Source organism: Lutjanus erythropterus, chromosome 19 (assembly GCF_056507025.1).
Source record: "Lutjanus erythropterus isolate fLutEry1 chromosome 19, fLutEry1.hap2, whole genome shotgun sequence".
Taxonomy (NCBI): Eukaryota; Metazoa; Chordata; class Actinopteri; order Lutjaniformes; family Lutjanidae; genus Lutjanus; species Lutjanus erythropterus.
In genome coordinates this window covers 17,732,244-17,876,422 of record NC_139335.1, presented here as the reverse complement: position 1 = coordinate 17,876,422, position 144,179 = coordinate 17,732,244, and the positions used below count along the sequence as shown (strand labels likewise).

General features: G+C 39.3%; 9 protein-coding genes across 10 annotated transcripts; 2 read left to right on the top strand and 7 right to left on the bottom strand.

Annotated features, from left to right (window-relative positions):
• Positions 1-8,370: 8,370 nt before the first annotated feature.
• LOC146309612 (voltage-dependent calcium channel gamma-4 subunit-like) lies at positions 8,371-27,395 on the bottom strand. The gene is made up of 4 exons (XM_084743869.1): positions 26,748-27,395; positions 12,621-12,704; positions 10,959-11,099; positions 8,371-9,297 (listed from the first exon to the last, which is right to left on the bottom strand). Exons 1-4 carry the CDS (start codon positions 26,968-26,970, stop codon positions 8,774-8,776), a joined length of 972 nt encoding a protein of 323 aa, XP_084599995.1. The 5' UTR covers positions 26,971-27,395; the 3' UTR covers positions 8,371-8,773.
• Positions 27,396-33,044: 5,649 nt separating this feature from the next.
• On the top strand, positions 33,045-37,043 carry zbedx (zinc finger BED-type containing X). The gene is made up of 2 exons (XM_084745139.1): positions 33,045-33,427; positions 34,906-37,043. Exons 1-2 carry the CDS (start codon positions 33,224-33,226, stop codon positions 36,616-36,618), a joined length of 1,917 nt encoding a protein of 638 aa, XP_084601265.1. The 5' UTR covers positions 33,045-33,223; the 3' UTR covers positions 36,619-37,043.
• Positions 37,044-40,651: 3,608 nt separating this feature from the next.
• aimp2 (aminoacyl tRNA synthetase complex interacting multifunctional protein 2) lies at positions 40,652-46,497 on the bottom strand. Of its 2 annotated transcripts, none has more exons than XM_084744754.1 (4): positions 46,221-46,497; positions 44,319-44,531; positions 43,755-43,989; positions 40,652-41,515 (listed from the first exon to the last, which is right to left on the bottom strand). In XM_084744754.1, exons 1-4 carry the CDS (start codon positions 46,347-46,349, stop codon positions 41,127-41,129), a joined length of 966 nt encoding a protein of 321 aa, XP_084600880.1. In that variant the 5' UTR covers positions 46,350-46,497; the 3' UTR covers positions 40,652-41,126. The 2 variants fall into 2 exon arrangements, with proteins under 2 accessions (XP_084600880.1, XP_084600881.1); XM_084744755.1 differs by having other exon boundaries at positions 46,335-46,495.
• An 11,879-nt stretch (positions 46,498-58,376) lies between these two features.
• pvalb8 (parvalbumin 8) lies at positions 58,377-62,686 on the bottom strand. The gene is made up of 5 exons (XM_084744933.1): positions 62,504-62,686; positions 61,498-61,565; positions 60,406-60,538; positions 59,612-59,721; positions 58,377-58,681 (listed from the first exon to the last, which is right to left on the bottom strand). The coding sequence occupies exons 2-5, from the start codon at positions 61,556-61,558 to the stop codon at positions 58,656-58,658; spliced, it is 330 nt and encodes a 109-aa protein (XP_084601059.1). The 5' UTR covers positions 61,559-61,565; positions 62,504-62,686; the 3' UTR covers positions 58,377-58,655.
• Positions 62,687-69,795: 7,109 nt separating this feature from the next.
• LOC146309608 (parvalbumin beta-like) lies at positions 69,796-72,163 on the bottom strand. The gene is made up of 5 exons (XM_084744934.1): positions 72,061-72,163; positions 71,309-71,366; positions 71,081-71,213; positions 70,203-70,312; positions 69,796-70,083 (listed from the first exon to the last, which is right to left on the bottom strand). Exons 2-5 carry the CDS (start codon positions 71,364-71,366, stop codon positions 70,058-70,060), a joined length of 327 nt encoding a protein of 108 aa, XP_084601060.1. The 5' UTR covers positions 72,061-72,163; the 3' UTR covers positions 69,796-70,057.
• A 1,626-nt stretch (positions 72,164-73,789) lies between these two features.
• On the bottom strand, positions 73,790-77,021 carry LOC146309607 (parvalbumin beta-like). The gene is made up of 5 exons (XM_084744932.1): positions 76,933-77,021; positions 76,130-76,198; positions 75,100-75,232; positions 74,829-74,938; positions 73,790-74,074 (listed from the first exon to the last, which is right to left on the bottom strand). Exons 2-5 carry the CDS (start codon positions 76,188-76,190, stop codon positions 74,049-74,051), a joined length of 330 nt encoding a protein of 109 aa, XP_084601058.1. The 5' UTR covers positions 76,191-76,198; positions 76,933-77,021; the 3' UTR covers positions 73,790-74,048.
• Positions 77,022-80,764: 3,743 nt separating this feature from the next.
• On the bottom strand, positions 80,765-85,475 carry pvalb5 (parvalbumin 5). The gene is made up of 5 exons (XM_084744935.1): positions 85,285-85,475; positions 84,709-84,785; positions 82,806-82,938; positions 81,340-81,449; positions 80,765-81,040 (listed from the first exon to the last, which is right to left on the bottom strand). Exons 2-5 carry the CDS (start codon positions 84,767-84,769, stop codon positions 81,018-81,020), a joined length of 327 nt encoding a protein of 108 aa, XP_084601061.1. The 5' UTR covers positions 84,770-84,785; positions 85,285-85,475; the 3' UTR covers positions 80,765-81,017.
• Positions 85,476-86,538: 1,063 nt separating this feature from the next.
• Positions 86,539-117,750, top strand: lmtk2 (lemur tyrosine kinase 2). The gene is made up of 14 exons (XM_084744930.1): positions 86,539-87,070; positions 96,020-96,153; positions 96,349-96,502; positions 97,199-97,275; positions 97,605-97,723; positions 98,043-98,130; positions 105,021-105,151; positions 109,388-109,472; positions 110,390-110,511; positions 111,301-111,450; positions 111,947-115,022; positions 115,110-115,242; positions 115,605-115,859; positions 116,953-117,750. Exons 1-14 carry the CDS (start codon positions 86,968-86,970, stop codon positions 116,979-116,981), a joined length of 4,656 nt encoding a protein of 1,551 aa, XP_084601056.1. The 5' UTR covers positions 86,539-86,967; the 3' UTR covers positions 116,982-117,750.
• A 4,361-nt stretch (positions 117,751-122,111) lies between these two features.
• Positions 122,112-141,497, bottom strand: tecpr1b (tectonin beta-propeller repeat containing 1b). The gene is made up of 26 exons (XM_084744360.1): positions 141,336-141,497; positions 141,040-141,139; positions 138,504-138,736; positions 137,403-137,585; positions 137,157-137,279; positions 136,938-137,060; positions 135,827-136,001; positions 134,631-134,731; positions 134,437-134,538; positions 132,036-132,163; positions 130,777-131,390; positions 129,683-129,795; positions 129,426-129,581; positions 128,586-128,735; positions 128,279-128,436; positions 127,391-127,518; positions 126,765-126,858; positions 126,571-126,667; positions 126,190-126,269; positions 126,049-126,105; positions 125,799-125,973; positions 125,004-125,139; positions 124,381-124,473; positions 124,187-124,293; positions 123,909-124,028; positions 122,112-123,197 (listed from the first exon to the last, which is right to left on the bottom strand). The coding sequence occupies exons 3-26, from the start codon at positions 138,726-138,728 to the stop codon at positions 123,057-123,059; spliced, it is 3,579 nt and encodes a 1,192-aa protein (XP_084600486.1). The 5' UTR covers positions 138,729-138,736; positions 141,040-141,139; positions 141,336-141,497; the 3' UTR covers positions 122,112-123,056.
• Positions 141,498-144,179: the final 2,682 nt, after the last annotated feature.

The following is a 144,179-nucleotide window of genomic DNA, read 5'->3' as shown; positions in this document are numbered from 1 at the left end:
ATCGACATCAACGTGACCGGAAATATCACCGGCAAGTTCTCAGTGCCAGAACTGTGAGAGAGAGGTTGGAAGTAACAGTAACTTAGTTACTGTACACTGACAACGTTTTACTTTTATTTACTACATTTTAACGTAGATATCTATACTTTGTACTCCTTATGTTTTCAAATCAGGCTCCTTACTTTACATCTGAGTGGGAGCATTGATTATTTTTATTTTTGCCTCTCCAACAAGACTGATTTCAGTCTAAATGGGGGGGACAATAACAGAAAAGACAGTTGCTTGGTGTATCCATCAGTGTGTTCATGCATGACAGACATAACAAGACATAACATAACAAAAATGATGTAAAACAATGTAACAAAAACGACTTAAGAACATGTAACAAGATTAAAATGATGTGAAAGTCACAAGATAAAAATTATGTAAGAACACCTAACAAGACAAAATGACATAAAGAACGTAACAAGACAAAAACAACATAAAGCATGCAACAAGATGAAAATGATGTAAAACACGCTGACGTAAAAGACGTAACAAGATTAAAACAACATACAACGACAAAGACGTAACATAATGATAACAATAACGACGTAAAAGACATAAAATAAAAATGATGGAAAAGATGGAACAGGATAGAAAAACCTGAAAACTACGTAAAACTTGCAAAAAGATAAAAACAACATAAAAGACGTAACAAGATAAAATTATCTTAAGAACACATAACATGACTAAAATGACATGAAGATGGAGCAAGGTGAAAATTACATAAAACGTCATTGCAAAAGATGTAAGATGAAAACAACATAATAAACATGACAAGACTAAAACTCAATATAATATGTGACACGACTAAAACAATATAAAAAATGTAACAAGACGAAAACATGATGACAATGACATAAAAGCTGCAAGAGGATGAAAATGAGAATGATGAAGCAAGATGAAGACGACATAGAAGACGTAACAAAATCAAAGACATAACGACTTGACCTTGGAAAGAAGGTGAGTTTCAATGATATTTGCACCAAAACACAGCCAGTCGAAATGCCGTTCCTTTCTACTTTGACATAGAGCCTGTACTTTTTCACTTTTCACTCGAGTATAGAGGTTGACTCAGTACTTCCCACATGTATCTGTACTTCTACTTGAGTACATGTGTGTACTTTTGCCACCTCTGCTGTGAGAGCGATGACAGAAACATGCAAAAATCATTTCTGCTGAAATCAGGATTGACACGTCTGAACTCAGCAGTGATTAACAGCAATTACAGCTGCCAGCTTCCATATTAGAATTTTTATTCCAGGGTGAAAAACAACCTTAACTGGTGGCTAATTTTACCCATAGCAGAATAGATTGCATAGATTTCAGAGGGACCTGACTGTATTCATTTGCTAATGACAGGCAACATTACTCAAGCTAAATTAGATTATCCACGCCCCGAGGCAATTTTTATGAGGGTCATGTTAATATTCGTCTCTAAAATAACGGGATCAGTTACCATACATGTTCACATTCATTCGACCGGTTCTGGAGTAAAGCTTTGGCCATCGATCTACATGAAGCAGCAGGTCAGGTGATGTGGGACAGTGAATTGTGAGTTAATGAGCACACACTGAAGAAAAATGAAATTAGGTGGAAATTACAAGCGGTTGATGTAGCTGTTGTACTGCAACATCAGATATTACTGTCAAAAGATAATTTCCCCTGCTAGATAAACAGCTCTGATTCCTTTTTTTTTTTTTTTTTTTGGCTGAAATGAAATCTGGCCACCATGATTACATTTTTCAGACAGGATAATGTCGTTTTTATTCTCTCATATGGAGCATGCCATACCTCAGTGCACATAGTCATCTAAGTAGGTACTTGAAATAGAGAGTGTTCTGTGCTTCTGAGCCACGCGGACAGCAACTGCAATATACAGTAGGTTATATTCTGCTTTTCCTTGCAGGTTCATAGCTGCTTATGACCACAGAGACCTTCGGAAAGCAGGAAGCAAAGAAGAAGAAATTATTACTGTTATGTGGCGAAGCCTCCATTCTGCTGTGAGAAGTAAAACCACTGTGACCTGGCAAAAGAATTGAACCTTTGCTGAATAGATCTATTTCTCTGCCGAGCATTCAGTCTTTTCTTGAATCGCTTTATTTATATGATTCACTCACATTAAGAAAAGAGAGGTTCACTCTGTTCACTGATTCAATCAGCCGGGTGACTGTTGAGGTTTAAAATATGGCTTCATTTGATCAGGTGGCGTCTCCCTGAGCGAGAGTGACGGCTTTTTAACAATTTGATCTAAGAGCGCTGCCATCAGCGCGATGCCGACTGATTTATTTTTTTTGCCAAACAATACAGAGACTCGGAGGCTGAAGTGGCTCATAGCTCACTCTCAGATGACAGTGATTCAGTCTTACGCCGCCGAGCTGAAGAGGCATTCAGAACCCAGAGAAGGTCAGCCACAGACATCTGAATGAAGCACTGGATTCAAACGACTTCAATGGAAATCAAGCTCCACTCACATGAATTCTTATGGCTGTAATCATTTGCCATACATCTTATACATCTGTGTGTAATTTCTATACATAGTTAGAGGGTTGGGAGGGTTACTACAAAAATTTATTCCAATACAATTACTATTTACCTGTTTAAAAATGTAGTCAGTAACGTAATCTAAATATCACAACATTAAAGTAAGGTAACTTGATTACTTTTCGTTTAATCTGTTGACCATTTTCTCCATTAACCAGTTAGTTATTCGGTCCATAAAATACCAAAAAAATGTTGAAAAATATTGATCAGTGTTTCCCAAAGTCCAAGACGACGTCCTCAAATGCCTTGGTTTGTCCACAACTCAAAAATATTCAGTTCACTGTCAGAGAGGAGTATAAAGAAACCAGAAAATATTCACACTTGAGAAGCTGAATTCTGAGATGTTGAAATGACTCAAAACAATTAATCAGTTATCAGATTAGATGCAGATTCATTTAGTTGTTGATTAATAATATATTATTCATTGCAGTTCTACACGTTTTATGTTCGTTGTTAGGTTTATTAGTTTGTCCAGCTGTTCTCTACTTTTTGTGCACAATTTATTAATTATTTATCCATTGACTGACTGATTTCAAGAAAAAAATTGTGAAATTTCCACCCATTGAAAGCATTTAACTGTGTGTACACTGTGCATGGTAGTATGATGTTCTTTATTTTAAAATTGTAATCCTACTATTCTCATTTTTACTAAATATATCCGTAATCTAATTACATTTTTTTGTAACCTTAATGGAATAAACTTACTTTTTTGTATGCAGATTGCCTATTCCCATTACATGTAATCTGTTACTCCTCAAACCTGATAATTAGAGGGTTGTCCTCTTACACTGCATTACATTTTACCTTGTGAGAAAGCTGGATTCCAGAGATCACAACAGAATCCTTCCTGCAAAGCTTCAAGTTATATGCTTGAGGCCACATCAGACAGATTCTATATCTAAAAGGCACATAGCTGCTATGCAGTTATTCACACTTGACCCCCTTGTTCTACAAAGAACGACAAATTCACCATTAATGAGAGTCTGTGGCCGATGAATAGATCAGGTGTGAGACTGTACTGTGTGAGAGCAGGGTCTGAAATGCTCTGAGCTAAGATGGTGAATGGATGGTCATCGCTGTTTGAGGTTCAACTGGCGTGCCTTTAATTTTGTCATCTTGTTGCCCTGTCTTCTTCTGCAATAGTAATTTTTTTTTTTCCAAATGGAGAATCGGCGTCACTTATCTTGATGAACCAACTAATAATCACATAATGGTGGTGGATAAAAACAAGCATTCATTTGTATTTTCTTTTGATGATTTACTATAAATTTGTTTAAAATTTGTTATACATTCGGATGGACAGCGAAAAAAAATTGTTTAATGGCCACACACACCTCCACTGTCAACAATACCACCTCCGACTTTGTCCCTTTGCAACGTACATTAATCTCTTTAAGCGTCACTCGTTGTCAGAAACTTTTGATTCTTGTTCTTCCTTGGGGTAACTTTTGACTCTGAGCGGTGCCCTTAAAATCCTTGCCAAGCATGCAGGCAGTGACAACTACATCATTTGAAACCTATTTTCATAAGTAAAGCAGCCTTCCAGGAAGTTGTAATGTTGCAGTTGCAACAATTAACACAATCAACCAATTGCCGTGAACTCTGTGTTTCTGCAAACTTGATCAGTCATCATAGCTTCCCATGAGTTCCACCATTAATAGCGTTTTTCTGCGCAAATGTCATACATATTTCATTGAAGTGACTCAGTGTTTTATTATTTAACACACTATTATTATTATTTATGCTTTTTTTGCCACAGGTACTGAAAAGAATACAATCTTTGTGGTTGTTATTGACATTTATCAATGCTCTGTGCACCTTTATATTTTATCTTTTTGTGCTTATGCATGTGAGTTTCAGCTCCAAAAAGATTTTTCTTTTTCATTCATTTATTTATTTTGATTTTTCATTGAATTTTTTGTAATCCTGGGCCTTTTTGGTAAGGTTATACTTAGACACTGAGAACAGAGTGAGGGTTTATTGTCCCTGGACCAGAACACGTGACCTTTGATTTTTAATGAATTCTACAAATATGCAATATTCACTTGCTTCTGCAATTTCATGGCAAAAAAAAAAACCTAGAAACATAGCAACATGCATCACAGTCTTAAGCTGCTGTGAAACAAGGCATTTTAGGCTGTAACAATAAAAAAAAAAAAAAAAGCTTGTGAAATCCTGGAGGAACTGGGAAAATGTGCATGAATGAGCCATTTGTCACGTTGAAAGAAATCACCAGTAAAGCACAACAGTATAACCCTGATCTTGTTTATTTGTCTATGTACAGTATGTTTGGGGTTGTAACTAGAAAGTGATAATGAGAAAGACAGTTAAAGAAAATTGGGATTAAATATAAAATGCTTTTTTGAATGGAACACTAAAAGCAGGAAATACAGTATTAATAATGAAACAAAGGCACTCTACTATCCAATATCAAAAACTGAAAGTATGTTTACAATAATACAATATAAGTGCCTTGGTTCTTTTTCTAGATTTTTTTTTTTTAATTATGTAACTCATCCAATTAGCACCTCCCCTCAACATCCATAATGAAATTATTATTTTTGATTCCTTGAAAAAAAAAAGAGAATGTGCTTATTTCACAACAATAGTGAGCCATAAATCAATATAAGCACATAAAGTACAGCTGCTGCATACATGTGGAATAAAAAGTCAAATTTTGTCTCCTAAATGTACTTACTGTACTGTACTTCATCTTACAAAACAGAATATTCATTAGATTAACTTTTCTGACTGATAACAACAAAACGAGTGTCAGTTTACCTGAATATAAAAAGGTAAATTTAATTGTATGACCAATACCAGATGGCATCAAGGCATTACTATTGAGACATTGTTCAGTAAAATAATGCTTTGAATCTTCTGTTCATGTCTTTACACATTCAATGTTTTTTTTTTCCCTTCTTTTTTGTATTTTTTATTGTACTTTTATATACAATTTTACACCTTTACAATACAAACAAACACATTTGGTATTTTCCCCAAAATATAAAAGATCTACACTCATGAATCATACTGATGGCTTTCTTTTACATGAGCTCAGCCTGGTATATGAAGTGGTTTCTCTAGTGGCATATTAAACACACTAAAGACAATCAAATCCTATTCTGTGGTTGAGTGAGCTCGCTTGCCAAACCAGAACCAACTGAATAGCCCTAAGACTGAAAATACTCACCGCAACTGGTTCTTGGAGCGCGCTCAAGCAAACACTCACAGCTTTTACTAAATACAGTTATGGCATTTTTTTTTTTTTTTAATTCTTCTTCTTCATTTTCAACAGGTTTATCTTTATCACTGGTCCATTTCCCTGCACTGCCACAAAGATCCCTTTTTTATTTGTGGCTGGAGTTGAGGTGGAGGCAAAACAATCGCCTAAATATGTAAGCTAATACTCTCTAGCAAGTTTTGTTGGCTTGCTTCTTAACAGCTGAAAATATGTAGAATATGTACAATCACTCACTCTCCAGGGCGGCAAAACTTGTTAGTTCCTTAGGGCAATTTTTGTCATTTTATTTTGCTAATTTAATGGTGTGCACGAGTGACAAGCGCTGCACTGTGACGCACTCAGCTGGAGGACAAGTGAGAGGAAAACAGCGACTGCTATAACATCACATGCTGCAAAAGTTTTGCTGCAGTTACATTCCTTTAACAACTTTCTGTTAATAGTGTTAAGGATTTATTTCAACCAAACCAGAGCTGATGATTGTTATAAGAATAGAGAGACTGACCAAGACAATTTTGATGAATTTTGATTTGTTTCTGTCTGTTGAGTTTAAATGAAGTGTGTTTTACTGAGTTAATGATGCAATTAAAGCTCGTTTTAGTTCATTAAAAGAGAGAAACCTGAATTCAGAAGGTTATTGGTTGCATTTTTCTGATTAATAAGGAAATTAAGTGTGAGAATATTTCCTTTTTTCAAATTTCGTGAGTTCATTTTGTTTATTTTGTCACGGCTTGCACAGATCTTTTGTTTTATCGCACATAACCATCACTACTTCGATTCTGGCACCCAACCACACAGAAAAGGGACATTTTCTTTTGGTTATGTGGCCCACTACTCTAAGGTGACCCATGCTTGCCTCCAGTTTTTCCTTTGTTTTGCCTCCAGCTAACACTGTGAAGTAAGAGGACCTCAAAGTGTTAAACCTGCCATAACACAGTGTTTCCTGAGAAAACTAAAAGACAGAGCAGTGATGGACGTGCAGGACGAAAGCACGCACGCACACACACACACACACGCACGCACGCACACACACAGTCTGGTTATTAGAGACAAATCCTTCTGGGACGCAGCCACAGACAGCTCCCTCTGCTTCTGTCTGAGTCCTCTGTTCAAAAAGGCAACCAGATGGACTCACAGGGGGTGTGACAGACAGACAAACATCCTGTGCCTGGCTCTGATCCTTATCCATTAAGCACTCGGGATGCCAAAGCGTCATTCAGAGCAAAAGGAAGTCCTGACCTGCGCCGCTTTCACTGTTCTGGGCACCCCCTTTTTGTCAGCTGCTCTTCCTTTGTGACAGGCACATACACAATGTCACATCCGTGGGGGGAGGGGGGGGGGGGGGTTGATGGATGGCAGACTGATATGGAAGTGAATAAAAAGGGGACCATTGAACACAGGTGTTCCGCTGACAAAACGGACATTTTGTTCCACTGACAAATGTCAAAGAAGAATAGGATTAAGGAAGAGACAGCGAGGGAGACAAAATGTTTCATATCGTTTGGTCAACTTGAACAATCTGCTAAAATACTAAACATTCAGTACGTTACAGCTCAGCAAGTCAGTGATTTGTAAAGACACTGACTCTCATGAAAAAAAGATGCATTAAAAATATTTAGAATTTGAGTTTCTTTAAAAGACCATACATTATTCTGAAGGGCAGTGCTGAGAGATAGAGCCCCAGTTGTCTCTTTCAAACCTAAGATTAGAGTATAAGGCAAGACCAAACTGGTTATGAGGACACAATACACACTTTGGAGACAGGTCCACACTTTTATAGCAACTGCGCACACACACACACACACAAATGGAACACTTTCAAGTCGAAGAGTACATTTCTTTTAGCACCTTGTTAAATACTTTACAGGTAGAATATCAACGCTTCACTCTCACTTTATCCACAATGTTTAGTGATCATTACACAAAGAAGGGTTGTGATCAACACGCTGCTCGTTTAAGCATTTTTGACACTTGAAAGATTGAAAGAACACTAATTTCGCATTGGCTACAGCACAGACAATGTAACTCTATTCTGCTTCGATGATCTCTAAAAGCCAGCCCGTTCTCACTCCCGACGCGTCAAATACAGCAGTATTCACTGTCCCTATGCTTCGATCTATGACGCTGAAGGGACCCCTCTAGTGTTGTGTTTACAGTACATTGTGTACGTAATACTGATGCATGGATGGGCTCTGAGTTGTGATGTACAGTCCTGTATCTGCACCTCTGCGGGCTACATTATCTTTTAAATGATGTTGAGCAGTCTGAGCTTTTCAGGGGATTTCTTTATGGTCTATTGCACTGATGTATGAGTGTTTTCTTTAAGTATTTACTTTAATGATTAGAGAAGTGTACAGTAATGTTTCTGCAACTTAAGCAGCATAACTAAAACTGTAGTAGGAAAATCTCCAGAGGAAACAGTATTAAATTATCATAGAAGTTGCGCTGCTGTGCCTTGTGCGTAAATGCACACGTTATGTCGCACATCACAGCACCCTATTTCCCACCAGCAACCATTATTAATCAGAAAATTGTTTTTTATGATCAAGCTTGCCGAATCTCGGTATTAACCACAATGGTCACAGTTGAAATTGTGGTCTGCATCAGTAGTACATACGTGAATTTAAATATGACACTAAAAGTGCAAAAGTGACACTAGAGGGGTCATCAGCATCCTCATTTGAACTGTAGGGCCACTGACCAAGCTGCTATATTTGACGAGTTAGGAGTGAAAATGTGTTGCTAAAGGCAGATAAATGACTCTGACTGTTAATTGGCTCATCTTCTGTCCAGCTGACTGTCCTCTCTTCTCTCCTGGTCCTTTCGAAAAGGACAGTCTCTCTGACAACTGCGCCTCTAAGATGGCAGGCTATCACAAGCACTCGGGCTCCAATAGATTAGCCCACATCCACTTCCAGGTGAACCTCTGGCCCTGCAATATGCCGCTCACACCGGTGTGGTCCTGCGATTCACCCCGTCCTTTAAATCATTGGGGAAACAGTTATGGACCTGAAGGAATTCAGCGGATGCCTCATGTTCGGGGCTGTAAGTGTTCTCGGTCACACTGTCCCTCGCCAGGGCGTACATAGACAGCTCATCCAGGGCCCCACTGGATGGTGCCCCCTTCAGACCGACCACCGGTGAGTTCTCCCGTGATGCCTCTGTAGAATGAGAGCTAGCGTGCGACGTCCGCCGGCGGTAGCGGAAGCTCGGTATCCTTGAGTACGGGGAGGAGGAAGAGAGTGAACGGATGAACTCACGCCGTGCCCTCCAGCGAACTTCCTTGTTTTTCTCAATGTAGATGTTGATGGCGAGGACAGCCACAGTTTCGGCCACAATGAAGGAGAGGGCGCCAAAGTAGAACGACCAGCCGTAGGAGTAAGTGTACTTCTTGTCATCGTCACGTTTATCATTGGGATCTCCTGCATTGCTGGAGATGTAGACGATGATGCCAATTATGTTACTCAGACCTGAAAGAAAGAAAGACAACAGAATCAAGAATTTGACTGTATAACACATGGATGTTGTCTCTGTTACGTCCCCTGTATGTTTCTGTTAAAAAACAGACCACCTTCCCCACATTTAAGCAATGAAGTACTGTGAAATATATATTAAAATATATATAGAAATTCATATTTGTCATAGATATTCAAGATTTTGATCCACTTCAACATCTTGGTCCTTTGTACACCTACTGATGAAGCAAAGGCTTGTGTATTTAGCATTCTGTATTTTTCCAAAGTTTAAGTTTGACACCTTTCACTGTTGGAGCAGCTAAACTGCACAGCTTCTGCCTCACTTCCTAGACATTGTTGTCAAAAGTACAGCTGCATAAAAAGTAAAAGTCAAATAGTCAAATAAACAGGAAATGGCCCACACACTGCAGAGCTCAAACTTTTTTAATGCGCCAAAGTAGTGACATTTCTCTGCTCTTCATCGGATGAAGATGCAGTGTTGCAGTGTCAATACTTGCTCGTTAATTTTTCCACATAAGAACACCCCAACTGAAAGATCCAGAGTGAGAGAGAAGTTTAAACAAACTATTTAGATGTTTAAAAAATCAAACCAACTATGTACAAACTGTATTTACAAGCTGTAGGAACATCGTAGTCTAGAGAGAAAGAGTGAGAAGCTCATTTGCACTTTGAAAAGTGCTAATTCAGAGAGTTTGAGAGCAGGAGCATCTATGTAAAAAACTCACCATTACTCTCCTTGGGATGAGCACATTGATTCTGATGGATTGAAACATCGATTCTCACAAGCTACTAATTTGGTATAGATTTCTTGAAAGACCTATCAATAATAATGTTTTGAGTACTTTTGTATGATGTTTGTGCCAATAATCAGTCCTGATGTTTTTATTTAGTTGACCCATGTCACATGACTGTGGAAATTTATGAGATGTGAGAACCTGCAGTCTCACACTTCTGCATGAAACTTGTGAGAGAGTGGCAGAGAGCAAACGTGTGTGTGGTGTAACTTTTCACATGTAGATAAAAAATACAGCGAGATGCGCTATTCGTGACAAGAACGTTCCACAGCAGTAACATGAGCCTCTCTCATCAAACAACACCTGAAAATTAACAGAAGTTGAAAAAAACAAAAAAAAGGATATTTTTTTATTTCATAAATTTTGTTTTTGTTCTCCTGCCTGGCGCCTGCCAAATACACCACACTGACTTCCTACGCACAGCACGACAGGTAAGGGAGAGGTAGACTAAAATAATAATTTGTCACTATTCACTTTTTAGAAATGAAGTCATGAAGATGGACTGAAAAGCTGCTAAATCTAGTGGCAAAGTCATGAGTTGGCGTCACTGTTTTTTGAAGCCAGCTTCATTTTTTCACCCCTGGAGTTTGTCACCTGGATATTACTCACAAACTCCCACTGTGGTAAGTTGTTCATCAGTCAATGATTGTGTGTCCTGTGTCCTCACCACTTGTGTGTGTGGTGTGTGGTGAATGGAGAGCCTGACCTTCATCAGTCTATCTTTATCACCGCACCATTGATGAGGTTCAGTATGTGACCACAGGTGCCACATCAAGCTGCCTTTACTCATTATAAGTCCCAGCCCTCACATGATTGCTCTTCGCTGGGAGGATGGCAGGACACCATCATCTTCCCGCTCACCTGCAGCTACAAAGAGGATGCCTGCGCTCAGGAGGACGTTGTTTGTCTTGTTGTAGACTCGGCCCAGTCCTACGCACAGCCCGCCAAGCATCAACAGGCAGGTGCTGAGGATGGGGAACACGCTGGAGGCACGAACTATACCTGCAGTGAGGGAGGAGGGAGGACGTGGCAAAGAGATCATTAACTGGGTTAGTAATTAAATCACTGTAAATGGTTTTAACCAGTTAATAATACACACACCTGCTAATGTAATGTAATATAATAAGACAACCCTCCAACTATGTATAACTAATACATATATAGATTTATAGGATTTGAGACAAATAATCACAAAAAGGCTTTGATTGTAGTGCCTAATTAACCAATAATGGATTGGACAAATTCTAAAGCAAACCAAAATACCACTATAAAATGATTATTGACAGGCAGATGATGTGTAGACTTAATAAATTCATTTAACAACACTGTTTTAACAAGAAAAATGGTCTCTTTTAAATAATTTGAATTTTCATTATCCTGTTGAGCCCTCATCTATCCAGTTCTCCACCTCTTCCATTTTTGAGAACTCCATTATCTTTTATACTTCGGGGCCTTGTTGTGACAAAGCTTTGCTAATCAGCTGTGGGATGTAACAAGAGCTCTCACTGACTATCACCTCCCCAGAAATGAATCACTGTGCCATTTTACAAGCGTCCAAGGATGGATGAGCTTATTCAACTGTAAAGTTGAATAAGCCCTACTGGCTAATGGACTGAGTTTGGACTTTGTCCAAAGTCTGATAAGTCCTTTTTGTTCTTCTCTGCATATTAGGCAGATACTGAATTGGCTGTGCCATACATGAAGATCCTTTTCTAATTGAATATCCCCATTTTATATCCAATTAATCTCAATCTAAAAGCCTTGTCATTTTCAATTTTCACCAGTTTTCACAGAAAAATGCTTCAAAATTAGCAAATAAGCAAATTCTTCTTGCATGTAAAAGAGTAAAAAATAACTAAATGCTAATTAAAAGAACAATTATGTTAAATGTGTGAGTGTTGTGCTGTTAATGCAGCATTTTGCACACCGTTTGTTTTGTTTTTTGTTTTTTGGTTCTTTTTTTTTAGAAATGTCACTTGTAATAATAAATTATAATGAGCCTCTTCTGTGTTTGAGCTCCATGTCTGAAGCAGCAGAGTCAAGCTCTCTGTAGTGGGGTTGGAGCTAATTGGTAAGCAACATTTCATTTAAGTGTGAGAGTCAATTAAAACTCTTGAACACCGGGATTGAACAAATTAAGATTTTACTGCCAAAACAGTTTGACCAAGCTACCTTTAATTGTTCTGATATATGACAAGTGCTTAAAAATAAAAAATATTAATTTGCAAGAAAAGCAAGATGAAAAACAGATTAAAAACATCAAGGGTTGTGATCATAGTCTGAAATTCCATAATTCTTGTAATCTAGCCTTGAACATATTTAAAGCCTGAGGCACTGAATGTTGTCACATTTCTCTGCTCATTTTACTCCTTTGCCCTGCATTTCATCAGTCTCTGTATCGCCTGTCTGTATTGCCTGTTTGGAGACTGCCCTCAGAATCAAATGATATAGACGCTAAAGGTCAGTGGACCTCCCAACAATTTTAATAATGCCAGACAAAGAGGACGAGTGGGGAGCACTTACGCAGCAGGTATTCAGAGCTGTCTGTGTCGTAGTCGTTGTCGTCAGGGAAATGGTTGATTCTGTAACAGCTGCCTTGATTGATGCCTGCAGGACAAAGACATTAACCAGAGAGAGATATATGCTTTAACCGTGTGATGTATGAAGGCTGTTCAGCTACCAAATAGGATCAAGAATATAAACATGGATCGCCGTTTGAGGCAAGCTTAAGTTTAACTGGATTTAGTTGATGCTTGGTGGTTGAACTTTTGATGTGAATCTATATGTAGCTAAAGGATGTGTGGGTGCTGGAGTCAGAGCCACAGTTGCTCCCTACCCAGTGACCTGTTTTTATTAAACTGTGTCCACTAAAGTAAGACAGTCTGATAAAAAAAAAAAGGGAGGAGTGGAAAGCAAAAATGCCAGCAAAAATGGCCATGTAAATGCTGAAGTCTATCCCTGAGTGAGTAAGTGATGAAGTTACACCATTGGTCACTTGAGTATTGATGTTTGATTGGCTGTGGATCTTTACTTTCAAAAAGAATAGATGTGGACAGTCCTCTAATGACCCTTCCTAAGCCCCGCCCTCGCCCTTTTCATAACGTGGATCAACTCTCTGCTTTCCTGTTTCCTGTATAGGCTTGTTGAATTTTGAAGATGTTGCTGGGGGACGTTACATTACATTATGTGTGGTACAAAACGTGGTGACAACTCACGGTGACACGAGGGGAGTACACAAAAATATCAGAGGGAGATAGCTGTTTGCATGATGAAAGCTAAAGACCCTGTTGTTTGCATAATTACACTGCATACAGATAAAGACGTTACGTTACGTTACGTTACGTTACGTTACGTTACGTTACGTTACGTTACGTTACGCAAAAATACCAAGATAGGCTGTGGGAAAATATTTCTATTACAAATAAAACTATCAAAATGCCTTTGCGTCTAGCATAGCATCTCTCAAAAACTAAAAAATAAACATAATGCAGTTACTTTTCTGAGTGTTAAGAAATTAGAAATGTATCAAAAAGATTAGAATTCTTTTGGATCAATGTGTTTAATGAATTAAATTATTACTTTAATCTATTTAAGGGTAATTTTATTCATTTGCACAAACGATTGTTAAAGAAACATCTCTATGCTTTCTTTTTGGGAACATTAATTTAAGAAAAGACAACCTTCTGACAGAGAGTGCATGCAACTCAAGGTGCTTTAAATGAAGCTGAACAACTGTATTTTCCACCTTGGAAATTTCCTTGGTTTTTTACCTCCAACCATAAATGAGACTTTGACCTAAATTTTAAAGTACAGTGGCGGTCAGACAAGAATTGTTGTTGCCGTCCATACCTCCCTGGGTCCACCATGAATCCTGCACACTAAAGATCACAGCTCACTGCACAAAAAAGAGAGCCAGCATGAGGAGGAGGGGGAGCTTGTGTTTTGAGGATCAGTGCATACGTTATATGGTGGTGGGATTAAGATTGCATTGCCTGGGGGGATTTTAGGGGTTGTGGCGCGTGTCCAAATCCAGCTCAGGTGAATGGTTGAGTAGCAGGAGGAACAAGAATCCTATTTGAACAACAAAAGAATGTGTGCTGGAAGCTTTTAATGGTGAGGGAGGTGAGTTATAACGAGAGAATGGAGTGGAGAGAGAGACAGAGAGAGGTTAAAGCTGAGAGATGCCTGTAGCTGTAATTGAGCTGGTGTATAAACAACACCTTGTCTAGAGAGAACGGGTTGGGGGTGGGGTTAATGGATGTGCTCAGTGCAGCGGTGGTAACGCTGGGAGGTCTTTGGCTATTCATTCACCATTTGGGCTTCGAATGCCCTCAATACTTTAGTTATTCTACAAACAACACCCACGGAATTAAAGGTGGACTGGCCTGTGGCTTCATATGCATATTTTCACATGAGCATATGTGTTTTTGTGTGCATAATGTGTCCATGTGCATATCTTTGCATTTGTCTGCATTCCAGAGTAGAAGGAAAGCAACTGACCATTTGAAAAGCTCCACCAGCCTTAGTTACTGTTGCTACGTCTGTCTTGCACAGCACATGATGCAATGACAACTGTGGCTCTTTACCACTTGATATTTTATTTAGCGACCCTAAATCCGTCCTCCAAACAGCAACTATCCAATCATAGATTAGAGACCATAACTGGGCAAAGCAGGCATGTCAGGCTTTGTATTTCTCTACATATTGAGGTGTGCATCTGGAGTGATACTCTGCGTCTCATGAGTTTGGATGGTGGCATGTTTTGTGTTGTCTTTAAAAAACCTAAAACACAACAGCACTTGTGCGAGGAATGGATCAGTCTCTACCTTTATCTGCTGTAATGTAAGCTGCATACATTAGCATGTCCAGCTAACTAATGCTATCTTACTACCTGCAGTAATGTTAACCCCAGCTAAACTTATGTTACCTCACTGGAAGTAAGGCTTGGTTACTACTAAGGTCATGAGCTAGTTAGCCAGACATAACAAATGCAGCTTACATTAGAGCAGATAAACACACATTTTAATCAATTCCTTACACTTTTATGTTTGTAGTTTTGAAGAGATAAAAAAGACATCACCAAAGACCAAGTATCTTCTCCATGCACACTGCTTTAGCATGTCAAGACCTGACCTGCTTGGACTTAGTTTTGGTTGGTTGCAATCACTGTTTTGGGGGAAAAGATTTAGGGAACAGTTAAATTAGAGTTAATCTTTCACTATCTCCATAACCAACAAAGACTTTTTCTTACCCTACATAGAAGATACAAAGTCCCTTTTAATCTTTAACTGCCTAACAGACAGCAGAGATTAGAGCTGAGCCACCACAGTATAATTTTCAACCATCACACTAACAGCCTGTGACGATGACAGGCAGACACCTGTCAACTCCATTTCCCAGGTGCCAAGGGGTCAACAGCCATGATTGTCTGTGCCACAGCTTTTAAGGCCACGCTGGCTTCCATTAACTAGGTCTGCTGCTTAATAAGGGACATCAAATTAATTAGCGTCAAATCAGTCGGTGGAAATGGAGCACAAGTTTCTGTGTCTAGTCACTGATGGAAAAAAGGGCTATGGACTATTTTAAGCACTGATATGAGACTTTGTGCCGTGTGAAAAAAAACACACACATCTGGCTCTTGTGGTTAGATCAAGAACTGTGAAGATAACGAAAATACAGACACCTTTGCTTGCTGTTAATTGCTGTGTAAACACTAAATCATGCTGCGGTGTGCAGGCTTGTAGCAGATTTTACACATGCATTTTTGTAAGAGTGTGTGTATCTGTGTGTGTGTGTTTGTGTGTGTGCTTTCTACAAAACTAAAATGTCACACTGCTTTTACACTGTTTCAAAACTGCACACAAAGACACATCTTTCACTGTGAACTCAGAACGCTACTATTAATTTTGACTTGTGGACACTATTCTCCATCCTCTGCTTCAGTCCAGACCCCAGCTACTCCAGCCAGTCTGACGCCTCTGTCTAGTCTCCTGGGTTCGTGTGTGTGTGTGTGTGCGTGTGTGTGTGTGTGTGTGTGTGTGTGTGTGTGTGTGTGTGATGGAGAATGGAAGAAATAAAAGACAATATTGCAACTGATTGGGAATCTGATTATAAGCGAAGGCCTCAAGGTTCGTGATTTATGAGTGACAGTTTTCAGCTCAATGTCTACGTTTAGTTTTGTGTGTGTGTGTGTGTGTGTGTGTGTGTGTGTGTGTGTGTGTGTGTGTGTGTGTGTGTGCGTGTGTGCATGCAGGCTGTCAGATGGAACCTTCATGAAATGAAATAAAGTCTGAATACTGACTAGCTGGGAGGGAGGGAGGAGGGAGGAGGCAGAGATTAAACAAGGGAACAAGGTACAAGGAAATGAAACAACAAAAGCCCAGGGAGCAGAGGAATGATGGGGATGAAAATAAGATAGGAGACCACATTAAAGACAAACCCAGACAGAGGAGGCAAGCAGGAGGCAAACAGTGAATCAACAAGAGAGAAGGCATCAGGAAATACAGAGAGAGTGGTAAAGGGCAAAATGTGGATTGCACAACATTATGCTTGTGTTGGAGGACAGTTGTGCTGAATGGACATGCAGAGACAAAGGGTACAGGCATACAGCTGGTCACCTGAGTAACACTTATGTAAAGCGTTGGCAGTAGGACAGGTTACATGTAATGAACATTAGTAAAAAGTTGTTTTTTTTTTTAAGTTCCAATGAAGTCAAAATCAATGTTTGTAGTGTTTTTATCACATATGTATTGCACTATACATCACTTACATGTAAAGTAATAATAATACTTTCCTTAGTACTTTGTATCAAAAGTAATTAGTTACGTTACTCTTCTATTACAATATTACTTTTGTATCTTGTTTCTGGACTTATCGCACTCCAAAGTGAAACAGCTGATCCACAGAACACCCGAACAAACTTGTTGTTAGCTGTCTAGATGTCGCCTGTGGTGGAAACAAAGTCAGCCTCTCTGAATGTGGCCTTCAAATTAGACTCCATCACTGCATATTCTCTCTAGAGGAGCCAAACAAACTCAAAATAATGACATGACAGTACTTCCATCCTTCATCCAGCTTTTAGGCTAGCAGCTGAGGCAAGCTGCCCTAACCTGCTGCATGTCATTATAAGAGCCTACTTAAAACAACAAGTAAATCAGAGTGACTTGGATTAGTAACTGTAATCAATTGCTGTATTGTAAATCCCTCAAGTCAAGTAATAATATTACAGCGATTTATTACTGAGTAATGCTTTACAGCACTGCCTATGCACTAGTATCTGGCCCAACAATGAAAAGTGTGGAGTGTTTCTGAATATTGGGCCTCACTGTACAAAAGCACAACTTTATAACTTTATTCACTGATTTGGACGAAACTGGAGAAAATATTTTCTGGTTTCCAAGCTGATGTCCTCTGGTTGCTCAGCTTCAACTCTTGGGTATTTAATCACAGAGCTTTCCTGGTGGACAGATGGCTTTAACTCACTTGTTGCTAGAGTACCTAATGGGCACTGTTAGCTGTTAGCTGATATTAGACTCAGCAGCCTCGAGGGTGACCAGATCCTAACCAAGCCATAAGTGGGACAAAGAGTATGTTTGTGTGAAACCATGTGAAACACATTGCCAATGATGAGAGGTCTAAAATTTTGATATGTCTCTCTTACTTAAAAAATAGACTCGCACTTTATCTCACGCTTTGTGCTCTGGGTGGCACACAACAGAAAACAGATAAGTACCTTTTAAATTTGATGTGCTTTAGGCCGCAGTTAATAGAATGTAATGCTAACTTCAACATTACTTTCATAATTGTAGTACTTTCATAATTGCAGTACTTGAATAGGTTTCTCATTTTTTTATGGGAGAGAAATTGAACTAATTGTGTTGTGACAAATTGAGAATCAATCTTACACAGTCAACACATTACACAGGAAATAATGTATTCCCGGGGCCTGACTGGAGTTTCAAAGCCTCATGCTGAGCATCTCCTCCTCTTCTCCATGGCAACCCCTGCTGGTCTTTAATAAGCTCTTTTACATAAACAATCTCCAAGGATGCTTTTGACGTCTTCAGACAGCACTTCCCTGCTCCCCTTCACAGATCTGTCACCGCTAACAGTACATGACTGCGAGACACAAATGGACTTATAAGTGCACAGACGTGTACATACAAACGTACGCACACACAACGTATTGGAAGCAGCTGTCACAGCTGCGGTGCCACCGGCAACAGGATGATGCACGTTGTCATTATTTTGAATTAACGGTGCTCAGCCAATAAAGGAGCGGCCTCTGTGGAATACACCAATAGCATTGTCTCATTATTGAGTCCAATACTCAGACCTCACTCTGGTCTCTCCAGGAGCATGATGCTATATCATGACAACAAGCTTCATGCTCATTTTCATACTTCAATATCTCTGCAGATAGACTGATGATTACACCCATCAAAAGTGACCGGAATATTGAATTTCACTACACTCTTAGAAACAAGGGTTCCAGGGGGATCCTTCCGAGGGGCTGACGTTCTACCCAGAATTCTTTGCTCTTGAAGAACCCTTTCACCCTTCTGAAGAAAGGGTTTGTCAAGGGTTCTTTGTAAGACAAAGAGTTGCATTAGGAATCCTTTTCATCCACAGAACCCTTTGGGAACCCTTGGGAGAAGGAGTTCTTTAAAGACTGGTGAAATCCTTAGAGAACTATTTCATTGAGGGTTCCTTTTACCATAAGAAAGGGGTTCTTGTTAGAACCACCTGGGAGGGCTCTAGATAAAACCCTATGTTCTTGGTAGAACCCCCATGGTTGCTTCTTGTTAGCATCTTTAAAAGGTGCACTCCTTGAAACTAGAGTTCTTCCTGGAGGGCTAAGGTTCTACAAGGAACTATTTGCTTCTGAAGAACCCTTTTTTTGAAGAATGGGTTTGTCAAGGGTTCTTTGTAAGACTAAGGGATCTACTTAGAACCCTTTTCATCCAATCAAATATTATAGAAATCCTTGAAGTCATGGATTCTCTGTATCATCATAAAAGGGTTTTGGTTGAACCCCCTGGTTTGGTTCTACATAAAACCCTTGAAATCTAAAAAGGGTCTCAGTAGAACTTGTTTGAAGGGTTCTAGATAAATACTTTGTGATATAAACAGGTTGTCAGTAGAACCCCCTGGGTGGGTTCTATATAAAATACTTATTTATCTAAAAAGGTTCTCAGTCTAAACCCCTAGGTAGGTCTAGATAAAACCCTTGGCTTATAAACCAAGGTTCTTGGTTGACCACCTTAGGTGGGTTCTTGTTAGCACCTTTGAAGTTGGAGCAGTTCTGGATAGAACCCCCATAGCAGGTTCTTAGTAAAACCATTACACCATTGAAGGGTTGTCTGTAGAACCTCTCACAGGGGTTCTGTGTGAAACCTTTCACAGATTGTGCTAGGTATAAACATTTATTTTGGGTTCTTGGTAGACCTTTCTGAAAAGGTTCTAAGTGGAACCTTTAGGTTTTATCGATAATCAAAAGCCAAAGAACCCTTTATTAGTCAATAAGCATGTTTATTTCTATGAGTGTACTTTCAGTAAACAGATGTAACAGATCTACAGCAAATCGGAACAACAGCACCATGTTCTGCTTTGCTTTTATTCTTATCCTGGTTGCGTTTAGATCTGTGCGTGAACACTGACAGTGCTCTGAGGTTTACAGCAGGTGGGATGATTAGGTTTTACGAAGCCGTAAACAGATAGAGCACTGTTACTGGGGCTTGATATCAAATGCAGACATGAACGCACAACTCGCGCACACTTAGCGACACATACATTTATTACTTTGGAAGCAGGGAATGCCGGGGCCGAATATAAAAGCATCTTGGTAATCAAACAAACCCTTCCATTTTTTTTCACCAGCCACCACCAAGTGAGGATGAAAGAAAAGCAATTTGGCGAAGACATCAGTGATTCAGTGTTGATATGACTGACAGTTGGTTAATTAAATTGTCACCAGGCAGCAATTTCTTCAAACACAGCTCTGCTTGGGGAAGACTGTGCATGTGCATCCATGTTGTTAGAAGAAAACTGAGATCTATTGCCCCATGAAGTCTGTTGTGAAGGCTGCTATGCATCATTACTTGCTTATACAAATGTGTCCATAATGGACTCAACACTATGCTTAATATTTTATTGTTTGAGAGCAGATGCAGATTGTATTACATCCCATGGGGTTTTTCTTTTATATCGTATATTTCCTATGTGATTAATTTTTTTCCTTCTTTTTGAAACTTTTTTTAACCGATTTTAGAGCCATTATAATCCAAAGATATTAAACTAATACTCATAAAAACTCAATAGGACAGCAAAAAATGGCAAATTTGCTTTTCTGTATTGGGTTGTCTGGTCATGATCTCAAATATAGATGGATGGTAAAGGAATGAAACAGGTGAAAACAATGAGGAATGTAATGTTTCAATATTGAAACAACAGAAGCCCCCTCTAATTCTCGACAATTTTAAAAGCCACTACAGCACATATTTTGATGATTCTGGAGGCCCCTGTGGACAAAAGCAGTTGTGTTTCCACTGTAATAACCACAAAATATAACATTAAAAATACAATTATTTGAATAAAAATCTCCCCCTGCTTCATCAATATTAAAATTGAGACTGTTTCATTCATTTGAACAGAGAAAGGTAAGCAGTTTTTCCCTGTCTCCAGTCTTTATGCTAAGCTAAGCTTACTGGCTGCTGGCAGTAAATTGATAATTTAGCCAACAGACATGAGATTGGCATCAATGTTCTCATCTGTCTGTCAGCAAGAAAGTCAATAAGCAATTTCCCAGAATGTCAAACTTTTTTCTTGAAGTTTACTATTTGCAGGCTTGCATATGACACAAAGGAACTTTATTTAGAAAAGAAGAGAACAAAAAACAAAATGCTTCTGAAATGAAAAGGGGCTGAGGGGGCTGTGGGCATGAAGTGGGTGAGAGAGGGCTCATTAAAACAGCAGAATAGCAGAGGAGAAAAATGATGAAAGACGATGAGGATGGAGGAATTAATCCTACAACTGTGTAAAGTGATGAAAAGAGAGAGTGCACATTAAGCACAGGAGAGGAGGACAGTGTGACTGAGGTAGCTGGGTCCTCCTGGTTACTTAGCAACACATCCACATACCTAAACAACAGACTAGGTTGATTGCCAATGACTCCCAAAATAATATATAACTGGTGGGGCACACCAGAGTCATGTCTAAAAGGGAACCCTCGATTTGTGAAACTCTCACACATGGACACTTGATTCAGTGCAGCAGCATTTGATTCAACAATGGTGGATATACTAGGAGACACTTCTAAATATTCTTGTCTCACCGAGTTTGATGTGCATCAGCAGTTGGACAAGGATAACAGCAAGACAAATTTTTTCTCACTCAATTTTTCAATTCACTGGATTTTTTCTTAGCCAATTACAATATGATTGCTATTACACACCATCATATGCATAAAATCTGCCTTTAAAAACTAAAGGTTTTTTTGCAATCAGAACATTGAAGATAGAGAACAACACTAGCATCAAGTGGTTGGGAGTTTAAACACAGCACAAAATGAACCTCTGATACAAATCTTTGAATGTATCACAATATCACGATACTAGGAGTGTTACTATTCCAATATTAAATCGAAAATCAATCAAAATTGAGCTTTCAAGTACAAGAATTGAATGGAAAGGCAGAATTGGCGATCCTCGCAGTATTCATTTTTCTCTCCATCCCCAGTTTCGTTCGGCATCTGGCACATCTCCAAAGAAAACAGCACCACTTTAAAGACAGCACAGCATAGTTTACCAGCTGTAATATTACACTTGACACCATATAGAGTTTTTAAAGAAGAATTTTAAAATGTTATTGACTGTTGTCAGGACATAAAACCAATCATCTGTTGATCTTTATCAAGACTCAGTCATAAGTTTAACAATGGCACAGACAAATCCCTCTAAGTCCAGTGTTGTGTTTACTGGGGGATCGCAAATACCAAATGTATCCAAGTGTGCATTTTCTGTTATTATTGTAGGTTTAATAACCGTCTGCTGAGTTATTCTAAGACACTGGATGACAACAAAGCCCCCAGAATTAACAGAATGGGTTAATACAATGGTGGAAATAGCATCTTATGAAAGTACGCTCAGTAGAATAAATGGTGATCAGGTGAAAGGAGCATCTCCTTGTGACTGGTTATGGATTCACATTGAAATGAAAGATAAGCCCACATGATTATGAACTTACTCTGTGATTATCTGACCCTGTGGAGTGATGTATGAGGATATCTGTCACTTTTTTTTGTTTGTTTGTTTTCTGAACTTTTCTTTACAAACTTGGGTCCACCTCCATATTATAAAAAATATGTGCCTTGTATACTTGTATGCCTGGAAATTAAAACATGTACACCATGTACCAAGCCTTTCAAACAAATAAAAAACTTGAATTATATACATACATAAAAAAGAATGGCAAAGCAATCGGTGCAAAATAACCAAATGTTTAAATCAAAAAATGGAATTAAATCATGACCGTAAAATGAAACATCATATCGAATTGTTGATTTGAAGAATTGGACAACCCTACACGATACAGAGAATCAATACATTTTCAAGAAACATAATAATGCAGCACTCAAGTGTATCAATATTTTCATACACCCCATACAATTCAGCATTTTAGGCTATATCAGAGGTATTTTGTCCAATACAGGTATCCGTATTGGAACAACATTTAAATGTAAATATGGGTCATAATAAGCTGCTTGTACAGACAACTTATATGCACGTTTTTACTTGTGAGGACAGGCTGTACTTCCGCACATCTTCTCAGTTGTCTTCTTTAATTATAGACTTGTGGAGAATGGTGGGAATGGCAAAGTGACCCAAAGCCCCTCAAAATAAACCCCTCCTCACAAACGCACACTTCCACAGCCCCCCCGAAAAGAAAAAAACAGAGCAGCTGCCTCACCCTTCACGCCACCTCCAGCTGGGATGTTTACTGTAAATATGCACCTGCTGATTGGATTAGTCATCAGGTCATTTTTCATTGTCAGAGTTGGTTTTATTTACTGGAGTCACGTATAAGCAACAGCCTCTGATGCATTGCCGACTCCGATGCAAATTAGGCGCGCTCAGTGCCACCCTGGCCTCGCAGCATTTGTGTGGGAAAACAAACACAGCAGAAAAAAAATCAAAACAACTGCTGAGAAATGCAAGGGACTCCACAAATAATGGCAGTGTTGACCTCACCGTACCGTAGCCTCATTTGATATATTCCTGCCTGCTCCTTAAATGTCATGAAGGCCTGCTGAGGAAGAGTTTGCTGGGCAGTGAAACACATTCGCTATCAGGGTCTGAGAAGAGAAAAGGGCTAAGGAGTGCCAAACGGCTGCTACAGCAATGTGTTGTCGCCGCAATCTGCTCAGCCAAACGTGGTGATGTTTTCACCAGTAGCTGTGATCCACACCGAGCCGTTCCCGTCAATAACCCAGCGTGTTTGTCATTATGACTAGAGGGGGGTGTGTGTGTGTGTGTGTGTGTGTGTGTGTGTGTGTGTGTGTGTGTGTGTGTGTGTGGAGAGGTAGGGGGGTTGGGGGGAGGGGGGGGTGAGTCTTCCTTCATTGTCTTCTCCTCTATACTTATGAGTCTCCATGACAACAGAGCCACCGTCCAGCAGCTTGTAGTTTTAGGCAGAGGCTCAGAAGTGAAACTAGCAGAACAATATGATAGGCCAGCCTTTGTTCGTCCAAATGTCCAAATTGTCCAAAAAGGAAGTCCAATCTTTGTCCTCAGCCTCATCAACATCAATTCAGTCTCTGCTGTCATGAATCCGCTTTCATTATTTACTTCAAAGCACTGAGGGGAAATCATGCTTGACGTAATAGTTGGTAGGCATCGGTAATTTATTTTCATTTCTGAGGGTCTCGGTCAGAGGATGTAATACAGCCTGTGAATCTGTCCACATCACAGGCAGGTGCCCAGCCAAGCATGACTCTCAGTAAATTGCAAGTGTCATAACACGCCAGGATGTTCTTCTTCACATGTGTCCAAAGCGTCCATCATCACCACAGGACAAGGCTAGAGACAGTTTAATTATTGATGACAGCTCAATCTCTCCCTATACGTGGCCTCTGATCATATTAAGTCTTGAAAATGTGAATAAATACAAGCTAACCAACCTGCAGAGTAGATGTCTTCATTTTATTTATTTATTTTTTCTTCTGCACTCTAAAGACCATGCATCTATCAGGTTTTTTAGGTATTTTAGGTTTGTGTTTCTTTTTTTAATGTTCATAAATCATATCTTTGAAAATGTTTTGGGGAATTTCAATCAAACTGGTGTTTTCAAATTAAGAATGATTTTCTTTTTTTCTTTTTTCTTTTGCAGATGGACTCTTCAAATGTTTAACAGCACCTGAACCAACACAAAAACAGATATTACCAAGGTAACAAAAGTATCTAGAATCCCCACAAAATGTTTTTTTATTTTGTTTTGTGCTTTATGGGGGGCAAAGTGTAAAATATCCAGCTGATTGGAGGGAGAAGACACAAAACAGATTTAGATGCCTTTTAATAAATAAAAATGTCTTGCATCAATAAAAAACTTATTATATCAACACAAATATACTCAAAATAAATGCAAAGAATGATTTGGAGGTCAGAAAAGTTTCAGTTCTTGTTTCCTTTCCACAGCACAAATATATTAGAGTGGCACTGATTAATCAATTAATCAGTTAATACATTGATTTTTAATCAACTATTACATTAATCGCCAACTATTTTAAAAATCATTGTGAGTAATTTCTTAGGAAAAAATTGCAGAATTCTCTGACTCCATCTTCTCAGATGTGAATATTTTCTGATTTCTTTCCTCTTCTATGACAGTAAATTGAACATCTTTGGTTTCATGTACAAAATAAGACATTTGAAGAGGCCATCTCTGGCTTTGGGAAACACTTCACCATTTTCTGACAATTTATAGACCGAAGAACTAATCGACTGAGAAAATGATCAACAAGTTAATCAATAACAAAAATAATTGATAGCTGCAGCTCTCACCTGCATTTCTGCATCTGCATCAATGCTCCAGAAATGACACGAAGGCTGTGTGTCAGGTTTCATGTGATGTCTTCAGGGTAGACACCTGCTCTAGTATACAGGTGTACACGTCTCTGCATCCCTGAAGTGACTATCTGTCTGTAGCTTTGGCTAAACCCCTCACTAATTCTGCAGTTTATTAAAGTTAATATTTGGAGATTTTTGTTTTGACATGCACATTTATTTCAACAAAGCAAAATGTGTTTGGGGTTGAATTGTATATAATGTCAGCCGGGTAGCTGAAGAGGAACTGCAACAATTAATCAACTAATCATTATTAATCAACTATTAAATTAATCTTTAACTATTTTGATAATCAAATGATCATTTTCAGTAATTGTTGAAAGAAAAATACCCAGATCCTCTGATTTCAGTTCATCAATATGAGTATTTTCTGGCCTCTTTATGTCTTTATGACAGTGAACTGAATATCTTTGGGTTGTGGACAAAACAGGATATTTGAGGACGTCAACTTGGGATCTGGGAATCACTGATCAACATTTTTAAGCATTTTCTGAAAATATATTGACCAAACAACTAATCTGTAAAAATAATTGACAGATTAATTAATTAATTAAAAATAATTATTAGTTGCAGCCCAAATCTGAAGATACAATCTCTCTTTGCTTTCCTGTGGCAGCACATTTATTTGTAAGTCTGTTTCTGTCTCTTTCTCCTGACATGAACAAATCCATCTCGTCACATCGACTCATTCATTGATGGCTGAGGCAAGAAGTCAAGGGGCGTCCGGAAGGAAGATTGGTCAATGAATGAGCGTCTGTCTGCCTCTGAAGTGAGACGTCACTGGCAGCGCACCTCCTTTTCAAACACCAAATGCGTAAAATGAATCAAGAACACTTTCCAAAGGGATGAAAAGGTGCGACAAGGGATGTTTACCTCGAGTTTTATAACAAAAACTTTTTTATATATTTTGCTTGGACATGACGTGAACTCAGAGTCATCTATTTTTAAATCACCGGGCATGTTTCCATAGCAATTTCAGGGATGTTGCCAAGCAACAGCATCGGATACAATGAAGACATGAATGAAAGTAGACTCATGGCGCGCTCATTTCCTGGCAGCGGCCGGCATAAAAGTGAATGGGCTCAGACGCGCCGGCTTGGCTTCGCATTTTCTCGCAGACTATAACACAGCCGACAGTATTTACTGTGTGGGCCTGCGCTCAAACAATGTAACAGTTGGCAGACAGCTTGAGTTCTGTGCTTAGCGAGACGCCGGGCGTTCGTTTCCCGTGTAACTTAAGCAGCGTTAATATCCGCCGGCGTGCGCGTAGACGCTTTCTCCATCTGACCTGTAACCCCTGAAAGCCCTAAAACCTTTATCATCATTTTCTTGTTGTGTCCTGATCTCTCGTTTGAGACATTTGGCGTGCGTAAAGGGAATGCGCTCTTTTGTGCGCGCAGATGTCTGTGCGCACTGAGAAACAAAAGACTCCTTGAAAAAAGAGAGAATTCAAACTATCTATTGTACTAATGGAACATATGTGAATGACCACGCAGAGCCCTGTGTGTTCGAGCGATTTTCACAGGCTTACCTTCAATACAGCAGATTCTCCACAGCCCGGAGTGGGTGAGGTCGCCCTTCTTGGTTTTGGGCTGCGGTTGGGTCTCGTCTGTAGTGGCATTAGTGCTGTTGCAGATGTACGCCCGCGAATAAAGCCAGTAGTCCGTGCCGATCGCGATGGTCATCAGGCTGAAGGCGGCGAAAGCCCCCACGGTGGCCAGCAGTGTTTGAACCCCGCGGTCACACCAAGCCATGGCGCTTCATACTAGTCCACACTCTCAGCGGTCCAACATGCACTCACCGGAGCGCGTCAGGGCGCGGATGATCCTTTGGTCATACTTGTTTAGGCGCGTCCACTCTCTGCTCCTCTGCTCAAAGTGTCGCCCAGAGAAAGAGGAAGGAGAAGAAGTGGGAATGTTGTCCGAGACGCTCACCTGATGCTCAAAACCAACTGTTTGCTGCTGTGGATATGAGAGGACACCAGTTGTGCCCACTCCAGAGGCTCCACGCAGGTTGGAAGCGCGCAGGAGAGCCCGACAGCAACATCGTGTACTAAATCAGAACACTTCAGACCTCCTCACCACTTCATTCTTCTGGTTCTCCTCTTTTATTCTTGTCTCAAAACACTTTTCTCTGTTCCTACACAGACTGCGCCTCTGTTAAAACCCGTTGCCAAAGAAGACTACGTCAATGGCTCCTAAGTGAGACCCCACCCTCGCCAATCTAACCAATGGACGAGATGTGCTGTTGAATAAAGAAGAAAAAAACTCTCTGTGACATTATGATTTTCAATTGGGTCACTAATGCGTTTAAAATATGACGATTCTATCTTTGGGGAAATATTAATTATCCAAACAATCTGTCTCTCATGTGAGACACGCATGTGGACACTCTCCACTGAATTCAGCAGCTATGAATATTACCAAACTCTCAGTTCAGCTGTCACAGGGGTGATGACGGGGGTGGGGGAGAGAAATAATGAGACTATTTGACACAACGGTCCCTCTCTGTGATGCACAACGCCAAACAACCAATCTGCCGCTGAACAGAACGTTACAAAAGCAATTAGAGTCCACCAAGCAATCTGTAAATCACCCAGGTTCATGGATTCCTCAAGACTGTCAATAATGATAGATAGATAGACAGATAGATAGATAGATAGATAGATAGATAGATAGATAGATAGATAGATAGATAGATAGATAGATAGATAGATAGATAGATATGTGCAAATATGGACACTTGTTGCTCTGCAGTGTCAAGTTAGCAGGGTTGGGAGGGTTATTCTAAAAATGTATTACAATGCAATTACTAATTACTTGTTAAAAAATGTAGTCAGTAACCTATTGTATCACAATAATTAAAGTAATAAAAGTTGATTACTTATGTTACCTTGGATCACCTCAATAGCAATTATAGTTAAATTGTGCCTAATGGAATGTTTTATGTTCATTGTAGGTTTATTAATTGATTGTCAGCTATTTCCTCCTTTGTTATGTGTGAATGTACGTTTAGATTAATAGCAGTAATTATGCACGTCTATATTTACTTTGTTAGGTAGCTATTCACACTCAGACTTAAAGTAAACTACCACACACTATCTCAGTGACCAGCATCACCACCTACAGTCCCAAAATGTGTCTCAGTAGTAGTAGTATTATTGACAAGCTTGCCAGCTAACTCAATTTCTTTGCGGTTGTCCCGTGTAGCTAATGTTAGTAGTTGGTTTGTGTAACCCACAGACTGATAACAGAACTAGACAGAGCATTGCTGCTCAGCCTTGCTGCCAGGGTTTTTTCACTGGCCACTCAAATTATTGCAGCAGAAAAATTCTCCACGAAATTGTAATACTGCTACTAATCCCCATTTTTACTAAATGCATCTGAAATTTCATTACATCTCTTTGTAAAGATGTGTAACTGCCATGGAATTTAGTTGTTTTGTTTTTGTACCCTAATTATGTATTATTGTGTCATTCATAAATATGGTTCCATTTAAATTATGTGGAAAACATCATATGGTTTGTGAGAAATAAATAAAACGTGAATTACTCACAAAATTTCCATCTCTCACACGCTCACACAAAGTCTTTGCTCCCCTGTTTCTCACCTCGATCAGACAGCTGACGAATTGGTTTATTAAACATGCAAAAAAAAAGCCATTCATGTGAACACAAGATTAAATACATGCTTAATGCATCTCTGAGCCAGCAGGAGATGGCAAGGTGCCTCAGGCTTGAATAAAAAAAAATCTGTTGATGGTACTGCCAGCTTGGTTTCTGTGGAAATTTTATCATCAAACTGGCTAATTTCACCCTGCAGCTCATCTAGAATTTGCTGTTTTGTGTTTGTCAGATTATGGCAGTAGGGCTGGGTATCATTCAAAACTTTTTCATAATTTTCAATGTCATTCATGTCAATAACAGAACCCCAAAAGTCTTCACTGAAGGATTAGCCAAAATATTCACTTTGAAGATGTCACGAGAAAGAAACCATCATGACACAATTTTATTAAGTGTTTTTTATACCCTCAGTTTACCTATATGGCTTTAGATGGTCTGAGTACTCCATGCTAGTGGTTCTTAAATGTTCTTCAGTAATGTACTTTTGAAATATTTTTCAGCCAAGTAACTCCTAAGTAGCACAAAATATTATTTGATTAAAAAAACCTGCCTATATGAAGAGGTACAATACAGCACTTTGTCAACAGCGTAATCCCACTGAGGTAAATCCCATTAAAACATATTCCTCCTGATACTGAAGGTATTTTGTTGGCTCTGTTGTTGCTTTCTTTTCCCATCGTTTTCTGTCTTTTCAGCTGTATTACTGCTACGCTTCAACCACAAATCCATTTTCTTGATTTCTGTTTGTAATTCAGTATCAAAACCAGCTTCCCACTCACAGTGAACGTGCCTTTTGCTTTCATCTTCAGTGAGATTTTATGGCACTTTACAGTTTTTGACAATTAATGAATAGGTATATTATCAAATCTCATTCTCTCGTCACATACAGCCTCTGCAACTCATACAGTACCTTACTGTACAGCTTTCCAAATGACTAAAATGTAAACCCATCCACAAGTATATGAGACACCCTGGGCTGTTTACATAGTCTAAAGAGGAACAAAGTCCACACACGGAGGAGGTGGGGTGGATAGATGGTACAAACACAAACAGGATTTTCACCCAGGAGATGGGGTTTGTGGCCCGTGTGAAAAGTAATTAAAACTTGTAACATTACGTGGCAAACTTGACTTCAGTGATCGAGTCGCTTCAAGGATTAACAGTTAATATAACCCAACAGATGGTCTTATCCTAAACCTACCAACATCGTTTTTGTGCCAAAATCTGACCAAACTACAAATGTTTCACAGTGTAAAAGTGTTAAAACCAGGTACCTTGTGCTTTAGTATGAGACGTCGAAGGGCAAAGGCTCCGTGTACGACAAGTTGAGATGAGAGGTTGTATGTGTTTTAATACTTACGTTTACATTATTGGATGCTCCTACAGGTCCTGAAGCTGTCTGTCCTCTGCAGCAGCTGTAGGTTCGACTCCCACCTGCAGACCTTTGGTCCTGTGGTGCATGCCATAAAATGTACATTTACATTTTTAGTTAACCCAGTTTTGTATGACTTTTTAAATTAACATCTTTAAAAAAGCTCAGATACCCCCTGCAATACTGCAAAGTATTCCTAGGGACACTACTCTTTTTGCTATATGCTATATTTGCTATATTTGCTTGGTGTCAATTGTTTTTTAGACTTTGTTTTTGTTAATTTTAGAGGTGTCTTAATTAAACTTATCTAATATCAATGGTTGAGAGTGGGGTATTTCGTCAAAGTGTTGCTTTTATGCGTCCATGCCCAGTGGCTCATTGTCTCAATCCACCTATATGAATGAATCACATTTATAGAAACAAATACAAAATTAACAATTAACAGATGTCAGGCAGCCTCAGTTCAGTCGTCTTCAACTGTAACTATTCCTGTAAAGATACAAAACATCACGACATTTCCTCAGGATAGTGCAGAAGGTAATGGTCACTGTATTTTTTTATGGATATGTCTTAATGCTATAAAATGTCATATTATATGGGCTGCATGGCAAAGCAGTCGGAGCAGGAATACAGGTATGATGTTAGCACAGTTGTTCACATTTGTTTTCATGGAGCTGTTTTTACTCTTAGGCTATTTCTCTGTCTCTGTTGCTTTAATTTAATTGAATGAACACCACTAGGATACCTATTTTAATCAAGAGTTGGCAGTTCAGATCTTTGTCGATCCCCTCCAGCCAGATTTTCAAACAAAAAAATAATCTGGCTGCGATAATAATTTGGGTCTAATATGTTTTTTTGTTTTTTTTTTAAAGTTCAATTACCTTGTTAAATTACATTTACTCATCTTCACTCAGTGAGTAATACAGAATCCATGTACAAATATTGTCCATTTCAAAAGTTATTAGACACAAAATGTCTCTTATTTCACAGTAAAGTCCATTCTCAGTGTACGTGCAGTGCAGTATCAGGTTTTCACCTCAGATAATTGCCTACGGGTCCGAAGTTATATATTATGATGACAGTGGCTCCCAAACTAGTTGTGATGACACAGTATCCTTCTCATATGTTTTTATGTTATATTCAGATTTCAAGTGAACACAGAAAAACTTTCTCCCTCCAGCAGATTAATGAGAAAACAGCCTTCTCATGTCAAACAGATATTTTTGAGTGGTGGGAGACTTTTCATCAAAATATTTCAACAGTTTGAGAAGGTGTATTGTTTGGTGCAATCTTTTGATTTAGTGAAATCAGTCTATAAAACCACCCAAAAACAATATTTAAGATTTTTGAAAAGCAACCATTTTTTACTCTTTTAAGGTGAGACACTACATGCAAATACATTGTTTTGTCACACACTGGTCAATTTTGAGATTTTTGTCTGTTTTGCTTCCAAAACTTCCAAAATACACATTTAAGGGTTTATTTTAGTACACTCTGTCTATTTGCATCTGTAGATTTTTCTAAATTCACCAAAGGTTAGCATTAGATGGTTAGCATTAGATGCCTCATTGGCACATTTAAACATGATATTTCTGATAAAAATGAAATTCCATTGTGATATCCAGTAAAATTTTTTTACCCACAATAGTGTCTTGTAAAATGCATGGTATTCACAAATCATGTCTTTAAGGTAGTCTATTTTTCTTGAACTCCGAAATGTCCACTTCGTTAGCACTTAAATATACCATACATGACAGTTTTGTTCCTGTCTGCGGTTTTTACAGAGGGAGGTGTCATTCACAGCCTACTCATTTCATATTTTAATTAAATATATATATAATTAAATAAATTAAATTTAAAAAATACATTTTTTTTTTTCAATTAAAAATATGTATATGTGTGTGTGTGTGTATCTATCCACAATTAAAAACTTTGACTCCAGTGTGTCAAAAAAGAAACAACAATTTTGAATCTGTCTTTATCAAATGTTTTTCTGTTCTGGAGATTAATGGAAATTGTGCATATTTAATTAGATAGTTAATCAATTCAATATATAAACATACATATTCAGAAAACTTGTCATACAAAAAATAATTGTTTAATATGAGTAATCAATTGGGAAATTTTCATAGTGCAATTTACCCCATTCACCTGTAGTGTCTCCCCTTAAGCCTTTCCATGCAAATATACATCTATGATGGATTATGTAAATCAATGGTAATTTGATGCTTCTTTCTTCGTATTCTGTTTTGAATCTTTTTTCATTTGTTTGGTTATTCTTATTTGCTGCTAATATAGTCATTTTCTCCTTTAAGTCACAGAGGAACCGACTGGATGGTTTTAATACAGTTTATCAATTAAAGGTTGTGACATTTTTACTTCCGCGGACCTGATGGTGGCGCCAACTTGCTGCACCACTTGAGAAAAGGGTCATGTCTAGAAAGGAACCCCAGTGCCGCGCACGTTCTCGCGAGAGTGGTCTTTTCAACCTATACCATGATCTTTTCTAACTCCTAGAAAGTGTTTTGTGTCCCTAAACCGACCCAGATGCTAATCACAATGTTGTCGTGTTATAAAAATAGGTAGTGTAATAAAAAGAATTAAGTGATTCGTACAAATCTCGCGAGAGTTTTGCAAAAGAAGGGTTACCTTTTAGACCCGACAGAGAAAAAGGAAATGCTGGTACAGTAAAAGTACTTCCATGAATGTGAGTAAATAGTACAAGGTTAGGTCGTGACGTCACGATGTGGTCGCCCCTGTGTGTGAGACGCATGCGCAGTGCTCCACCGTGCTCATTCACTCAAGGTTTTTGCAGCTCGACAATGCGCATGTGCAAAAATAAACAGTGATGACGGTGTCGGTACCTTGTTGGTTTTCTAAACAACATCTGAACAAAGGCCTGCCCCTTTTCATGAGGATTTCTCTACCGCCATCGTTACTTTACGTGTAATCACGATTACTAAATCGGATTACGATACTTTTATTATATTTCAAGACGTCAATAACAGCATAGATGAAGTGCGAAATGGATGTGGATCACCATGAACCCAGCGGCGAGACTAAATCGGCCATGCATACTTGGCGTTATCGCCACCATTTCACGTACAAGGCAGATCAGGGGAAAAATATCATCGTCCAGTGTAATCTATGTCTGCCGAGGGTTAACCTGCTCTCCACGTCGAAAACCTCAACATCGAATCTAAAGAAGCATTTGGACGTAAGTTGCAGAAAGTAATTTCCCTGTAATGATCTGCCGTACCCGCCAGGTTAATGTTTGAAAGAGTCAATGAATGAATAGCTTCCCTCGTGATTAATAACGTTACATTATGGCTGCATGCTGATTACCAACATGGCGCTGCAGGCTCTTTGTGATAAACTTTGATGAAAAAAACAAATCATTAAAGTCTGCATGTGCGCCATTAAAGTGTTATTTCCAGGACTCGAAATTAACTATTTTCCTAAGTGTCCCGCAACTGTCCCAAACTTTACTTTAAACTATCCCAGTCCGAACAACCATTGTCTTGAAATACATTATTTTTATAATTCTATATAATAAATCTAGTTTAATAACATCACTTCATTGATTCATTCAGGTCCGCCATGGAAGTTCTGCTTGTTGTTACCTGCACTTATATGTGAACAAAAACTTAAACCACCTTGGCGTTTGGCCACTGTCAATTCTCATTAAGCTTCCAGTCACTGGTTGAGTAACTGTCTCCTGTGTATTTCTAATTAAACATAACATATATCACTGCAAATTGCAGTGCAAATAAAAATCCTTTTTTGATTGGTTTACATCACTGGTTCCAAAACTTATTTGCATCAGGCCCCCCTCTTCAGAAGCCAAAAAACCTTAAGACTCCTCACCCCACAATAATTATCAATCATTAACAAATTAAGCAACTGATTAAAAGGGATTCTGATTGAATTCTAGTGAATTAAAGGTCAACATCATGGCATTAGCGAACTCTTGTTTGTTTATTTCCTCTAGACAAATGATTTTCATTAAACTTTAACTCCATATTTATCCCCTGGTCATCCACGCCCCCCCCCTCTCCTCCCCTGCAGTGGCTCCACTTCCAGTTTGGGAACCCCTGGTATCCACTGATGGAAATTTACATAAACACACTTGAGCCTATCTCACACCCAATTAAACACCATGACATTGTGTAAGATTGTGGCAGATTATCTAATTTTTTGGGGGAATTTGACATCTAACAATTACAATGATATATATAAACATAATGATTTTATTGTCAGTAAGTGTCTTTATGTCCCAGAGACATTCATACTGCAAGTTTTAGTGCCTATTTCTGATTTATTGCTGTGATTTGATTTTTTTTTTTTTTTTTTTTTTTTTGGTCACTTTGTTTTTAAAATTTGGCCAAAATCAGATTCCAGTGTGAACTGATCAAAATCCTGAACTGACCTGTATCCACAAAAGAACAATATAAAAGACTTCACACACAGCACATCAAAATATCAATATAAATCAAAATAAATATGGAGGCCACTGAAGGGTTACATGTTACGTGTACTTCTTAAAAAACTGACTGTTTGGTGACTTTTGCCCGCAGTGTAAAAGTAGCGTTTGTGTCTCAGGTGCTATTTTTTAACTATTAGAAACTCAGAACATACAAATGGCACGCCTCCAACCAGTAACAAGAAAACTTGTTGTTATTTTTTGTCTTTCAGAGAACACATTTGGGCTGTGAAGCCAGGCCTGATGCCAAGAGGGGAAGGAAGAAAGAAGAGCACAATGGTGAAGAAAGCAGGCACTGCCAACTGAAAAAACTTAAAGCTGAAATCATCTCAAAATGCATGACCCAAGCAAAGACTGACGATCTGATTTTCAACTTCATTGTGGAAGATTGTCATTCTTTTTACGTGCTGGAGCAGCCTGGCTTCAGGAAGTTGATTGCAGGCCTAACTGAAGGGCTCAAGTCCATGGACAGGGTGACCTTGTTCACCAAGGTGGACCAGGGTTTCTCCCGGATGCGTGAAGAGCTGATGGCGAAGCTCAGTAACGTCCAGTACGTGTGCACCACGGCGGACATCTGGACAGCCAACAACAGAAGCTTCTTTGGGATGACCTGTCACTGGATCGACACAGATTCTCTGGAAAGGAAATCTGCTGCTCTGGGTTTTGCACGGCTGCAGGGCCGAATCACGTACGACACCATTGCTGGGCGGATACATGACATCCATGTGGCGTACAACATTGAAAGTAAAGTGCAGACCACAGTCACTGATAACGGCAGCCCCTTTATGAGCGTGTTCAAAGAGTTCGCAGTGGACAGCACAGAAAGCGATGACGACATTGGCTTCTACGAGAATGTGAGTGCCGTCTTGGAGGGCGAGCCAGAGCAGGACATGCTCCTGTTTCTGCCCACCGTGCAGCGCTGTGCGTCACATACCCTGGAGCTGATTGTGACCGAAGACTTTTGGCAGGCGGTGTCACAGGGGCCCATGTGCCAGCTACATTACAGTGCCATGGCCAAGGTGTACGCCATCTGGAGCAAATGCCACCATCTCCAGGTCGGTATGGATGCAGCGGAGGAAATCGGGAAGATGGCACTTGTTGTCCCGGCTGTCATACGCTGGAATGTGGAGTACTGTGCTGTGCAGAAGATCGTCTCTCTCACGGAGCGCGAGCTGACAGAGCTGTGTGCCCGCCTGGAGGTCCCACGCATGCAGCCCGAAGAGATGGCCTTCCTGAAAGAATACGTGAGCGTCTTCCACCCACTCGCGTTCGCACTTGAACTTTTCCAAGCGGAGCAGAAGTGTTACCTGGGGCTGGTCATCCCAACCGTGCTCAGTCTGAAGAATAAGTTAAGCGAGCAGAAAGATGCGGCCAATTATTTCAGTGATGTCATCAATGCCATCGTGGTGGCAATCGACGTGCGGTTTCAGGAGCTATTTGCTAGCACAGAGGCAAGGATTGCGACAGCAACAACTCCTCAGTTCCGCTTGTGGTGGATGGCTGCCTCTGAGAGGGAGGAGATGTGTGCCCTGCTGGCTACAGAGGCATCCCAGGTGGATCCCTGCAACGTGACAGAGGCCAACCCCAGCCGCAACATGTCGACCATCGAATCTGAAGATGACTTCTTTAGCTACGGGCCTGTCAAACCCGCCCTCCAGATCCAGCAGCGGGGAGTGATGGATGAGATCCGCAAGTATGTGGAAGGAACGGGGAAGAGCCTCGAGTGCCTGCAGGACTTCCCCAGGGTGAAGCAGCTTTTCCTAAAATACAACACCACCCTGCCCTCCACGGCGCCCGTCCAGCGTCTCTTCAGTCAGAAAGGCAACCTGGTCACCTCACAGAGAAACTTTCTGACCGATGACTACTTTGAACGCATCCAACTTTTGAGATACAACAGCAACGTTTGCACTTTGGTCACTGAGTGAAGACATTCCTGGTGACTGTTCTCTCACAGCCTTTTAATTGATGCAGAATCAAACCATATTGTGCTAAAAAAAAATCATTACAGAAAAACCCTGAGTAAAATCTCATTTCAGACACTTTAGCCCAGATGTGTTTTCTGTTCTCTAATATATCTCCCCTCAATGTTTTGACGGCATATATCTTCCACCCCTGAATGGCCTAATGGAAGTACCTAATTGACAATCATGGACAATGGCATTCAAGGACTGAATATACTGACAAAAGCATCTTTCTATCTGTGCTGTTGTTGTGATTTGAAGTAGCCACAGGGTTAAACTGAAGTGATTTTGTCTTTCAGTTCAGCTAGTTTGTTTTTTCTACAGCTCTTCAATGAGAATGCATCTCCTGTCTGTATGTTTTATATCATATATAAAGAGACAAGGAAAGAGCCTTTTTTGTCTGTCTTTTTTTTTTTTTCATGAAAACCAAAAGTAATTAGATTAGTAATGCTACGGGAAAGACTGCCTTATTTGCATGCAGCCCTGACTGCATCAACAGATACTGATTACCGTTTCAAAGAAGCCCGTGTGTGTGTGAGGAAGACATGGAGCACACAAACACCAAATTTCCAGTGCTGCAGAGTCCCGAGTGTTTTCCTTGCCATGTGCCCAGATGTCAGTTGAGAGCTTTCGTCTTGTCAGGCAGCTGCCTGGAGACCAACAGGAGGCTGTCAGAGCGTACAAACACACACACTCATACACGGGCTGTGTGTGGACCCGAGCTGTCGAAAACATGACACTTGCGAAGATGCAAAACCAACCCCGAGAGACCATGGAAAGCCTGGGATTTGCTTTTTCTTCTTTTCAACATCATTGCATGTATGACTCTGTATGTATACAGTCTTGTTATCTCTGTGACTTTGCCTGCAGCAGCCAGAAAGACGTAGGCAGAGATAGAAAACTCCCCAGCAGTGAGTGGACTGCTGTTAAACTGCCCTGGCTGCTCCAAAGTCTACTCTGCTTGACAGGCAGGTTATTGGGATTCTATTCAGCAACACATCCGCTGATAAGGATAAAACGCATCTTGAACAACTGATTGTAGAGGAAGAACACAGACAACGTGTGTAGCTGAAGGATTGTTGCAGAAAATAGAATTGTCACCTTAGAACACAACACAGCCATACCAGTTCAAAACTGAGTGACAATTTTAGATGACAATTGCACAAAGCTAAACAGGTTTTTAGGAGGAAAAAAATAGAGAAAATTGATGAAAAATAAATTGGAAACAGCAGTTTGATGTAAGCTGAAGTAATTATATCACATAACTGGAGTTAAAAGTAGGTTTAGATTAATGATAAAAAACATGTTACCGCTTTTAATCTGGTTGATTGTGCTTGAAGATAAGAAGCATAAGGTTCCATTAGTTTTCCATAATGCCTTTTGAAAACAGTCAGCCCATGTCGATTATAACGTAAAGAAAATGTTTAAAATAGGATTTTTCCTCAGATTTTAAGTACTTCCACACTGAGTGAGGAAAGGGTCACAAACTAATTAATGTTAAATGTAGTTTAATTTCAGCTGCTATTATCAGAGCAGCAATTGCACACAATACAATATTATGTTCAAAAATGACTCATTCAACCATAAAGATGGTTTTCTGTAGGTATGGTGAGCAATACAATTTTTTTTATCCAAGAAAAATATTTGAAAGTGAGACTTAAGTATGAAGTAACTTCATAAGCCAGTAAATTTTTAACACCTGCCAAAATAGTTTTTAAGATATTTTAAGGTCTAAAATTCTGATCATTGGCTTTTAGACTTTTTTAAGGACCCACAGAAACCATGAAAAAAAGATTTTAATTAATTCAGTCATCAGCTGTGCTTCCACACATCTGTTGCTTGCATGGCTAAAGCAGTGCATGAGTGAACACTAAAATCCCATAAGGTGTAATGACCGTGACTTTCCTGTTGCTGTGGATTACAGCAGAGCTGCAACAATTAGTTGATTGATTAGTTGTCAACTATTAAGTTTAGGGCCAACTATAAATACTATCAATTAATTGTTTTGAGTCATTTTTAAGGAAAACATCCAAATTCTTTGATATCAGCTTCTCAAATAAGATTAGTTTCCTCAGTCTTCTTGATAAATACACTCACTGGCCACTTCAATGGGTATACCTGCTCAACTGCTCGTTAACACAAATATCTAATCAACCAATCACAAGGCAGCAACTCAATGCATTTAAGCATGTAGACATGGTCAAGACGACCTGCTGAAGTTCAAACCAAGCATCAGAATGGGGACGAACGGTGATTTAAGTGACTTTGAACGTGGCATGGTTGTTGGTGCCAGACGGGCTGGTCTGAGTGTTTCACAAACTGGGATCTACTGGGATTTTCACACACAACCAGCTCTAAGGCTTACAGAGAATGGTCTGAAAAAGAGAAAAAAATAAACAGTGAGTGGCAGTTCTCAGAAGAGAATGGCCAGACTGGTTCGAGATGATGGAAAGGAAACAGCAACTCAAATAACAATCCGTTACAACCAAGGTATGCAGAAGACCATCTCTGAACACACAACACACTGAACCTTGAAGGAGATGGGCTACAGCAGCAGAAGACCACACCAGAAAACACCAAAATTGGACAGCAAAAGATTGGGAAAATGTTGCTTGGTCTAATGAGTCATTTCTGCTGCAACATTCAGACAATAGGGTCTGAATATGGCGTAAACATGAAAGCATGGATCCATCCTGCTGTGTGGGGGATTTTCTTGGCACACCTCGGGCCCCTTATTACCAATTGAGCATCATTTAAATGTCGCAGCCTACCTGAGTATTGTTGCTGACCATGTCCATTCCTTTATGACCACAGTGTACCCATCTTCCGATGGCTACTTCCAGCAGGATAACACGCCATGTTGCAAAGCTCAGATCATCTCAAACTGGTTTCTTGAACATGACAATGAGTTCACTGTACTCCAATGGCCTCCACAGTCACCCGATCTCAGTCCAATACAGCACCTTTGGGATGTGGTGTAACGGGAGAGTTACATCACAAATGTGCAGTGGACAAATCTGCAGCAACTGCATGACATTATCATGTCAGTATGGACCAAAATCTCTGAGGAATAACATTTTATAGACCAAACAATTAAGTGATTAATCATAATAAATGATTGACAGATTAATCAATAACAAAAATAATGGTGACATTTAGCCCTACCTCTCCCTTACCTCCCCAATATTCATTATCAGTATGGCAATTGTGCAAATTGTAGTACTACTGAAACTCAGTCATAAAAAAAAAATGTTGATTACATGTTCCACACGTGGTGTTCAAGACCTTCAAACGCGAGTCCTGGTCTTTGCTTTTTCATGGAAGAACAACTTATCTGTTGAAACTTGTGTTTCACTTCTTTCTACAGATGCACTGATTTCAATTTTCTTGGCCGATTCCGATTTCCGATTTTTTATTTATTTATTTATTTTTTTTTGAAGGGTCTGACCTACCGATTCCGATTTTGGCCGATTCCAATTTTTTTCTTTCTAGGAACTGTAATTGACAGCATTCACAAACATTTTTGCACCTTTTCTTGTAAAAATTAAATTGGATGTTCATAATAAGACACTGACTATTAAATATACATTAAATACTATTTAAATTTTCTCCAAAGTCCTTCAGGTTACAGCCAGGCCTTATTATAGTTTTATATTAAGAGTATGAATCGGGTGAACATGATCTTGCGGTCGTTCACCGGTCAGGGCCTGTCACGTGAAAACCGGCCCAATTCCGAGCACTGCCGATTAATCGATTAATCGATCAAGTCTACTTCTTTCCATTTCATGTATGGTGGGATGAGGTGCAGCACTTTGTAACTCTGCACAGGATCAGCAGGTGAATCGAGTCAATAAATAATTTTTGACAGGACAAGCCTGCCACCTGTTGGACAAAGAGATGCACTTCAGTGAATGACACTTGCTCAGTTACATGAGGAAATTTGTTTTTAAAATGATCAAACAGTTGAATTAAACAAAGCCAATGTACCAGTTGAAAGTTTGATCCAAAGTGGAAGTTTTAATGATTTCAGAAAAAAACTATTACAAAGTATTACTTCTGAAAACATTTAGTAATACCCGTTGCCACACATTAACACACACATTTAGAACAGGATCATGTTAGGCACAAAGTGGGTGGAAGGTGTACAGTGTGTGTTGGACTAACGTCTGTTAGTACCTTTGATTTAATCCCCCACCAATCCCATGTCTCTACAGTCCTCTCATGCTTCCTCCCTTAAAAAACAGTCTCAGAATCTCTTTATTATATAAAAGCAGCATGGTCAAGAAATATTTTAAATTACTATGTCAACCGTCAACCATATTGCCTCTACTGAGTCTTTGTCAGTTCACATATTGTCTAGTAAGGAGGGAAGCATTAGAAGGTGTTCCAGACATGGCTGGCATAGTTTAATATTCTAATGCCCTTCTCTCACTTTGCTTGGGTAAGACACCCTTCTGGTGTCTGGTCCCCGGTCACTGCATAAGTAGCTTGGCAGGGCCAAAGTGGCCCAAGTTCTCACAGGACTTGATCCAGCGCTGGACATTGGCAGGAGCAGCGGAGGCCGAGCCGTTCTGTAGCACGCAGCAGTAGCAGGCGACATCAGCCAGGGTGAACTCTGGTCCAGCCAGCCAGGGTTTGCGGCCCAGAGCGGAGTTGAGGGCCCGCAGGACGGCGGCCCGCTCCTTGGCGCTGCCCTCTGCCAGCTGGAAGAACGCCATGTCCACCCAGCTGTCCACCAGTGTGGCGAGAGCAGGGTCACTGGGATAGGGAGCCAACAGCTTGAAGAGGAAGCGTGCCACGTTGGCCTCACCCTCAATGGGACACATGTTCTGGACGCTGAACTTCATCTGCAGTTTGGGGACTGTGAACAGAGCAGAGGATTAATGTTTGCCATGGTAAACAAAGACTCAAGCATTTACAACAGAGATGGGCAATTATTTTTCAATTCACATGAGAAATTGATCAGGCTGTTGTGGGCAGACACAAATATGATTTAAGGTCCTAATAATGTCTAATAATATCTAATATTGGAGTCAGAAGTGTTATGTATAATGGCAGGGTCCAAAACTTTACGGTATACAATGCATGCTGGATACAAGTTGCAATGAGTAGCATCAACAGAAGAAAAATGAAGACATCATTGTATGGCACTGAGTAAATAAAATAACAGTTCAATATAAAAGATACAAAGGCCCAACAGTTTAACAGTAAGTAAAATGATACTGACCGACTTTGGTAAGATTTTAATAGCAATATTTGCAAGTGCTCATGATGGCCTTATGGGCCATATGGAACCTTTCAGTGGGCTGAATCTGTTCCCTAGGCCGTATTTCGCCTGATATAACAACATCCAGATAACATCAATACAAAGCTTGTGATGGTTAGAACTAGCTTACGAAACAAAACAACACTCAACAAATTTGTAGAGATGCACAGATGCACTTTTTTCAGCTTTGATCTGATTACAGCGTCTAAATTTGGGTATATACCGATACTATACCGATGCCAGTTCTCTTTTTTTCTGATGTTTATGATTATTACGCGTATTTATGGTGAAGATTATCATTATTGTCGCTAAGTTTCATCGTAATTATATTAGTAGCAGCAGTAGTAGTAGTAAGATTACAGGAGGTTGAAACTGAACTTCAATCTGGAAAGTTTGTGTAGTATGTGAAATGTAATTTGTGTAATTGCATCCTTCAACTATTGTGGGGCGCTGTAGGATTCTGGCTTGTGACATTCACATGTGCAGCTGATAGGCTGAGAATTGGCCACCATTTGCATAATTGTGCCATGATGCAAATGTTACTATTTGTTACTGTTTGTAATGTGTTTGCTCAAAACATGGTTGTTTATAGTGGTTTTTGTCCTTTTGTCCTGGTTTACTGTTACACCTGAGTGAGGTGGATAGCACATTTCCTCACACCAGCTAAATCATAGTGCAAGAATTTGGAGTGCAGCAAAAGTGCAAAGTACTATTGAACTCTCAAGTCATGCAGCTTAAGATAGTGTTTGTAAATTATAAACACATGGGAAAACCCCTGTGTATGGATGAGAATGCTGATCGATGTCTTGGGAACAAAATTCTATCAGGTCTCCTCTTTATTAGACTAGATTATGTAATCTAAAAAGATATTGGTCATGAAATGTAGGCTACATGATATCCACAGTTTAAAAAGCCCTTATTGTCTCAAAATGTGACTTTTTTTTTGTTTGAGTTATTTTTTTAATTACTTTTGTCACAGTAACAGGTTGCAATGTTCTTAATAATTAAATTACTGACATTATTCAAAGAACCTCTTAATCACTGACAGTACAACAGTCAAACTTCTGCTCAAATGCCTTTGTGTCTGATTACTGTCCGTTTTTATTTTATTGTTTGTTGTAATAACTTCAGCAGGGTGAAAGTTACTGTAGTTAGTTTTATATTCTTAGAAAATAACAAGTAGCAAACCACCTCCACACTTTCACATGAAATTACATCCAAATGAAACAGCATAACTGTCTTCTATCAGGGCCACTTGGCACCCACAGCACATAAAACTGTTTAAGGTACAGCGTGGATGTACTTCATTTTCCCTTCCGTTGTGACCGATGCAAAGTGATGTCCCATTCCTATTTATACCATTTTGGCCCCACGAAGTCAGCAAAGTCTGCGAGGGTTCAGGGCCCAAGGTTTTAAAGCGAGGGGCACTGTAACTGGTCCTTCATCTTCTCTTCATCCTCTAACACATGCTTCCTCTCTCAAGCCCCTTTTACGCTGGACAAAAAAGTCACTAACATCCTAACATCTAGCTTCCTTTTTTCTCAATAGGAAAGGGTACAAATGCCATTCACTCCCAAAAAATGACTGCAGTAGACATGGGTATTTATCACCTCCAGCTCTGATCGGCAATAATAAACTATAAACACACCACCCAGGTGACCTTCCTGATTCGGTTGGACTCTGTGCTGCAGCCCAGTACAGCAGAGCTGAAGCCGTTTGAAGCTGTGTTAAATGATGAAGCACTCGTACTTAGTCAAACAGAGTGATGTACAAACATTGGGTTTACCCAAGTTTAAAAACCTGCATATACATGCTAATTCTGGTAATTCCTTACCATCTTTCCATATGAGGGTAAAGCCCAGCTGGAACATCTGACGGGCATAGCTGTCTGCATGGCGTGGACCGAGGCAGGACAATAGCTGTGGTGGCACACTGTTAACTGAGGAGTGAACATGGACGGTGGAGAGCACCCGGTAGCGCTGACACAGCAGGCTGTGAAGCACCAGCAGGGACAGAGGTGGCTGTGCCGGGTTGGCATTTATGACGATGTCACGAAGAGCGCCAAGGTCCTTGTGACATAAAACAAGATAAAAAGGAGGGTAAATAGGTGAAACGTCCAAAATAAATAAACATTTGTCCTTTTAACGAGGCCAATACCGCCTGCACAATCTGTAAACAATCTACACCCTCATATGTTCCAATATAAACAGGTTGGGCATGTTGGCAAAGTATTAATAACTTGCAGTTATAATCTATGTGATCAGAAAAAAAACATTTGGGGCCTGACACACCCACAGAGAAAATGTAGTAGAGTATGTTCAGCACAGAAGCATATTATAGGTGTGTCACTAATAAACAGTGTCTCCAGCTCACACTAGAACTCTTTCCAATTTCTTACCTTTCCCAGTACCGTGTCCAGGTCTGTGACGCCTTTGAAGGATGTGGAGCTTTGGGAGGAGAGGCTGCTGCTGACTGTCAGGTCCAGATCGGCATCTGGGGTGGTCACTGTCTTAGCCAGGCCCTCCACAGCTGCTTTCAGCTCATACAGTTTTCTCATGATCTCATCCTGCCGGGCCTCCAGAGCTTTGACTGCTGGGTCCACCTCGCCATTCTGGGAATTGAAATATTATCAAAATCAAAATATGACGAAGTGCAATATCCTAATCACAGAAGTGGCAATTTTTAAAGGGTGCTGCAAGATTCCCTGGCCTAAAAGCTTGTTCCCAGGAAGTAGGATTAAAAAAAAAATGTTTGTTTGGTAGAGACCCCAACAAATGTCACAACATCATGATTTTTTTAAGTGAAAACAAAAACTGTGATGCAAAAAAAAGATAATTCCCATTAATCGTGAATCATATTGCAATCCCAATATCTGTCAAAATAATTGTTGCAATATGATTCTTTTTTACCATATTGTGAAGCCCAAACACAAAGTATCAAAAGCTAATGTGCTCAATGCAGAGCATGAGCATTTTGAGTGTTGTACTATTATACTACTTACTTATTTACTATGTAATATGTATGATTATTGATTGTTGAAGTTAGAAGAGTTGGAGAACATTTTAACAATTTCATATACTGTTGCATTGTTTATTTCACAACAATACATTATAGTTTTTAAGTTAATTAGGCTGTGTGTGTAAAATCTTCATTTGTAAACTAACTGTTAGGGATGGATATCATTAGGATTTTTATTAATATTGACACTAATATTGCTTGCCATTACCAATACTTATCGATACTCTTATTGATAATACTTTGCTGTAATACATTGCAAAAATGAAGACGTGAAAAAGGTAATGGTTACTTCTTTTACTGCATTTAGCTGCATTTTCAGTCAATTTGGCTCACACTTTCCGTCATTTTGTTTGTTCTGTTCATGTAACATTACAAAAATAAGGACAGCAGTATCCAGTGTCTGGGAGTCTGTCGATATTTCAGTACTGACCAGTCAGGAACTGGTACTGGTTCAATACCAGCTCACAGTACCCATTCTTAATACCCATTCCTAGTAATAACAGATGTCAGATTTATGCAGTTAAGTACAAAGCACACTATATGACTATAAAATGAAGTGGAACATACATATAAAGTGGCATGACATGGAAATACTCAAATAAAGTACAAGTACCCTTATAACTACATTTAAGTACAGTACTTCAGTAAATATAATCAATTACATTCGACCACTGCACAGCTGGAATAAAGGTGTTCAGTCATAAAATCATGATAAATACACTTTGACCATTAATAATAATCACACTGAAATTCTACTCTAACCGCACAATCACTTTATATAGTTTAATAATATTAAAATGTTGATGGGACAGTGGAGACGAGTAGTAATTGTTGCGTCAGCCACAAGTTAGATTACTCATTGTGCTGACCAGCTATGTTAGCTAGCTATCTTAGCTAAAGCCGGTTATGTCTTGAAGGGAACCCCAGACCCGCGTAATATCGCGACAATAATTTAAACCCAAACCATGTTTTTCCCTATCCAAATGGTTTTGGTTTTTTTTTGTTTCTACTCATATCATAATCTCAGTGTGGTCACTTCATGAAATAAAGTCACTTTGAAAAACATATGAAATTAAAAAAAAACTGTACAAATCTCGCGAGACTTTCACAAATACAGAGTTATCTTCTAGACACGACCGCTAAAGGCAGCTAATGCTAATACACTGCGCGTGTTTCAATAGGAGAGAAACAAAACGACCTGTCGGCAACAAAGCGCCAAATGCAAGCTAACCAGTTGAAAAAACAAGTCAAACTTGTCGGAATTAAGTCAGTTAACAGTTACCTGAAGCGCATGTTCAGAGGTGCAGCTGTTCCCATGCCCTGCGTGGATATTTGGTAGCTTGTACATGCAGGTTGGTATATCAGTCTGTATGGGCCCCCCACTCACGGGCTTTACCTGGTACATGGGCATGGTGGAGGACAGGTAGTGGACTGTCAGAGACAAACAGTTAAAAACAAAATCCCGGACAGAGATGAGGTCTTCTGGGGCTGTGCGATGTTGACAGGCAGCAGCAGCAGCTACCAGCGCTCCCGTCCACGCAGGAAAGAGGCCGCAGTGACGTCATATCCGGTGAAAATGGTGAGTACTTTCATTCATTTAGGATTTGATAGTAGAGAATTGATTTTTGAATTGTTTTTAATATTTACACACTGATGCTAAAATCACCCATATTCGCAATTACACTCATATATCTGCATATATGAATCAACATGATGCAGTAGCCATATGGTGAGTCTCATGGAAGAGAGCAGGTGTTCCTAAACTTTTTCATGTCAAGGGTCCAACCAAAAGTGACTGAGCAGGGGCAGATCTAGAGAAATATTTATGCAATAGTAAGAGGGTGCCAAACGAGTATATTTTTAATCAAAAACTTGTAGTCTTACCCCAGAGTTTTGGCCTTCCGACCAGCCTCAATTTTTCATTTATATTATTTCATATTTATCTTTATTCCTGCCAGGCATAAGCTGGGAGGAGATCATGCTATCGCTTGCATGTATGAGTGTGTGCATGCGTGATTAAAGGGCCCACTGCTTGTCCCTTATTTTGATAAATTGAGTTCATTTTTGTATCATTTTGAGGTTTGGACTGTTGGGTGGACAAAACAGATAATGTGAGAGTATCCCTTTCAGCTCTGGGTAGTTATGATGATATTTCTTAGTATTTGCAAAATTATTACAACCAAACAATTGATTAATAGAGAAAATGATCAGCAGATTAATATATAATGAAAATAATCTTTAGTTGCTGTCCTGTACAGAATAGTTTATGCTATCAAAATGCCCAACCCTATTTCCTAATCTCCAAAAAATGTGATGCTTGCCTGGATATTACAATGCTGTTGTACTTCTATGATTTGCTTATTGCATGTGGCCATATCGAGGGCTAGATCATACTTTGATTAAATGTACAGCTCTAATGATTATTGTGTTTTTAATATGTTCTTTGCTGTAGCCTACCACACATTGCCTCTCAGCAGACATGGGCCTCCAAAATGCACTAGAGGGCGGCACAGTATAATTTCTTCCACCCCATCTTTGATCATGTAGAAGGTGAGCAGTATCAGGTGGGTTGATCATACTGGTATGAACTGAAGCACAAAAAAGTAAAGTTGGGAAATAACTTAATTTGCATACAGCCGCTGTTTTAACATTTCTACTGTCTAATCCTTGCTGGTGATCAAAACTTATTTTGGTTCTGTTTCACTTTAAGTACAGTTGACCATATGTAATTCAGTCCAAACTGAATGTTCTTTTAAACATCTTGGGACCTTTTCACATCTCTTATACATAAACATACATTTTTTTTGCAACAATACTTCAAAAGTAGTAAACACTTGTGACAAATATTAGATATATTAGATATTTTACAGTTTAACAATAAACTTTAATCTCCAAAATGATATCAGGGCACTGAAAAGTAGTCTTTCACCAGTATTTTGACTAATTCTATATAACTATAAATTTAATAAAAACAAAGAGGGCACAGTATGTGTATTAGACCTGAATTACAAAAAAGGATCACGTTATGTTTTGTTAAAAAACAAAATTAAAAAATGCTTTCATATAGACACAACAACATACTGAATATGCTAATACCAATATAGACCAGTATAGCTGTGATAGGCCAATATCAGGCTGATAATTGGTCGACAGATATGTTGATCAGGCTCTAGTGTGGTCACAAGTGCAAATTTGAGCCCATAGAAAGCAGTGCTGCGGCAGTTTTCTGTCCTTCATGATTCAGTGGAGGTTTACATTTGTGTAAAAATGATGTGCTGAAATCAAAATATTCGCAGTGAGTCAAGCATGAATCCATGATTCACCACAATGTGCTGTAAAATGTGCTCAGTATGGTCCAATATTTTGATAAGATAGACGAAATGTTAGATTTCAATCTTTTTTATTCATTTGAATATTACATGTAGTTAACTTGCCAGGTGCAGTTTTAGTAATCTGTCACTAAGCCATTATATGAGCAAGAGTTTCTTTGACACTTTAAGGTAGAATAAGTAAGATTTTTCTGAGCTGTTCATAAACACACCAAAAAGATACTGGGACGTCGATACCAATCTTTTCGGTTGGTGCCGAGAGTTCCAAGCACAAAATGATGAGATCATAAGGAAATGCAGGCTTTCTTTGAAGTGTGTTCTTTCATTTGTTCTAGACATTTCTTCATCAGAGGTCATACGATGTAGATATGTTGGGTTTTAGCGTGCTTCTTCATGAATCTAACATAAGTGTTAAAGAAAAGTCTGGCACCAAGCAGAGCGGAGAGCGTTGGTTGTCAAATGTGGACTGTATATATGTATACATGTGACTTTTGTTTAAACCTGGTGCGTGAGCTTGCATGAGCATGTCTGTGTCTGTGTGTGAGAATACAAGAACTTTGCGCTTTTAAGTCCACTGCCCTGCCTCCTTCAGCTTCAGAGACGGACAAGGAATACAACTGGGAGTTTATTTCCCACATACGTTTCTGCCATGGCACTTAGGATGCAGTGGAGTTTAACACTTTGTAGCTCATGTAGTCTTGTCTGATTTTAGTTTTCTTGTGTCTTGCCTGGCGTCAATGTCTCTGTGACCTCTTGTGGCCAGAAAGATTAACGAAGCATTTCAGGTCTGTAATAGTCGACCTATTACACCAATCAAAATAAATTAGCTCAGTCTCGCCAGTGGTAACCAGAGACATATTGTAGGTAGTCGCTGTGTCTACCGCTTCAGCATGTAATATTCAAGGGTTCATTATCTACATGGAGTAGGGAAAAAAGTTGTTGTTGTTCTAACTTAACTAACTTAAATAAACTCTATCTTAAATCTAACACACTTAATTTAAATCTGTCAAGTAATAAATGTTGCAATGCTTTTTATCCAGAAAGATTGCAGGTTCCCCACACTCTTATAAATAAAGGTGCTAAGTAGAACCATAACGCATCCTTTGGATCGTCCACAGAGGAGAACTGGAGAACCATTGCTGATTTCTGATGAAATCTTATTATCTAAAGGTTCCACGTGGAACCCATTCAGATTGTTCTGCCAAGAACCCATCAAGGGTTATGCCTAGAACCATCCGTGACAGGTTTCAGCCAGAACCCCCATGAAAGAGGCTCTACAGAGAACACTTCTGTGTTGCAATGGTTCTACTCAGAGCCCTTCCACCAAATTAGCTCTGGTTCTTGAATTGGTTCGGTTCTGGATTCTTGGAACCTTTGCGTTACCTAGGAAACCAGCTCACGTTCCAAGCAAGTAAGTCATCAACAGAGGGTGCTGCAGGACGCACAGCAAACTAGTTTTGATGAAAATGGTTTAAAATTATGTGCATAAAGTGGAACTCGGCCAGTTCCAAGTTCCATCTTTCAACCCTCCACCTAGTGGCTTCTGCTGAAAACCTTTTTATATTTCAAGGGTTTTATCTAGAACCCATCCAGAGGGTTCTGACAAGAACCCGTTTATATTATGGTACAAAGATCCCTTGACAATCCATTGACAAATGAGGTCTTCAAAGGATTTTAATAATCTTTGAAGACCTCTTTTTTCCATAAAGGAGTCTTTGGATGAAAAGGGTTCTTCTTGGAGCAAATGGTTCGTGGTAGAACTTCAGCCCCTTAGGAAGAACCCTTTGGAACCCTTAAGATTTCATTTACATGTACTTGTTCACAGGTCAGCGTTGCCTTGTCCAATATGGCGGCAAAGTTGTCGTACAAACCACAGGCCAGCACAGCACCTATGTAAGCTTGTCTATGGTGTTAACAATCACCAGTGATCGTTTGACTCATTCAAACCTTCAAATCTTTTACCAGGAAGCAGGTGAGGAGGCTGTGACTTTGTCTGATACCTGGCTGTCCTTTGACATGTCCACTTACTGTCACCGTCTTCTCTGTCGCCTTTCTGTCAGAGAAGTACTGTTTTACACTTGAGCCACATCTTCTCTTCGCCTACAGGAAATGCGGCCCAAGAGGTTTAATGAAAATGCACAATTGAGTTTGCTGTTCCAACAGCTTGTTAACCCTGAATAATTCACTGTCTGCTGAAGTCTAGCAAGACAGAGGGAAGAAGGACTTGTGGCAGGTGGAGGGGTGCTGGGGCCGACCTGGCAGCTCTGCTGAGGTAATAGTCGGATCTGATGGCCAGACTAAGACCTGAGCGAGAAACTGAGACTACCGAGGGAGCTGAAACCTGACAGTTCACAGTAGTTCTTTAAATCATGTAGGAACAAGCTACATGGAGACTGTCAGGCTGTAGGATGTGGGTTGACATAGGGCTTGTAGGTGCTATCGTACTGTCTTACTGGGTCACTGACACACCTAAACAGCGAGTGAACTGAGAGACAGCAATGAATACTTTGCTTAAAGTAGTGCCTTAAAGGAATAGTTGGACATTTTTGGAAAATTTTCACTGTCTGGCAAACAGTTAGATGCACTGTCTTTAATTGAATGTAAATATACAATGTTGATTATTCAAGTTGATTAAACTTAAAATCTCCACTTATTTTCAGAACACTCCAGAGCTTAAAACATGAATTTATTTAAGTCTTTTGACAAAGTAAGTTTTTAAAGAAACATGATCAGCATATTAGCAGACTTCCCAGCATCCATTGTTTGAGAGCTACAACCCGAGACCCTACTTTTTTATATATTGAAGAAAATATACAATGATGCTGTGTGTCTCTAATATGCTTTAAGATAAGTAATGGTTTCTTGTTTTCACAGTAATGGAAACACAGTAAACCAATATGAAGGTTAGTATTGAATTCAGTGTCTACTCCTACACTAATCAATATGTTACAGGGATTTATTTTTAACACTATGTAGACTATGCAGTAAATAATTTAATCATAAAAATAATCAGCAAATTAATAATGAAAAATAATCATTAGATGCAGCCTTACTTACTGTACATGTGAGCTATTCTGTGTGTGTGTTGACATAGGATGATACTCAAGGCTTGGTCTAACATTTGCACAGCTTTAAGGAGATTAAGGGTGTGTCTCTGTTTGTTGTCTAACCTGTAAAATATACTGTTAAAACATGAAGGAACTTACATACATTAGTGCAAAAGCAAAATGTGACTCTGAGAGCAGTAGTTGTAATGTTATTGCTATGTTACTGGTACCATAAACTATGTTTTTAGATGCAGACACTTGTACGTAATGTTGTCTGAGATTCTGAATGCACCATGGGTGAAATCCAGGCTTATGACAGTGCTTTTTAGCTGACTCTATGCATGTATCTACTTGACATTTATGGATGTTGTAAGATGTTTACAGACCAAACTCCAGGTAAACACAAACATTCTGCAGTTGTCTTCTCCAACCAGATAGCCTGCCTCCATTATTCAGCTAGTTAAAGTAAGTTTGTCCTGGATGACTCTTGCTATCTTATCTGATTGTGCCTTCTCATTTGGAAAAGTCTGCAAAGTACCTGTCTACATCTCCACGACAGCCATTACGCAGTCTGAGGGTGAGTCAGGACATGTAACAGCTGCTCAGGGCTTTAAGCAGGGTGTGGCTTTTAGTTCAAATTGCAAACTTGCATTCGTTTCGTTAATAGGCACAGCTCAATGTATATACTTATCAATTAGCAGCTATGTAAACAATAGGCTCGAGCCAGGGTGGAAATAGATTTTGAGAAATCGCTTTCCACGAGCACCCGGTGTGTATCAGGGGCAGCCATTGATATGTGCATGGCCTATCATTCATTAATGAAGGGAAGCTGCACGCAGACATCATAAGTAGAGGCTCAGGACTAATGCTTGTTGGGGAACAGTGGCAGTGCTGTCATCCCCTGCATTATGGATAGAGTTCCTGCGCAGAGCTCACAAAGCCCATTCAGTCATCCTAACACGCCAGTTAAATCTTTTACGACGTTCCTCCCTGTTCAGACTATCGGGTAGCAGCATCTCCGATACCTCCAGGCTCCAAAACACCGGGAATGGGTCAAATTATGATCAGCGTTTGTCAAAGCAGACACAGGGTGCACAGCGGACGTCCAAATGGTTCAGCTTCCCATTACCTCGTTTGCTTGAGCACTTTGAGTTTGTTATCAGTTGAAGATGGGGTACACATTAAAGTTTCACACAGACTTAATCAGTAAGGTGAGCCTGACACTCCTTTCTTGATATGAGTTTTTGGTGACAATGCAGCGAGGGCATCAATTATTGAAGTGCCAAGCAGACAAGAGGGCTAGGACTATGTGTCCATCCTAAAGCGCCTAGGTGAAGTGCATGGTGCAGTGTTAGCATTCACATAAGATCTTTTAATATAAGAGAACAGTTAAGTAAAAGTTAAGTTAAGTTGGGTTAAGTTACGCTTGCTTACTCTGTTCCTTTGTTTGTTACCTAATGCTGCATCCTAACATTTCAGAGTGATTACTGCTGCTACTCCTGTTACTACTACCACTGCTACTATGACCTGTGCTGCTGAATCCAACCCTGTCACCAGCTGCTAATTTTTTGTAACCGCTCTTTTAATTTCTTTAATACAAAGTTACATCCTCACTGCCTATATACGGCATATTTAAAGGAATAGTTTGGATTATTTTATCAATGGTCAGCGTATTAGCTACAGTAAACACCAGCTGGCACGTTCCCAGCTTGTAGAAGCAGAGAGCAGCACCAGCACAGAAGCTACACAACGTAGCAGCAAAATGTATTTTAGACACGTTTAAAAAGGTCCACCTAAAAAAGTCAATATCAGCTTAAGTGTACACTGTATTTGGAATATTTTCACCATTTCACACTACTGTCTGCTACCCTTTTCTGATGGGAAACTGCCATTATATAAAATTAGCCAAATTAGCCAAACTCCATAGGTGAAATCAGTCATTGTACTTTGCAGAACATGGGAGTTATTGGTGTACCACTGCCCCGATCTATTTGTTTGTTTGTGTTATTGTGTGACTTTGGTTAATCTTAACACTCATTTTAAAACACCCATGGTTTCCCATTAAAAGGCTGTCTGATGTCAGAGCCAAGCCCTCTTGAGCCAAGCCTTCTTTTAGAACCTATGTAACATCTGGAAAAATAAATCTGGGAAAAGAATGCAGATGAAGTTTAAAGAAATAATGTTACATATTATACCTACTTGTATGTTATGTCTGATGGCTGTTATAGCGCTTGACAGATGACAGATCTATATATTTTGAGACCAGTATTGTGAAAGAATATCTAGACCTCCTCCATGGTCATCATGCAGTCCAACAACTGTTGTTTGTCATTTTTCTCACATTGTCAGCAAACCTGGACCATACCTAGAAATTATAGTCCAGTCAGAAACAGAGCTCCAGTCTCTCTGCCATGAGTCCAGGTAATCTGCTTGTCACATTATCTTGTACTGCTGCTGTCCCACAGCAGCACATCTAGCAGTCAGTGTCGACCTGTTGGCTCACATTTCCTTCCTGTTTACCACTCGCCTCCCCTGACCCGCAGGGGTCACGGCTCCATTGTGTGTCCCCTGGCTTGTGTTACCCACTGGCTTCCCCAGCCTTGTCCCTTGTCCCGCTTTCAGTCGTGTACCACCCCCCTCCCCACCACCTCCCATTCACGGTCACCTCCACCCCGTGTGTGCAGTGATCAGAGACTGATAAAAGCTGATAATGATACATTATGATCTAATTAGTGCCGTGTCTCTCTGTGCATGCCCAGTGTTTCTATATTGACAGACAACATTTTTACCAGGTGCAACAGCGGCGCCAGTATTGTTTTCACATTGTCAGTGTGTGTGTGTGTGTGTGTGTCAACATGGCAAAATGTGATCCCAGAGATTAGGAAAAAACATCTGTAAACAGTTTGTCGCTGCGTCTACAAACACAAGTTAAGACTCTAGCATGCAAAGTGAAAGCCATATATCAACAACATCCAGCAACGCTACCGACTTTTCTGAGCCCAAGCTCATCTGAGACAGAGTGATGGCAAGTGAAAAAGTGTGTTATGTTCTGATGAGTCCACATTTAATATTGTTTTTGGAGATCATGAACGTTGTGTCCTCCAAACTAAAAAGGAAAAGGACCATCCAGATCGTTACCGGTACAAAGTACAAAAGCCAGTGATGATGGTATGTGATCATATGCAGTTGTAGAGTGCCCACAGCATCATGGGTAAGTTGGATCAATATATGCTGCCATCCACACAACATCCCTGCAACATCCCCATTTCTGTAAAACAATGCTGCCAAGACAGATCCTGCACGTGTTACAACAGCACAGCTTCTGACCCGCCTGCAGTCCAGATCTGTCTCTCAGTGAAAATGTGTGGTGCATTATGAAGCGCAAAAATACAACAAAGACCCCGAACTATTCAGCAACTGTAATTGCATATCAAGCAAGAATGGAAAAGGATCTTGCTTTCAGAACTGCGACAATTAGTATCCTCAGTTCCCAATTGCTTACTGAGTTAAAATTGTTAAAAGAAAAGGTGTTGTAACACAAACCATGCCAGCTGTTTTGGAACATATTTGCAGGTACTGAACTCAGAATTAGTGTATATTTACAAGAAACAATCAAGTTAATCAGTTTGAACATGAAATATCTTTGTACGTAACACGTATTTGCAGATCATTGCATTCTGTTTAAGCATTCCAACTTTTTTGGCAGTGCAGTTTGTAGAATATGATGCAAAAATCAGTGTAGCATTTTGACATATTATAGTATAATGTGGTAAATTGTGATATAGCATGGGATATGAAATATAAGGTGAAAGGTAATGCTATAATGTAAGATAAAATATAGTATAGTACAGAAATATAAAAGGATATCAAATATAATATAGTGTAGTATGGGTATGTGTGAGTTTTAAGAAACATATCCAAGTAATTACAGTTCAAACTGTGTTTGTCTTCTTTGGATTCCAATTTTTTTTTCTTATGAACAAACCACGTCCCCGGCAGAGTTTTTTTAGATGATATTTTTTAGATTTTTATTAAACAGTATTATCTTATATGATGATACTCTTATATTTACATTACTACATCCCATATGCAATGGGTGCCCAAAGTTTATTTGCATACTTTGAAGATTTCAATGCATTATTATTAGACTTCTCCTTGAGCGCACCACCATCTTTTCTGACAGTTAACATATACATATGCTAATATACACCATCACTTTTGAATCAACTCTTAATTTATCAATCACTTGTCTCTGTAATCTAATACATACATAATGGTAACTTGCAGGATCTCAAAAGCTTGTTTCACTCACATTAAAAACTTCATCTCATGTGTGAATGTCTCTGGCTTTAGTTGCATTGCTGTACTTTGTTTGCTCAGTGATTTATGGATTGTCTTTCATCGAGGCATAGAAATGACTTGCTGACATGATCTGAAACGGCCACTAATTATAACATTAAATTGCAAATGAATCAGTGTGGCTTCATCCCATTTCTATCACTTTAAAGTGACAGTAAAATTTATGATATGACAAGACACACCTGCCTGAAGTGGGAACACACTTCAGACCTCTATCATTATCACAGCACACCATCTGAATCAAGCAGCAATAGGAACGGCTACACATCCCACACTTGTGACCACGACCTCATGCTAATACCAGGGTATGTCCCGCAGCTCTGAGTAGCAGGTGTCTGCTGTAATAGTCAGCTTCTGCCTGTAATATACAGGTAACTGAAATGACACTAAGGTGGATCCACTGGAAGAACGTGTGGGACTCTGTATTTTGGCACCTCTGGTGGGCGGGTGAATAGTGAGGTAGTTGTTAATTTTAATCCCATGAATCCTGTAAGTGCAGACAATGAAAACACCGTGTGCTATTTAAAGTCTCTTAGTGGAGCAGAGATGTGAGATCAGGAAGACTGGAACTGCCAAAATTAAAAATAAATAAATAAATTCATATGCAATTAAATTAACCAAAAATACCTTTGTGAGCAAGCATGGCCACACTTGAGAGGATTGGCTATTTTCATTATTCTTATTGTCTGCCGTCAAGTTGAATTCTCTGTTAAATCAGATGGTGTTTGCATTTTCCCAGGCAAAGTTACAGTGAGTCGTATTTTAGGCAGTTTTATTTAGATCATTTTATTTTTTACATTATATTTCGTGGTCATGATGGTGTAAACACTACAGCTTTCATCCACAGGAGCCTTCAAAATCAACAAAATATTCAAGTTCCTCATAGAAGCTTTAATTTGCTTTTTGTATTGATTCACCTTTGTATTAATTCATTAATTCATTAATTTAGGTACTTTCCCATTTAATTTTCCAGGTATTTATTTATTTATTTGTATTTTTTTTATGTATTTATTCCTGTATTATTTTCCCCTTATTTTTTACCCACATTTTATTTCCCCAAACTTATTTTCTTTTCATAGTTCTTTATGCGTTACTGCTTCCTGATGCTAATGAGTGGGCTTTTATTCATAGTGTGTCATGGTTTCAACCTTTTACCTATTGGAAGAAATACAAAAGTAAATAAATCCAGAAGTGAATGAAAGTAGAAAAAAAACAATTAATGTCACATTTTATAAATTAATTGATGCTTCCACTTAATTTTACAATTATTTTTGGCCTGTTTAATGGCATATATATTTATTGAGCCATTAGTTATTTATTTTTATTTCATTTATTTACTTATTTTTCATTTGTTTATTTATTTATTTATTCAGTCTTTTATTTCAAATTTTGGCCATTTCAGGCCTCCATAGGGAGACGATCAATCTTGTGTCTGAGTGTGTGGGTGAGCGTAGTAAAACTACGGATGCACGATAATTATTGAGTCTGATGAATTATTGGCAGACATTGGTCTGACACAGCTATATCAATATCAGTATCGGTGTTTATTAGCCAATAAATATCGTTCTGATAATATCTGATTTGACACATTGTGTCAAGGCATTTATTCTGAATTCTCAGACAAAACGTTCTGTAACATCCAAAGTATATTTGTGAAGTTTTTTTTTTTTTATGAACTTAGTTAGAAATAAACATAAATAAATAAAAACTTCTGAACATTTGAAGAGTCAGAACTGCTCTTTGTATTTGTTGCCATATTGATGTCAGTTAGATTTGGTGCAGTCAGAGCTGTGGAATATTAAATCAGCCATCTTTGCTCACTATATCTCAGCCTTTTTTTAAAAAAAAAAAACCATCAAGTGTAGATATATGAGCTTCTCTGAGAATACAAAAATGTTAAATTTTTTGGCTGAAAGAAAATCCATATATCTTGCACCCCTGAATAAAGTGATTCTTCTTTAATACAACCTGAGCAAACCCTCCTGAGCTGTCAAGGAGACCTGGCAAAGGAACACATGTAAGGCTAGAATACTCAGCTATAGCATTCTGCAGAGTGTGCATCACACACACATACACACACTGTGCATACACACACAGCCGCGCTGATGCACATACCATCTTCAACACTGATGTGCGTGTGAGCATACCTTGGGAGTATGTGTGTTTGCACGGATGGCCATCCCTGTCTGATCTCATATTTGATTTTTTGCAAATGTTTTGGGTTTTTATTTTGGGTGTGTGTGCATGTGTGTGTGGTTTGTTGCCCCAGCCGGAGCTCCACTGAGCTTCAGCTGGGTTTATTTACAAAGCTGAGGTCAGGTGTCACTTGATCCAGCCACAGTGACACTCAGGTGGTCATCAAGGTCACCTCCTCTGCTTTTTCCCTGTGCTAGCAGGGAACACACACACACACGCACGCACGCACACACACCTGTACTGAATATAAACCTCAATCAAAAGCCCTTTGTTTTCACTTCTCAAGAAAAGGTTGTGACTGTGTGTTTGCCTGTGTGTTTTTTAGTGAATCAATATGAACATGCAATCCTGAGGGCTAATAAGATAATCTTATGCAGCTGAAACATTTTACAGCACTTCCTTGACTACCACCACATTACATTATTTGTTTCTTGTCATGTTACCTGCTCTCAAACACAAACACATACATACAACGATGTACAGCTGAATAGAAATAATGAAAAGAGAGACAGTTTATAGATTTTATTATTTTATTTTCTCAGTAATTTGGTAAATTGTACATTTATTTGGGAAATACAGCTTTCTGATCTGTCTAAAACATATGAAAACAAAACTAAAAACATCATGAGAATGTGTATGTATGTGTGGACCAGAGTGAGTCTTGCAAAAAAAGAATCAAAAGGTTTTATCTAAACATGGAAAGCTAAAAGAGCCCTTGAAGCAGTGGAATAATGGGGATGAAGATTGGGGGAGGTGAGATTAAGTTGGAGTGATGACGTCCGATGTTTAGGACAAGACCATAGCCTGGAACTCTGTGAAGAAAAGAAATAACATTAGTGAGATCTGATTATTTAATTTACATGTCTGTCATCTGCTTCAGTGTAATTCAAAAACATAAAAATATGGAGCTATTAAGTGCCACTTGTCGTTTAAAGTTGTCATTGCCACAAATTTGAACTAATCCACACATCTAAAATTACAAATGCTCTGTACAACTTAAAAATTCAACTTAGTTCAATAGATTCTTTTGTTTTTAGCACAACACAAACTCTTCAGTTTTGAAAAACTTTCATCAACAAATACTGTCTTGTGGAGATCATTTACTTTTCTTCTTTGGTTACGTGTAAATGTTTGAGTTTTACAGACCCTTAAAAATTGAGTAACCTCATTGAAACAAAACTGAATAATTGTTAATAATGTCATATTTCCACTCATTTTCAAGCCTGCAAATAAGGAACAAAGTAAATTATCTCAACTAATGACTATAGGCTGACTTAGACTTTTTTTTTTGTTTATTTCAAAACTTAATAGTTTGAGTCGGACTCAAAACTCAAAAAATCTACTGCAGTAGTTTGCCTTGCAATGTTGAGTTGTCTCAACTTTTTTACAGCGGAAATTATCTCAACATAATGTTATAGGTTAGCAAAATTTAGTTTAGTTTACTTATTTGTTTGTGATTTCTAAAACTCAAAGATTCAAATGAATTATCTCAACAAAACACTAATAATAAGAGTTTGAGTTTGATTTAAACCTCAAAAGTCTAGTGAAGGTTGACCTTGAAATTCTGAGTTTTCTTAACCTTTTTTTTTTTTTTTTGTGTTCTAGGAATAAAAGAAATTTAGTCACTGATCTACCTTCTGACTGAAAATGTGGAAAACTGCCTCCTAAAGAGCTCAGTTTTCTAATTAAACATGCATACATGCATGTGTTGTATAATATCTCATCAGTGTGGTTCATCTCACCATCTGCTCCAATCCGACCATCACTGTCATCATCAGCAGCAGTCAGGAAGCCCTTGGTCTCCTTGTCTGTCAGAACGCGAGCCCCAGGAGAAAACCTCTGGAGGAAATACCTGACACACACAGACAAAGTTTCAAGTTAGATGCGCTCCTCGGTGACAAGTGGACACGGTGATAACCACAAAAGCAACAACACCAAGATCCAACCTCAACATCAGCTTAATTGTAGGTCCTGATTGTAGGTGCTGCTGTACAGCCAGAGAAACAACGTCTGGGTGATAAATATAACTGTGCTGATGTAATTTAGACCCACTTGACATATAAAGCGAAAAACAATGTGACTAGTCATCTAATTCTTTTTTATATCAATAAGAAAACATTATGTGATCTTGTTTTTTTTAGCCTTTTTTGCCTTTACTTCTATTTATTTGCATTGCCATGTCTTTTTCTTGTTTTCCTTGTTCTTATCTCTTGTACTTCTGTTTGATGTTTTTGTGTCTTTTGCTTTGGTTTTAATGTTACCTCAATTTTAGCTTAACTTTGTCCCTTTGTTTGGCTTCTGCTGTTATTTTGCCTCCTGGGTATCCTGCTATTGCTTTGTTCATTGAAGCACTTTGGAAACTCTGTTTTTAAAGATGCTATATAAATAAAGTTATTGGTATTTATTATCATTATTATCCCTGAGAAATGGATGATGTAACTTGGATAAATACAAATGCACTCCTTTGCATCACGAAAGATATGTAATCTCTTCTCTTGTTTGAGGTAACGGACAAATAAAGTCAAACGTGACTCACTTGAGCTCATCCTCCTCAATGTAACCGCTGCCATCATTGTCCAGGATTGCGAAAACCTTCTTAATATCCTGAGGGCTCTTCTTGGCAAGGCCACATGCCTGGAAAAATTTCTTAGGGCAGAAGGACTCTGGTGCTGAAGGAGAAAGACAGAGAGAAACGAGTCAGGAGCAGCACGAGGGAAATGTCAACATTTAGGTCTGCACTAAACTAGAATTAAAGCAAATCCTCAGACAATTTATGTCACTTTAAATTATGGAGACATATGACTTGGTATTATTAAGTGTGATGTAAGTGACTGAACCTTGTTGCCCAGACGCACATAACTGTATTTCAAAATTGTTCACAGCAAGCCGCGGTCCCAATTCATCATTATTTGGGGGCTTGAAAATGAAATGGTTGCAAATGAAAATATTAAATTATTCACTATTATTCACTTGAATGAGATTACTCAACAGTGTTTGATATACTAAATTTGGGTGGGTTTCAAAAACTCAACAATTCAAGTTTATCTAAAGAAAGCAAGAAACAAAACATTATTAGTGGGTAAAACTTTTTCAGATTTTAATTTCAATTTCTGAAATACATTTTTTTGTTTCTGATACTCATGGATTTAATGTTTTTCTTTAACAAGAAAAGTAAATCATATTAACAAAAGATAATAGGTTGGGGAACTTTTACTTTATCTCAAAACTTAAGTGTCTGAGTTTGATTCAAAACTCAAAAAAATTGAGAAGACTGTTGAAATTATGAGTTTTCTCAACTTTTACCTTTACAGTGTGGAATAGTTCATATTTTAGAGGTTTGAGGGGTCAGTTTGTCTAAACATTTGACTGACAGGATCACAACTGTGCCTAACTGATGCTCCTAAAATCACTCAACAAAGTCTTAACCATGTGCCATATAGAGTACACTTTACTTAACATAATCTTGTGTGCATTTATGTATGTATCCTTATTGTGCAATCATACAGTCCTCCAGTAGACCATCACATACAGACAACCTGGTGACTGTACGGGCTCCAGCAGAAATACTGTATAGAATTAAAAAAAATCGAATGAAGAGAGCAATAATGATATTGGTGGAAGACGATACCTTGGCAGTCCTTGATGGCGCTGTCGATGGCCTCAGTGGCGAGGATAGATGAGAGCGACATTTTATTCCTGTTGAAGGAACAACCGTGGTGAATTATTAACATATGTAGCCAGGTACAGCAGAAAACTGTCTAACTTGAGACATGATGGAGCGCACAAGGTGTCCAGGTGATAATCCTGACACTGAGAAGTCAAGAGAGAGTCTTTAAAGGGACAGTTCACCCCCAAATCTAAAGTACATATTTTTCCTCTGGCCTGTAGTGTTATTTATCCCTCTAGATTATTTGATGTGAGTTGCCTTCTCTTAGATATAATGGAATAAAATGACGCTTGGCTTGTGTTGCTCATTCAAACATGCATTTCAAAAACTCAACAGAAATGTGTCTTTACAGAAGTCATGACATAGGAACTACTTTCTGTCTACATAGAGTCTACCACAACTACTTTTTTGTGCTAGAAAGAAAGTAGCTCCTGCATGAAACGGCTCACAAGGTCTGTGAATTATCTTGAATGACTGAGTCATGGTTTCTGGAAAAAAGACATCGCTGCTGACTTTTTCAAATGTATATTTGAAATTATCATAAGCCAAGTGCTATCCAGTGTCATTACACTGAAGAGAAGGCTGACATCTCTACTGCTGATATTTCCAAACCCTGGCAACTCACGCTAAAACTGTCTAGACGGATAAATATCACTACAGGTAAGAGGAAAAATGCTTTTTTTTCATCTCAATAAGTTCTTATGAAAGTAAGAATGTGATAAAATCTCACATATTTCCAACAGCTCCTACAGATTAAACATGATAGAAATAACTTTCTTGTTTTGACTTTTGGCACAACGCGTAAAAGTCTCTCCTTTTACGCACGCAGTACTTTCACCTGTCAGCTCACTTAGCAGCCTCTATAGTACCTTTCATAAAAGGGAGCCAGAGTCTCTACAAAATCTTTAAAACAAATTTAAAAAAAAGCAGCCACACTCTCCATCCCTGAATCCACGCAGCAGCTTACCGTGTTAGGTGGGTGTTCTCGCCCGGTCGGTCGATGATCCAGTAGAGAGAGGTAAGGCTATGTGGTGACTGCTGTCCGTCAAGGCGGATTTATATAGGTCTGATTGCAGTGACAATGGGGATTGCTTGAGTTACCTGTCTGTGGATCAAATTCTAACTGCCCGCCCCTGATCCAATTTCTCAGCTAACTAATTAACCTTTACTATTTATAACGCCCGGGGACACAGAGACCGCACCGTGGACATCTGTAACGCCCTTGTAAATAGCAAATTAAGTTAAAAAGCGCGTTCTTCTTCTCCCCCATCCGCCACTCCCCCCTCCTCCTGTCACCCCTCCTCCTCCTCTTCTCACCTCTAGAATTATATAGTACAGTAAATGCAGGGAGGCTGTAATGTAACTGCAATCTCTCTCCTCATTTTCTCCCTCTCTTGCTGTTTCTACCCCTCCACCCCCCCTCCCTTTCATGCAGATATCCTTTTACAGGCAGCAGTACCAAAACGAGCACATCTGAGCCTCATCCCTCTGCAAATATGCCCCTATCATTACATCTGAGGTGAATTATGGGAAATAAAATGTCAGCTGACATGTCATTTTTGTTGCAGTTTTGCTGAAAGACCATGTCAGTACCATTGTTGCAACATTATTATAGAGTCACCTAAGAGGTCACAACCTCTTTATGACAGGTGCACTGACATTCTGCGGAGCTTCACTGTAAAAATAATCTATTGTTTTAACTGTCTTTGCATTTTAAGTTGACTGAATCTGAAAAGACAAGTTGAGAAAACACATTCTGTGGCACTTCACCTGCCTTCACTGTAAAAATAAATTATTTGTTTCAACTAAAGTTCAATTTATCATAATGTGCAGTTATCCTGTATATATATATATATATATATACACGTAGAACAAACGTGGGATCAATAAAGTATCTTATCTTATATAACCTCAAATACACATAACTGCTCATCACTGAATGTCAGGGACACCGCTGCTTTAAAGCTGTCTCACTCTCTCACACGGACGGGGGGACATGTCTTTCTAAATTGCTTTGTCAACTGTGCTGATTAAGGTCACCCTCTGCTGTCCTGTCCAGCCTCAGTGGTGATGATGATGCATTATGTTCAGGTTCCCAGGTATTTACATGCACCATTTAAATAGAGGTGCAGCAGTCAGAGGTCATACAGGGCTGAGTTTGATCATTTGCTCTCTTTGTTTCGTCCAGTTGGACTTCCGCTGGGCTTTTTGTGTGTCCAGTTTGTCCATTTGCAAAATGGCCCATTCAGGTTGTCTTTTCCTAGGGCATCTGTGGCCCCCAGCGGGTCTGACACACAAACAAATTGAGAGGTCATTGAGCACATTCCTGGGAGATTGTTGGCTGCAGCAGCACACAGAAAAAGAAGGTTAGTTGAAGGAGTGTATCTGCAGCAGCAGCAGCATAGAAAAGAGAAAGACAGACACGCACTGCTGGAAATGAATTAATATTCAATTGTAATACACAACATTAAACCACCAAATCAAATTGCTGGATTCAGAGACCAGAGTGCCACCTCTGAAACAGGGTAGACTGGGGATGGTTGCAACAAGGGACCAATACTCTTCCAATCAGAAACATCTTACAGTGATGACACTCATACTGCACATGTTCAGTCAGACCCTCACCCCACCAGGAAGACAGAAGACACATTCAGCATCTGCTGCAGCATTTGTTAAAAAAGCTTGTTTTGGAGGTATGACAGTATTTTTTTATGTGCTGTACTTTGTCACACTGTCCTGACTTTTTTTATGAATGAATTAAAACTCACTTAGTTTGAATCTTTGTTTTGTTGACCACTAAGTGACATGGTTAGCATGTGTTGAGGTCCGTGTTAGCTAGCACGTCTTGTTCTGTCATGGCTGATGCGACCGTCCCAGGGCTAAGCAGCCATAGCAACACAGACCACACAACAGAATTGTTCAACATAAATAAGTCATTGCGGGTCATATAAAAGAACAGTTCACTCTAATACAAACTTGTATAGCCTTTTTCAACATACACAAGTCATTAAGTAAATAAAGTTGTTTAAGGATAGTTCACACACTGAAGTGAGGCAAAGTTGCAGTTTTATACAATAAATACGTTTTATTAAAGTTCGACTGAAACCAACGTTTTTACAAATATCTGTCAGGGTCGAGAACACATTTATGTAGTCATCATGATACTGCCACCATTTTTAAAATATATATATTATTATTATTTTAGAGGAAATGTTTTATCTCATGCCCTCGATTTAGACTTCTAGGTGTAGGAATCTGGAGAGTGAAATTATAAAAACTGTCTCTTTGGAGTGAGAGGGTATTGACTCCTCTTCTCATGAAGCAAGTGTGCAGACGTTACCTTTTTTCTTTGATACTGTTTCTGATATTGCATCTGCATGTGTATAATTACTCTCCCAATATGTAATCGTCTTAGAATGGTATGGGTAATTGCAAGAAAGAGGTAAGTTTAATATATGAAAATTTGGTTGGTCTGGTCCTTACAGTCTCAGAGTAACTGAGTGAGATGCAAAAAGGTTGCAGCTATCCCCGGTCTCCCCTATCAGCAACCTGATACTGAGGGATATCCTTGAATATAACTAAAGGCAGTGACACAGCAGCCCCCGGCCAGCTTCCTCATGTTAGAAGTCAGCCACTTTGTGTGTGTGTGTGTGTGTGGTTACGCGCGCAAGCGTGTGACTCCTGGCAGTGCTGAGCTCGAGGATGCGTCAGCTGGCGACCGTGAGCTGCAGGTCATGTTGGCCCAGGTGCGGTGTCATGACATGCGCTAAAGATCCTCTTAAACATTATTTAAAGGCCTGAAGACAGAAAACAGAGGTCAATAGAAATCAGTTGAACATACATGTTATTTTATTCTGTTTTATTTACGTTGTTTTGTTATCAGTGATATCATTTAATCATTTCTTTATTTTGAGACAGCAGTGTCAAATAGATAGATATATCATATTACAAAATACACATCTGGACAAAAGCAGTTTTAAGGTGCTTTGAGAAATTTACATTATGACTAAATTAGCCCATTTCAGTTCATCTTCACAATAAGACTACCCAGGAAAAAAGTAGTGTACTTTAGTGTATTAGACATATAATTTAATACAAGAATATTTGTCATTAAGTTCAACAATGTACTAAAAGTAAGTATACTAATTCTGCAATACTTAATGTTGTTCTTCACTGTACTTACCACAAGTGTACTTTGTAATGCACCATTAGTATGCTTAATGTCACTTCATCAGAAGTGTATTTAAGTTTGGTTGCAATAAGTGCTCTTGAATATAAGTTTATTTAAAGTTGTACTTCAGTGTATTTTGAAAAAGCAGCACAAACAAGGTGAACTTTAATTTTTATTAATAAAGCATGTGGACTACGTATACTTGAAGTTGTTCCACATTAACACAACAAAGTACAACAAATACAATTAAAAATGTGCTTTTCTACAATTTAATTCCAACTGAAACATACTTCCTACAAAACTATTGAAAACTTGAAGTTAACTTATCATACTGATGATTAATTTGACTATACTACACTCAAGTAGTCTAAAATTTAATATACTTAGCATATTTATTCTTCACCAGGGTACTCATATAAATAATTCATAAATAGTTCATAATTAGGTTAACAAGCAGTTAAAACACATTAAATGAAAAAGGCTCTGGTGATGTGTCGCTTGCCAAATAGTGAGCCCACATTTCTCTGTACTGTCAAGCCTCAGATCTCTTGCATACAGAGCTTACTTTGTCTTCCACTTCAACAGCTAATTTTGTATTAAGAATGTTTTAGTTAGAATGTTTAGTCTAATTTTATGTAATAAAGTAAAGTGGAACAGCTTCAAAGCTTCAACCTTAATCTGTCTGTGTATGTTAAAATATACATGTTTGTTTAATGAAATTAAAGTTTACCTTGTTTAAGCAACTTTGTCAAAGTGCACTGAAGTTCAGTAAAAGTACATTTTTATAAAGAATAATAATAGTGTATTACAAAGGACTTGAAAATAATTATAGTTTTTAAAAGTAAACTAATTTACCATTTTAAGTTTTTTTAAAAATACATTGATGTGGGATTTACAGTACACTTACAATAAGTACATGGAAACACCACTTTAAGTCTTGCAGAATTACTACATTTATTCTTAGTACACTGAAGTTGAACCTCATGATATCTATTTTGAAGTACACTTTAAAAAAAAAGTACACTTCAAATATATTTTAAAATAAGCAAAAAAAAAGTGCAAGTAGGCTTGTAATAATTTTTGTATTCTTTAATTATATTTCTAACACACTAACTAATACTGCTTTTTACCCAGGTCCCTCTTGTCAGTCAGAAACTTTAGTAAGTCAGTGATAAGATTAAGTAGTATTAAGTAGTAACTGAATCTTGCCAGATAGTGAACCCACACTGATGTATGAAAATTGTGTTATAATTGGTTTATGATTGTTTATCAATGATTTATAACCTGATTGTAAACCTAATTACAAACCATTTCTGAATCATTTATAAGGATGGTCTTGTAAAGTGGTACCTCTATCATTTATAAAGAAATGATGTTAAGTAACAGAAGCAGGTGTTTTGAGCCTGCATGTTATTCACAGTGGACATGTGGTAGCTGTTTAATTCTCTGGCAGCATCCTGTTGTCTTTCATTATTGAATAAAAGCTTGTATCTCCGGTGGTTTGTCTTTGTCAACCTTTCTTAAACCCAACCCCAGAGCCAACTCGTTAATGGGGCCCCTCAACAAGTGATGTTTGATAGTCTGCTGTGAGCGGGTTCTTGTGAAGCAGCGTTCCTGAGCAGGTAAAGAGAAACTCAATCATCTGCTCAGGACTCAGTCTGTGTGAAAAAGAGCCTGAGGACACTGGATCGAGAGCAGCGGTGCGACTTTACCTACACCCGGTGCATGATGTCATGTGCCATGTTGATACCTGACAGACTATACTGTTACTGGGCGATCATTTATTCATTTACATTTGCTAATGTTCTTTACAGTCTCACTCAGTCCTGAAGGTATAGATCCCCTCAGGCTTTCCTGACTCTTTCTGTTACTTTGTTATTCAAAATGAGAATTACCTTTTAATTTTCTAAGAGTGCATTTCCTCCTGGTGCTTGTGTGTGCAGGCGAGTTTCCCACTGATGTGAGGGTCAACATGACTCCTTTAACCAAACAGTCGTTGTTTTCATTGGTAGATGATTAACTGTAAAGACTCCATCTATGTGTCTGTCTGTCCGACTTCCCCTGTTAATGAACATAACACCATCTAGTGGCTGCAGGATGGAGCTGCATGACAGCACACAGGCAATTTTGTCAAGATTTGAAATTTTTCTGGTCAAATAAACTTGATCTTGATATTAATTCAGTTATTCGGTTTTAATAATGGAGTAGGGACTGAATTCATATACTCATTCTCATTATATAATCTTCAAACTATAAAAAAAGGAAGAGCTTTAATTGTCAAACATGATCGTGTTTCTTTAGAAAAGTAATTTAATGAGTCGACTGAACTCTGTACAGTACGTTCATTTAACTCATCATTTCAAATCAAAAGACTGCGTTAGAAGAATTCATGTTTAAAGTTCTGAAGTGTTTTGAGAATGAAAATGTGAACTTTAAAACGTTTTATCTTAAAAAAGCTAGTGTCTGGGCCATAAAATTTGAAGTTGACTGAATTTGATGAGACAAGTTCAGATAATGTTGTAATGATTCAAAACAAATAAATATTTCTAGTCAAATACAAGTTGTACTTGAGAAAACATGTTCTATCAGCTGGATAGATATTTAGTTGAATCACCAACTCCTCTGTCACACTGACTAACATTACAAATAAACTTCATTTCCTTTTATATTTTCTTAGTTTTAAAAAGGTCTATTTTCTCATTTAAAAAAACAGTCTTGTTGGAGCTACTTTTTTTCAGCATTGTCTCAAAGACAACATGTGAATCTGCTCTCAGTGTATTAAATTTTAGGTGTAAGGTGAACTGAATTCAATACTAACCTTCATCATGGTCCGCAGTATTTTTTTCATTATTGTGAAAACAAGCAAACTTGACTTTAAAATGTATTAGAGACACACAAGAAGTTTTCAACGTTTTCTTCAAATGTTTTCTTCAAATTATAAAAAAGGTGGGTCTCAGGAGAGTTTGAACTTTCAAACAATGCATGCTAGGAAGTCTGATAATATGCTGATCTTTTTTTAGAGATTAATGATTAATTATTCTGATAAATTGATTGAACTGTACAATACATTGATTCAACACATCATTTCAAATTAATAAAACTTTTATATTTATGTGCAGTTAATGAGAAAAGATCAGTAAGTAAAATTTGATTTGACTTTGTACTGTGTGGGGCATGTGTGTGTGTGTGTGCATACGTGTGTATATGTTTGTGTTAGGGGGAGAGAATTATATACCACATGGCCTGTTTGGAGAACAATTGCTTTCCTTTTATTTATCCACTCTTTCATTTTTTGTCACAGACACACACACGCACACACACACACACTTAAAGGTAGAATCAATACGATTTATCCGAGCTGTTCGTAAATATGCCGGAAAGATGCAAGGACTGCAAATACCAGTGTTTTGTGTTGGTAAAGCATTATGAGTACAGCAAAATAATGAGAAAATAAGGAGATACAGGCTGTGGCCAGGGTCTCTGTAGATACAGCTGCCACCACACACTTCTAGTGGGTCATAAGTGATGATTGAAAGGGATTATGTCTTGATCTGCATTTGTCTCTTAAGTTAAGTCGTTGTCATCACTACTGCCCTACATTGTGGGATATATTTGCTGGCACTGTGTCCAGTGCTTGCATCCTGTAATAAATAGTATGCATCTCACATAAATAGCATGTTTTGTTTATCTCTGTGTAAGATGTGTGATGTTTGGTTCCTTAGCAACCGCTACAGCAACCTGGCAGCCACTTAGATGAAGTGAAATGGGGGAGTGTGACCTCTAGTGGTTGAATGTTATCAACAGCACCTTTAAATGTATATTATTTATTACTGAGTAGTTTATCTTCTCCAGAGTTATGTAGCTGTTCACTTCTGACAGCCACAACCCAACTGCAACAGGAGATCTGACTTCCTTTTCACTCCACTATCTTATTTATATGCTTTTTAGTGACACAGATGTATTTATGTCAACAAATAAATAAAATTGAATTAGAGAGAGACAATGAGAGAAAACATATGACTTTGCCCTGTTGAGTGTTCAAGAACTGAAAGACACACATCAGACATCAAGACTAGAAAGCCCCATAAGACCGTAGCAAAAGAATATTTATTCTTTTTTACCGTTAGTTCCTGGAAAGTGCATGATTTTACAATAAGCAAAATTCATATTTAAGACATGAACACAACCGAGCGACATTCACAATCATCATTTTGGACAGTGTGTTGCATAGGAGGAAACGTCTCTTCAGCAAATGTATAAAAATTATTTATATATTCAGATGAAAAGGGGGGAGGTCGACGTGGGCTTTGTTGTTCCATCAGAGCAGGCGTTGTTGGTCAGTTGCCATTTTTAATGCTTAACCATGGCAGCGAACTCTGTAGGGAGACAGAAGAAGAAGAAAATGCTCAGTTGGTGCCTGTTTACCACCTAAAATATCCAAAGAATGGCAATAACCACTCTGTCTGTTGCTGAAAGCATTTATGGGAGTCCGTACCATCAGCGCCAATCTTGCCGTCACCATCGGTGTCACCGGCCTTGAGGAATTTCTTGGTCTCGTCATCCGACAGAGCACGTGCGCCAGCCTTGAAGTTCTGCAGGAACAGCCTGCAGACAGATGGTTGGTGGTTAATTAACAGACCTCAGCTCCCACTGATTGAGGTCAGTGGTGGAAGAAGTACTCATCTTTTACAGTTCACCCAAAAATCCATGTTTTTATTTTATTTATCCATCTTGTTTGTCCTGGTGTTTGGAGTTACTGGCAATGGAGATTTCTGCGTTTCTTCAATATGATGAAATTAAATGTCACTCGGCTTGTGGTGCTCAAACTACAAAAAACACATTCGATAAACTCTGAAATACAGATGTATATTTCTAGTAATCATGACCCAATTACTCAAGATAATCCACAGACCTTGTTATGAGCAGCTTCATTCAAGAACTGCTTTCTTTCTAGTAAAAAAGGAAGTAGTTCCAATAGATTCTACTGCAGAAAGAAAGTAGAAATAGAAATACCATAGTCTAAAAATACTGTAAAATAATGTAAACTAGTTACTTAAGTAGAAGCAGAAAAGTATTATCAGAAAAACCAAAAGTATCAAATAAATTTAGTGGAGTAAAAAGTACAATATTTGCCTCCGAAGTGCAGTTGAGTAGAAGAATGAGGTAGCATAAAATGGAGATACTCAAGTAAAGTGCATCAGAAAATAGTAAAGTATGTCCAAACTGACTTAAGGACAGTATATATTAAGTTACTTTCCACCACTGGCTGAGGCACACTTCATATTCAACACCTGGCTCCAGTGTTTGTGTGTGTGTGTGTGTGTGTGTGTGTGTGTGTGTGTGTGTGTGTGTGTGTGTGTGTGTGTGTCTTACTTGAGCTCCTCCTCCTCAATGAAACCGCTCTTGTCCTGGTCAATGACTGCGAAGGCCTTCTTCACGTCGTCGGAGGACTTGCCGGACAGACCGCACTTAGAGAAGAACTTCTTGTGGTCGAATGTGCCAGCGTCTGAAATCAGTTCAGCTTGTTACTTATATAAACACAACGACAACAGCACTCCTCAAATAAATGCATCGATGCTCCAAACAAAAAGCCAGAGTCACCTTTGCACCCATCCAGGGCTGCAGCGACATCGGAATCAGCCAGACCTGCGAAGGACATCTGCAGAAATATCAAATAAAAACCATTATTATACTTTTAAACTAAGGAGTACTGAGTGATAATCGCTGCAAAGCCATCTGGGAACTTTTCAGCTTTACATATTGTTGAAGATAAGATAAGATAAGATAAGATAAGATAAGATAAGATAAGATAAGATCGAACTTAATTCATCTTGAGGGAAATGCTTGCGCCAGAGTTTGCAATTAGAAGTAAAAAAGTTATTAATCAGAAAGTAGATTAATATAGTAAATAAATTTACTATCAAAAGTATACTAAAGGTAAGCTAAAATACAAACGCAGTAATGGCAATCACATTCAGGAAAGCAGCAAAGTAGTTCGGTCCAAACTGTTAATTATTCCAAATGGACCAGACATAAATTACAATAAAAAGATTTCAGATTTCAAATTATTCAATCCACTTCTGTCTGAGTGGCATGTTTGCACGTTGCATTTCCAAATCCAACTGGAGTGGCTGAGATTGACACTGCAACTCCTAGTAATCCACGTCTTGATGCATCAAAAAAAAATAGAAAACTTTCTTTCTTTGGATGCTGCATTGCAACGCGAAGTCCACATTAAAGGCTAAAAAAATCTTTCATGTTTTCTCAAGGATGCCCAAGATGCGTGATGCTGCGGCTTTTGTCCGCACGGGTCCCCAGCTTTCTGTCTCTGCCTCCTTCTCATTCAGACTCACCTCTTCTGTCTTTTGCTTTGTAGGCTACAGATGACACAGACAAGACTCGAAGTCGACTGCAGTGATCTTCCCGGTGCTCCCGGTGACCTTTTATAGTTCCGCTCTATCGGAAATCTGAGGCATGAGATAACTGACACCGCTGAGGAAGAGGAGGGGGAGGTGGGAGGTGGGGTGGGGGTGCAGGTGGCAGCGGCCAAAGAACTGCTCTATTTTAAGTTTCACAAATGAAGACGCTTAAAAGGTGCGTTTGAAGAAGTCTTTAGTATCCCCCCAACGCTAAGAATAGGCCTGCGCACTGCTGAGGATGGCGAATTGGAAGTGCTGCGGTCACACAACCGTATTCAGGACGCTGGATACGGAGGAATGCGCGCGTTAGAGCCGGCGTAAGTGGCGCTAATTGGTTATTTCCCCTCTTTTTCATGTTATATTGTTGATTTGGAAGGCATGTCCTTTTCTATCATTAATATTTCAGTCAAGACTACTTGGCGTGTTTAGGAGAAATTGTGCTGATCAGTTAGAGTGTGCAAAGATTCACTTTGTGCTGTCTAAGACTGATACAGTCTGCTTGATCGTTGCTTATATGTGTCAGATTGTATTTTGTCAGTACAATCATGTGCATTGTCAGATTTACCCTGCATCTCGGAGCATATTTAAGTATTTAAGTTTCTAATAATCTCCTCACATTCAAATTAAGCACATAGTAGTCATACATATGCTGCGTTGAAACAATACAAATTCCAAATCAGTCAGTCCCATTTTGACCTGCATATTTAAAAAAAAATCAATACAATAAAAAAAATTACTATTGTCTTAATGAGTCAAAGTGGATCTTTTTGCAATTGCTGATTGCACATAACCCCTTTTCTTTGTAAGTCCATATCCTATGAATGATCTTGCAGTGTTTTAAAGCACATGTTAATGTTCATGCTGCTCAGCAGATTCTTCTGTAAAGTCGTAAAGTTTAAGAAAGAGAGAAACCAATTCTTGACTGTACTGTATAACATCTTCATTTTGTCCTGTAGGTGGCAGCACTGTCCCATGGGCTGACTGCTGCCAGCAAGCCTGTCTGTTTTGACCACTGGTTGGTGGTGACAAGCTCAGGGTGTCATCTGATAGTGCTGAGGCTTTATTTATTGCTGACATGCAGTTAGTTCTCTAAGCATTCAAAACTCCCCCTGGATTTGTTATCTGACTTGAATATTTCCATATTGCCAATATATTTGTAAAGAATATTTTTGGGTGCATTCCAAACAGTGCAAGAAAACTAATTGAATCATTTAAAAGACCACTAAAAAGATCTGCATCTATGCACCAGATTCAACCTGCTGAAAGGTTGCTGATGTAACAGGGGCTGTTAATAGCCCTCCTGTTGCCACAGCACATCATCTAATTGACTACGCAGCAGTTGGTGGAGAAAAAGACCTTGGAACAGACCAGCTAATTACACTATGTGTGACAGCTATCCGTTGCAAACCTTCCTGGATCCAGGGAGCATGCGAGCAAAGCCCAAGGGCCTTTCCCACTGTTTGCCAGCTCATGGCCTGAGTCCAGCTAAAAATCCCCTCCCATTAACCAATTATGAAAACAAGAGCTGGGCAAGTCACTTCAATTGCCTTTCAGCACCTCGCAAGTATTCAGAATCCCTGGCAGGTGGAACCTCTGGTCCCACAGCTGTGTGAATACAGTGGGTCATACTGGACCAAAACAAAAACGACTGACCTAGAGGAGATGACTTTACACCAAAAGAGTATTTATTCCTGGTTTTTCACTCTTCCTCAAAAGTGCAGATGGTGTGGTACAGTTTGCACAAGTCATTTTTCAAAACATTTAACACAAATGAATAACATTCACAGTAAAAATGTGTTCCATGTTGAGAAATAATCCGCAGGCAACTCATAAATAAGGTATAAAAAATATTCTTTCAGCTGATGATTACTGAGTCTTGCAAGGAGTTCCATGAAAAGAGGGGGATCTTGGTCAATGGAAATTTATGCCTTTACAAGGGCAGCGAACTCTGTGAAAACAGAATGAAACTGCAATTAGTAGTGAACAAAATGTATTCAGATCCTTATGTCGTCCCGGTTGTATGATCTGGACTAACTGGAAACACATTCTGACCAAAACTTTGCAATATAAAAGTGGAAAGTTGAGAAAACTCAAAATGGCTAATACAGTTTTGAGGTTCAAGTCCAACACAAACTTCAAAAGGTCAAAAATTTCACTGACTAATATTGTTTTGTTGAGACAATTTGGTTCATAGCTCACTGTGAACAGCATTTGAAATACAATGTTTTTGGATTTCTAAAACTCAAAAATTCAAGTTTAAGAAGAAAAGTAAATTTTCTCACCTAAAGATTATAGCTAGGCAAAACCTTGTCTAGTTTATTTCAAAACTTTGAGTCAAGGAAGTTGCCTTGAAATTATCAGTTTTCTCAACTATTTTTAGTTTCACCAACTAATGGTGCTTTGTTGAGATAATTTGCATCTCTTATTTAGATAAACTCAACTTTAAAAACCCCAAAGAAACTTGTATTTAAAAAAGATTTTTAAAGTCACTAAACTTGGTTTAGTTTATTTAAAAATTTAAGAGTTTGAGTTTGGTTTGAAACTCAAAAATCTAGTGCCTTGAAATGATGAGTTTAATCAGCATGTTTTCAGTGTAGGTCTGTGCAGATTTTAGAAGTCAGTGCTGGTTAATTAGTCCACTGCTAAAAGGCATCGAAATTAATCTGCTACACTGAAAGAAAAGCAGGAAAAACAAGTCTCACCATCGACTCCGATCTTGCCATCACCATCACTGTCACCAGCGGCGAGGAAAGCCTTGGTCTCCTTGTCAGTGAGTGCTCTGGCAGTAGCAGAGAAGTTCTGCAGGAACAGCCTGCCAGGTGAAAAAAAACAGCAGTTGTTAACAATGTGAAGATGTCAGACTGCAGTGATTTGTTGTAAGTCACCGTGCAACTCTCAGTGCATGATTTATAGTGTAGTAATATTAGATATGGTGCATGGTTTGCTTAAGTGTGCGCTGCTTGAGTGTCTTACTTGAGTTCCTCCTCCTCAATGAAGCCACTGTTGTCCTGGTCAATAATGGCGAAGGCCTTCTTGACATCATCAGCGGACTTGCTGGCCAGGCCGCATGTCTTGAAGAACTTCTTGTAGTCAAAGGAGTCAGCAGCTGGAACACAAATGATAACAGCTTTATAGGACCTTACAGACTGATGTGATGGCATAACTGTGCTACCATTTCTACAAGTTGTTTGTTTGCTTTTTGTCAGATTTGCAGAGAGAAGTCATAATGTGCAAATAATAAACACGGGGAAGAAGAACTGAGTCCAGTGTATTCACTATACTCTGTCAAAATGAAAAAGTTGAGAAAACTAGGCAACTTACTTTAACAGATGTTTGAGGTTTAAGCCAACTCAAACTCTTCATTTTTTCCATCTAATAATGTTTTGTTCAGATAATTTACTTTTCTTCTTTAGTCTTCAGATAAATAAGTTTATTTACAAAGTTGCCTTGAAATTATGAGTTTTCTCAAGTATTTTTGCAGTGTATAATTTACTGTGTACTAAATAATGTCAAAATGATTGATGTATTCATACTTTTTTCACTACCATGTGTTTAAAAACAATACAATACTAACATTTAATACTATCGAATGTACTGAAGGTATCAAAGCAGTGATCTAAGAGCTCATCCAATACCTCAGTTCAGTATTAATTGTCCTGCCAGATTTAAATTGCAGCAAATCCAAACAGTGTTCAGTGACTTTTTCTGCACCAGAACTGTGGTAGGCTGTTGTTGTTTTTTTTTTTTTTTTTGAAAGAAGTAAAAAGATCCTATTACGTGTGCCTAAAAAATATTTGTGTTTTTACCATGGTATTGAAAGAGGTATTATTTATTTTATACTAGTACTGTATCAAAACTGAAGATTCTCGTATTGTAGCTCTTTTTAACAAATTTGCAGTGAAGAGTCATTATATACAAATAATTATAATAATAATGTGAATGAAGAAATGAGTCCAGTGCATAATGCACTCAACAATTTATACTATAGGACAATGAAGCTCACCTGAGCAGCCATCCAGAGCTGCTTTCACATCAGCATCACCGAGGACACCAGCGAAGGCCATTTTTTATTCTTGGAGAGGAGAGAAGACAAGGCTCAGAGTTAGTATAAGCAGCACAAGTACAGTACAGTTGTCATATTATTGCATTGCAAACAATATGAAGCAAAGCATTTTCATTTCTGATTTTGTATCTGTGGGCCTACGATACAGTGACTTTAGAAGGGAAGCAGCTCATCTTGTATGACTTTTCTGTGCGTTTTTAAATCGCCAATCATCCATCAGTGTCCAGATGACACCTTCCAATTATTGAAACAAGACTATCTCTAGCCTCACCAGAGAATGAAAGTTCATTCATGATCAACACAAAAGCATCTAAAAGCATAAAATGCCCACTTGTTTCTTTTGGATTCAACTAATTAATTGCTTTAATTTGCAAAGGCTGAAGAGCTACTCTTTGCTTCAGGATGTCACACGCAGGCCTGACTCTCTTTATCCTGCTGCTCTGGCACTAAATAAATAGTTGATGCTCCCACTTAGAGGCCAAATCATCACATGCAGCTGCAGGAAGTCAAACGCGTTGATAGCTTTGGGTGCGGATTTTAAAATCATCCGGTCAAAATAGCGCAATTCTCGTCCACAAATCCTTCAGAAATCAAGTTTGGCCTCCTTCTCGCACTGTTTGAATCGTCCTGTGGTCCTTGTGTTGGCTATTTCGTGGCTCCATTGCTCTCTAAAGTTATAGTCCACGGCGATCTCCAAGCCTGAAGCCCGTTGTGCCCGTCAGTGTGGCGCACTTCCCACTCACCTTTGCGCTGCGTTGAGGCGAGTGAAAACCAAGGCGGACTCGTTTGAATGCCTCAAGCCTCCTCGCCTCTCTCTTTTATAGTCCTGAGCAACACCATTTACAGCGCTTTGGGTCTCAGTATCAGATACCAACATGCATGGGTTTCGAAAAAATGTGTCTAGTAGTCTCGACCTATTTTTAGGGGAACAAATGAGGATGCTACCATGTGTGCGGGAAGCCTATAGCTAGACGTGTGGAAACCTGAGCGCGCAGGCCCTCACTGACTGACGGTGCATGTTGCACCTACTTGATTTACAGCCAACACTTAAGATGCTGATTTCGATGTTGTAAATTTTCACCCAAGAATCTAAAAGTAATGATTTGACATGTCTGAGAGGCAGACGGTGCTTTCTCCTAGTTTGGTTTGTGAGAGAAAAACTTGCCACATCCAAGGACGAGCGCTAAGGAATCAATTGAACTGCACCGACAATACTGACTTCAGAAACACTATTCCTGTTTTTTACCTTTTAGGACTGGGCTTTACATTGATATAATATTGATATCGTGATATGGGACTGTTTATCAGCTTAGATTTTGGGTATCATGTTGTCATATGGCATAAGTGTCGTCTTTCCTTGGGTTTAAAGGCTGCACTGTAGTAAAGTGATGTAATTTTCTAAACTGAACAGACTGTTCTAGCTGCTCTGTCGTTTGGCTTTACCCACTTACTCATTATACCAATGTCCTCACTGCACCACTGTCTGTATCACTCCTTCCTTTGATATTATTTTGTCTATCAGAGCCATTAGTTGAATAAGGAAACTTAAAATCAGAAAAATAATTAGAAAAAAAGTATAATCTGTATCCTAAAAATCATCAGTGATCAATCAGTTGTTTGTTTCAACTATCAGTTAAGGAAAATGCACAAAATTTGCAGCCCTAACATCAAAAACAAAAGAGCCTAAGAATATTGAGATAATATGCATATAAATTGTCGCCCAACCTTATCGCCTTTGTGTTATCAGTGTAGTATTATATGATCATAGAGACATGTTCCTCTGTGATAGATTGAATGTTCCCATACAGCCAATTAATGTGCATTATCCGTCCAACATAACTTGTTTCATGATGTGTTTTATCTTAAATGATACCAGCTGTGTATCCCTACAGGACCTGTGGTGGGCTGCTCAGAAGTTGGTCTACTTAAATTACTTAGATTCAAGAATTCAAGCATTATCAACTTTATTTGTTACACACAGAGATGCAAAGTAAAGCATGCAGAGAAATGAATGGATTGTTCTGTTCTGTTACTGTGCAAGAAATATCAAGGGAACAACAATATAAACACTAAATAGAGAAACTAAGATAGAACAGAATAAAACAATATAGATTTGAGTTAAAATTACTGATACAGATGAGCATTTTATAGAAGTATACACAAATGTTTAAGTTAGATTAAAAAACAAGCAAAAACATCTAACAGCATTTTATGTCCCACACAGTTGTATCCTTCTCAGTTTCATCACGAGTTTATTGTTAGTGTCAGGCTTTCCATTCTTGTATCTGAAGGACTGGTGTTGCAACACCGCCCTGAGATGGTCTCAGATGGTAGATATGTGTTGTCTCAGCTCAGCCGATATGCTGTCCTGCATTAACCGGCTCTACCGTAGGCTACCATATATCTCCATAAGCTTCGTCTGAACTCAACATGCAGTGAGTCGAATTTCAAGCGTGCTAACAGGGACAAAACTTTGGGGTCTACACCATCGTCAGTAGTTGAGGAAGTATTCAAACCATTTACAGTAAAGGATTACGTTTAGAACCTTACTTAAGTAAAAGTATCTAAGTATAATTAGGACAATTTACTTTAAGTACAATGTAAATATAAACTTTTTTAAACTTGTTAGTGTCACATGTGCGAGTGTACATGTGTAATGTGTGTATATAACACTCCTCATATGTTTTCTTCAGACTATAAAAAAGAAAGTTTTAACTCTCAAACAGTGCATGCTGGGAAGTCTGCTGATATGCTCCATCATGTTTCTTTAGAGAAGAACTCATGTTTATAATTTCAGAAGTTTAATTAACTTGAATAAATAAAACTGAATGGTTATGAGTTAATGAGAAAAGTTTTTTTTAAATGCAAAAATGTAACTAAAGGTGTTGTATACTTGTACTAAAGTTAAAAAGTAGAATATTTTACTCTGAAACTGTGGAATAAAAGTAGAAACTGGCATGCATTAAACAGCTGCAATTAATACTTGTCAACTATTAAATTAATCACCAACTGTTTGATAATAAATTAATTGTTATCTCTTTAAATAATCTTTTAAGTTAATCTTTTTATACAAAACCAGATTAAAAATCTCAGATTCTTCTATATATTTTCTTGTTTCCTTTAGGCTTTATGACAGTATGCTGAATATTTTTGGGTTGTGAATAAAACAAGACATTGGAGGATGTCATCTTGGGCTTTGGGAAACATTTTTCACAATTTTCTGACATTTTATGGACCAAAAAACTAATAAACTAGATGAGTGCAGATTCAGGCAACAGATGGTGAAGCACCGATTGCAATGTCACCACAACTGCCAGGCGCAACCAGCAGAGATTTGCAAAGTTCTGCCAACATTAACATGACCACCACATACGATGTCTGTAGCTGAAACAAGATTTTAAACTGAAGCGGTCGTGGATCACCTCCGGCCCCTAGCAGCTGGTTAAGAAGATTGAGAAGTCAGCTGTCAATGGTTGTGTAAAACAGAGCAGTCAAAAAATAGAATTACTGCCTCACAGTTGTATGTGTCCACCAACCAGTCAAGTTACAGTCCAGATTCATATAATACAGTGAAGTCTGCAAAGGAAAGTTATATTTTCAATATTTATGACAGACAGAACAGATGTTATGATACCTCTTAACATTTGAAAGATATGTTCACTGTCCTCTTCTTTCTTAAACTGAGAACATAGACAGCATCCTATCAAACAAATTCAAGAGGAGTATAACAGACTCTACTAAAACTAATATTTCTCCCCTTGAATTAACTTAACACACACAAACTACAGTGACCCATTTCCACTGATGTTTGAGTGTCAGTATAGTATTTTACTTATTCATGATTCAAACAACTTGCAAAGATCTAGAAATGCTGCATACCACACATCACCAGCTGAAGTGGAAGCTAATGAGGAAGGTTAAGTTATCCCTGCCCTTACAAACCATTTACAAGTCAAACATTTTTGTTCTACCAGTGTCCTTTTAAGATACAACAATGTTCAATATCTTTAAATATAACCACAATATGTATATATTATTTTTTTCAGATGACTGTATTCTGGTGTGGAATTAATGATTGCTCTGCAATGTTTTACACTTTGTAAAGTCATCTAGTTGCTGGACTGGACCCTTTGGCGGGTCAATTCTGGGCCGCACATGTGACACGCCTGCTCTAAATTTTCAAATTTGAATTTTTCAAATTTGCGTAAAGAAAATACAATGTTTATCACAAATTTATGACTACAAAAACTTGACACACAGTGCTGAGCTGAATCTCAGACTACAAGAGTGCACTAAGTAGAGTGCAGATCCCTATTGGGCAACAAATGGTGAAGCACCTACTGCAATGCCGCCACAACTGCCAGATGCAACCAGCAGAGATTTGCAAAGTTCTGAATCACAAATGTCCTTTAGCATACAGTTATGAAAGTGCACAAAAAACCCCTGTCTGTTCAGAATAGCTCCCTGAGAAAATTTCTGAGAGCTTATACCCCCTGGATAGCTTGGATGTCACTACAGTAAGTTTTAATGAAATGCTATACTTTGCCATTAAATAAGACACGGTACACAGTGATATCACATCTTTAAGCACATTTATTAATCCATTCCAGGTACCTGATTGATTTACCACACACAACTAATATATCCAGCTTTAGCTGTCAGTCCACCAAACATGTTACACATTATTGTATCACATCAACAGGGAAGAGCAGCAGGCGGGTACAGATTATCTGAGGTTTCTGGTCTTTGCATCAATCTGGATTTCCAAAAGAGACCCATCATTCAGAATAGGGAAACTCAGCCATGGCCATGTGTGTTTCTAATCCCTTTATTTCAGGATATCACAGAACTCTGTGGGGGAGAAACACAAACAGTGGATTCAGTGAGAGATCCCTAATAAGTACAACAGTTTTCTCCAGGCAAAAAGTCAGCGTCATACAACATTAGAGTTAAGAAGGATGGCTAAACAAACAACAAATTACACTTTTGCTTGTTTGAGTAGCCTATGTTTGTTTCAATGTGCTTTTTTTAGACTGCAGTTTCAGCACTAAGTAATGGACAGCTCCCCTGTACAGAGGGCTCTTTTTATCATCTGTTTTTGACAACTCTTTCTTTTTTTTTTAGGTTTTTACGTCCATGCATGTACCCACCTTCCATCCCAATCTTGCCATCTCCGTCCTTATCCCCTGCAGCCATCAGAGCCTTGGTCTCAGCCACAGTCAGCTCCCTCGCCCCGGGGGAGAAATTCTGAAGGAACAGCCTGATGTGTGTGCAAAAAAAATATATCAGCAATAAGTTCAACCTTGTATCATCACGGACTTTATCTTTTCTGATGGCATTTTCTCCTCCTCCTCCAGGGCTTTCAGAGCTGTCTCAACACCCCCTCCTCCCCTCCATCATTCACTCACCAATCCCCCCCTCCTCATGTATTACTTAGTTCATTCACAGCAGAAATGCTGTTCCATTCACACAGTGATCTCTGCCTGAGGGTCCAATCATAAATGTAACACGCACATGCACACTCACACACCCATCAGTATCCTGTCTGTAGTGCTTAAAGGTACAGTTCCCACCCAAATCAAAATTAAATAGTTTTCCTCTGGCCTGTAGTGCTGTTTATCCATCTAGATTGTTTTGGTGTGAGTTGCTGAGTTATGGTGATATTAGCTGAAGAGATAGCCTTTGGCTTGTGATGCTTTGAGCACCACAAGAAAATACATTTCAAAAACTCAACATCGATGTTTCCTTCCAGAAATCATGACCTGGTTACTCAATATAAACACCGTATCACTACGCAGAAGAAAGTGTGCATCTACTCATGGAGGAGAGGTTACAGCTCAGCCAAGAAGGATGATTTTAATGTTTATGATGATTTACTATGATAAAAAGTAAATAAATAAATCATTTGATGTATGGTTAAAATTTAAATGTTAAAATCTTAAGTATAACAGGCAAAAATGAATATAAGTGGCTAAAAATGTTGTACCCTCATATGCATTAGTTCATTGTTTGTATTTCACATTCTTCTCTTGAGGTAATATTCCCCACTGGATTTGCCACTGCGGTGAAGTTCACTGAGGGACTGTATTCATCTAAGGTGAGCGTATATCTCATGAGGCTATGCTATTGTTCATTTATTTTGACATATGAAGCTGAAGCAGACAGTGAAAAAGACTTTCAAGGACTTAAAACCTCTTTTCATGACAAGCAGCCAACAAAGTATTTATTCAGCTTCTATGCTGTCTTTTTGTGTCATGCCAGCACTGAGCATCATTTTGCGTTTTCATTTGTTTCCATGTTAACATGCTGCATATTTTATTGAGGTATTTTGATATCTACGTTTATTAATAAAGTTCTCACACTATGACTAAAGCAAGAATGCATCAAAAAATACAATGTGCTTAAGCTATAAATTCCTGATTCTGTGTGTTTTGTGCACAAGCACAAACCTCTCACCCATGAGTAGATGCACGCCTCCTGCTGCACAGGGATTCAGATTATGGATTAAATTGATAAACCAGGTCATGATTTCTGCATAGACATTTCTGTTGAGTTTTTCAAATATATTTACACACGCACACATGCACACACACACACACTCACACTCTATCCTTACTTCAGCTCCTCCTCCTCAATATATCCGCTCTTGTCTTGGTCCAGAACCGTAAACACTTTCTTCCCATCTGCCTCAGATGAGCCGGTCAATCCCACTTGTGCGAAGAATGACTTGAAGTCAAACGTGCCTGGAGCTACACAAGCAGAGAGAGACGAAGAGAGCAAGAGAAAGAGACGACAGATGTGGGAGTGAGAGGTCGATCACAGAATGGTGAGGGGCTGAATAGAGATGTCGCATTAACTCATTCGCTCAGATGACTTTCATTCTTCAACCGGTGACATTTACCAATATACACCCTGTAGCGCATCACTGTCTTATACCATTATAGGCTGTATTCTTATGCCATTGAAACAGTCAAAGCACACTGAATATTGCCCATAGGTCTAATGCAAACCTAAATGTTAAAGCAACCACAAAGAACTTTCATATGGTGTTGATTAAAAGCAGTAGTGTTTTCCATGACCATAATCACAAAATATAATGTCAAAAATAAAATAATCTGAATAAAAATCTCATTCTGCTTCTTTTTAACTGGCTAATGTAATTTTACCTGTGAAAATGTAAACATAGGGTCTTCTGATCTGCATGTCATGAATCATTCAATCTAATTTCAAGGAGAATCTGACCCGGCAGCAGGAATTAAGAATAATTATATAGGAATAGTGAATCTTCGCTGTGATGGTCTGGTTTGCTTATGTAGGTCCTAGAGAGGCATTGGTATTAAATTGAGGCTGTTTCATAACCAATTAAAACACCTTGTAGTAGCTTTAAAACTCACTAAGAGTGATTTTTGATCTAGGATGGGTAACCTCAACCTAAAATGAGTTGCTGAATAAGACTTGAAGCCACTGTATGAGAAATTGAAGGGACAGTCCATCCCAAAATCAAAAATACATAGTTTTTCTCTTGCCTGTAGTGCTTTTTATCCATCTAACTTGTTTTGGTGTGAGTTGCTGGGTTTTCTGAATTATCAGCCATAGAGATGTCTGCCTTCTCTACTATATAATGGAATTGGATGGCACTCGGCTTGTGGCGCTGAAGGTGCCAAAACAATTTGAAAAAATCAACACCAGTGTCGCTTTTCAGAAATTATGATGAGTGGGTTTTTTTTTGTTTTTTTCTTTCTTTTAGCACCACAAGCAGAGTGCTACCTAGTTCCATTACATTGTTGAGAGGGCATGATATCTCTAAAACTCAGAAACTTACACCAAAACAATCTACATGGATACATAGCACCACAAGCCAGAGGTTAAATACATAGCTTTGATTTAGGGCTGAACTATACCTTTAAAAGATTTACATTCTGCCTAAAAAATAAATGATTTAGGAGTTGATTTGTCTCTTATCCCCACTTTCATCAAATGTTTTCAATCACTCAAAATAAATCACCTCCTTTTGCTGATACATGCAAATGATGAACTACTACTGGCAAAGTTTGAATGTTACTTTGCCTAAAACATTGCCAACAGTGGGGTTTCCTTCAGTAAAGGGCACACACGCGCTGACATTTGATATTCATCGGAGCGGCTGAGCTGTGGTTGTCTTGTCATGCAGACATAATTGCCGGAGATAAATGATTAAGAGCTTTGGGATTTGCGGGTGGTGTAGCTCGTGCGATTTTGGTCCTCTCTGTGTGTGAATGCTCAACATAAACACTCTGGTATCTGGGTGGTAACTGCTCTCCTGCCACATGGCTGCCTGGTTACCTGCAGGCTGCCTGTCCCCCCTGTGAGCAACACAAATCATGCAGGTATCCCCTGTGGGAGTGGGTTTAACCAAGCCTCTCTCAGTCTCAGTCTCTCTGTGTAATATGGGAGTGGGTACACATTCACTTACTATAAAGTATGTGCTGTACGTGATTAGATGCTTATAAAGTGTGTGTTTCGCTGTGTGTGTGACTCACTTTGACAAGCCTGGACTGCAGCCTTGATGTCCTCGTCGCTCAGCATCCCTGAAAATGCCATGGTCCTGTGTAGCTGCCTGAGGGACACAAACACACACACGCACAGAGGAAATGCAAACTGACAGTGAATGAAGCTGGTGCAGGTGTTTGCTGCTGTCAGGTAACAGTCTCTGTCACATAAGATAGATTAAACATAATCATTCCTCTGTGGGTCGTCTTCTGTCCAAAAAAAACAAGATTCAGAGTCATAGCTTTTATGTGAGAATAAGTTAAAGTCATTCTAACAAAAGATAGAACTTTGGATTGTTTCCACAGGGAGAGAAATAGATAAATTTCATCATCATATGAGAATTTCCTGATCTTTTTTTTCCCCCACAAAATCAAAGGGTTTTTTTTCCCCACAGAGAAAGTTGTTGCAACTTGAACACAAAGAAGCTTGAACATCCTATATTTTTTTTTTACCCTCCTTTAGAACAAAACAACTGAGATGCTCCAAGGCACACACACACAGAACTGCCAGCTATCATCACACAAACATCACTGTGCACATGAATTTGCAGAAAGCCTGGTACTCACCGTGCTTTGGGTGAGGTTGGCGCTCTCTCAGCCTGTGATGTGCAGATCTCTGCCTCTCCTCTTTGCTCTGTGCCTGTGAGCCACCGACTCTCTCGTAGCTTTGTGATCCAGAGTGCAAGAAGCAACCTGACGTATCCGTCCTCAAACCCAGGGAGATTTCCCCCACGCCACAGAACACACGCCTCCTCCTCCTTCATCAGTTAATCAGAGCAGATAATTTTCTCACTCACAATGTTCTGCAAACACTTATAAAAAAGTACAGTAAAAATAATGACTTGCCAACCTGATAACCATAGAAGTACATTTATTTTTACTGGTGCAAATTTATCCAACTACTTTTACAGCTACAACAACTAACATTATTACTATTGTTCATTTTGATATTAATAAGGAATAATGATATAAAACACAGGAAGCAGGCATAGTCAAGAAATGCAAAACATTTCAGCAGGTCAAATACATGTGATAATTTTCAGTCTGGTAATTAGATTGATTAACTATGAATGTTTTGAATTTTGGTACAGATTTTTGTTATAGAATCTTGTTATATATTGTAGTATAACGCACATATGTTACACACTTCTAAATTTTTACAGATTTTTGTTATATAATTTATTATATTTATTGTAGTGTAATGTACATATCTTACATACTTTTTAATTTTTAATTTTAATTAAAATTAAATTTTTTGTACAGATTTTTGTATTATATATTGTGGTATAATGTACATAGTTTTATATTTTATATTTTCATACAATGTCTCTATACATAAGTATATTTCTGTATTATAATAGAAGAGAAGGGAATGTGACTCAGTTTCTCCTGGGGAATCAATTAAGTATTTCTAATTCTGAAGCTATTGTGATCAAAATATAGTTACATATTGTTTCTTTTACCATGAGAATTTAATCATGGGAAATATCGAGTTTCCTGGTAAATCTATCTCCCAGCAACATTCAGCTAGCCCCGGTGCACCTGCCCACCTGTAATTGCTGCTGGGTAGTTTCTGGGTGAAGTATAGTTGAAATAAATATTTAACAAAGGAGGGTAGTCTGTCTTAATCATTACTGCGCGTATCACATGGTCGGCGAGTGACTTGATGTGAAAAGCTTTCTTCAGCTTTGATAAAAAGCACTGGATTTACCTGACTGATAATAAAGCTCGAAGCTGATTGGCTCTGTGTGCTTAACGTGACGGTATTCTTCGTTGTGATTGGCTTGAGTACCTGTCAATCATTTGTAGTTTTACGCCTCATTCCGTGATGTGACGTTGTACAGGAACATGGCGCTTTGGAGGAGAGGTGTTTCATGATAGTCAGGGCTATTGATTAATTTACTTTAGCTATGGTCATTTTAACAACACTAAGCTACATACACCAAATATGATAGGTCGTGAAAGGTGATCGCTCATTTTGTCTCCATGGACAACGGAACGCTGTATATTGTAGCGGCGTTTGCTGTCGTCAGCTGAAACTGTTAGCATTGACATGCTAGCTGAAGCTAGTTAGCTGGCTAATAGTCGCTAACGTTAAACAGAAACAGAAAATATGCTTCTTTTTGTAGCCCGAACTGACGCTTAACGGTATATCAATGATTAAAACAGTTATTTTCCTATCAAATCAGCCATTTACCGTTTAGGACGACGATTCCAATTAGCTAACATTTTGTTAGCTAAGCTAGGAGGATGAAGAGCCGCCATGGATATGTTTTGTTGCTGGCCAGTGGGATTTTTCTGTCGGCGTTGTGTCTGTCTGAAGGTGCCCCTCTCCTGTATCCTCACAAATCAGGTGAGACAGCTGACTGCAAGCTGATACACAGCTAAGAGATTGTTTGTTCACTCACTATAACTGTAGCTAGCAGATGTTACTGTTAGCTTATATTTGCAGGGATAGCTGTTGCTAATCAGCATCTGAAAGCTAACAACACAACAACCTGGCTGCATTGCATGCTAACCTGTCAAGTGTCTTATGAATTCTTGTATGAATAGACTGTTGTTTGTTTTGAGTTTACAGAATAATAGTTCTACTATTTATCTCTATGGTCGGGTAAATCTTGTAATAATGCTCATAATGGAAAGTCATTGTCACGACTCAGGAAATTAATAGCAAACTGGTAAACACAAACATTACGTTCCGCTGTCAAAATTCAGAAACTACTTATTAATCCAGTCTGAATTAATTGTGATTGATATTTAATATTTAACACAAATAGGCCTAAAGCAGTCCCCAGTGTAGCTGTGATAAATCAGTTAATATACTAACTGTTACAGCCTGTTTTTACTGCAGGTGCAGGGATGTTTAACCTTTCGGGGGGCGGGGGACGGGGGCTGGTCCAGTCACTGACATTTAACCAAGTTTATGGGACAACCTACCAGCATGGAAACACTGTTTCTTACTCTTTGCAAGTGAACCTTACATAATTTCTATGATGTTGATGATAGTGTCCTGGCAGTTTTCCCACATCACAGGTTTTGTCACGGGTGTGATCATTTGATTATTTTAGGATGGATGAAAGTGTATTCATATCCATATTGTCACATGCCAGTGTGATTTAAAAAAAAAAAAGAAGAAAAAACACAATAATAGCCTGCTTAAGAGACTCTTGCCCCAGACAGAATTAGAGAAATAGAAGGAAATTGATTGTATGTAAACAATTCAGTTTCAGCTGTTTTACCTGGGATACTAATTTGAGATTACTCTTAAGTAATTCATAGTCTATCAACATAAAAGTAAGGATGACATTTTTGGTGATTATTAATCATTAAACACATTCACCAAGAAAAAAATGCCAGGCAATTGCTGGTTACAGCTTCTCAAAAAAAATGTACGTATTAGTCTTCCTTCATTTCACCACAATGTTTTTAATAGTTAAGATCAATTCAGAGAGACTTTACAGACATTACCATAATAAAATGCGGTATTGGTGAAGCACATTGTACAAAGTAAAACACAACAAACAAGCAGTAAACCATAATGTTACAATAACGTATTGTGAGTGATTTAAAACAAAATTAGGAATTTAAATTAACCCAAGAATAGTACATCAGTCTTAGGGATGAAACAGTTGGTTTCATGGCAAACCGTGATAAAATTCCAGATGATTAGTATTACGATGTAAACTATCAGTCTCCCAGATGCAGGGGGCTTGTTTTGCCTCAGTAAAACCACTGACATTGCAAAGGCCGTGATCCCAAAATCATCCTCAAATCATTCAGAGGTTTTCAAAATTTTCAAAAACCCGTTGAAATGATTTCAGTGTCAGTCATGTTGTATTATTTTCAATACATTTTAACATAATGGTAATACTGATAACTATGATAATTTTGGTCATTATAATGGTGATATTCATACAATTTCATCAATTCTAGTAGATGAATCAGTTAAAACAATTACTTGTTGCACTCCTAATGTTGTGGATGCCATATGAACATGTACAGAAAAAGGAGTGGTTTCAGCATTTTCACTCTGTTTTTGCAGCTTTCAAGAGCAAGAGGCTCAATCACTGTGGTGCGTCCTGGTACATAATAACCTGCTTCCTTGTGACAAATGAATGGATGCATACGTGAATATGCTGTTGTGAGGCTTGGTAATGTGTAACAGTAACACATTCCAAGCTTATCAGCACCAGTCAATGATTAGCAACAGTGGTGTTTGTGTAATTATAGTACAGCATACGGGAAAATGATGTTGCAATATGAGCATGGTCTTTTTATGCTTTTATTACATAGTGACCTACTCTTTGACGAACTTCAGATTTAGTCCAGTAATGCTTGATTGTTTAAAGATTGAGGTTATGAATTGTGTGTGAGATCATACATAAAAGAATAATTAAAATGTCAGTTGCAAAGCTGGTCTTCAGTGACATGCGCTCTATTTACACACATCAAACATGGATGAATGTAGTTGGGAAGCTTAAAAGTAAGTTTTAATTGTAGTAACAGCCAGGTGACAGTGGCATGAAGAGACCGTAAGTCAAAGAGGACATTGACCTTAACCTTCCGCTACATTGCTCAGTGATTCAGTAAGCACTGCCCCAGGCTGTACTATCAGCATTGCTGATTTACAACTAAAAATGATAGAACACAATCTTGCAAATATAGATCCTTACAAGGGCATCCATAAGCACTGGCTGCTTCAGATCTCTGCACTCTTCATTTGATTGATGAGGCTTAGTGCTTCGTATTTTTAAGCAGACAGACAAATCTTAGCCGAACCCAAACATGTCAGCCAGACAATGCCATCCTTCATCCTGCATGTAACTGAAAGTACAGACATCCACTGTTGTGCACACTGGTGGGTGAAATCTGCAAAAAAAAATGGGTCAGCTCCCCCTCTGCGTGAATGCCTACTGAAATATGCAGTGGAACCAAAATAAGACCTGGCAGCTCCCTGCCGTATTGGTCCCAAAAACCAGTTGAGTCATTTGGTGGGGCCTGCCAAGTCATAATATGAACCCATGACTCAGATAAGGCTTAACTGAGGAGAACTGATCCCATGTAGAGCTGCCGTGACCCAGCTCCTGTTTTTTCTATCTGACTGCTACTGCAGCCTCTCTGGGAGTCTGCACTGCCCGGAACCCTGTTGCTCTGCTGAAACAGACAGGAGGTGTTTGTAGAAAAAAAAAGCCTACAATTACATCCATTTGTTTTTTCACAGGATTTTTGTGAAGTTGAGCTTTGGCTTCATTAAAGACAGTGAGAATTCTCTCTGAACGATTGCTCCTGCCAAACACATAAATCCTTTTTTTTTTTAGTTAGAACTGTAGACAGAGGAAGTGTTTTGTGAAAAATAGCAGCACATAATATTTTGGATCCGACTAGAGCAGAGCTATTAAGTTTTGGTTTATCATTAGCTCGCTCCCAGTTTCATTATGTTGTAAATTCATGCCTGTCTAGAATTATAAAACGTAACAGGAAGGTCTTGCCTGCAGGACTTAGTGGAAGAACACATTCAGGGGTTTCCCTGTCTCAGTATGAGGCTGTGACGGTGGGGGGAGTGGGCTGATGTTGTGGGACATGGCAGCAGTACAGTAATGCATACAGTACATCATTTTGGAGATTTCATGTTTACATTAACTGTTGAGTACATATAGCTCTGTACCTCACCAGGTCAACTAACAACTCACATAAAAATAGCCAAAGAGCCCAAATAAAGATTTACTAAACTAAATTTGACTGACTAACGTATGCTAAACTGTTGCTTGTGATTCTCGTGAATATGTCAAGTAGACTTAGATAAGGATACTGTCATGACACCTGTCATGTACATGAAGGTTTTTTTTTAAACAAATGTTTATGATTGTTCTCATTGAGTGACATTCAGTTAATAATGCGATTTTAAATTCAAACTTTACGTGATTTTAGATGTCTTTGTTTTGTCAACTTAACATTAAACAAGACAAAAACGTCTTTGTTATGACAACCTCAGTGTCAAGCTGAGTCTGGCAGAACTGGAGATCCCTGCCAGACTGGACTGACCACAGCCTCCAAGACCGACAGTGGCGAATTTGAGGACAGTGCATACAATAGCAAGTTGGTTTTCATGCTAGGTTTGGCTCCTGGCTCTGCAGGGCTGAGTCAGCTGATTTGGCAGCTAGCTCCATCGCTAACCAAGCTAACTAGTGAATGCCAGATAGACAGCAGTTAGCCTACTTTAGCAAGAAGTAAACTAGCTAACCACTGTTTGTTCATCAGGTAACTGTAAGCTAAATCGTCTTGCTACTGTATTTCGTTGTAAGACTGGCCTTATGACATGTAATTACATTTTTTTTATGACAAATCCACATGATACCACTTAAGTTAAAGTCCAGGAAATTATTCATGACGCTGTTACAAAAGCATATGATAGTGTAATCAAATTTAATGACATCTTTATGACAAGGTGAGGTCATGAAAAATATTCATGTTGCACACATGCTCTCATGACAGCCAATGCCTATACATATGACAGTATAATGTAATGTTAAAACATAAAGCATACAGTGACCAAAGGTGTGTCTGCTGCACAAACATTAAAGGCTGCTTGATTATGGCAAAAATTATGATCAGTAGTGTTTTGGTCAATATTTATTTAACACGACTACTCACTGACTTTGGAAACATTGTTTTTTTAACTTGGAGAAAAAAAAAAGATTTTCATCAGTGAATTTCCTCCCAACTTTTAAATATAATGAAACAGATAATAATATAACTGATATAAAGTCTTTAATTTATCATGTGTACTATAACATCATTTGTATTTGGTATATGAAATGTGGCGAGGAATTGCTGAAATGTGACTCACTTATCCTTTTTGGATGCGCCAAGCACCGGTAGCTTAACAGCACTGATAGACGCGCATGAAAATCCATGTGCCGTCTGCCTTGATCGAATTCTCACGAACAACGGCTCACTTGACCGCAGTGGGTTCATAACACACAACAAAACAAGCGCATGATGTGAAACAAAATGCATACAATATTTAAAATATTGTAAAGTCTGTTTTTTATTAATGCATGTTATGTTGGTTGAGTTTATTATTTTGGGCTGCATCATGGGTTACCACCTGTCCTGTGTAATATAGGCTTGCCCTGCTCTGGAAAATAGATTGCACTGTCCCTTACTGAATCAATACAGGGTGCAATTTATCATTTATTACATGTATACCCTACTCTAATGCTTAACACTAACTACTCAATAAGACATGTCACCTCCTTCCTGATGTCGATGAGAAACTGCAAGGTAGGAAACACTTTAATTTAACACATGTAAGTACACAGCTGCATTTAGAGCTACATCCACTGGGCCTGTGTCCTGACTATAGACCCATTTAATCTTTAATTCCTCTTCTCATCAATATTTCACCACACTGTTTCTCTATTGCAGTCTTAAGCACAGAGGAGAGATCTGTTGAAGTGAATAGCCGTCATTTAGTATTGGGCAGAATATCAGTGTTTCAGATATTTCAGTATCACAATCAGGGCACAAAATTAACTGCTAAAATATTCAAGTGGCTGGCAGACTTGCTTTAATCAGCAGCCAAAAAAAAACGAATCTATTGAGTGGCTGGTAACGTTAACTAGCCTGGCTGGTGGACACAAAAGTTACATTTTAATTAATTTTACACCCCAGTCAGTGTATCTCTAGTTAATTCCTAAAGGTTAAGTTGTCTGCATTGTCTTTGACCGAACATGATTCAGAGTTGTAGTGATTCACTTGATTTCTAGAGATAGGGGAAACAAAAATCACAGTTTGATATGTATGTCAGTTTTGTGGTCATGGTTCAGTTTGTTTTCAGAGCAGTAGGGAAAACCGAAGGGACTCGACATTTGTAAGAAGATGTAAGAGACCAGATTAAGCAATCCTTTCTATTTTTGCCGGTGATAACTTGGTGTACTGTGGTAGACATGAAATGAATCTCATTAATGGCTGACACTTTGGATCATGTCTAATGCTCCCCAGGGAGATAAAGTGATTGCTGCTCATCTCATCCGCACTCTGATGGGTTATGCTGTCTGGACACACAGCTGCTCCATCTGACCAGACCAGACTGGTTGTAAGATCACAGCTCAGCTTGTTGTTAGACTAGCTTCCAGCATTTAGAAGCTCTTATCTCAGATTAATTTCAGGAGAATATTTTATTTATTTTCAGAAGAAGGAACGACTTGATGCCAGATTAATTAATTCAGTCTTGCACCAGACCTTGCAGGTACTGAGGTTAGGGTTTGGCTCTTTCATCCATAATAATCGTATAGTCATTGGTTTAGGCTATGTCCATATGAAAAAATCTAAAAGAATGTTATGTTTACATTAGGGTCGTGAAAAAATGTAATTTGGTCACTAAAGTTGGAGGCTAGTGCTTAAATATATTATTTATATCTATTCCCATATAAATGATGACACCTGTAGATAAGCTATAAGATGAGATAAAAGCACAGAATTTTGTTTTTTAAACATATAAGGATGAGACTGTGTCCAAGCAAGCGTGTCCTCACACTCAAATGAGAGACCTTTTTCAGATTGATCCCATCTGGATAAACACAGTTTATATACTGAAAAACAATGGACAGGAATAAATATGCTTATTTAGCAGCGTAGTGTAGACAGATGGTTCACAAACTGTTGGGTGTGGATGACCAGGGGAAAAATACGGATTGGAAACAAGTTGAATGAATATGATTTATGAATATAATATATGTGTTAATGTGAGAACACGGGACAACTAGAGGTAGATTTGTAGTTTTGATGCATTCAGTGCTCGCTTTGTTCTGTCAGGAATCTGTAGTCCAGCAGAAGGAGACTCAGTAGGTGTTGAATCTCCCTCTGGCAGACAGGATGTACCTGACAAGCTGTGACCAGTGGGAGACAGAATAAACACAGGAGGGAAAATGGGGAGGAGAGTCTCACACGAATTCTCACTAGTCTTTCGATACGCAGTCTCTCTCTCTCTCACACACACACACACACACACACACACACACACACACACACACACACACACACACACACACACATATCATGCCATGTTGAGAAGTAGTGGGCTGAGATTTGTGAAATTACAATTATGTGCATTGACGTGAATGTTTTCTTTTCACTCACACCCAGCAGTGACTTGAACAGACAAAAGTGACCTACCTATCGCTTGAGCTGTTAGAAATGAACAGTGACATTAAGGACACGAGAAGACAAGGTGGACATGTGGTGACAGGCTCGCACTAACTGCCAATAAAAGGCTGAGCTTTTGTCATAAAGAAACAGTCATCTTTTAAATACTTTGTCCATACACGTGACCATCTTTTGTTAGCCTCTAGTCTGAGTAGATCATATTTTATGTGCTTATAAATTCTGCCTTTTTAAGAACATTTTGGTCATAAATAGTATAACTGAAATTATTATGATATATTGCATACTTATTTCAAATCAAAGTCTGATATAAATATGGTTTTGTACCCTACTAAAGCTCACTTTAATTTCCTCTAATAACACGTTATATATGTTTATTACATAGATACACTACAGAGGCTGCAATAAATTGGGCATCTAATGTGTTTTTTATGTGAAGCATTAAATTGGAAATCGGTTGCACTAAAATGGAATTCTTCAGCTGTGTGTGCGTGTGTGTGTGTGCGTGCGTGTGTGTGCGTGTGTTGGTCAGCATCAGTGTAGAAAGCGAGCAGCAGCTGAGCAACACAGTGGGTGGGTTTGCAAGGCCGCTGTCAGTCCTGACACTCGGGCTGCTGGGCCAGCAGCATCTTCACCGGCGCGGGCCCACACCTGCTGTCACCGCTGCTGCACCATCAGCTGCTTATCAGCTAGAGGAAACCCCTACAGCTGTCTCTGTGAAAGACTTATAAGGGATAGGGGTTGCTTGGTCTGGTCTGAAGAGTCACAATTATTGTCACGTCATGGTTGCAGAAATTGTGAACATTGCAAATTTACTTAACCAATCAGAGGTGCAACGGTTAATTGGTTTGAGTAATTTTGTAAGGAGAAAAAAAAAGATTCCAGTTTCTTAAATGTGAATATTTTCTACTCCTTTATGGCAGTTAACTCAATATATTTGCATTGTGGGCAAAACAAGACATTTAAAGATGTCATATTGGGCATTGAGAAACACCAGTCTACATTTGGACCACATAATGGTTGATATTGTGACAATATTGTATAGATGACTATTGGTGCTTTTAGATTATTAACACAATGAGATTTTTTGACTTTTGACCTCAGTGCAATGCTGGCTTTCAAACCAGAAAAAGACAACAGACCTATGATGTATCATGATATAACAATATCCAAAATCTAAGATGATATATAGTCTAATATCCTGATATCAATATAATATCTATATATTGTCCAGCCTGAATACTAAAACAATAAAGCTCTTCAAAACAGCTGTCCTTGTTTACCTGTCCTTATTCAACAAATGGATCAAAATAATATCAAATGGGGCACAATTACTGCCATTTCTAGATAAACAAGACAGACCAAACCAAATCATGAGAAAACCTGTTGGCTGTGGAGAAACTGTACATAAAACATACATTGAAGGTTAATAAATTTTTAATCAGTTAAATTTCTAATGGAAATTAATGATTAATCATAAACATCCCGTCTTTGTTCAGTCTAAATTATTGTGTCTACATAGTGTTAAATGCAAAATATGCCCCCCCCCCCCCCCCCCCCCCCCCACACACACATGCACATAGATTCCTACCAAGCAAATCCCTCTTAATCATTACCCATAACCCACCAGAAATGTGTGTCAATGCCTATACCTGCAAAACCCCACCCTCTGCCCATACCTCCATATTATCTCATTATCTCATTATCTCATTATCTCATTATCTCATTATTTTGCGGTGCTTGGATGCTTTACCAACCCAAAACATGGGTATTTGATGTCCTGGGAATGAAACTCAATATGTAACTTGTGTGTTTGCAAACAGAACTGACAAATCTTTCTGATTGTCCCTTTAAAACTCTGCAGAGGGAAGTAATACTTTCTGGTGAAAGAAAGCCCGAAGCTCGAGAAGTTGCATTGTAAGAGCGCTGTGCAGTTTATTTTTGTTGTCAAGCTTTTGTTGTGGGTGGATTTAGAAGAAGAGCCAGTACACTCCTGGTGTGCTATATTACTGTCAAACACACTTATGTTCATGCTTGTGAAGGCTGTCAGATGCTGCCTTTCATTCTCTTCCAGATTAAATTTGAAGTGCAGCAATGAATGAGTCAGCATAGTTTCTGTCTGTTTTTCTCATTTCAGGTGGGAGCACAGGGGACACGTTGTCTGTGTCTCTCTACCTGTCCCTGGTGGTATCGCTGACAGCGCTTGTGGCCTTGGTGGTGTTGCTAGTGAACTGCGTGACCTGCTGCAAGGAGAGAGAGATCAACTTCAAGGTGAGAGTCCCAGTAGGCAGGTAGCCAGACAGACACATCTCCACCTCCTCTCATGTGGGCGACACATAATGAATCCATAGTGGGGACGGATTGTAGTAGACAGTGTTTGTGAATTCAGGTTCTGTTGTGAAAAATGTGCACTGTAGTATCATGGCACACCTCTTTTTACCCACTCTTTGCTTTTTGTTGATATAGGAGTTTGAGGACCACTTTGATGATGAGATTGACTTCACTCCACCAGCAGAGGACACACCCTCTATGCAGTCCCCAGCTGAGGTGTACACCCTTGCTGTGTCCCCTGTGGCTCTGCCTGGACCCCCACACCTCCAACCTCCTGCCCGCATCACAGGTCAGACACATGCACTTACTTACTTACTTTTATTAAACAGGCAAGTCATAAAGAACAAATTTGTATATACAATGGTGGCCTGGCAAAAGGCCACTTGAGAGAAGGGGGTAGGGACTAAATGGGTATCAGACAGAAAGACAGCAACACATTTGGCATTGTCTTGCTGAGCTAAGCAGAGAGAAACTTGAAAAAGATGTTGTGTGTTGAGAAACATTCTTCTTAAACTGTTTACCCCCACACTTTTCCACAAAGTGGTAAACCTCACCCCATTCTTGCTTGTGAACGATTGAGCCCCTGGCTCAAGGACCCCCCCGTCATACCCAATCATGATTCTATCACCTGCTACCATCATTTAACCTGTTCATGGGGTTTTCAGGTGGTTTTTTTTGTTTCTTTTTTGAAGATTCTGCAACTTTCCCAGTCTTTTGTTACTGTTACTGTCTCAGGCCTCAAGTTCAGAATGAGTGTGTGTATATTTACCACAAACAATTAAGTCTATCAATTTGAGCATCAAGTATCTTGTCTTTGTACTGTATTTTTATTGAGTATAGGTTGAAAAATATTTGTAAATCATTGCACACAGTTTTTATTTATGTTTTATGCAGCATCCCAACTATTTTGGACTGATGAGCAACGAATGCTGAAGGTGCTAATTAGTACAGTCTTAATTAACATGGTTTTGGGGTTCTTTCACAGAGGGATCCACAGGCTTCCAGGTAGCACGTCACAGCCTGAGTTACATCCAAGAGATCGGCAACGGCTGGTTTGGCCAGGTAAGATTTTTCTTTAATTTAGTTTAGCCAAAAAAAAAAAAAAATTAAATGTTACTTTTGGGGTATGTTTCATGACATATGTTTAAACTACATGCCTTTTAGTGATAAAGTGCTGAGGGTGTCATCTGTCTCACAGGCTAGATATATGCTCTGTTATAACAGAAGGGTTGTGCACATATTCTCCATCTTAATGTGAATAAGTAAATATATATGTTCTCCAAATAATCCTCAACCTGCCCAGTGGAATATTCTATTTAACTTGCTGAGGCGTAAATGCTGTGTGGTTTGCTTCTCTGTATCTTGTCTAAAGTGTTGTCATGTATTCACAGGTTCTTCTGAGTGAAATCTACACAGATCCAGGTGGAGCCAGGGTAGTGGTGAAGGAGTTAAAAGCTAATGCAAGTGCCAAGGAGCAAAATGATTTCCTGCAGCAAGGGGATCCATACAGGTAAACACCCTAACCCCCCTGACTGAAGAACATTATTATTTTTGAGTTGTTTTGAATGAAGTTAGCTGTAATTCAGATATTACTGTTGGTAGTGTTTTGTTTTGTGTGTGGAAGGGCATGCAATACAGTACATGTGGACAAAAATAGCTATGATATTACAGTAATGTCAGCAGCTCCCTCTACCTTTTCTCTCACACATTGCATTAGACTTTTATCCCCTTCTCAAATCTTACAGATATTTTAAGGTGTTATTTTAAATCTTACTGCAGTCATAATTAGCATCAGTATGAACAGGTTTCATTTTATTTTGTTTATACAGAGTGCTGCAGCACCCAAACATCCTCCAATGCCTGGGGCAGTGTGTTGAAGCCATTCCCTTCTTGCTTGTCTTTGAGTACTGTGAAATGGTGAGTGACCACCTGCTTTACTAAATGCTATTTCTAAGCACAAAATACACCATCACCCCTAGTTTTAATCTAAAAAATAGTTGATGATACTTAAAGAAACCTCAATTGTAACCACAATTAATAATATGACGTTCATTGGATTTAAATAATGTACTATAAATCTTACATGTGTGATCTTATTTTGTGATATTGTGCTGGTTGACATGCAGTTTTTGTGTACATGTGTGGAAGGACTGAGAGTCTGTCTATTTGCTTCTTGCTACCTCAGCTCTTCTTCACTTAGAAGGGTTCATCAATTGAGAAATCTGAGAATTAGCTCTTGTCAGTCTGTTAAGCTCACAAATTCAGAGGGCAAGACCCCTTTAAATACTGTCCAGCAAGCATGCATAGCTGTCCCACCCCAGTGACCATCTGGACTGGACACCTACTGTCTCAGTCCCAAATTAGCCCCTCTGTTCATCTTCACATATTGACTCAGAATGCATCGTGGCAGCTGATTTATTCACTGTTTCTCTATCTATCCTTTGTGGGCCGGGCCTCGTCTACTGGGAGCTCCCTCCCCTCCCTCCTCCTCTGCTCCCCCACCCCCCCTGCCGAAGTTGCATTTCTCGTCTAAGCCTGGGACTTCTCACATTCCCACCTCACCCAGTAAAGCAACAGGCTCCATTTACGCTCCTCTGGTGTCAGCTCCGCCAGTTGCTGTGTTTGTGCATTTTTACGGATAGCACCTTGTGTATGTTGGAGACTGTTGACTTCAGTCTAAAGTAAACTAAGCTATTCCTAAAGAAACCTGCGGGGTGCCCAGTGACGAAAATGTTACTCTAAAAATACACACCACCTTGGTGTCTGTTTTCTGTAGTAATCAAGAAAACAGAAAACACTGCACATTTTAATGCAATCCAGTCTGTAATAATTACGAACACAGCCTCAGTACAGCCTGAGGGGTGATTATATTGATTGACTTGCAGTTAGACTCCATACTAGAGATGCAACTAATAAGTATTTTCAATTTTTCTTAAAGCTGTTATAAGGGCAATGTATAATGATAACAATGTATCAAATGACAGTGTGTAGACAGTGTAACCGGGGCCAAACAAGCACATCTACCAGCCATTTGTCTGGTCTTAATTCACTCAACAGCCAAAAAACAGTGATTATCTGTTGAGTGTTTGCTAAAATTTGATCATTCTCTAGCCATTTGGCTGGTGGACAAAAAAAAAGTTATTTTTCCCACCAGAATGTTACAATGTAAAATAATCTTCTGATTCTGCTGCTCCTCTTGGCTTCAAAGTGCTTTATAGTGAGTTTGAGCTCATTGTTAAGCTGTTCAGTCCGTAACTTTTCTGTTTTGGGTCACTCTCATTACTCTTAATTTGCCATTTTCAAGCACATAGGACAGCTGTTTTTAGTGAACAGCTGAAGAGCCAGATATATTCCTCAAGAGTTGTTGGAGACCGAAAGTGGTGCTCAGAGAGTGTGAATATTAGACTTAAATTTGCCAGATGGCAACATGGCTGCATGCTTAAATAAGCAGTTGCTTTCAAGTACACTATATCAGCTTAAAAAGCAATTATATGTTAGCCGCTTGTGTCCACTGGCCCCAAGTACACCCCCCAAAAAGAAGTTATTATATGTTTAATACATAAAATGTTTTTATGCCTCCACACTGACGACAGCTGTGGCTGGAAGTATTATGTTTTCACCTTGTTGATCTGTACATCCCATTCTTGTGAACGCCATACCTTAAGAACACTTTGATAAATTTTTTTCAAATTTCACTTCTAAGTCCACACAGGGATGAACTGATTAGGTTTTGGTTGTCAAAGGTCAAAATTCTCAAATTCTCTGTGAATCTGTGAAATGAAACTGTGTAATCCCAGTGTTAAAGGTAGACATCAAGTTGAATTAAAACATTTTAAAACATTTTTGAGTGTCAACAATCACTCATTCACTGTACACTCCTCTCTATGTCAGTGTACTGCTGAATCTGATGAGCCCTGTCTGAGCCGGGCAGCAGTAAATCTTGTGTGCGTCTGCCTGTTACACCCAGGTGTATTTGGGTGCACAAGATGGGCTCATGTCCGTCCACTTACTGCTTGATGCCAGGATGTCCTTTTTGTGGTAACCATGAATGAGTTGACACAACCTGAGCCAAGACGTTTGATTTCACAGCTGTTGTAGAGGGAAACGTCACATTCATGTGGTGGATTAAAATCTGTTTTGTGTAATGTATCAGTTGCTTGTTCGTAGGGCTGGGCAGTTCATCAGTATTGTATCAATATCGTGATATGAGACTACATATCATTTTGTTGTTGTGTATTGTCTTTTCCTGGTGTTAAAGGCTGCATTACAGTGAAAATGAAGTACATTTCTGAACTTACCATAAAGATATTTTGGGTTAATATTTGTTGTATTTTACTGCTGTAGATGTTTAAGGTTGAGCTCATTTACAGCAGTGTATCATATTGTAAAAGATCATATGTTTATTTGAGAATTCTGGTGTGTTATTTTAGACTAAATGTGTATCGAGATTAGTTTGTCAAAATATAGATTGTATATCAGAGAACAGCATAAATATATCAAGATATTTATAAGGAATATTGCCCAGCCCTATTTGTGTGCAGTCTGGTTTTCATTTCCACTCCTTGGATGTAGAGCCATGTTTTATTTGCTTGTAAGAAAAAGGAAATGCATTTCTGCTGCTCAGGTGTCACAGAATCGCTCCACCCCCACCTTGCCTTCCCATTTCCCCGACCCGGTAACGCGTCTAGCAGGGTCCAGTTTGGCACATGTTGCCAGACATTGCATAACTTTGTTGGGCCGGGGGTATTGTCAGCTGCCCAGGCCTGGCAGGTGTCGTGGCATTGTGGTCTTTCCTAGCCAGCTCTTGTAATGTCTCTGACAGGAGATGGAAGTGAGTCAAGGTGAATGACTTATCACAAGTGTGCATGAGTCATTAGGGAAGATAGCATGATGAAGACTGGGTCCTGTTTGTTGAAGGTGATAATGTGTGAGGGTAGCACAACTGAGTGATGTCTATGCTTGTTATCCCTTGCTGGATAAAGAGTTTTGACGACTTCATCCAAGTAGGATCTTGCCTTACAAACACTTGTTTGCTTTCTTTCAAAATGGGCAAGCTTGATTTGCAGTATTTGCTCATGAAATAAAATGTACACTTGCTTCATGTGGAATAAAGGCATCAAACCTGCTTCCGTGTTGAATTCAATTAAAAGACGCCTTGTCGGTGGCCTCTTGTTACTTCAGTTCATGTCAATCACCTCTTCAATGCCCAAACATGAAATGTGACACTGCAGCTGCGCAGTGGACAACATGGATCCCAAAAAGCCAATGTACTGTGACGTTCCCTCTGACAGCGTGGTGATTGATGGTCGTTTTTCCGTCCTGTATCACCCGTGCCGGGTAACCCTGACTCAAAGCATTTTAGACATCAAAATACATCAAGCAACTGGTGCAGGGGCCACAGAATGTCACATACCATAGTGTGACTGACAGCTTCTAATGCATGGATCTCCTGTCTGGTGCCTGGTCAGGATGTTAGCCAGACCCCTCTCTGGTTCAGGGTCTCAGACTTGAGCCAGCTGACTTTTGGCTTTCGAAAAGTTGTTGATCTCCTTTATTTATTATGATCGTTAAAGAAACAATCCTCGTAGTGTTTTGGAAGTGCTCTTTATGTTACTCTCATGGCATTGAATAAGTTATATGTTACTGACCATGCTCTGCCCATAGGTATACTGAGCATTATTATTCACCTTGTGGGTAAAGCTGTCCTTATATGGTTGGTGTCCTTTTTAACTTCTGTAGGCTAATTTTATATCTTTAGGCACTATTCTTCAAATTGGAATTGATTTAAAGGTCCAGTGTGTAAGCATGATCTCTTGGCTGAATATGGAAGAAATGGGATGTAATGTTTTCATTCATGTATTATCACCTGAAAATAAGAATTGTTGTGTTGTTGTTTTTTTAACTTAGAATGAGCTCTTTATATCTACATAAGAGGCGGGTCATTGTCCTTGAAGGATGCCATGTTTCTACTAGGGTTAGGAGATAAAAATTCCTGGATCAATTTTTGGATTGCTGAATTGATTTTTATATGTATAAATAACTAGAGATTAGTCCATTAGTCCAACCGATCCATTTTATTTCTCATAAAACAACATGTGTCCTTATACTTTAAGTCATATATTTCCTGTAATCTGTGAGAATAAGCTAATAGCTGCTGATTTCACTTTGCTAACTCAGTCTGCCACTCTGGCATCAACACTCCTCAGTGACCAGCTACAAAGGGTCAGAACTCAAACTCAAAATTGACAGTTTCAGAGTACAATTTCATATGTCAGGGATGTTAATTTAAAGACTCACATTTGTGCTGTGTTCAGTTTACAGAAGCTCTATTCATTTAGGTCTAAGGTTCCATTTTATTTGTTATTTTGTTATGGCACTATCTTGATGAGCAGGAACAGCTTAAATTTACTTAAAAATGTGTCTAGAAGTGCGTGACTAAACTTTTTCTCCCATGGTCTAGGGTTTGAATCAAACAAACAAACAAACAAAAAAGCTCAAATTGCTCAAATGCATATAGCCTTTCACATTTTTTGCACATTTTGTGGCCACTGTAGTTTGTTCTGCTCACTTAAAAGGGAGGCTGGGGCAAGTCATATTCAGTTGGTTGCAACCTCACTGCTCAATGCCATGAAATCCTGCACACTGGTCCTTTAACAAAGACAGCTGGTTACACTATTGGTGGCTGTAGTTTGTCTAAATTTTGCACCTTTCAAAGTGCTTTATCCTGGCTTTCACTTTTCTTTCAACAGCTCCCTTGTTTTGTTTAGCTTACCAGTAGATTATATAACAGTAATTAGAATAGCCTTCCTCTAGTATCCACAAGCAGAGAAAAAAAAAACTTTGAATAGCTTGAATTTTTTCTTTACATAAGTAAATCATGTGGTGGCTGAGCCAGACACGAATCTGGCAACTTGGTACACTCTTGTTTATTCACGGGTCAGACACAAGGCTTAATTGTTTTGGCCTTTCACAGTTAATGTTGTTTCATTAACAGCACTGAACCCCCCCTCCCCTCCCCCCTTTGAAACACAGACCTAATCACCTGTTGCAGAGCCTTCACAAATAAAGACAGCCAGCGAGGGTATCGCTTACCATACATTCAATATAGCTCTTCTCTGAAGACTGCTTCTCAGAGCTGCGTGTGTTTTTATGTCTGTGTGTGTGTTTGTGCAGAGATGAATGTGTTTGAAGTGAACCATGTTGCTTATGTAAGACGACTGATCTAAGCTGCTTGCAGAGAGATAGCTCAGGGAAAAGCAGACCCTTTGTAAACACACAGATGCACAAATAAACTTGCATGCTCAGTAAGTGCATGTGACTTGACATTTTTAACAAAAATGCCTCTAATTATGTGACTCGTGTGTGTGTGTCTGTGTACAGTATGTACTACTCTAGTTCATTCCTCAGGGGAGCTCTGTTCTGGTTAATCAGGAGTCTCCTTCACTTTACTCTGTGAACATAATCTCAAAAGCACACATAACTTAAAGGGGCAATGTGTAACAGCCGTGCATGTTGAAATCTTACTTAGTGTATGATCTATGGTTGAAGCGAGTTGTTTCCCCCTGCCCCCTCCACCCCAGACTTGAGTAAGCTCAGGCAGAGTGCAGAAACGCAAGATGAGTGCAACGTTGTTGTTTATCAGCTGTTTATAACTGCCAATGTAAAAGTGAACTCGTTATCCTGAAAACAAAAGCCCACTGCTCTGAAAATATACACACTTGAGCTGGAATTCAGAGACTGCCTGCCTTATTGCCTGCCAAACTCCATTAACACATTTCTAAATTTAACTGTTATAAATATCTACTCCATCTAAAAGATTAATGATTTGTTACGACTCATCAACAGATACTTACTCATTCAGTGAACATTCAGCATTAATTTGAACTCTAACTTGAAACAGGTAAACAATAACACAATTTATGGGCTGAATAGAAATTTCAAAGGAAGACATTGCAGTTGAAGCATTGTTGTCAACTTGGAATGCATCACAGTCGTTTTATGATGTATAACAGCAAATATCTTGCAGATTTCACCTTTAAGAGGCCTCTGTTCAGAGACAGCCTTTTTACTTTGTTTTCACACACTGTGATGAGAGGACAGAAAGACTACAGTCGACCTTATCAACAGTTTTTCAGCCATCATACACTGATGTACTGGTGGAAAATGCTGGTGAATGATAACTACAGGTGTCAACAGACATTCCCAACCAGGCCTGGGTTGTGAACCTGCACACAGCTGAGACCCTTGTTGTAATTCAAATGTCCAACTACAAAGAGCCCCGCAGTGACTCCTTGTTCCAAAGTCTTAAATACCATGATCAGTCACACTGGTAACATGAGATTTAATACCGCTCTCTAACCATGTGTGTATGTTTATTATGTTGGGGTGTAATTAATTAACTCAAAGTGCCATGTCCTGCTTCCCTCACAGGACACCTTGTGCCTGTCTCCTCTCCACTTGTGAGCTCCAGAATCTAACTGGACATAGCCACAGTTTATTTCACCTGACCTGAGCTGGACTCTTGTATTTATAAATCTCTGTGACACAGCATAGAGGTCCATTAAACAGTGTTACCCTTATTTGGTCCTCTCACACATCAGCAGTGAGAAGTGCTGAGGGGACAGTAACAGGAGAGTCTACTGCCCCTGTGTGGCGGCCCATGCACAATGCATTTAACTACAACCCCTTGTTAAATTCCTGCTATTGCTGTAAGACAAATAAAATTCTTCTGGATTTACTGAATGTTCATTTTTTTATATTGATGTGCTCATACAGCTGTGTGTCTGTCTGTGTGTGTGTGTTTGCAGGGAGATTTGCGGGGCTATCTGTCTCAGCAGGACTGGATGTTCAGAAACGCTGAGTTGCTGCAGCTGCAGAGGATGGCCTGTGAAATCGCTGCTGGTGTCACTCACCTTCACAAACACAACTTCCTGCACAGGTAGCACTTCAGAATCACAACACTGAAGCACTTAGGCAAGCTTGCAGGTTTTTGACCCACTAAGCTAAGCATTGTTTTTCTCCTCCAACTGTTTAGGGTAACACTCATTCTGTTAGTGACAGCTAGACACAAAACATTGCGATTACACATTTGAAGCCAACATTTTAAGGTTGTTTGCATCAGGTTAATTTATTAGATCAGAAGTTTTTAGCCTAATGTTTTGTTTTAATCAACGATACAGTGTATACATTTCCTTCCCTCTTTTTCCCTTTCCAGCTGTATTGAACATTTGGACAAATTATTTTTGAAAATTAATTTATTAACATGAAAAAACTATACAAACATCCACTCCAACATGCATATATAGCCAAACATGTCAAATAAAAAATGTAAAATAATATTAATGATAGTAATTGTCCCCTCCAGTGTACAATCACAGAGGTAAAAATACAGGTGCAGACTTACTCAGGGGAAGATGATGATAATGCGTGTATGTAATGTGTGTATAGACGGAATATAGTGTAGTTAATAAACCTCATTGTATTAAAGCTATGGCAGGGCCATTTAGTAAAAGTGGATTTTTATAGCCTTAATGAATATGTAATTAGTTAGATAAGTAGTTCTCTTAATGAAATGTCTATTACTGAATTCAGAAAACCTATACTGTATACCTGTATTGTTATATATAAGCTTAGTATTAGAATTTTAATACAAGAGGATAAGTCATAGTGTTAGTAAAAATGTAACTTGTCTTTGTTAAATTAAATTAGATGACATTTAATACCACTACAAGGAATTTCATATTTTGTTGATTTTGGAGGCCAATATTGACAAAAGTGGTTGTGTTTCCACCCTAATAACCACAAAGTACAATGACTCCGTTTGAAAAATGTAAACACAGGCTTGTTTCAACTGGTTTCATAGAGAATCTGAACCCTATGGCAGGCATTAAGAAGAGCTATACAGAAATAGAATTATCTCCTCATGAATGGTCTCATTTACTTATGTAGGTCATATAGAGGCATCAGTATTAAACTGAGACTTTTTCAGAAGCAGTTAAAAACTCCTAGTAGCAGCATTCAATGAAAGATTTGGCCAAAATTTTGTATATTTTAATACATTTTAGCATTTTAATGTTACATAGAATAAATATATCTCCCTAAATGTGTACATAATGGCATACTAATACAATTCTCATGGTATACGATTAGTAAGCAGTCATTTTACTGGCTATGTAATGTCACTTGCTAAATATATAGCCACAAACATCATAAAATATGTTTGTAAAGACTTGGGTCAACAGTTAGTTTTACTTGAGTGCTTACTGTCCAACCAGTCTGAGGAGTAGCAGTGTTCTCCAAAAAAGGTGTGTACAGCAGAGAGGCTGCATTTCGTTTTCATTTTTACCCCTGCGAGCACTGGATGTCTGGCTACTAGCAGCCAGTGGGGTACAGGGGGTTTTGGGAGCGTGAGGCTCGGGGGTAACATACGATGCTCCGCTCATCAGCTCTATTTTGCATGCTCAGAATAAGCTCAGAGAGTTCCAATTACACAGCTCCCATGCATTGCCACAGTGTCAGCTGTCCGCTGCCAGAAGGATATGATGATTCTGCTCTTTGCGTGTAAGAGGATAGCCTCACATTGAGCGTTGTGTTTTAATCCTTGTTACAACTTATAAAGGGAGATCTACAGGCTTCCCGCCATGTGGACTAAATTAATATACAATCGTAAAAATATTTCTGTGGCACTTTTCTAAAACTTGTCTGGCGTCATAACAAAAGTTTACACAAATTGAATGACTCAGAGTGCAGCCACCTGCTGGCAAAGTTGAAGGTATGTTGATGCTGCAGCACCACAGACACAAAACCCTTGGGGCAAGTGCTGTGTGGGCTGATATCCAAAGCTGAAACCTCAGCTTTGCTATGCAAGGGTGAGAATGGTACTGCAAAAGAGCAAAACACATACTGTACTGTCTCTGTGCCATGAATGTATTCTCATTCAGAAACTGTGGATGATGATTCTTTTTAGGCACAATTCAGACTTTACATTGTCAGTTTAATATGAGCCATGTTTGTGAATATTTACTGGGTTGTCTTGATCTCTTGATCTGCTGCCAAGAACATTTTCTTTCACCAGTTTTGAAAAGCTTATGTTTAGCTCATGTGTTGTGAAATCCTATTTTTCAATAACAGTTACAGAAACATTTAATAAGCCAGAATCACAGCTTAGTTTGACAGAAAAATTTGAGTTATTCCGGTATTCCAGCACAAGTGTCTCTGAGGGGGTAAAGCCCTAGTATAGCAACTGGGTGGCAGCTGTTACTGTACTCTTAACTGTATTACCAAGGCATATTTCACATACATTGCAGAGGAATTTTAATAGCATTTAATGTGCAAAACTGGAATAATGAATAGGAAAACAAAACTAAACCTTTTCTCAAGCTTTATGAGTATCACCAAAACTTATAACCACTGAAGTCTGATAGGATTTGCAAATTATTGTTTTCTGCTCATCTGACTTTTTCCAACCTGAACTATGTCTATAAAAAGGCAGATAAACCAGTCTTTTTTCCAACTCCTTCTCATTGTATTCATTGTTATAAACAAGCTAAAACTGTATGTAGTCTGTTTAGCTTAGTTTGCCACATAAAAATCTGGTTTATTAACAGTTCTTGATAGTGGACATTAAGTTTTGACCCCAGAGTTATTTTCCTTTGCTCTTGAAGACAGATGAAACCAATAAGCTGCAATAGTATTTGATTGATTGTTGCCATGCCACATATTAGCCTTGTAAGGTTAAGATGTTGGATTCATTTCCTTACTGCTGTCACTGTATGATGGGCCTCGGCCAACAGCTCAGGACAGGGGACAGGACAGTTTAAAATAAATCTCCATTTATCTTACAGAGGTTTCAGCGGGTCTGACAGTAGCTGGGTCGTGTGCACACAAAAACACTGGTGTCAGCAGTGTTTGTCGTTAGACGAGTAAAAAGGACTTGGAACTTATGCACAGGGATTGCTACAGGGCTAAAGGGAAACCAAAGCCTGCCTCTTCTTTCAGTGTGAATGAACTACCATATGGCAGCTAAATGGCCAGAGAGAACCTCGGAGCTTCTTATGCCCTCTCCTGGCAACCCCACAAACAGTCTGCAGAGCCTGTGTTTCCCTCTAGAAACTATATCCTGCTGCTGTATGCACTAGTCAGGAATAGCCCCTGCATGTGTGCTTGTTGCATGGCGAAGAGCAGAAGCAAGTGACAGAAGAACTTCCTATAGTTGGCAAAGTCATTTGCCCGACCTTGGCAGACTTCCCTGCCCTTGGTTCTTATGAGGTAATCTTAGACTTGGGTTAAGAGCAGATAGTGGGTTCCTTGTTGATCTTGATGAGATAGATTTTTTAATAACTTCACCCTGGTCTTTGCGTTAAAGGAAAAATCTGTAATACATATATATAGTAATAAATCATAAAATGACCATGATATATCATTAGAGATTTGTAAACATGCCAAGTTTAAATACTTCCTGCTACGGCTGCAGTGTCATTCTTTTGAAATTTCCATTCCAGCCCTGATCTCATGTTAATGTTTGCCCATTTCATGTTAATTAGAGTTCAAATGAATGCTGAACGTTTACAGAATAAGTAAGTGTCTGTATATGAGTCATAAGAAATCATCAATAATCTTTTAGAAGGAGTAGATGTTTATAACAGTTAAATTGAGCAATATGTTAATGGAGTCTGGCAAGCGGTCACTGAGCTCAAAATCCAGATTGTGTATTTTCAAATCAGTGGGCTTTTGTTTTCAGGATAGTGAGATTAGCTTCACATTGACAGCCAACTGACATTTAGAAACAGCTGGTCAACTTGTAGGACTGTGTAGTGTAGGACTTGTGGGTGGTTGTTATTGTGAAATTACAATATTGTGCTCATCTTGTGCTACTGCAGTGTTCCTGCAGCCTGCCTAAGCTTCCTCGAGCCTGGAGAGGAGGGGGCATGGTACACAACTCTCTTCAACAATAGACTGTATATTAAATAAGATTTCAACCTATTTAATACACAGTCTATGGCTCCAACTTGCTGGCTGGACTGCTGTACTCATTTTTTGACATAAATGACAATATACAGGCTGAACAAACTTGCCTACAAGTTTCATAATCAGTAAATATTTGCTACTTGTGAATTTTTAACTATCTAATCTGTCGATATGTGTCATGCTGATGTCTCTGCCTGTTCTCTCACAGTGATTTGGCTCTGAGGAACTGCTACCTGACTGCAGATCTTACAGTCAAAGTAGGAGACTACGGAATTGGACCATACAGATACAAAGTAAGCACATTTCAAATATCTTCTGCCTGGACCTTTTGTTAAGTTCATTATTACTCTATGGTACTGCATTTTCTTGTAAAAACCAGGTTACACTGTACAATAGACTGGTTTAAGATATATTGTAGATTTATTCTTGAAGCAACTACAAGGACTTTTCATATTTTGCTAACTTTGCAGGCCACTGTGAAGAAACACAGTTGGGATTCCACTGCCATAACCACAAACTGTAGCATCAAAAATGAAATTATCCAAAGGAAAATCTCCTTACAAATGCTTCTTTATAACTGACTAACATACTACATATATGAAGTTGTCCTGGGAAAATGTAAACATTCATCTGATTTCAAGAAGAATCTGACCTGGTGGCAGGCATTAAGAAAAACATAATTTATTAACTATTCCTTCTTAAGATAATCACTCCACTTTGTGCTACTGATGAACTTAAGTTGCCTCTCTGATGTTTGGCTATTAGTTGAGGTGAAGTCACTGTGAAAGTCTATCTTCGTAGCACCAGCTCAAGATGACGTGGGTTGTGCAGGTCTTTGCCTTTTGATCAATTGTATATTCACTGAAGATCGTCTTCTCTTGTAACTCGACACGCTGCAAATGTCCTCAGGCAGCTCTGTCTGCTGGATTCTTTAAATACTGCTGACCCGTCACTTTGGCTGTCTGAATTTAATACTCATAAGATAAGGTCACCCACAGAATCTATTTCTGTAAAGAAAGGAGAGGCTATGTGGGTGGACTGCCTGAGTGGGAGCTAATAAACAAGCACGTTTCTTTTAGCTCATTTATTTTAGAGTGCTTTTTGATGATGTTGTATTTGCACAATTGTTTGCAGTGTTTTCCAAAAAGTAATGGTTTTAAAAGCAGCAAATAAGCCTGTGTCACTGAAATGTTTTACAATGTTACTATAGGAGGATTACATCATCACAGAGGATGATGTGTTCGCTCCCCTTCGCTGGTTGGCTCCTGAGCTGGTGGGTGAGCGCCATGGGGGTGTGATTACTGTGGAGCAGACCAAGCCCAGCAATGTGTGGTAGGTACCAGATTGTAGCTCTTCACTGACATTAGAGGACTTTTATAAAAAAAACCCTCATTACTCATAATGACTGTGAGTGAACCTGAATCTAATCCAAATATATTATAAGTTTATACTCCTGAGAGAAAAAGAAGGAAAGATTTATATGATCCTCTTGCATATTGTAAGAAGAAAGGTAGCATTTAAAAGCTAGAGTCATGTCCTGTAATCAAAATGTATATGTGAAGTGTGTTTAGAATGACACAAAGTAAAGAATGACAGTAATCTGCAGTACACCTCTGGCTCATTGCTGAGACAACAAGCCCTTTCTGCTAATTCCAGAGCTTGTAAATTGCAAACAATCTGGGTCATTTCCAAAAGACGGAAAAAAGACACTGACACTGCACCAACGAAGCATCTCTCCACACTGTACAGCCTTTTCAGCCCCTCCCTGACTTGATAATTCATTGCCCAAATGCTGTCATAAATTTCAGAGTTACATAAGGTAGTTGTAGATACAAGAGCCAGATATCCCCCTGAATAAAAATATGTTGAGATTCAAAATGTTTTCATGTAAAGACCAAGAAGTGTTTAAATTTGGTTCTTGTTATCATATCTGCTTTTTGAATGATGTAATGTATTTTACAAGACTGTTTTTGTGGGTTTGGATATTTATAGCAACTCGTCTGATGAAGTTTTATGGTTTTGGGTCAAGAGCTTAAGGTCACTTGCCGAACTTGGCATGCACAAGATAACTTTGGTCCTGCAGCAAATTCCAACAGCTCTGTTATCCTTGATTGTCTGTAGGGCCTTGGGGGTCACATTGTGGGAGCTCTTTGAGAGTGCTTCTCAGCCGTACCCACATCTGTCTGACCGGGAGGTTCTCAATCATGTGATCAAGGATCAACAAGTCAAACTCTTCAAACCACAGCTGGAGCTTCCTTATTCTGACAGATGGTGAGTTGTTAGAACAAACAACATACTAATAGTACTGTAAAGCAACAAAGTATGTTAGTTATATTCATTAAGTCAGGGTTTTTAAAGTGATAGTTTGAATTATTTGAAGGGCTTTGTTTGAGGTACATGTCAGTCGAGACGCCTCCAGTTTGGAGAAGCAGAGAGGAGTACCAGCACAGAATCTAAGCAATGTACTGCTGTGGACAGGGTCAGCAGTAAAATGGATTTTAGCCACTTAAAAATAAATCATTCTAAATCATATTTAGAATATTTGTTATTGATTTTCAGTGCTTTAATTTGCCGTCACACAGCCGTTTCTGACAGGAAACCACAGTTATATAAACCACATCTCACTCAACCAGACTCCTTTAGAAAAAACAGTAATTTTACCACACAAAACACATGATAATCCAGACTGTCCCTTGAAGTTATTTCGTGTATGAATGAAAATGTATCTTGTCTGAAAAATACATGCCTGTTTTCCCTCTAACTGCAGGTATGAGGTCCTGCAGTTCTGCTGGCTGTCTCCAGAGAGGCGGGCCACAGCAGAAGAAGTGCACCGTTTACTTATCTATCTGCGCATGCAAGGCCAGAAGGACATAGAAGAAGATTTTGAACAACGCTGGGATGCTCTGAAGCCTAACCCCTCCACACGGCAGACCACTGTTAGCCACTCCTCTTTCCCAATCTTGGAACAGTTTGCTGACGATGCCCTACGGCAAGAGATTGATGAAGTTCTTACCGTTACTGAAACAAGCAAAGGTCTCAGCTTTGAATATGTTTGGGAGGCAGCCAAGCACGACCACTATGATGGCACCCATGGACGTTCAAGCATGGACACAACATTGAACTATCACAGCATGTTCTTTCCTGTTTCCAGTGAAGACATCCAGGCCCATTTCCCCGATCCTGCAGCCAGAGCAGCAGGCAAAGAAAGTGGTAACACTCCTTCAGGAATTCCTGGGGTCGTACCAGTGTTTGATGCACAAAAGCCAACTAATGGAAATGAATATTACATACAACTGGAAGAACAAGGGGAGAGCACTGTTGGGGAAGATGGGAACAGAGGGCAAGACGGGGACTTCAGTTCAGGCCGGCAAGACTTTGTCGTTCTCCAAGATGTCCGTCTGGATGAGTCTAGTACTGATGCGGATTTTTTCCACCAAAGTATTGACTCCAAGGATTCCTATTTACCAGACAGCCACATCTGGTCATCTCTTGAAAATGACAGTCCATACCACACCAACATTTTCACTGAAGGGGAGTCCAAGCAAGAGGACTCCCCTTCATGGAGAAACAGTTTCATGGAGCTTCCAGAGCGCAACGGGAACCCTTTCCATGAAGGTGCACCTTTAGAAGTCCAGGAGGTGGACACAGATAAAAGCTATGGGGATTCTTTTTTAGGGGATAGTTCAGAAGCCCCTCACTTGGCGGATTCTGTGGAAGTAGCAGAGGGAGAGAACACAGACGTGAAGAGGCTTCTGAATACTGAAAAGCTAGCTGACAACTTCACGTTTCTCAAAGAGCAGAGCCTGATGAAAGATGGGTCCAGTTTCTCAAGTCCGCGGGAGAATTTTCTTTTACCTGGCGTAGCCCATGAACCAGAAGACGCATTCAAAATGAGTTCTTGGGACAACCTAGAGACTTTAGGCAGCTTAACCACAGCAGACACTTATTTTAAACCTGCAGCAAGTAGCACATCCTCAAGACAAGAACTTTTAGACTCTCCAAGTGCCAGTTTGGGGGAGTTAAGTCAGTCTCTGGTAGAAAACGAAACACTGGTGCCTTTCATTACAGTGGTCACAGAAGATGACACAAGCAACCAGCTGCCAGTTAGAAATAGTTCTTCCACCGAAGACCTTGGTCTGCTGCAATCCTCAGACAGAGGTATAGACTCTGGTTTTGATTCTACCTCAGAGAGGTTTGAGATTATCATCAGTGAAACTGATGGCCACAGCTCTGCATTCTCTGAAAGTGCCACTACAGACTTATTGTGCACAGATGCCAAAATTCCCAGCCTTGAAGATGACCTTGGAACCTCAAAAGATAATGTTCAACCCATAGAAGGTAAAATGCCTGAAAACCTGCAAGTCCAAGCATTGTCCTCAGACAATGGACACAGTGAAGACTTAACAAGTAATGACCTGTTGAGTGAACTAATTGAGGATGCAGATATAGAACTGGAAACCACTCTGTCTGACCAAGAGGAATCATTTATGGATACCAGTGGGCGCCCTATTGTCAGATCTTCTCTTTTGGTCTCTGGGCCATCTTTGGACCAGATCAGCCAGGACAGTTTACTGGAAGACAGTATGTCCACCACTCTCCCGACTGTGGATAATTCAGCTGAGACACCAGACTCTTTAGACTCTTTGGACATCCACAGGCTAGCTGAGCAAGGAGAAGAGCTAAGTGCTCAAATAGCCCAACACAAACTCCAACCTCCATACAAAATATCTGACAGTGGATATGAGACGGAGAACCTGGAGTCTCCTGAGTGGAACTCTCAACCTAATGTCAGAGACCACTCCCCTGTCAAAAATGGCTTGAGCGTTGCCAAAGAAGAGAAAGAGGAGACAGAAGAGCCCGCAGCTGCAACAAATCTGGTTCCACCAGAAATCATCATCTCTGAGGTAGAGGGTGTTCTGCTGGATGCTCACAGTGAGGATCCCACTGAAGGCCAGCAACCAGATCATGCAGTCCCCGCTGAGGAGCCACTCATGGGCAGTAATTACAGAGACTCTGCCTACTTCTCAGACAATGAATCAGAACCTGAGAAGAAATCTGAAGAAATGATTGCAGGAGGTTCTAGTGAAGTCACATGGCTGAGGAACTCCACTGATGCGGTCAGTGGAGCTGCTGGAGGTCCAGCACTGGCAATTAACGTGGAGAAGGATGTAGATTCTTTATTTTCTCAGCAAGAGTCTTCTGAAGCTGCTGAAGCAAAGGCTGATGGAGAAACACCCGATCCTCATGTTGGGGACATATTACCAGAGGCAAATTTCACTGTGAAATGTGAGGAGGAGGTGACAGAGTCTAGCAACTATCATAATGAAGATGGAAACAAGCCAGAGGTCTTAAAGGATGTCGCATCTCCTGATCAACCAGACCCATCAGAAAATCTAGATCTTCCCTCTGCTACCCCGTCAAAGCCATCAGCCGAGAGCACAGGTCATGCTAAACTAAGCAGGACCTACGCCAGTGATGGTCATAAAATAAAAGAGCCGGACATGGAGGGGCGTTACCTTGGGAGGCGGGATGGTTCGGGTTTAGATGGACAGGAGGACGGCGTAGATGCAGACGAGGAGGACGAGAACAGCGATGACTCCGATGATGACATTCGTGCATACCAGCTGCACAGCTCCAGCTCAGAAAGTGAGGATGATGCCGTGCACACAGTACCACTTATTGTCTCAGATGACACCAGTGCAAAGAACCTGAAGAGCTTGTTGAAACCCACCACCCTGAACATCGAGGCATCATCCTCTCCGTTTCCTGAAAGGAACAATGCAGATAACTCCAGAAGAGCCGTGTCTTTCTTCGATGATGTCACTGTCTACCTGTTTGACCAGGTAAAACTATTGTCTGTTCTGTTGTACAGCTATAGTAAGAAATTTCATAGGGCCTTTCTGACTGAAATCCAACTCATTCTGATTTAGGAGACCCCCACCAAGGAACTGGGTGACCACTCCTCAGGCTCAAACAATCAGGTACCAGAGTTCAGCAGCCCAGGGCCCACTGCCAGCTACCTGAACCGTTTCACCAACTCTGAAAGCTCCACAGATGAAGAAGGTAAAGCCCACAACATACAGCTGCTTCCACCTATATTCAATTGAAAGACAAACCATTTAATGCTCAAACTGATAAACTGAATTTGATGCCTGCAACACTGAGTCTTTCAAGGATGCCCCTTTAATACCCAATCATGATACTATCACCTGTTACCAGTTAACCAGTTTACCTGTGAAATGTTCCAAAGAGGAACTTTTGTTGCCCTTGTCCCAACTTTTTTGGAACATGTTGCATTCAGTCGAATATAAGTCGAAAAGGATTTGCAAATAATTGCATTCTATTTTTATTTCTGTTTTACAGTGTCCCAACTTTTTGGGAATCAGGGTTGCACTTGTCCTGACTCTTTCATTAAATCCCTGCAGGTGGTGGTTTTGAGTGGGATGATGACTTCTCCTCCCCTGCACCTGCCTTCCTGCCCAAGACGGATAAAGACCCCGTGTCAAAGGCTATGCCCTCATCTGCAGCATCTCGCTTTTCCTCTCCTCCCCCCGCAGTAGGGCGCGTGCTGGAGCCTAGCTGGACCAGCTCCTCAAACTACTCCCGTTTCTCCATCTCACCGGCCAGCATCGCCAGCTTCTCCCTCACGCATCTCACGGACTCTGACATCGAACAAGGAGGCAAGTTGAGAGTGCAGTCACACCCAACCTGTACAGGTGTTCACACAAGCTTAAAAGAATAATTTGAGATCTTGGGAAATACTCCTATTTGCTTCCTAGATGCAATTTGATACCACTTTGATCTCTTTTCTCTGTCACATCTATGCACAAGATGACCAAAATCTCACACCCCAATTTAGATATTATATTCAGATAATAATACATATCACAACATAGCTCAATCTGTAAATATAGTAAATAAATTGTTTTTGTTTTCATTTTGATTTATATACTCAAAAAGTACTTTCTCATACTTGATTCATTTTCTCAGTTTATTTGGGATCATTTAAAAAATTAAAAGGTAAAAAGAAAACACTTTTCAAAGTACAGTTTTCTGGTCCATCTTAGAATTTTTATACCCAAACGATGTCCCTGCAACAGACGTAGTCCATCCTTTCAGTACAAACTTCTCTTTTTTTTTTTTAAATAGCTCATTGGAGTCTGTCTCATGTTCATTCTTCTCCATGCTTTCTTGTTGCATTTATGCAAATTTTCTGACAGCATCCTAGGAAACTATAAAAGCTGGAATGGAATATAATATGCATAAATCTGTTTGCATTAGTAAATAACGACAAGTATGTAGTGTTCTCATTACTTTAGAATGAGCTGCTTATATCTATAGAGGGCACTGGTCCTCTTCCACAGTGGCCACCATGTTGCGCCGCCATGTTTTTATTGGGTATCCCTGAATGGGCAAACCAAACACTGACTCTAGGGAGAGCCTTGAGCGTTTTTTGCGTCCACCATATGTTCACGCACAGGCTTGGAAGGGGACGGTGAGGTTAGCAGTAACCAATTGGTTGCAATCTACAGCCTCACTGCAAGATGCCTCTAAGTCCTACACACTGGCCCTTTAATCTAATCATATGCATTTATTGACATATTTATTTAGATAATATTTAATTTTAATATTTAAATAAAGGTATATAACTACTATTACAACATTTTCCATGTGCCATGCTCATTGAGCCATTAAATACATGTGTTTGAGTAGTATTCATCAATCAATTGAATACATTTTTAAACTCTTTGTATCCTCCTTTGTTCACCTCAGGAAGCAGTGAAGATGGAGAAAAGGACTAGTGTGATAAACTGTTCATCATCACACTATTGAAAAATAAACTCATACTCGCACTTTTTGGAAATGGAGGACTGCTGAATAAGGACAGATGACGTGGTTTGTGGGGCAAACCGCGGATGCTTCTCTCAGGCAGAACTGTTCTTTACCTACATGGAGACGGCCATGAGAACAATGGTCGTGAAACAGACTTTCAGCAAATAAGACAGACGAGGCCCAGTCCCAGTCTGAGCCACATCACCTCTCCAGCTACATCAGTGTGTGTGATTTCAGTTCAGTGCAATTCCACTTGGGGAAAAAAAAAAGAAAAACATGTTCCTAAATGTTTGCTTTAAAGACTCATCAAGCACATTCCAGGTGTTTGGCTGCTTCTTTTTGTTGTGTGTCAAAGTGCACTCCTTTTCCAGGACTTTTGCATCACCAAAAAAAAAATAGAAAAAAAGAAGACTTTTTATGTTCTGAATTCAACACACTGGGCTGGCAAACTTATCACTACAGCCAAATAGGAATAAGCTCTTTGATTTCAGCAGACCTAAAACTGAAGATCCAAGCTTTTTTTTTTTTCTCTAACGTTTAATTTTGCTCCTTCATGTTGTGCGATTATTTCAGTGGTTGCCTTTTTTTTTCTTTTTTGGAAGAGTGATTTGTTTTTCTGTAACCTCTTGCTGGGTGTTAGTCACGGTCTCCTAATTGGAGAGAACCTACGTGTGGTATCCTTCTGTAGCAGCATTTGAATAAGAAGGGTTGAAATTTAGGAAGCGCCATCCACGCATAGGATGATTGGATAACTACCTTAACTAAAAATCCCTCATGTGGGAGATGACACACTGTATGTTCCTTTAGTTATGTTTTAAAGGAACATTTACACTACGTAGTTTCATATTTTTGAGACATCTCATTAAGAATGGTTGGTGTTATTAGATAAGGATTGCCATTAATCCTGACGGAGGTAGTAGGAAAAACCTGCTTATTCATTTTGTAATGCTTCATTTATGCTCTGAAAATGTGCAGGAGGTTGGTTTTGTCCCAATTACTTGTCACTGGGTTTTATCACAGTGCCTGTGATGCTATAAAAAGAAAAAGAAACAGCTGCACTCCTCCATTTTAATATCACTACAAAATTTAAAATCACACATTTAGTGAGATTGTGTAAAAAGTGGGAGATTTTATTTTTTAAATGTCAGAATGAAGAAATGTTAATGAGGTGTTTGTTAACAAATGTGCAATGAGTTTCATTAATCAGTTGAAATTTGAGTTCATTGGAAGACCTGGTGAACGCGTCGGCGTTTCTTTGGTAATGTGCAGGGACTTAAAGCTTCACTACTAGAACAAGAAAAAAAAAAAAACACTGCTGCTGTTATCGACTTCAGTGTCAGGAACAGAGTTGTCTGCCTTTTTGTTTACTTTGTGTCAAACTTAATTAACTTGTTCAGATGGCATTTTCCTCCTTAAAGGAATAGTTCAGATTATTTGAAGTGGGGCTGTATGAGGTATTTATCCATAGTCAGTGTATTAATTGCAGTAGATGACCCCAGTTTTGGGAACCAAAGCAATTTTCTGCTGTGGACGGGGATCTGCAGCAATATGTATTTTAGCCACCTAAGCGTATTTAGACTATTTTCACTGGTTTACCCTGTTGTCAGTCTTTTTTAAAGGCCAAATTTCACTCTCTCACTCAACCAGATTCTATTGGTAACATCAGTCATTTTAACTTTCAGAACATGGGAGTTGCTGGTCTACCGCTGTCTCGACCAGCTAGTTTATATTAGTCATTGTGTGACTTCAGTGAATCCACGCTAACCTTTTAAAACACCAAAGTCACACAATAACAGAAACAAACTAACTAGCTAGACTAGCAGCTCCTTTGTTCTGTGAGGTTAAATTGCTGATTTTGCAAAAGGAATCTGGTTGAGCAAGATTTGACTTTTCTAACTGGTTTCTTGTCAGAGAATGCTGTCTGATGGTAAGGTTAAGCTATGACAGTAATTCACAAATACACTAAATGCAGTGTACACCTAAAGTGATTTTGAGTTTCACAGGTTAATAGCCACCTAAAAAATTAGTATCAGTTTAAGTGTATGCTGTATTTATAATATTTTCACTGCTTTACTGCCTTTTCTGAGCCAAATATTGCTCTCTCCAAGCCAACCAGACTCCATTGGCAAAATCAGTTGTTTTACCTCGTAGATCACAGGTCTGGGCCCTTTGCCGCTGCCTCAATTGGTTAGTTTGTGTTATTGTTCCATGTCAGTGAATCTTAACTAACCATTTAAAACAATGAAGTCATACAATAACATAAACAGAGTAACCAGTTAAGGCAGCAGTAGATCAGCAACTAACATGTTCTGCAGGGTAAAATTAACGATTTTACAACTGGAGTTTGTTTGGTCTGGACAGAGTGATGTTTGGCTTATGTAAAATAGTGTTGTCCTGTTGGAAAAGGTTGTCTGATGGCAAGGTAACATGGTGAAAATAGCACTCTTAAACTGATAATTCTTTTTCTTTTTTTTGTTTTGGTGATAATATGTGTTATTGCTGACCCTGTTCATAGCAGTACATTGCTTAGCTTCCTACTCCGGTACTGCTGCTGCTTCTCCAAACTTGGGGCGTGCTGACTGCCATCTACTGTAGATAATACACTGGCTATGGAGAAGTAACTTACACAACCCCACTTCGAATAATCCAGACTATCCCTTTAACGTGTTCAGATGGCATTTTCCTCCTTAAGGACCCCTTGTCCAGTTGCAATTTTGAGCATTTCATTATTGTATCATTTGCAGGCCATACATCGTCTCTGTGGCTGTACAGGGTTGGTTGGGGATGTGTGTGTGCATGTGTGTGTGTGTGTGAGTGAGAGAGAGTAGTTTCTGTATAAAGCATAATGCAAACAGCAACAGTTTCCATGTACAGCTATAAAAACACAGTTCTTTGAAACTGTTAGTTATACAGTTACTGTATGGTTCTTCTTAATGACTCAATCATTTAATGGTTTTGTCACCTCACCTGTAGTAGATAAAGTCCACCTCCCCCGCCCCATGCAGAAGGCACTGTACAGTATCTTAGACAATGTTAACCTCTGTTAAAAACCAGCAGCCTGTGCTTCAGTTAAACTTGAACATTTATTTAAGGAAATCTCGTTTTATTTGACTACAGTATACATTTGCTTAATCTTGCACATTTGAGAAATGTAACTTAATGTTGAACTGTACTGATGTATGTAAATGTTATTTTTTTCTGTCTGTAAATGGGAAATGATGATGTAACTGAGTTCTAGGTATGAGGTTTCATTTTGTAAGTTAAAGCTGAGTTGATCAGAGGAACATATCACAGTCGTCAGCTAAAAGCAGTTAAATTAAGACACAAAAGGAGATGTGAAATCATTCTGTCCTTTAAACTTGTAGATTTTAAAAATATTTTTACTTCATATTTATCATGCTTAGTGTAATTGAATGAAATGTTTATAATTACACTGTTTAATATGAAAATAAATGCAAATGAACTTCTAGCTTCTGTGTGGTTGTGGCACATAGTAAGGCTGTGAATATGTCGGGGTCTGGAGACTTCCCAGTCGCTGAGCCAGGCAATGAAATGAACCTTGGCTCCAAGAACTGGCTCTCAGGATCTGGAATGTGATCACTGAGGTGGGAAGGAGCCAGGACTACAGAGAGTTCGAGGTGTCTTTTAGATATAGTTTGGCTTTACACACAACTTTGCCATCATTGGCAAGGGTGATGAGTTCTGAGCAGGTGAAGAGGTACACGTGAGGCTACAGGTAAGCTCTGTTAACCTCACTGAATCTCTACAACTGGAGAGGAAGGTTTTGCCAAGTCTCTCCTGGGTTTTTGCTTCAGCGATCACTGAAACTGCAGCCCTTCTGGCCTCTACAGGCTGTGTAGGCAGGTGTCTGCATGCCGGGCTTTCCCCTGGCTTCGCCCACTGCCCAGCTCACACAGCGCCCGACCCCATGCTTGGCCCCGTGGGTGATGGGGCCCACAGGGTGGCAGCTACATTGCTGTCCTTTGAGGCTGTGCCCAGCTGAGCCCCATGGAGCAAGGACCACTTCCACCTCTCCTCCCAGTTCAAGCTCCAGGAGGGGGTCCCAGTTTCCAGGCAAGGGCCCCTCCCCTGGAACCACAATGCCTTGCGAGACTGTATTAGTGGCTAATGCCCCCGACGACACAGCTCCCAGGATCACATGGACACTCAAACCTGTCTGTTTTTCCAGAAATCTCCTCCCTTTTGTATTTAATAGATGACGCTATTTTAATGATATATTGATGTCAACCTGGGAATGTCCCTGGTTTTAGACAAACATTAACATAAATCTGTCTCATATTTATTTCAGCTATATTGTCTTTTTGAAACTCACCAGTTTTTGTTGACCCCTATTGAAGGATACGTCATCATCAAACAGCTATTTAAAACTTACCTGCACATCAGCTTAATTACTTAGCAACTTATTGGTAAGATTAATTAGTAGTAACCAGTACTTGGATCTTGCCAAATAGTGGGCCCACATCGACGTATGAACTGTTATAACTTGTTCATAATTGGACCCTTCCCAAGTACTTACTTATGCTATGTGCTAAGCTCATCCAAGTTTTTAAGATGGTGAAAAGATTTCGCCACATGTAGATTACTTACCTTTTATCATAATAGCTGTGAACTTAGACTGGAGAACAGAGCGAAAATGGGCAGCACTTAGCAATGGTCAATTCTTTATTTATTATTCATAACGATTTATAATTATAATTTACAGCCTAATTAATAACCTTATTATAAGTCATTGAATCATTTATAAGGTTAGTCCGATTGTGAAGTGGTACTAACATTTGCCCCAAAGTTCAAGAATATACATTTTTTGTAGTGTACAAGAGCCAAATGGTTAAAACTCATGCTGTTTAACCACAACATCTCTGGTTCGATTCTGCTGAAGACCCTTCTTACACACTTCCAGCCTCCTGCTATATATAAGTGCTTACTGTAAATACTGTTGTGAAAATGAAGCATTCATCCTCGAAGTCCATTCATTAAAATAAAATCTCGTCAGGTACATTACTGTCTGTTCTCAGCACACTAACTGCAAACAAACTCGTTTTCCAGACAGACTGAAATGACATCAGAACACAAAAGAGTATTTTTAGACTTTTATTTCACATTTCAATGCCCTTGTAAGATGAATGTCGAGTTCATGGTGACATTCAGACCTGCCGTGCAGTTTCAACAGTCACGGTCGTATCGTGGTCGTAGCGATTATGTGGATGGATATAATACTAACAGGAAGAATGTTCCTTATTGCAGGCGGATAGAGAGGTATCATTTGGTAATGTGGACTGAAGTTTCCATATTTTTCTCTGCAGTCACTTGTAATTTAAAGAGCATTATATTTTCCTGAAGTATGGAGATCTCAAATTTTGCCTTTTGAAAAAAATATTACAAAGGCTTGTCATACCAATAAGGGCAAAAAACACTCAATTGCAAACATGTAACAGGCCAAAAACGTATGGAGAGACAAAATTCAACAAATGCATAGTAAATAAATAAATAAATAATTGATATCACATGCAAACAAACAAAACAAGATTCTAGAAATGAAGACAATTTCGGCTACAGCAGGACTGTGTGTTTGAAGTTAGTTTGGTACCCAAAGCCTTAGCCCTTTATCAAAGCCCCACCCTCTTAGGTTTTCACAGGTTATTGTATAGAAGAATAAAAGCTATTGCTAGATCCCAAAACACCCAGTAGCCAAAGCCGAGTAAGAGCAAACACATGCACTCACTTTGAAATTTTCATCCCACAAGACATCAAGATCCAGTCTACTTAAACGCTCTTGTGCTCCCTTTTTCTTTTTAGTCATTGCTGCATACTGACGTGGTCTCTGCCCGGGAGACGGGCCCCAGAGAGAAACATTCATCCATCGATCAAGAGTCAAATCCAACCAAAATAATACGGTATAAACTCAGTGGTATGATTGTGCATTCCCTTTACACGAAGGGATAAGGGCCTGTAGGAACAAATGTGGATCCAGGCACAAACGGGGCAGGGGAGGCGGCGGAGGAGGAGGAGGAGATGGGAAGGTGCTACACACCCACAGCATTCCCGTTCACTTGTGTTGGAGGCCGTGGGGGGAGCGGGCTGCGTGGGGGTCCAACTGGAGGAGGATGAGGGGCGCGAGGAGCCTCTGCTGAGTTCCCCCTCACACTGATGTGCTCCCATCCACCCTGGAGGTTGAACACACAGAGGAGAATAGACCACCAAATATGCATTAGTCCACCACTGAAAATAGTCCCAAACAAACTACAACAGAAGCGGTTTTGTTCACGTTGCCAAGTGTTTATTTGTCTATTTGTTGGTTGACTGCATGTTGCACAACTGTGTACTCAAATTTCTGGCACCAGCTTTGTGCAATAGGTGGCTGCAGCATAATGAGCCTCTCACTGAGGAAAGACGACCGAAATGTCACAACAAGTGAGTGAGAGCTTTTGAGATTTTTGCTTTTAAACTGTGAGTGATCACTGACTTTATTAAAAGTCTATTATATTTAACAGTGCATCACACACGTTGCAACCCCTTGACTGTGCACACCAGCAGCCTCTGAATGCAAACAGAATTTGGAATCCGTCTCTGCTTAATATCATGATTTTAAAAACACCAAATGACTTGCTTTAAAAAATTATATTTGTTTAAAATATGAAAAATTGTAAAATGTCACTATCTCCCAGGATTCACAGGACAATGAACTCTGATAGAAAACCTCTCATTTTCAATTCATTTTTCAATTAATCGCCAGCACTGATGTAATAATGTAGTAGTGACTACTGACTACTCATGGGTCCAAATGTCAACATTAATGATGATTATTTAAAATTCAAGGCCAACAAAAGTAAAAATGTACATGTATGGTATGATATACTTAGTAATTGCAGACTCACCCCTATGCCATAGTCCCAGGACTGGCCCTTGGGTTGCATGGGTCCCACCCCGAGTCTGTGGCAGACAGCTCCAGGAGTCTCTGCAGGGAAGCCTGGAACTCCATCTGCTATGATCCACACCTGGAGAGAAGGACAGCACCGAGTCACTCAGGTTTGTTATCACAGCTGGATCCCACAACAATTCTTGCCACATGCAGATAAAAACTGTCTTTGGTAGATAAATTCAAGTGTCACGTATGTCGTCTACTCGACAGAATGGGGGCTGCAGTAACACTGACCTGGTCCAACGGTCCCACAGAAACCTTGGTGACGTTGTTAGAGATGAGCTCCCAGGCGGAGCCCTGAGGGTAGCTGGGGGTGAGGCCCTGTCTGTACCACAAGTTACCTATATGAAGACAAAAGGGTTTATTAAATTTTAATCAAGTCTTTCTTATTTTAATAAAGCAAAAAAAGGGTGTTGACTGCTACTCACTGTTTTCATCTACAGCAAAGACGGAGGTCCGCCCAACAGACAGCTGTCTGAGCGTCTGTCGGGGCGGAGACGGGATGTGATACCAGCATTCTCCTGCAGAAGGACAAGAGCACAGGAAGTTTGGTTCTGTTTGGTCAATTACTGCATGTGTTATGTACTCAAACAAGAAAAAGATTTTTAAATGCTGCATACAGGATAGGAACTTTATCTTGAGGCAATACAGATTTATATGTGAACATTAGACTTTTATGGACAATTACTTTAAATTTACACTTAGAGGTTTAACTTTAAAAATAGCAGCCTTTCTTGGATGGACTGAGAAAAGTTAAGAGACAAACTCAAACCAATTAACTTGTATAATGTGTCTTTTTTTCTTTCACTCCAGTTAATATTTCTGCCAACAAGTTTTACTCAAAGGAGAAATTAGAGCTTCACTGCCAAACCACCATGAGTAGGCTAACTAGGCTAATGGTTTAGCTAGCTAGCAAACAATATGGCTTTTATTTTTTTTTATTTTTTACAATGTGATGTTAGGTCAACCCTTTTGCAATCCAGCCTTTGACTTTTTGTCATGCACACAGGTCAGATAATAACATTATCTGAGTTTCACATCTTCAGCTGACCTGCGGGGTTTTGTGGGGAAACAGACCCTCTGTAAAACACAGCTCCGTCTTTGGCGATGGCCCACACCTGGTTGGCTCCGCCGATGGAGATGGACTTGAAGGGCTGATCTGTGCCCACATGTAGCCAGGAGCCGCCCTGTGAGACCAAACACACGAGGGACGTGTTGTTTTTAACAATGTTTGCAGAAAATTTGATGTAAGAATCTAAGAATCTCAGTAGATCTAGAAAACGTCCTGCTGCACTTACTGTATGTCTCTCTTGGTCACAAGGATAGTTCAAATTATTTGAAATGAGTTGTATGAGGTACTTATCAATAATCAGTGTATTATTTACAGTAGATGGTGGTCAGCACACTCCAGTTTAGAGAAGCAAGGAGTAGTACTGCAGTAATGTACTGCTGTGGTCCACCTAAAAGATATCAATATCAGTTTAAATGTACGCTTTATTTAGAATGATTTCATCAGACAGCATTCTCTGATGGAAAACCGTCACATCAGAAAAGGCTGTCCGATGGCAAAGTAAAGCAGTGAAAATATTCTAAATATAGCATACACCTACTTACACATACTGATATTCATTTTTTTTTTTTTTTAGATGGACCATTTTCGGTTGCTGAAATACCTTTTGTTGCAGTACATTTCTGTGGTTTGTGCTTTTCTGAACTGGTGGCATGGCAACTGGCGTCTACTATATCTAATACACTGAATATAAATAAACACATAATACAACCCTTCATTAAATAACCTGAGATATACAAGAGACTGTCTGAACTTGTTTTTCAGCACGTTTCTCACCGCAGGGTTTTGGGGGCTGACTCCCAGACGACATAAGACATCTCCCTTGTCACTTAGAGCCCAGACAGGGACCTGCTCCATCATGCTCTGGGCCAGACAAGGCATCAGAGAGATGTCACTCAGGGGGATAGGTGGGACCTGCTGCCATGGACCTCTCAATGTGATCTTACACTTCCTGTACACAGAATATGTGATAATTTTAACGCTGAACGAACCAAAAAAAGATGTGTGAATATGTGTATTTGACTACCTTGTCCATCTTCTGCGCCTCACAAAGTCTTTCATGGTTTTGTGGCCGTGAAAAGTTCTGTGGGAGAGACATAAGTCAGACACAAAACACACATCTCCTCTCCCTATAATGTTGTTTTTCGTAGAAATAATTTAAACATACACAGGGAAATCTGCAGCGTACTGCCAGCCTTCTTTGTCTGTTCCCCCGGGGACATGGTAGTCCACAGCCCACTCTGACACCTGGAACACAGTTTGATTGAGGAGAATGGATGAGAGCAGCCACATGTCACATCCATGAGATGTGACATATCTTGAGAACAACAACAGCAGCAGAAAAACAAGCGCTGTAAAAGTCCCGGCACCAACTGAAAAAAATAGTGACACCACTATTTTGTGGTTAGACGGACTGTATTCACCCAAAAAAGAGCACAGCATGACGCAGGATCAAAGTACCAGGATGGGCGGCTCTAATCTCTCAGCTGATCATTAAACAAGAAATTAAATTTGCGTACAGGAGGCCTTTTGACTTGATCCTACATACCCAGGACCACTGAGGGGAGGGTGGGTGTGTGTTGCCTTTGGTGCACTCCTTCAGCCCGCTCTCGTCACTCCACATCGGCCGATCTGTAGGAAGCCCTCTGGAGCCAAAAAAAACCAACCTTTTAATGAGCACAACTGCAAAGATCGAGATAAACTGTAAAGGCTGTGTCGGTGTCAGAGATGAGGTGTTCCTACTTGTCGGTGTATCCGGTCATAGGGTTCCATCTTTGATTCTCATACACATGAACACTCCTGACATCAGTCTGCTGGTGCATCTGAACCGAATCTCCTGCAGTGAACACAAACATGGACACAAATGCAACGCCAGCAAAAAAAAAAGAGGTACACAAAAATGTGCATTTAGTGTATGTCTCTGTAGCTGAAACCACGCTAAGCAACTGCACACAAAACTACAAGCTGTTAGCAAGAGGATAGTGCATTGATTATCTCTGAACCACTTTACAAGATTAATGATTTAAAATGGTTTATACTTAGATTATTAATTAGGTTGTTAAGACTTTATAAATCATTAATAAGCTGATACAAGACATTAGAAATAAAAGGACAACAAATGTATTAAAACTGCCCTTCCTTCAAGAAAATCTGATGTTGACAAGTTGCACCAGCAAGTTATTTTGTCTGTTAACTTGATAAATAAATCAACAATCATTACAATTGTCACACATAAATTAGTTGATCAACTAATTGATTAATTATTTCAACTGAGAAGAAGGGTCATTAAAAGGACTCAAAGGTTTAAATCAATATCTAGGAGATGATTTGGGAAACCTATGGTTAAATGTCTACAGGGGCATGTTTACCCGGGGTGGGCTGTTGCCCATAGCGCCCACTGTAGACCCAGGCGGTGCCGTCCCACCCGATGCCCCACACCAGCCCCAGACTGTTAGACTCTACACAGCGCAGGTGACCTGGGACCTGCCGCCAGAACCTGCAGCACCACACAGCGGAAGCACCCAGCATTAGCCACAGTATCGTTAGCAGACATTTTAGCAAACAGAGACAGTAATCCCCACTTTAAAGGGATAGTTTGGATTATTTGAAGTGGGGTTGTCGCCCCCGATTTAGAGAAGCAGAGAGAAGCACCAGCACAGAAGCTAATGAATGTACTGCTGTTGAGAGGGCGAGCAACAAAAAAAAAATCATTCACTTAAAAAGGGTCCACCTAAAAGAAATGAATCTCAGTTTAAGTGTACACTACATTTAGAATATGTTCTCAACTTTACCTTGCTGTCAGATGGCAATTTCTGATGGGAAACCGCTGTTATATAAAAATAACTCTCCAAAACAACCACACTCCATAGGTGAAATCAATTTTAGGAAACATAACACAAGAGTTGCTGGTCTACTGCTGCCTCAGTCTGTTAGTTTGTTTGTGTTATTGTGCGACTTCTGTGAATCTGAATGTTTTGCTGCTAACCCTGTTCACTGCAGTACATTAGTCAGCCTCCTACACCGGTACTTCTGCTGCTTCTCCTTACTGTGTCAACTGCCTAAGTACCTCATTAAACCTACATCAAATAATCAGAACTACACCTTTAATCATGCAGAGCAGTATGTTAGCATGTTAGTCAACTGTCAACCGAATGAAGCAGAATTAGTGTAGACACAAAAAACTGATGGGAAACCAGTACAAGAGAAAGAGAAAGCGAAAATGAAGCAGGCAGACAATTGTTTGGTATCAGTCTCACAGGAGGTCACAGGCCGGTGTGTGTGCAGTTGCCTCCAGGGAGAAGGACGGCTCGTGGACCATGACGTTGCCCTTTGAGGTAGTGGACCACAGGGCCTGTCTGGACGGTGGACCTGCGATCCCTCGACACTCACAGCAACAGTCGGACAACAGGCACAGCTGAAGACACAGGACAGACCCAGAGACAACAGGGAATGCGATCAGCAATGGACTAAATATAAACGCTAGTAAAGTAAAATGTGCAAAAATGTCAAATTCTACCTAACATGTAATGATCTATGATGATATGATTTCTGTGTAACTCTCACCCAGTCATTCATGTCCTTTTCAGTTTGTGCTGCCAGCACCAGAGGCCACCTCTGCTTGGTCCTTTGTGCTGTGTAGACAGCAAAGGCATAGTGGCAGTCCCTGAGCACTGGAACCAGCGCCGTCACTTCATTTATGAACACATGAAGGTACTGAAAAATAAATACAGTACAATACATGAGCTAGTCTTACTCTTGGTGCTGTCGCGTTCTTTGAGAATTTAAAGGGATAGTTTTAATCATTTGAAGTTAGACTGTATGAGGTACTTATCCATAGTCAGTGTATTTAGCTACAGTAGATGGCAGCTGGCATGCGCTCAGTTAGGAAAAGTGTTTGGCAACACCACAGGCCAAGCATAGACCCAATCCAAACAGGTACCAGACTGCTTTGGCAAAATCAGTGATTTTACCTCACAGAACACAGGACTTGCTGGTCTTCAGTCTTGTAAAGGGTTTGTTTGGATTCACCGAAGTCACACAGTAAGACAAACTAACGCACAGATCGAGGAAGATGGTAGACCACCAGCTCCTGTGTTCTGTGAGGTAAAATGAGTTTGGTTGGTTTGGACAGAGTGATATGTAGCTTATATAACTGTGGTTTCCCATCAAAAAAGACTGTCTAACATCAAGGAAGAGTAGTGAAAATATTCTAAATATAATGTACACTTAAACTGATACACTGAACACAGGTACTGCTGCAGCTTCTCCAAACTAGGGGCATGCTGACAGCCATCTACTGTACGTGATAAGCTCACTATGTTAAAGTACCATATTTACAACCCAACCTTCAAAAAGTCCAAATCATCCCTCTCTAAATGGCCATGACTTAACAGCAAGACAAACCTTCTTCTCATCATACTGTGTGTAGTAAACAAAGAAAATGCTGTCCTTCCTGCCGTCAGACTTGGTCGACTGCTCGAGCGCGACTCCCACATCCACCCAGCGCTGAGGCTTCCAGTCTCTCCACCAGCGCAGCGCACCTTTACGCACCCACACCGACTGGAGGACGTAACCGCGTGAAGACAGAGACAGGTAAAATGTGACAGGAGGGGAGATACAGCATCATCAGTTATTTTTGTTAAAAGGGAAACCAGTCTTACGTGGCTTCTTTCCAGCGGCTTCTTGCTGATCTCCTCTTTGTGTTCCTGCTGCTGCTGTTCGCTCCAGGCCGCTGACTGGACTGGAGTCAGCGACAGGGAGCTGGTGAGGGGACCTGACAGAGAGACGTACGAGTCAGACGTTTAGACAGACAGACAGACAACCATAGAGATGACACATACAGTATATCTCTATACATATAAAAACCCAAACACAGACACACAGAGAACAACATTCAAATGACACAGATATATAAACAACAGACAATCAAATTCATGTGACCACATTTGTGATAACAGGTGTCATGCATGAAGCCATTAACGAACAAGTTGTCACTAATTTTTGTTCGTATCAACTATTTGTTCGTATTTTGTTATTACCCATTGATTTCTGGGATACACTGTAGTTTTCTTATTTTTGCCCTTTTCTTAGGTAACAATTTTCATGAATTTGCTGCATTAATCTATTTTACATAATCTTATATTCTATATTTTAGGGGATTTAGATCATTGGTCAGACAAAACATGTAATTTGAAAAAGTCTATGGAGTCCGTAAGCTGACATCATGTGATGGTTATCTGACAAGTCAAAGATTTAAATAAATGCATTAATAAATATATGAATGATATGAAATAAAATTGTAAAAATAAACATAAAGCTTTTCCTTTAAGATCTGACTAGTTGGTACAAAAAACTGCAATGGATTTTTAATATTTCTTTTACCACCACACCATTTGAAAAAAAACAAAAAAACTTGGACTTATTTTTAACTCCATCACTGACTCACTTCAGTTACTGTGTGTCTCTCTGCTGACTCAGCATTTACAGCAATACAGTACATTGATTTCACTTCAGCTGAGGTTCTTTTTCTTCTTTCAGCCTTGTTTTAGTGGCATCTCTCCAACTGCCAAATGCTGAAGTACATGCATAAGACACCAGACCTGCCCCTATACGGTGCAGGCTTGAGCTAATTTTGGTGAAAAACGTTTGGTGCATCTGGAGTCGACCTCTCTTATCTTTTCTCTCAGCACAAAAATAAAGAGAGTTTTAAGAAAAGAAATTTTCAGTCTTACTTTAATTGAGTAAATCTGAATACCTGTGGGACTAAGCCAGCTGATCTGTGAGTTTGCGTCCACATCGCAGCCTCCACCAGAGATCCAGGACCACACTGGCCCGTCCTCTTCTCCAACACCCTGAGACGTCTCCAGAGTCCCCAGGGCATAGGTGGCAGCAGCTCCGCCATCACCCGCAGAGAGTCCTGCGGCCTGGGCACTTCGAGCCGCCTCCGCCCCCTCCAGATCCACATTCATCCAAGGGACGTCATGTCCCTCGCCCTCAGGGGTCAGGAGTATCGGGGCCGGGGACTGCTCCTCGCCTTCCTCCTGTGGAACCTCTGTGATAGATGGTTGCGGCGTGGACGGTTTGTCACGGTCTGACACCAGGCTGTTGATGAAGCTGTCGCTGGCAGGGATGAAGGGTTTGGGGGCGTCCTGTTGGGGGGCTGAGGGAGCGTCCTCTGTTTTCAGGGGAGGTGAAGGTGTGTCAGCTCCTCCTAAAGGGACCACAGAGGGGGCTGCTGCCTCCAGGACGGGGGCATCATCAGTGCTGTTCTGTTGGTCAGGAGGACCTAACTCTGAGTCCGAGTCAGTGCAGCTCAGAACTGATCCCTGTGAGGCCTCAGTCAGCTGACCGCTGAACTCACGCTCATTCCTAGTGGACAAAGCAGAGAATGGACAGCTTAAGCTTAAGCGGAGAGTGGACGGAGAGTGGGTGGACAACATGCAGCAAAGGGCTGCAAGCTGAAGTTGAACCCATGGCTGCTGCAGAGGGCTCAGCCTCAGTACAAGGGCCTCACACTCTACCAATTGAGCTACCAGGGCGCCCTCATTTAAACTAAATTCATGAAAGACAACATATTATTGACAGTAAACATGTCAAATTCTACAAATACAGTAAACAGTAACAATTACAGGCTACTACTTAGTCGCCCATGAGGAAAGTTCCCAGACTTCCTCAAGAAAATTGCACAACTTTGTGAGCTGTTTAATTAGGAGATGCTTGACAACTTTGTGAAATTACTCTATGGCAAATTCTTATTAAGGCCTTGTAAATTAGGCAGATTTTGTACATTAAATTATTTCTTTCTTTGTGTCTATATGCCCAGGCATGTTGGCTAAATTAAAAACAACACATTTGGTCTTCGGTAGCTGGTATCATGTTTATATGAATATACAGTAGAGTGAGGAAATGACACCCAAACACAAGTGGAGACACACGGACGCCAGGTGGGAACTGACATACTTAGAACTGCCAAAGACACATTTTAATGCCAAGTAGGAACAGGCTCATACAGACCTGGGTGGAATAACCTCTTTACTGTTGCCCCATTGGGCAGAAACAGGGATCCAGCCGTTCCCGCTTGGTTCAGACGGGGTCACACCCATTCTGAAATACAGACCGCGGTCCTCACCTACTGCCCACACCTGACGGAAGAGAAGAACGTAGAACAACAATGAACAACAAAATGCAACATCACATGCAAACGTCCACATACCTGTCGTAACAGGTCATATTTATTTACTGAGCCCTAATCTCATAATCACAAGAAGGTAATTCAGCAACAACATGAAAAACTAATAGGATGTATGTCGCAGAATCCTTATAAATGTCAAATAAAACTTTTTTCGCTCTTCAATGACATATCAGAGGCAATAGTAGGACACATGCAACTGTTACTTTATAAGGCCATATACTGTAACAGTGGTGCCTGCCACCTCACACAAGCCATATCCATAATTACAGCCCTGAAATATGAAATATGGGATATGATGACGACGGCTTGGCCAGCTTCTAATTAGGGAGTCTCCCATATGTCAGGCCAGTAGTCTGCGGATATATTAGGCTGGGCCTGAGGTGCTACTGCTGGGACATTGGCTGGAACGGCTGGCTGTACTCGTGTTACAGCGGGACTGGAGGGTAGAAGTAGAGGGGCCGGGGGAGGTGGGGGCAACAGGGGTGAGAGACAGAAGGGGAGGAGGTGTGAGATGTGGGTTTGCAGTGCTAGCAAAGTCCTTAGCAGTGAGATACAGAGCGAAGACGTTTCTGCCCCTGACCCGAGCCCTGATCTGGCTCGTCTTGAAACCAGATCCAGAGTTGAGGGTAAAGTGAATCGGTCAGAGGGGAGGCAGCTAGAGAGTAGAGGCTGGCGGAGGTGGAAACAGGCTACAATAAGGTTTCAAGGTCCAGTGTGGAAGATTTATGAGGTTTTATTGGCAGAATGTGTCATGAAAGGAATATAATATTAATAAAGATGTTTTCATTAGTGTATAATCACCTGGAAATAAGAATAGCTGTGTTTTCTTTACCTTAGAATAAACTGTTTATATCTATAGAGAGCTTGGGTCCTTTTCCATGGAGGCTACCATGTTACATCATTTATTTCAGGAGCCCAGAACTGACAAACCAAACACTGACTTAAGTTTCGCAGTCTTCGCAGCCTTCTGCACACTTGGAAGGGGACGGTGAGGCAGTGTTAATGTCACTGACTGATACTTTTCACAACAACATCTTCTCATTGATGAAAGCAAGACAAAAACAAAATAAAAGGGTAATTTATGATGACAAAACTATGATGATGAAATAAAAACAAAATGTCAGGGAGGGATGGGATGGAATCTGATACGACTCGGGGTGTTTATTCCTCCAGAAGCTCTGGCTCAGAGTTCCTGAGAGCTCAGCAGCTGTCTCTAGGTGAATAACGTCTCCGTCTCTCCGTTCCACCCGGTCCTCACACGACTTTTTAGCTGAATGTTTTCAACTTGCAGTCTTAACTTGCACTTAGTACAGCGTAACCAGAAACACCGTATAAAGCTACAGTTATTTCGGGCTCTCATTTTGGTGCTTTATAAAAATGTTTAGTAGCAAAGCAGCAGAGGGCTACAAGCACTAGCTACATGTCACTGCTGAACTACAGTGAGCCTGTTGAGTCAGACAGAACAGCCAGTAAAAATGTTTTAGTGTAACTGGTTTGTAGCTTTGGAAATATTCATAAAATAATACAAGGGTGTTGTGCAGGGCAGTTCTAATATATTAAGATTTGACCCGAAAAGAAGACTGAAGAAATGAAGTATATTTAATGTGAATGTTTCAGTTAATAACAAAAACAAAAAAAAAAGAGATTTTTGACAGGAATATCACTAAAATACGACTTAAACTAAAAGGCATTTTAGTGAAAAGACTATGGCTAAAACTAAATCAAAATTTGCTCTCGTCCGTTGCAATGTGCAAGATCACCACTTGATGCCACTAAATCCTACACTGGTCCTTTAAAGGAATCAAAAAGGCTGAAGTGCTCACTTTGAAATTTTATTATTAAGAATATAATTTAGTCACAAAAAATAGCAAATCTTGACAGATAAAGCTGACCTTTTGTCCACATAATAATGAGCAACTTTTGGAAAAAAAAACATATGTTTCCATTGCATTATTTGTGCTTTCCTAAATAACATGTTCAGATTCAGGTGCATCCCTACTCAGTAGCTACTACTACTGTTGAACCTACATTTAATACACAAAAGTACTATTTGTTCAGGTGGTTCAATAGTTAGATTAAACAAACACAGGACTTTCACCCAGAAGTCTGAGGTTAGTGTCCTGTTTGTTACATAAAGACAGTTTCATCATGCTACTGAATTATTCAAGAGAAAAATCAACATAATGAGACATAGATAAGGCCTCGGCTCAGAAATCTTTTAACCTGGTCATTGAGTCCTACGTCCACCATCATCATCTCCCCTCCGATGCTGATCCAGCCGGAGCCACAGGGGTTGTGGGAGTTCACGCCGCGTCTGAACCACACCTTTAAACACATAAACACACAGTTACAGATGTGTTAAAGCCACAATGAGCAGCGGCTATTCAGTTTTACACATGTGAGGAGTATCGATTCACCTTATAGTCTTTGGTGACCACCCAGACCACACTAGATCCAACCGCCACGTGAAGAGCTTCAACCTCCTTTCCTGGCGATTCCACCTCCACCCACGATGTGCCTGAGAGAAGAGAGTGCTGCGTTCACTGATGTATCGCAAAGTCAAGACCTCGTGTTAGCAAGCTGTCAGCTGTTTAAATTAAGCAAGGGTTCAGCCTTAATGTTTCTTTTTTCCACTTGCTCAGTCGGGGAAAGGGGATCAGAAATCTACCTGCCTGAAGTCAATTTTTACTTGCTCCTATACAAATCGTTTTATGCTATGCTTTTATTATTGTTATCAAATGACAAAGACTAAAGTTAATTCTTATGTTATATCTAGGGCTGTGATGTCTATAAAATGTCAGAAGACAGTTTTTAAAGTCAAAGGTGATGTCTTTAAAATGTCTCATTTTAGTTGTCAGTCCCAAACATATTCAGTTTAATAGAATAATAAATGAAGAAAAGCGGGAAATCGCTGTATCTGAGAGGCTGAAAACAACATTTTCTGTCATTTTGCACAGAATTCCTTTGAGAATTAATTTGATTATCGAAAAAGTTTAATAGTTTAATACTTTTTTTTAACTTGCCCAGTCAGGCAAGTGGATTGCCTGATTTACTTGCCCCTGGGAAGAGGGTGAGCCTTATTGTTGAGCCCTGTAAAAAGAGCTGTGTTGTACAAAACTAATCTCAGTTTAGTGAATGCAAGAGTAGCAATGTAAATCTAAATTAAATAAGAGTCTAATCAATATGGAGATTCTTGCTATTGAAATGAAAATAAATAAATAAAAAAAAAAAAAAAAAAAAGTAACAAATAAACTGAGAAACTGAGAGGTTTAAATTTAATATTTCTTAATTGTAAGATAATTTAAAATAAGGTAAGTGGAACATAATTTAAAGTTAAACTATGGTTTAATTGGGTTATCGGGTTTAAAAATTAATGATTGGTGATGCAACCCAACCTTAATATATCTGGCATATAAACTTAAACCATCATATCTGATTTTTGAAAAATGTATTGCTGCTGTTAATTTTTACAAGACGAGGAAGTTCAAATCCTGACAAAATCCCAACAATGATAAAATCATCAGACTGATTGTTAAAGAAAAGAAAAAGGGCAAAGATGAGAGATGATGGAAAACAATTTCGGGGGAAAATGTGAACTTCAATGAATGCTGACCAGTCGGACTGTCCAGGCTGAGACCAGTACGGACCAGCAGGTTTCCATCCCAGAGCAAAGCCCACAGCAGGTCTCCGGGGCCGGCCGATATCTGAGCGACCTCCTTGGGGACTTCTACTTCCTCCCAGCCGGAGCCTTCTGGGACCCGAGGGTGGATACCCTCCCTGAACCACACCTGCAGGGTGAAGGTGAAGTTATAAGACTGGACTGGGTGGAATATAGTATAACATGAGCCTTGGCTTAAAATAATACATACATAATACATTACATACATTTATAGCATCAAATCATGTTATTTAAAGTATAATTTTAGCTGTGTTCTGAAAAAAAAAACCTAACATTTGGTGCACCTAGTCAAACAGGATTTAATTGGCTCAAAAAGAAATTCTATTAAGTCATGCTGCCCTCTGGTGACCAAAACAGTGAACTGCACCTGTAGAAGGATAGCAGCCTGTTGCTACTGTATCTGACTGTGATCCAAATTTGCAGCATTTGAACTAATAAAATTCAAATCTTTGCTGAAAAAAGCGCATTTAATCATATTAGGCTGTATTAATAATGGCGGTACAAGCAATGCAGTGACTGGCAGCTCCTTCAAACTTCACAGCATTTTTGTGTTAATTGTGTTTTTTTTTTCAGGTTTATTGCTGAAAGACACATCACCTATGACAGAAATATACTCATAGGCGTTGGAAAAGGAAGTGTGGGGTTTGACTTGAAGAGCAGTGGACGCTGAGACAATGAATAACGTCCACAGCATCTTTTGACCATCCAGTGAGACCAGCTGGACGCACCAAAGCAGGTTGTGTGATCATCCCAAGAGGAGAGGAGGAGAGCTGAGACAAAAGCCCCGCTAACCCAGTTTGGACCTCAATCTGTCCCTTTCATCATTTAAAAATATGAATACAAACTATACCATTGTGATTTTATTTAAATAGCCTTTATAGTTTACGTTGTTTATGAGAATATTTTCATTATATTAGTTGGGTAATGGCTTTTAATAAACATCAGGGTTCTAAATTCTCAAAGCCACAGTTGAGCATGTAATTCTTCATCTTAACTTTAAAAAAAAAGTTGCTCTAAAGCCTTTGTGTTGGTCCAGAAGACTGACCTGTCCTTGCTGGGACACACCCCAGAGGTAGGGATACCTTCCAGACTGGTCACTCATCTCCCAGCCACCACAGCTTATGTCACAGAGTGGCAGCGGGGGCTTCTTGGGATTGTCCAGGGGGATCTGCAGAAAGACGGTGGACTCTATCTGACTTGTACTCAACTCTTCTATGCTGACACAATCTTACGAGTTTGAATTATAACCAAAGCGAGTCCAAACCTTTGCCCAGGTGCCTTGTGCTATGTATCTCCTATAGCGGATCCACCGCCTACGACGAACACAGGAGTTCCACTTCTTGTCTGGGGAAAAGTTGGCCGGGAAATCGACTGCATACTCCCAGCCCTGAAGAATATGATATGACGTCTTGTATTTCAACATTAGACAGCAATTGAAAGAAGCATAGAAATACATTAATAGGACGGTGTGTGTGTGTGTGTGTGTGTGTGTTTCTGTGCTGTTCCGTACCCCAGTCTGGCTGGGTTCTCCTCCACAGTTCTGATCCACGTACCAGTCCCCCTCCCACTCCCAGCTGCGGGAGGGCAGCTCAAAGCTGTGGAGTGGTTGAGGATTCATCCCCGTCACATCGCTCCATGGCCAGCGGTCGGTGGGCAGCAGTGTGTCAGTGAAGTTGTCCACTGGGTTCCACCTCTGAAAACACACACACATACAAAGCAAAAGGACTTCAGCCTTGGCCAGTGGCGGAAAAAGTATTCAGCTTCTTTACTTAAGTAAAAGTACTGCGTTAAAAACCTTGCTGAAATAAAAGTATGCAAGTACAAACCCCTAAATCCAAAACAAGTAAAAAGTAAAGTAAAATAAAACCAGAATGCAACGATTTGTAGAAAAGCTTGTCGTAGGCAACTGGACCCTGTTTTTTTAGTTTTGTGATGATCCATCTTCCAGTTGATCCAAGAGGGTTTTTAAATAGTTTATTTAGTTTAAAAAAATAAATGAACTGTCTCAAATCACAGAAGAACATTTAATCCTTCAGTTTATCATAAAATTTCTAATTCCAAATCACCACATTTGGAGACACATAGTTTTCACTGGACAGGAAGGGTATGGAAAATCTAAAAATGAACTTGGAGTAAGTACGCAGTTGAAATAAAGAGTAATATTTGCCTCTAACGTTTAGTGGAGTAGACGTATAAAGTTGGATAAAAGTACCTCAGATTTGTACTTTGTTACATTTTTTTACAAAAAAAATAAAATAAAATAAAAACATATATAAAAATATCTTATTCTGACTGATATTGCTATTGTGATATGATTTTAGAGATAATGACAATTTTTACATTATTCCTATTTTGACTGAGAAACATGTTATCACACTAACACACTATGGTGTGATTTTTTATTTTTTTTTCAGGAATCTGTATCAAATGAAGATGTTTTTTAAGTCTGTATAATCTGATGTGTAGGACAGGAAGTCACTGCCTCACGACATTCATTCATTTAAAAGTTTTTTGATACACATCTTGCCTCTAACAAATATTGCACTTCCTGCGATTTGAAAATTGCAGAAAGCCATATTGCGATGTATAACAACATGCAGTTTGGACCAACCTGGTTTTCGTAGGTCTCCTCCCGGTAGCGGATGGGGGTCTCACTGGGCATCATGTTGAGGTAAACATGGTGGTCACAGCCGATGCCCCAGCAGCGCCCTTTTCCCGCAGTGACGCGCTTGAGCTCCAGAAGCATGTCGTCCGCACGCTCCCACCGCTGGCCAGCTGTGGAGAGGCTGTACACCCTGCCATACACGTCCACGGCCCACAGCAGCGTGATGGGCATGGTGGCCCCTGAACAGAGACAGTAAGGGAGCACTTATCTTTTCAAGCTGTCCGATATTTGTTTTATGACTCCGTGTGCTGCAGGTTTATTGATATCCTGAAGAGGGGAAGTGGGTCATCACACAGCGCCATGAGCAAAAGGCTACATTTGCATTTAGATTCATTCTGGAAGAGATATTTTCCAACTCTGCATCACCATAATAAGAAAAAGCCATACAGTGAAAATATGTGATGAGATGTGTCATATTATACACACTTTGTTCTATGTTATTGTTTTATTCAATTAATATTTTTTTGTTTCTTAACTGCTCTGTGACAGAAAACTGAATAACTTTGAGATATGAGTAAAACAAGACACTTGAAGACTTCATCTTAGTTTTAACGAAACACTGACTTTGAGGAAATAATCAACTGATTAATTAACTATAAAAATAATCATTAGTTGCAGCCCTGGTGCAATCCTGTATTATATAATGACAACGAAGCTGAACCTTAATATCATCAGAATTCAGTGATTAAAATCAGAATCTTAAAAATTTATTTTCATGATTCAGCAATTAAAGGACCAATTTGTAGGATTTAGTGGCATCTAGTGGTGAGCTTGCAGATTGCAAACACCTTGCCTTCTGGTCTACTGTAAATATAAATGGCTCATTCTAAGGTAACAAAAACATAATGATTCTTATTTTCAGATGATTTTACACTAAGGAAAACATACGTTTAGACACTGGTGGACTCAGGGGGTGAGGAGTGCACGGGCAGTTGTCCACCCTGATGCCCCCATATTCGAAAAATGCTGCAAAAATCCCCTCCTGGAAGCCCCTGTGGTAGATAAATTATGATAAAGTGCCCTACATGCTAGAAAAATAGTTGGCCTCTATGTGTCTCTCAGTGGTTAAATAGTTAATAGTTCCCTGTGTGCCTTTATAACAGAGGTATCATAGTTGTTGTACTTTAAGGAGGGCTTGACATTGAGCTTTTTCAGCCACTAGCAGAAATATTTTACCTGCATGACCAAAGTTACTTGTCTGAAATGGAAAATGTAGGCATGTTAAAAATTAAATCAAGTCAACAGGACTTTGGACAATTATTATATTGCATGTATATTATACTTTCATACATTTACTTTTGTAAAGGTATAGAAGGCATAACTTTTACTTGTAGTGGAGTGTTTTAAGTCTGTGGTTGATATTATTACAGGCTGAGCCTTCCCCTTTAAAGAAGGTGGGATTGTGGGTAGCTTGTGTACATACATTACTACCACAGATGTATTATACATCAGTGTCGCAGCCATATTTGACAGGGCAAGACTGACCTGTGAACATGGGCATATAAGAGGGAAGCTGTGTTTTTTCTGGATGAAAAGCACTATATCTTTTAATTCTCAACTGATTTCAATGAGTTGTGTTTTAAGCTCAAGGAAGAAAAAAGCTAAACAGGCAAGTGCAATTTATGCAATTAATTTAAATTTCTTTTGAATGTCTGAATACTGCTGACCAATCAAAAATGCTACAAAAAGTCCTGTGTGATAAAGTTTAAATAAAAAGCTGCAGTAATGCATAACTGAGCGATGTTGTCGACTGTGTATTTCTTCCCTCATAGGAGGAGAATAGTTGAGTGTCTATATAAATGTATTATTAACAGCTTAATTGTTTAAAAGAGATTTAAAAATGCAGTAAAGTATCAGCACTGGCAGATAATTGAGGCTGCACTATTATATCTGGTATTAGATTTTGAATCCCTGTAAATCTTATACACTGGACTTTTAATAGACCTTTTTATTGCAACTTTACACTCAAGGCTTTGACTACAGTCTTGAATTCTGGCCCTTTTCCTAGATTTTTAACTTCCTAAGCTTTTTCTCTTTTCACTTCTTATTTTTTCCCCAAATCATGAGATTAACTTTTTTTTTTTTTCCAACTGACCACTAAAACGAGGCAGTGGTGTTTTAATTTGAAATTCCTGACCGGAAGTCTTATTTTTATGCTGGCTGCCCAGCTTGACACTTGCTTTATCGACTGATACTAATCCGCTACGATATTGACTGTCACTGTGCCTTTGAACAGGCCTTTATTCCGCCCACTTTAAACAAATGTAGAATTACGGGATGCAAACCAGTCGCTTGAACTTTATTGTCAAATTAAAATACACTGAAATAGTGGCTGCAAAGACAGAGAAATAACCTGGAGTAAATTCTGCCTGTCACATTATATTTTTTTTTTCAAATTTCCTATGATAAACTTGGTATCCCTAATAGCATGCGGTGGAGCTTTACGCACACATTAAATCCAGGGTCCAAACCAGCAGCCTACCTGAATATTGGTATCCGATCCGCGGTTGTCAAGGGAATATCAACAGACGTGTCATGACATCAGGTGCAACAGCCGATACCTGCCGTCCCCGAGGCCCATGCTGGGACACATTCAACATGTTAAAACCCACGTTAAAGAACAGCAGAAGGAGTGAGGGCACACTATGCAGCGTAATAATACAGATAGCTGCATATGGATGCCGCAAAGTCGGCTATAAGCTGTTTACAGGAGCAGGGTGCAGGCAGGGTGCAGGCAGATACCCGTCACACACTCTCAAACACCTGATAGTCACTTACACGCGAGGCTCTGTCATCTGCAGCACCTGTGCGGCGGAAAAGTTCAGTCATTCGTGCGCATCCCGGCAGGCAGCGGCGTTTAATTCACACTCTGGACCAGAGGAATTCTCTGTCCAACTCCCGAGTCCACAACAGGAAATGGAGGAAGTGCCGCTCTGATTGGTTGAAACTCTGCAGGAGTGCGGGACCTCGCTCTCCCATTGGCGGAATAACACAGGAGCCGCTGGTATTTTTTTTTTCCGACGGCCGCAGCTGATTGACGCGCATATTTCAATAATTTATTCAGCGCCAAATGAATTATTGAAGCGCAAGGTTTGGGTTTTACCTGTTAGGCTACAGTATATTTAATGCAGAAAATAGTCTGAGCCATTGTGGTGGTCTGTACCCGCAAGACCAAGAACAAACAGCCTGACTGCAGTCAGAGATTATAGGCAGTATTTCATTTAAGTGTATTTAAAATACTTATTTAATTACTTCCTCAAATAATATTTAAATATTATTAAATTTTGTCATTTGTATTTTACTGAGCAGAAAAATATAAATAATCATTTCTAATAATAATAAAAAAGATGTAACTTGTAAGAAAATACATGAACACATTTTATCATCTATTCAATTCACATATATTGTGTTTTGTTTGTATCATATTTGATACGTTTGATAGTCAGTTACAAAAATCAATTTATCAGAATAATGTTTATTTTTAAAAACAAAAACAGTATTGTTCATTGCTTTTGAAAGATTTTTGCTCGTTTTATTTATTTATTTATTTCACATAGAAACCTATCTCACTTTCCTACTTGTGTATGGAAAAGTATAGCTTGGCCAATAAAATCTGAATTGATCCATTTAACATATACAGATTATGATATCAAATCAATTGTTTTAGTGAAAACTGATTAAAGACAATCATTAGCAGGTGCTCACTTGCTAATGTGCAACATCCAAATGATTATTATGAGAGCATGTTCCATATATTAAAAACAAACAAACATAAATATCTCAGTTTCCTCTCCAAATTTATTTAATTATCTTAATTCAACAGAATAATATTTTTGGCATTCAGATTAATTATCTTATATACCTGGTCCTTGCTACACACATTTTAAACACAAATTTACAATAAGACGAAGTAATAATTTATTTCAATGTATTACATATTCATATTAAAATATTAGTAGAAATATAGCTTTTATTCTTACCATAAACTTTTTCAACCAATACTACTTTTCTCTTTGTGCCCTGTTAAACAACTTTAGAACCATTTTTAGACATACTGAAACATACATTGAAATGTACAAAACCTGAGCAAAAATATCAGTGGGCACTGAACTTTAAGACAGATGAGTCAGAGGTTTTGGTTAAGTTTGTAGAGAAACACAAAGATGTTATATTTGGGAAATTTACTAACTTGGGAGATTTTTTTTTTTTTTAAAGAGAGAGCTAACACTGTTATTAGTTACTGTTTGCAGACACTACCGTACTGTTAGCAATTCTAAAAGAGTCGGGACATTGTGTACAACATAAATAAAAACAATGCAATAATTTGCAAAAACCTGTTGACCTATATTCAATTTAATACAGTATAAAGACAACATATATAAAATTGAAACTGATTAACTTGATTGTTATTTGTAAATATCCACTCATTCTGTATTTTATGCCTGCAACGTGTTCCAAACAAGTTGTGCACGTTTACCACTGTGATAGATCAGCTTTTCTTTTAACAACATTTACGCATTTGAGAACTGAGGACACTAATTGTTGATGTTTTTAAAGTGAAATTTTTTCTCATTCTCGCCAAGCTGTTGTAACACATGCAGAATGTGTCTTGATATTGTCTCACTGAAACAGGCAGCTGAAAAATACATTGTCTGGATGGCATCATATGTTGCTCCAAAATATGAAATCCCTAAATTCCTTGCAGCTCCGTGTTGAGAAACATTGTTAAACTGTTGGGACTATTTGCCCTCACAGTTTTCCACAATGTGGTGAATCTCACCCCCTCCATGCTTGTGAACGACTGAGCGTTTCGAGGTTGCCCCTTTAATATCCAAACATGATACTATCTGTATCTGTTTCAAACTTTCTATTACTTTAGCTATTACTTTGTTCTGGCCAACAGAGTAATAGCCAAAGTTTAAGGTGGTGATAACACAGTGACATGGGCGTGGATGTCAGATGACAGCCTGCAAGAAAAACTAGTCACTCAGGAATTTATTGCTTCAAGTGACCATCAACACTGACTGGACATCCACATAGAAAAGTGCTGAATTTTCCCTTTAATAACGCATTGTAGATGTATTTTAGAAGCCTATGTATTTACAGCCTTAAAATAAAGGTAGTGTACTAAAAAAAAAAAAACTGGTGAGTCCAGATACTACACATAAAGCCATGCTAACATGTTGGAATGAAACACATCCCAGCTTTAAAAATGTTCAAACCCCTCATAAATAAATGAATTGTTTGGCTATATTGTCATTTTCCCCAACACTTTATGTAGTTTTTATTTTTCATTTTCATTTAATTTTTCATTCACCTCTTATGGCCTTGGCCTAATAGTAAAACCAACATAACAGCAAGTGGCTCCTGTAACTTGCAAGAAAAATCAAATTTTTTTCCATATCCACTTTTATTCTTCAAAAACCTCAAAGAAAAAAAAAGACAATACAAAGCCTAAAGACTCTTGCACACTGTCTTCTGCACTTGTGATCCAAGATTTTATTAACCACATTTACAACGCCCTTCATCGGGTTATTTTACAAGACACGAAGAGAGACCATTTAAATAGATGTCGTAATGCACGTGGACCATTCAGGTCAACTACAAAATGACATCATTCAT

Coding starts and splice junctions, on each gene's coding strand:
- LOC146309612 (XM_084743869.1), bottom strand. CDS start 26,970: ATGGCTTGGTGTGACCGCGGGGTTCAAACACTGCTGGCCACCGTGGGG. Junction 12,705..26,747: donor GAGAATCTGCTGTATTGAAG/GTAAGCCTGTGA, acceptor TTTGTCCTGCAG/GCATCAATCAAGGCAGCTGT. Junction 11,100..12,620: donor CAGCTCTGAATACCTGCTGC/GTAAGTGCTCCC, acceptor CCCTCACTGCAG/GTATAGTTCGTGCCTCCAGC.
- zbedx (XM_084745139.1), top strand. CDS start 33,224: ATGAAGTGCGAAATGGATGTGGATCACCATGAACCCAGCGGCGAGACT. Junction 33,428..34,905: donor ATCTAAAGAAGCATTTGGAC/GTAAGTTGCAGA, acceptor TTTGTCTTTCAG/AGAACACATTTGGGCTGTGA.
- aimp2 (XM_084744754.1), bottom strand. CDS start 46,349: ATGCCCATGTACCAGGTAAAGCCCGTGAGTGGGGGGCCCATACAGACT. Junction 44,532..46,220: donor CCTCTGAACATGCGCTTCAG/GTAACTGTTAAC, acceptor TTCAATTCCCAG/AATGGCGAGGTGGACCCAGC. Junction 41,516..43,754: donor TACCCTCATATGGAAAGATG/GTAAGGAATTAC, acceptor CTCTGTTCACAG/TCCCCAAACTGCAGATGAAG.
- pvalb8 (XM_084744933.1), bottom strand. CDS start 61,558: ATGTCGCTCTCATCTATCCTCGCCACTGAGGCCATCGACAGCGCCATC. Junction 60,539..61,497: donor CGCCATCAAGGACTGCCAAG/GTATCGTCTTCC, acceptor TTTCTCCTTCAG/CACCAGAGTCCTTCTGCCCT. Junction 59,722..60,405: donor ATTGAGGAGGATGAGCTCAA/GTGAGTCACGTT, acceptor TGTGTGTGTCAG/GTATTTCCTCCAGAGGTTTT.
- LOC146309608 (XM_084744934.1), bottom strand. CDS start 71,366: ATGTCCTTCGCAGGTCTGGCTGATTCCGATGTCGCTGCAGCCCTGGAT. Junction 71,214..71,308: donor AGCCCTGGATGGGTGCAAAG/GTGACTCTGGCT, acceptor AACTGATTTCAG/ACGCTGGCACATTCGACCAC. Junction 70,084..70,202: donor CGGCAAGATTGGCGCTGATG/GTACGGACTCCC, acceptor GTCTCCCTACAG/AGTTCGCTGCCATGGTTAAG.
- LOC146309607 (XM_084744932.1), bottom strand. CDS start 76,190: ATGGCCTTCGCTGGTGTCCTCGGTGATGCTGATGTGAAAGCAGCTCTG. Junction 75,233..76,129: donor AGCTCTGGATGGCTGCTCAG/GTGAGCTTCATT, acceptor TTTGTGTTCCAG/CTGCTGACTCCTTTGACTAC. Junction 74,939..75,099: donor ATTGAGGAGGAGGAACTCAA/GTAAGACACTCA, acceptor TTCACCTGGCAG/GCTGTTCCTGCAGAACTTCT.
- pvalb5 (XM_084744935.1), bottom strand. CDS start 84,769: ATGGCATTTTCAGGGATGCTGAGCGACGAGGACATCAAGGCTGCAGTC. Junction 82,939..84,708: donor TGCAGTCCAGGCTTGTCAAA/GTGAGTCACACA, acceptor CTGCTTGTGTAG/CTCCAGGCACGTTTGACTTC. Junction 81,041..81,339: donor TGGCAAGATTGGGATGGAAG/GTGGGTACATGC, acceptor TCTCCCCCACAG/AGTTCTGTGATATCCTGAAA.
- lmtk2 (XM_084744930.1), top strand. CDS start 86,968: ATGAAGAGCCGCCATGGATATGTTTTGTTGCTGGCCAGTGGGATTTTT. Junction 96,154..96,348: donor AGAGAGAGATCAACTTCAAG/GTGAGAGTCCCA, acceptor TTGTTGATATAG/GAGTTTGAGGACCACTTTGA. Junction 115,023..115,109: donor CTGTCTACCTGTTTGACCAG/GTAAAACTATTG, acceptor ATTCTGATTTAG/GAGACCCCCACCAAGGAACT.
- tecpr1b (XM_084744360.1), bottom strand. CDS start 138,728: ATGCCCATCACGCTGCTGTGGGCCGTGGACGTGTATGGCAGGGTGTAC. Junction 128,736..129,425: donor CACAGTATGATGAGAAGAAG/GTTTGTCTTGCT, acceptor TTTATTTTTCAG/TACCTTCATGTGTTCATAAA. Junction 125,140..125,798: donor TCAGCCCCCAAAACCCTGCG/GTGAGAAACGTG, acceptor TTGGTCTCACAG/GGCGGCTCCTGGCTACATGT.